The sequence below is a fragment of the Leucoraja erinacea genome, chromosome 31 (assembly GCF_028641065.1).
Source record: "Leucoraja erinacea ecotype New England chromosome 31, Leri_hhj_1, whole genome shotgun sequence".
Classification (NCBI taxonomy): domain Eukaryota; kingdom Metazoa; phylum Chordata; class Chondrichthyes; order Rajiformes; family Rajidae; genus Leucoraja; species Leucoraja erinaceus.
Window position 1 is genome coordinate 10564347 of NC_073407.1, and position 144179 is coordinate 10708525.

Below are 144179 nucleotides of genomic sequence, written 5' to 3' on the forward strand. Positions count from 1 at the left end.
GTCTCCAAAGTATTAACATATAGACTGGGTCAAACTGATCTTGGGTGAGGGGAGCAAAGGGTAAGATTTGTCAGAGATCTGGGATTACGGGGTCGTTAGTAAGACCAAATTCATTGCCCATCCCCAACTTTAGACTTTAGAGATACAGCGAGGAAACAGGCTTCAGTGCGTCCCTCAGCACGTGCTCCTGCAGTCTGCAGCGGGCCAGTCGGCAACATTCCCTGACGGACATCTCGCTCTGCTGGGTGGTGAACAACCACCCACAAGCAACCACCTGCTAGACTCAACAACAACTTCATCAACAAGTTCGCTGATGACACAACAGTGGTGGGTCTCATCAGTGACAATGATGAGTCGGCGTACAGGATGGAGGTGGAGCTGCTCACTGGATGGTGCAAATCCCACAACCTCATTCTCAACGCGGGAAAAACTAAGGAGATGGTGGTTGACTTCAGGAGGGCGGGGAAACAACACCATACACCTCTGTACATCGATGGAGCTGATGTGGAAAGGGTCAGCAGCGTGAAGTTCCTAGGACTCCACCTGTCAGATGACCTGACGTCCACGACCAACACCACAGCACTGGTCAAGAGAGCCCAGCAGCGACTACACCCTCTCCGAAGACTACAGAAAGCAGGTCTCCCCACTACACGCCTACGAACTTTTTATAGGGGGACAATCGAGAGCATATTAACCTACGGCATCACTTCCTGGTTCGGGAGCTGCAAGGCGTACAAACGGCACCAACTAGACAGGATTGTGAAGACCGCCAGCAGGATTATTGGTGCTCCACTCCCTTTCCTGCTGGACATATACAGGAAGAGATGTATCAGCAGAGCCATCTCCATCATCAAAGACCCCTACCACCCATCGCATCACATATTCTCCATCCTGCCATCTGGGAAGAGGTACAGGAGCATTAGCTGCAAAACCAGCAGGATGCTCCTCAGCTTCTTCCCGCAGGCTATAAGACTGATAAACGGAGGCTATCGCGCACCAACCAGCAACTGATAGGAACGGACTTTGCCCCCTGCCAAAGTATCGCGCTACCGGAGGGGTTGCCTTCCACCAACCTGGTCCTGGACACTGCAGCAGAACAGCCACTCGGTCGCGTGCCGCTGCCGATCGGAACGCCTGTTGATGTTTAGGAGAGAGTAGAGTGTTTAATTTGTTCATGATATATGTATGTTTATTTCTATTTATTTTTTACTGCACACTGAATGGACACTAGTTGAGCAACGTTTCTTTGTTTCCTCTGGGTATGTGAGTACTCAGGAAAATGACAATAACGATATACTATGAACAACGCTCGGGCCGACCAAAGAGCGTCTTTCACCGAGTTGAAGTACTCGATGTCAGTCTCTGAATGTGTCCCTGGGAACAGACCGTAAATCAGTCATCTCCCTGTGACGGAGCTGTTCGGAATAAACCGTGACAGGGACCCTCGCAGACCTCTCCAGACTCTCTTTGCGAATCCACACTCTGCAAATAGGTGGGCAACCGTATCTTCTCCATAGCAGCCGTCCCGAGGGCAGCATGCACTGCTAGTGAGGTTCCGATGGTGCAGGAAGGATCTGACTGGGATGGCTCCCCTCACCACCAGCCAAGCTTGGTGCTTGTTAGTGAGTTCTGGCAATGAGGCATTTTGCCAGACAAGCTGGGCAGTCTGCTCTGGGAACCACGCCACCGGATCCATGGAGTCATTTCCCTGCAGTGCCTGTAGGACATTCCGTGCTGACCACTGCCCGATGGACTTATGGTCAAAGGTGTTGGTCCGGAAGAACCTTTCCACAAAAACGATGTCCAGCTGACTGGCACATTGCGTGGCATCTGCGCCAGGCCCATCCTTCGCAACACCGGGGACAGGTAGTACCTCAGCAAGTAGTGACACTTGGTGCCCACATGCCTTGGCTCTACGCTCCGCCTGATGCAGCCACACACAAAGGTGGCCATCGGGGCAAGGGTGACGTTGGGCACGCTTTTACCCCCGTTGTCTGCCGACTTGTGCATTGTGGCCCGTCGCACCCGGTCTATCCTCGACCCCCAAATGAACTGGATGACAGCCTGGTGATCCCTGTGGTGTAGAAGGGACAAGCCACACTTGTGCCAAGAACAGCAGCCCTGAGAGCACCTCACACCTAATGACATTTCCCCCCATTATATAGAGGGAGCGTTGCTTCCACAGCTCGTTTCTTCCCCCACATTGGCTACCCGCTCCAGACAATTCTTGTCACATGCCTCAGCCCTACCGTTTCGCAATAACCAAACTGATCTCCCGGTGGCTCAACACTTCAACTTTTCGTTTGACTCCTCCCATTTCCTCCAAATACAAGGCGTAGCTATGGGCACGCAGATGGGCCCAAACCATACCTGCCTCTTTGTAGGGTACGTCGAACAATCCTTGTTCAAGACGTACCCGGGCCCCATCCCTGACCTCTACCTCCGCTACATCGACGATTGCATTGGTGCTACCTCCAGCATCCACACAACTCACTGACTTCACCACTAACTTCCATCCGGCACTCAAATACACCTGGACTATTCCGATATTTCCCTACCATTTCTTAACCTCACTATCTCCATCGCAGGTGATAGACGTCTGACCTACATCAACCATAAACCAACTGACTCCCACGGCTATCTAGACTACACTTTTTCCCACCTTGCTTCCTGTAAGGACTCCATCCCTTACTCCCAATTCCTCCGTCTATGCCGCATCTGCTCCCAGGATGAAGTGTTCCACACCAGGGCATCGGAAATGTCCTCATTCTTCAGTAGTTCCCCTCCCCTACTATTGATGAGGCTCTCACCAGGGTCTCTTCAATACCCTTTAACACTGCTCTCTCCCATCACCCCACTCGTAATAAGGGCAGTCCCCCTAGTCCTCACCTTCCACCCCACTAGCCGTCACATACAACAAATAGTCCCCCGTCATTTTTGCCACCACCAATGTGACCCCACCACTCGCCACATCTTCCCATCTCTCCTCCCCCCCCCCCCCCCCCCGTATGCATTCCGCAAAGACCGCTCCCTCCGTAATTCCCTAGTCAATTCTTCCCTTCCCACCCCCTCCTCGTGCACTTTCCCTTGCAACCGCAAGATATGCTACACTTGTCGCTTTACGTCCCCCCTCGACTCCATTCAAGGACCCAAGCAGTCGTTCCAGGCGCGACAGAGGTTCACCTGCATCTCCTCCAATGCATCCGCTACTCTAGATGTCATCGGTGAGACCAAGCGTAGGCTTGGCAATCGTTTCGCCGACCGACCACCTCCGCTCGGTCCGCAAAAACCAATCTGATCTCCCGGTGGCTCAGCACTTCAACTTCCCCACCCATTCCAAAACCAACCTTCCTGTCCTGGGCCTCCTCCATGCAGCACCGCCGTAAATTGGAGGAGCAGCAGCTCATATCTCGCTTGGGTAGTTTACACACCAGCAGTATGAACATTGACTTCTTCAATTTCAGGTAGTCATGGCCAAAGGTCCTGGCTTTCTCCTTCTATCCCCACCCCAGTCTCCGCCTCCTCCTTTCTTCTTCCCGCACCCCACCCCCCCCCCCCCACACCAGTCTGAAGAAGGGTCTCGACCTGAAACGTCGCCTATTTCCTTCACACCATAGACGCTGCCTCACCCGCTGAGTTTCTCCAGCATTTTTGTCTACCATCCCTTTAAAAAGCCTCTTTCCAAATGATCATCCAACTTATCTCTGCCCTTCTTGATTTTATGTATCTGCAGGTCACCCTTCAGCCTCCTATGCTCCAGGTGAAAAAGACCCAGCCTATTTACACTCCCCTTGTAATTCAAGCCTTTCATTTCACATGTGCGGGGATTGTTGGTCTCGGCGGGCAGAAGGGCCTGTTTCTGCACTGTCTCTCTAAACTAAACAGGAAATGGAATAAAATTGCAGAGTATTCGTTAAACAGAGAAGTTGGGCAGGGTTGATTCAATGAGACCAAGATGGGTTTGTACACAAGTTACTGAAGGCCAACATGCTGGTGAGTAAGCAATGGGCAGTCAGTATTTTGGGTTTTATTATAAGACCATATTGGCATTAATGATAAACAATCCTTTATCATAGGCAAAGTGACTCTGGGCATTGGGTGCAACTTCAAACCCAAGGTCTCCACTCGTCACCTCACCTCCCCACACTGCCAACCTTCTGTTATTTAGATTAACTTGAAACCAAAAATGATTCCAAATTGAGGCAGAACACAGGGCACAACCATTGAGGAAGCCGTGTCAAATTTAGACATTTAGAAAAGGCCTTCATAGAAACACAAAAAAGCTGCGCAACTTTACACTCTGCTCAAGTCCCGAGAAGATAAAACGGATGCATTCAAAGAGAATAAGCACTCAGCTCGTCCTTTATTATCATAAACTGTGTATAAAATTATTGACAGCTTTATGCATTCTTGGTTGTCCTGGTGCGTTTCTTTTTGACCACAACTGGTTTCTGGCTCTTCAGGATGGCACTGGCACGACGGAGCGCAGCCTGCAAGGAAAGGCACACATCACGATGAACATCACCACTCACTAAACAACCTGTAATTCAAACATCTCACACCAGAGATTTAGAAGAGCATGCAGTTAGAAGAACGGTCACCTCAGTTCCACAGACCTGGCTAAATCCAGACTTTGGATGTTGTTTGCATGTTCTGCAAACGCAGAATGCTTCAGTTTCCTCCCACATCCCAAAGACAGGAGAGCTCTTGGGTCGATTGGCTGCTGGTGTAGGTGAATGGTGGAATGTAAAGGAGGTATTGGGAAAGCAGGGATAACGGCTTGTGCGGGATTAGTGTAAATTGGCAAGATAATCGTCGGCACGGAATCAGTGGCAGAAGCACTGTTTCTGTAGTGCATGTCTAAACAAAGGCAGGTTGGGAAGAATGTTTAATACAAATATCAGATTTAGCAGGTGGATAGATGCCACTCAGGCAGAAATCTGATTAAGAGTTAATGCTAGTAAACACTTAGCTATTGAGCAGATTGGAAAGTAGCATTTTCAAAACTCTGCTCTAACTGAATCCAAAAATGGAAAGAGACTGGGTTCTGAACTATTCACTTCTGTGCAATACTTTGGTGGGTTTGCAAGTGCAAAAAAGATTTGTTCACAATATTCATTTGGACGGCGTAGGAACAAAAGGTAAAACGTTCATCCTCAAGTACAGTGCATGCAATCATTGAACCATAACAATCACCAGACTGGGAGGGGCAGCTCAATACTGCCAACTGGTCACTTGACACACAAAAACCCCACATATGTACATGGTTAAAAACTCATTCCCCATAGCTGGAAATAACAGAGCAACTAACAACCCATCACAGCCAGCAGTCGACTGTACTTAAAGCATAGAACTCTTCGTACCATGCGGAGATCCTTCCGGTAGTTGTTCTTGCGAATGATGTGGCGCAGACTGTTCAGGGTAGCACGACCATTCTTATTGATGGTGATCTTTTCATAGGATGTCGCTGGTTTCCTTTGACCTAAATTATTATAAACATAAAATTGTTTACTGACCTGAACAATGTTAAGAACAAGTAGACTATAAGGACCAAACTGGGGATAATGCAGGAAAGCAGCTCTGAGGCAACAGATTAGAAATGAATGGAGCAGCACCAAACTAAATATACCATGCAAATTAGTCGTGCTCTGAGGCCTCAGCTGAGGAAGATAGGCTCTTCCCATTTAATTCATTTCTAATGCTCAATTGCTTCAGATAGAAAAATAATCTCAATACATTCAATCTTACTACAATTAGAATATCCCAGTCATGGCAACATTATTATAAATCTCATAAGATCATAGGTGACAGGAGCAGAATTAGGCCATCCAACCCAAACGTCTACCCCGCCATTCAATCATGGCTGATCCATCTCTCTCCTAACCCTTCTCCTGCCTTCTCCCCATAAGCTCAGCCACCTGTACTAATCAAGAATCTATCTATCTCTGCCTTAAATATATCCACTGACTTGGCCACCACAGCCTTCTGTGGCAAAGAATTCCATAGATTCACCAGCCTCTGACTATAAAGAAATTTGTTCCTAAAATAACGTCCTTTAAATCTGAGGCTATGACCTCTAGTCCTACTCTCCCACTAGTGAAAACATTTCCTCAGCACTCTTTCCAATGCACTTGCATCTATTGCATTTGTATCTCATAGAGGTGTTTAAAATCATGAGAGGAATAGATCGGGTAGATGCAGTCTCTTGCCCAGAGTAGGGGAATCAAGGAACAGAGGACATAGGTTTAAGGTGAAAAGATTTAATAGGAATCTGTAGGGTAACTTTTTTCACACAAAGGGTGGGTGGTCAGTGTATGGAACAAGCAGCCAGGGGAAGTAGCCAAGGCTGGGACTATCCCAAAGTTTAAGAAACAGTTAGACAGGCACATGAATAGAACAGGTTTGGAGGATATGGACCAAACGCAGGCAGGTGGGACTAGTGTAGCTGGGACATGTTAGCTGGTGTGGGCAAGTTGGGCCAAAGGGCTCGTTTCCACACTGCATCACTCTATGAATCTAACATGGAGGTCATAAGTGTATGAAGTACACAAGCTATGCCGTAACTAACAGAACTGGTAGTTCTAACAAATCTGAAGAAGGGTCGACCCAAAACGTCAACCATTCCTTCTATCTAGAGATGTTGCCGGTCCCGCTGAGTTACTCCAGCTTTTTGTGTCTATTAACAGAACTGAGCACCTAAAATACAAAGTGCATATGAAGACATCGTCCAGAGACAAGGAATTAAACCAATGCACCTACCCGCTCGCTTTTTCAGGACTACAACCACTCCTTTTCCATCAGCTGCTGGCTCTACACCCACAGTTTTACGATGAATGAGTCCATTGTAACGGTAGGAATTTCTGGCCTTCAGGTTGTTGGGCTCCTGCATGAAGTTTAAAAATGGAACAAAACATCAGTGCAAAGCTCCATGAAACAATCATCGCTGAGTTAGATGCATGGAAACAAGACCAAGTAAATTTGAGCAGTACCAGACACGGCTGCAACAGCAAATAAATTAAATTGGTGCAAAGTACTAAAGACATTCCAGTTGTTCACAACAACACTAGCAGCTCCACTAATGAAGAAACAGGTGGCTAAAAATACAAAGATGTCAGAGGGCAGTCAATACAGAAAATTGCAGAAGGGAAGTCAGGGTATTTAAACCCCTCAGGGCTTGCATTGTAAATGGCAGGGGCCAGATTGCTGTAGAATAGAATTCTAAGGGTACAAGCACGCAGTTTTCAGGAAGTGGCCCCACAGGTATTCAGGGTGGCAGTTAGTTGTGTAGCACACAAGCCTCTATCAGACAATACAGGCATCTTTAATACAGTATAAGAGTTGTGATGTCACATTACAGCTTGAGGAATATGGGTCAGATGAAAATGGGATTAGCTCAGAAAGGCATCTTGATCAGCACAGATGTGTGGGCTGAAGGGCCCATTGCCGTGTTGTATGACCACAATCCGGGAATGCAGAGAGGGCCTGGGAAGGGGAGAAAGGGCTTATAGAGTGCAAGTCCCAAAATAACATGAGGGCCCAGAGGTCTATGCACTGGTGGGGAGGGGAAGGCTTGTGGCCAAGGGACAAGAAGCAGCCCAGGGGATGGGGGCGAGGGTGGTGTATGTGGTGGGAGGGGAGGGAAAGGGGTGCGTGTTTTGGGACATAAGATTTGTAGTGAAGGTGGGGAGGGGACTCACCGTGCTGTAGACCTGTTTGTTGCGTTTGATGAGGAAGCTGGAGCAGTTGCGGACGACCATCCATTGCAGGTGGGACGACATCTCCAGCCCTGGGATAGTGGAGACACAAAGCGGGTCAGAGTCTGGCAGCAGTATTGGACACCCTCTTCCCACCCAGCACTTCCATAACCCGACACCGCAACCAACATACCCCAACTACCCAGGCCGTAGATGGCAGCCTGATGTGCACAGCAAGATCCATTCACCCACTACCTCCCTCTCCTTATATTCAGATTCATATTCAATTTTAATTGTCATTGTCAGTGTCAGTGTACAGTAGAGACAACGAAATCCATTTAGCATCTCCCTTGAAGAGCGACATAGCAAACGATTTGATTAAAAAAATAATATACCGCCCCCAGGCCCCATATCTCCACCCTTCCCTTCCTCAACAGCATGCCGGCCACGACACCCTGATCACCACAACCCCGAGCAACCCCCCTCCCCCGGGACCCACTCAGTCGCCACCCACCCCTGGGGGCCTGATGCAAACAGCAAGTTCCCACAGGCCGCAGGCTCTACCTACCCTCTCTCTCTCCCTCCAACCCCCCCCCCGCTCCCCCTGGTGCGCGGTGTCCCTCTCCCACCGTGGCCCCGCTCCCCCTGGTGCGGGGATCTCCGTTCCCCATGGGCCGCCCCGCCGCCCCGGTCCCCGGCTCCCACCTGCCCCGTTGCCCCACTACCCCGGTCCCCGGCTCCCACCCACGCTCCGCCGCCCCGGTCCCCCGGCTCCCACCCGTACCCCGGTCCCCGGCTCCCACTACCCCACTACCCCGCCGCCCCGGGCCCCCCGGCCCCCCTGCCCCACTACCCCGGTCCCCGGTGGCCCCCCTCCCCCGGTGCCCACCTGCCCCACTACCCCCCCCCGCTCCCACTGCCCGCCGCCCCGGTCCCCCGGTCCCCCGGCTCCCACCTGCCTCGCCGGCGCCGCGGACAGAGAGAGCGAGGCCGCCGCCAGCGCCGCCTTTTCACCCGCGCTCCCTCCGCCCGCCGCCTCACCGCCGGCCCGCCGGCCGCGCATCCGCCCATCTCGCCACCATCCACGCAGACCATTGCCGCCACACACCGAGCGCCGCTCCGTTACACCGCCCGCCACATCTCCCGGCCGTCAACGCGTTGGTCTATTTGCCATTGAGTGTGGAACTACATCGCCGCCGCGGAAGGGTTCGGGTATCGTGCGTACCGGAAGCAACGCACTCGGCGCGCGACACTTTTGGATACGTCACGCCGTCGGGATGGGTCACGCCGTCGGGCTGCGTCACGCCGTCGGGTTGCGTCACGCCGTCGGGCAACGTCACGCCGTCCGTCCGCGTCACGCCGGTGTGGGCCTCGGGGAGGCGGCGCCATCTCGTTGCTTGGCCGCCGGAGGGCAGCGGCAGCGGCAGCGACAGCGGGTAACAGCGGGGACGGAGGATAGCGGACAGCGGACGGCTCCGCGGCCCGGTCCCGGTCCCGATGGAGCGGCGGGCGGCGCTGGGCGAGCGGCTGCACCGGGTGATCGGACCGCGGTTCCCGGACCTCGGCGTGAAGTTGACAGGTACAGTCGCGGTGGTCGCCATGGTGATGGCCCGGGTGGGGCGAGAGGCCAGCATCATAGAAACATAGAAAATAGGTGCAGGAGTAGGCCATTCGGCCCTTCGAGCCTGCACCGCCATTCAATATGATCATGGCTGATCATCCAACTCAGTATCCCGTACCTGCCTTCTCTCCATACCCCTGATCCCCTTAGCCACAAGGGCCACATCTAACTCCCTCTTAAATATAGCCAATGAACTGGCCTCAACTACCCTCTGTGGCAGAGAGTTCCAGAGATTCACCACTCTCTGTGTGAAAAAAGTTCTTCTCATCTCGGTTTTAAAGGATTTCCCCTTTATCCTTAAGCTGTGACCCCTTGTCCTGGACTTCCCCAACATCGGGAACAATCTTCCTGCATCTAGCCTGTCCAACCCCTTAAGAATTTTGTAAGTTTCTATAAGATCCCCTCTCAATCTTCTAAATTCTAGAGAGTATAAACCAAGTTTATCCAGTCTTTCTTCATAAGACAGTCCTGACATCCCAGGAATCAGTCTGGTGAACCGTCTCTGCATTCCCTCTATGGCAATAATGTCCTTCCTCAGATTTGGGACCGCGGGTACACAGGCCATTCGGCCCATCTCGTCCCTGCCGACCAAGATGCCCCATCTCAACTACACCCATTTGGCCCATATCCATCTAAACCATTTGTTGGTTGGATAGTCTAGATGCAGGAAGATTATTCCCGATGTTGGGGAAGTCCAGGACTAGGGGTCACAGTTTAAGGATAAGGGGGAAATCTTTTAGGACCGAGATGAGAAAATCTTTTTTCACACAGAGAGTGGTGAATCTCTGGAATTCTCTGCCACAGAAGGTAGTTGAGGCCAGTTCATTGGCTATATTTAAGAGGGAGTTAGATGTGGCCCTTGTGGCTAAAGGGATCAGGGGGTATGGAGAGAAGGCAGGTACAGGATACTGAGTTGGATGATCAGCCATGATCATATTGAACGGCGGTGCAGGCTCGAAGGGCCGAATGGCCTACTCCTGCACCTATTTTCTATGTTTGTATGTGCCTGTCCGAAATGTCTTTTAAATGTTGTTAAACGTCCATGCCTCGACTGCCTCCTCTGGCAGCTTGTTCCATACACCCACCACTCTCTAAAGACAACGTTACCCCTCATCAGATTCCTATTAAATCTTTCCCTTCTCACCTTAAACCCATGTCCTCTGATTCTTGATTCCCCTCTGGGCAAAAGTCCGCATTTACCCAATCTATTCCTCTCATGATTTTCTACACCTCATCCTCCTGCGCTCCCAGGAATAAAGTCCAAGCCTGCTCGACCTCTCCCTATAGGCCCAGGCTCTACTGTCACAAATATACATCCTCATAAACAGGAAAGATTAGAGGGATACGGACCAAATGTGGCCAAATGGGGCATCCTGGTTGGCATAGACGTCGGGTCACAGGGCCTGTTTTACATGCTGTGTGACTTTAATTGCTTCATGTGAACTCTGGTGGTGTGGTCTGCCGGCTCATAGACCCAATAATGGAGACACAAGGAACTGCTGATGCCGGAGTCTTGTGCAAGAAACAAAGTTGTGGAGGAACTCAGTAGGTCAGGCAGCATCTTTGGAGGGAAATGGACGATGTTTTGGATCAGGACCCTTCTTTAGATGGCACCATTCCAATGGAGTTCCACACTGGATCTGCTGTTTTTGAACTAAACGTTTGTCCATTCCCTGCACAGTGACCTCCCTAAAGTTGATTACAATCCCTTGTTGTTGATTGTGATGCATCACTCCAGCTCAGACCTGAAAATTGATGCATTCCTTAATGTTACACATTTTATTTCAACCCTAAAGACCCAGCCAGGGGATATGTGAATTTTTAATAAAAGATTTTGATGATTGACCCAAAGCTGATAGATGTGGTCAGATCCGTTTGTGCCTTTGACGTTTTGGGTTAACACCCAACATCTGTCCTGACCCGAAATAGCGATGGTTCCGTTCACCCACAGATGCTACTTGACCCACTGAGTTCCTCCAGCAGTTCTTTGCCACAGATTCCAGTATCTTCAACCTCTTGTGTTTTGGGAAGGCAGGGTCAGGGCAGAGGTGCAGATTTTAAAAAAATGTGAGCAAGTTGGGCTGTCCTTATTCATTGAACAATACAACAGTGGCCCTTCCACCTGAAAGTGATCCACGTTTTTTGTTTGCAATAAAAAAGTTCAAATGTTTTTTGTTTTTTTTTTCACAATTATGCAGAGAAGTAGCAAACTGATTTAAAAATGAGTGAAGTACAAATAATTTAAAACCATGAATAAAACAAAATTTATTGGAACTTTGCACCATTTTCTGTTTATTCTTTTTTTTTAGCACCTGCTGTGTGCGCTCATAGTGTTGAAATTAGGATAGCTTGTTGGATTGCTTTTAATTAACAAAGGTCATGCCCAATATGTATGGTACGTTCCTGTGGAAAGCTGTTAAATGAATGGTGTAGGAGGCACGTAGGTGCAGAACTAGAAAAGGGAAAGATTTTGAGTGAGTTAGAATCTGGCTTTAAACTGTTGAATTAACAACGAATGCAACCCTTGGACATCCATATAGAACATAGAGCAGCACAGAAAAAGACACAAAGTGCTAGAGTAATTTAGACATGCACAGATGACCATTCGGGTCAGGACCCTTCTTCAGATTAATCACCTAATCTGAAACATCGTCTATCCATGTTCTCCATAGATGCTGTCAGATCTGCTCAGTTACCCCAGCAGTTTGTGTCTTTTTTGTAAACCAACCAAGTCATTTAAACTAGTTGTAATTGCAAAAGGAACTGTAGATGCTGCAGTTGAAGGGTCTTGGTGAGACCAAAACACAAAGTGTCTCCAAATCTGAGGGGAAATAGATGCAGAGATGGTTCACCAGACATTTTGTGGGTCTGAAGAAAGACTGGAAGAGTCCTGAACCGAGAACTTATCACCAAAATTCTAGGGGTTCCCTCCACAGATGTCCCGTCCTGATTGGGGGGTCCTGCTTGGATAAAGGGGCTCCGAGATGAGTAAAGAACCAGCACTGGAACTTTGCCACAGAGGGTGTCAATTCTCATTGGGTTAATGTTTTCTGTTCATATGGAGAGAAGGCAGTACGGGATAGTGGAATATGATCATATTATGGCGGTAGGCTCGAAGGGCCGAAACACCTAATTTCTCTATGTTTCTCTCTGGTTTTGCAATAGTTGTATAAATCTTCCCAATGTTTGGCGCTAAAAGAAGAGTGTCATTGGATTAGATTATCCCAAGAATTGTAAAGATGTAATGTGACAGATAAAATAATGCCATAAATGTTTTGCTTTGAGCCTCTCCCAGGGATGTTGCTGGAGCTGCCAGTTCCTGTACTGGATCAGATGATACATGACGAGGAGTTGCTGTCTGCTGGACTCGAGAAAGCACTGAGCACACTTCAGAACTCCACAGAGAAATGGCAAGACTTCACTCATACCTCTCTTGGGTGCTGTTTGTTATGGAAAATGAATTAATTAATGAACCCCCCCCCCCCATAGCAGGCCGCTATGCCCGGTTCTCCTTTGTTCTTCCCTCCGCTCACGGTGGTTCCCCCCACGCAGGGGTCCTCCTTTCTTCTGTGATGGTATCTGATCTGATCTAACGTCTTATCAGTTTCTTTATACATTTTTATGTGGTTTGATTTTGGCTGCCTTGCAGTGTTAAATTAGCCCTAGTATGTGCTGGAGTGGACACTTATTTTGGGGAATGCATGCATATTGATAGTGACTGATATAATCTCAAAAGGATCATTGTTTTCCGCCTGTTAATTTCAGTGCGAGAGACAAAGTATTTTGTTTGACTTCCAGTTTGTTTAAAACTGTGGAGGACGATACGGATTCTGATTCTACGGATTCGCTGGGCGATCAGCTGTATGACCTGGTGGATAGTCACCGAACCGGGCACAGTGAGCAAATAACAGGTTAGACGGCCAAAACAATGTACATAATGCTCCCAATGTATTCTCACCAATGTCTTGTACAGCTGCGGTATTACATCCCAACACTTGTAATCAATACCCTTCCCAATTAAGGCAAACATACCAAATATATTCTTCACCACATCATTCTCGGGGAACTATTCACCTGCACCCCTAGGTGTCCCTGCTGTACAACCCTCTTCAGGATTCCAGCACATATTGTGTAGGTCCTGCCCTGGTTTGAATGCATCAGCTCATACTTGACCGAGTTCAATTCCATCTGCCAATCCTTGTCCACTATCATAGTGAAATGAATAGATTGAGCTGCAGATGATATACCGACCATCTCTCGAGCAGTTCTGTTGATGAGTACAGGGTTGTATTCGCCCCCATGCTTCCTCAAGTCAACAAGTAACTCTTTGTCTTGCTGATGTAAAGGGCTGGGTGGTTGCTCTGATACCATGACACAAGGTTTCACAATCTCTTTCTTGTACTGTCTCACCGTTGTTGATCGGGCCAACAACATTGGTATCATCTGCGAACTTGAAGACCGAGTTGGCGCTGTACTTGGCAGCATAGTCATGAGTGTACAGGGAGTGAGTGAGCAAGGGACTGAGCACACAACCCTGAGGGGCTCCAGTGTTAAACCTCAGGTTGAATGAAATGTTCTGACATTTCATTCTAACTAACTGAGGTTAGTCAGTCAGGAGTTCCAGAAGATAATACAGGTAGACCCCCCCCCCCCCCCCCCCCACACCCACCCAAGGTTAGCATCCAGTTTAGGAATGAGTTTATTCTGCATTTATGGTGTTGAAAGCCGAGCTATAGTCAGTGCATCCAGTGGCTGAGCTGTAGTCAGTGCATCCTGATCAAAGTGATCCTGAGCTAAATATAGTGCAAGGGAGATGGCGTGCTCTGTTGACTGGTAATGGGGAGGATATATCTACATTGAGTCTCTGAGTCAAAGTTGTGGCTTTTGGGTCCTATCCCAGAGACTGGTGCACCTTCACATGCAGTGCTGAGGGCGTGCTGAACCATCAGGCGGGAACTTTCAGGTGAAACATTAAACTGCCCTCTCAGGTGAATGTGTGATTTGGAAACTGATTCTGGGAAAAGCTTGTCACATCAGCTGTCCCCTACAAATATCAGTGGAATCAGAGTCATTATTCAACCTTTCTTGTAACTTAGTGTTCATAGGGATCTCCTCTTGCTGTGTGCTCATTTCACTGCAAATTGAGAATCTCCAGTCACCAATGTACAATTTTAACCATCCCAGCTTCATACCCATGTGTAAATGGCTAGAGAGAGGACATCAAGGAACTCAGTTATACCAAGATACTCTGGGTAACATTCCAGACCATTTACCACTACGTCCTATTTTGATTGTCTGCCAAGGGGAACCAACATTTATCTGCATTACTTTAGCAGGTTTTTTTTTAAAACTCTGTGACTTTGCCACAATATCTGGTAATCTGCATATCTAAGATTTACCACACCTTCATCCAGATCATTTGGAGTGGGGATGACTGAGGTTACACCTGCCTACGATAAACAGCCACACATACCCTCTGGCTTCTCCCATTGGCCATGTTGAATCCATCTTTATTAGATAAACTAACATTGAAGTGCAGATTAATATTAATTGTTCTACGTATAAATGGGTGAATGTGCTGATGTTTACAGGAATGCATGACCTTCCAGGCACACATGGATGGTTATTAGATAAACTAACATTGAAGTGCAGATTAATATTAATTGTTCTACGTATAAGTGGGTGAATGTGCTGATGTTTACAGGAATGCTGCTGGAATTGGGAAGCAATGAAGTAAAGAAGCTGGTCAGTGACCTACAACTGTTGGAACAAAAGATTCACATTGCCCGGGAAGCACTGGAGCAGTGAGTTGATGTCTATGTGTTGCAAACAATGTTTAGAAGCGTCGATATTCGGTCTTTAATGGCTCATTATTAATTCGAATTGAACTCAATTGAGCAGGGCTCATAATTATTCAGTGGCTTTTGAATAAACTACTCTGCTGGTCTGGTGGGGGGAGATTGTTGCACAAAGCAGTGGTTTGCAGGAGACTCAAAAAGGGGGACTACAATTGAAATGTTTCAACATCTTCAGTCAACAGTCCATTTGCTAGTTCCCTTACCCCAGGTTAAAAAACTCTGTATTCACGTTATCTATTACCCTCGTGATTTTAACCTCTAGATCACCTTCAGCATCCTGCGTTCCAAGGCATAAAGTGCCAGGCTGCCCAACATAAACCTGCAGCTCGCGCCCTTGAGTCCTGGCAACATCCTCGTAAATATTCGCACTGTTTCCATCTTAATGGCATCTGTAGCAGTGTGACCAAAACTGAACGCAATACTCCTGGTGCAACCCCAATGTTTTGTGCAGCTATGTACAAAATGTCACAACTTCTATACTTATTTCCCAAACTGAAGCAGGCCAGCATTCCAAAGCTGCCTTCACTAACCTATCTATCTGGGACACCACTCTTAGGGATCTATGCACTTCTACTCCTAGATCTGTCTGCTCAACAACACTCCCTGTGGCCATATGTTCATTGTGAAGGTCCTGTCCTGGTTTGACTGCCCAAAATGTAAAATTTTGCATCTATTTGCATTAAACTCCACTTAGTCATTCACCAACCCACTTGCCGAGCTGTACTTCTTGATAACCATCTTCCCTATATTACTTATTTTAGCACGATCTGAAAACTTACTAATCATGCCTTATACATTCTCATCAAATCATTGATATAGATGACAAATAGCCACCGATCCTCGAGGTGGACCACTAATCACAGGCATTCAATCTGAAATACAACCTTCCAACCTCTACTTCCCACCATAAAGCCAATTCTGTATCTAGACTAGAAAATATATTGTACCACACTTGTAACACTCAGCACTTTTCACACCTGCAGGGCATTGCCTCCCAAGACGTGTGTATCTGATTTGGACTGTGATGATGTGAAGGAGAGGCTTGGAGAGAAGATTTTTGAACAGGTTGAAAAGATTGACCCAAAGAACTGTGCATGCATCACTGGTGAGGCTAAACTCTTCACTAAGTCTGTGGGGGAAAAATGCATCATGATTTACATGCGAGAACAAATGGATCTGCTGACAATTTTTTTAGGACTAATATCTGACCTATCCTGTCAAAGGGACTTAAATCACTATATTGAAGTAGCTGTATGGCTTCTTGGTATCTGTTTTTTTAAATATTTTACATTTACTAATTTCTTACAATAATGGGGCTGTGGTTTGTCAATGTGAAACTGCGCTTTAGGAATGCTTTTGGAATTGGATCCGTCAGCTATTCAGAAGTTGCTGACCGACAGCTTGGCGTTGAAAGGTGCTGTCGAAAGAGCTCAGGCTGCACTTCCACAGGCAGCCGCTCAGAGATCCTCAGATTCCGACCTGAATAATGAGGACGTAAGTGATCTGGACAGTGAAACCGAAAATCTAGGAGAGGAATTGTACAGTTACATCAACAGTACAAAATACAGTCTGCACTCCAGCAAGCTAACAGGTACATGTGGTTAAAGACATTAAATATGCTTTTATTACCAGAGTTATTCTAGACACAGTTCATTATAGACTGTGAAAAGGCCAGAGGCTCGGATTGGAGCGTTGTTTTGGTGCATTGTGTAAATGTTACTCTCGTTGAGCTGGTGGGGGAGAGGTGGAGCTTGGTGCCAAACAAGTGATTGCTTTCTCCATGATGATGTCTTGATGTCTGACTCTTGATGTCTGATTTTGATTAGACTAATAGCATTAACACCCCTGTAATCTTTCGTTTGTAGGAATGCTGCTCGAGATGCCTCACAGCAGCTTAGTGGAACTGCTGAAATCCCAGAAACAGCTGGATGAGAAAATCCAGCTTGCTGCTGCAGCACTGACAGACAGCTGACAGAAGTCCTGGCTTGAGTCTACAGGGGCAAGAGTCATATCACTATTTAATTTAGAAGTGTTATGTTTGTACAGGCTAGCCAAATAACTACATTGGTGCCACACTACAGGGCATTTGTCAACTGTCCATGGTTGGGTTTGAACAATGTCATCAATCAATGTGTATCTGTTAGTATGTGACACTGCATTACAGGTCATAATGTTATATGAGGAGAATAACTGGTAACTTAAAAAAAAAAAACTACAATAATTTGCAGATTGACAGACAAATAAGGGACTTATTCACTGAACCTAATGGGCCATCTTTTATAAAAGATAGACAGGTGCCTGTTGCTACATAGAGCTTCATAGTTTAAAAAAAACATATGGTCTTCATAATATATTGAGCTGGAAGGAATTGCTTTTAAAATTATAGGATTCCTCACTGAGGCCAAGTATTGCCCAGGTGCCACTTATTTATGGTGAAACAATCAGCAATAGACCAAACTCAAACAACCTGGTTTCCAAAAGGATCAAGGCAATTGAAAAAGGCTTCCAAGTTTGAATACTGACTGCACTGTGAGCTCATGACTTGAAGGCTCAAAATACATGCTGCTTCAGTGTGACCAAGCCCCAGGAGAGCTGCTGGCTACATCACTGGCTCTCTTACACACCTCCCCCTGTCACAATATCCAGTGATTCTAGCTTCCCAGTCTGAAAGATCCCAATCTAAAATGTCACCTGTCCATGTTCTCCAGAGATGTTGCCTCACCTGCTGTTACTCTAATCCTTTTTCCCCACTACACAAGGTGAGGACGTGAATAAGTGACTTGATTCAAAGCTTTAAGTTTAATAGCGTCTAATTAAATACACACTCTTTGTTCCTCACTACATGGTCAGATCAATAAGCTATGTAAATCCTCAGTACTGTTTGTACATAATGTTCAGTTAGAGGTTGAGAAACACAACAGCTTAATAGGGGACAAATATAACTAGGTTGCCAGTGTGAATGTTTAGTATTTTCACAACAATCGGGTCCACTATTCAAATGTTTTATTTAATGAAAAACCAAGTTTGATCTTATTTCTGAAACTGAACGTCAAAGTAATTCCTGATTAGGATCAAACTTTATGGGCAGTTGTGCAATAGTGAATTAAACTTGATCGTACTATGCACAATTAGCGGAGAAGCTGGTTTTCTTGCAAATGTTCATGTTGCAATTATTTTTGCATTAAAACATGTAGTGAATGCTTATTGAAAATAAATCAAACCAGTTAAATGGAATATGCTGACTGGTAGTTGTGTCCACAGGGTTTAAAATCAGTACCTTAGCTTCTAAGATGGGTGACTTTCCTGGTTTCCTGTTTATTTATAATTTCAACTACATTGGATTTTTATATTACTAACTTTACAAACCCCGTGCTAGGAATGTTGTGCTGCATGCGTGTTCTGGCAATCTGCTGGCGAATTGAGAACCAGTGACAGGGAGCAGCAGAGTTAGAGCAGCTTCCTGCATCGTTGCAACAAGCACAGCATCATTTCTGGTTTTCTGTGCCTTTCGGCTGGTTTGTACCCAAACACCTGTTAAAACTTTGGTAGGTTCTCCTGTGCGGCTTAAAAAAAAAACAGGTTAACATTACAAAGGAAACACAGGATAGAGTACAGGAGACTTGGTCAGCATTTAGGTACAGTACCTTCAACTTGCTATACATCTGCTTCCAATCAATTAGAGAGGTAAACCAGATCAAATGAGGTAGAAGTAACGATGAGCCATAAGGTTTTGTTACGTCTGGAGTGCAGTCAACGGCACTGACAGTCTCCAGCTTTCTTCCGTTGGGATATGTTGGAGCATCTGATAAATTCCACACGGGACATCAGAAGCAAGCAATACAACACTTTGCAGAAAATGAAAATATTCAAGTTTGGGTGGACTGGTGTGGTATCTCCCATAACAGGAGCACAAAAGTGGATAACAAAGTCAGTAACGATACAAAATATATTTTGAAAAATAGAACAGACCCATACATTCCAGTAATGTACAGCATGGTAGCTACCTTTCACAATGTGGAATTTCCACACGTTCTTTACAATAAAAACAAAACATTAATATCAGGAGGATTTAAATTTCCGGCCAAGGCAGTAACTTAGGAAAGAGACATATAACAGCACATCACAATAGTCACACAGTTTGTATTGAATACAAACTCCAGATTATTTACAAAATAGATTCTTTACACAACAATTATTGTTGAACTGAATCAAATGTACAAAAGTTCCAATTGCATTCTGAAATGATTCAACATTTCTTTGTCTACATAATTTTAAGTACTTGTACAACATTTTTAGAACATTTCCAGTCTCACCTCAAAAAATGTCCCTTTAGCATCTCACACAGTCTACAATATTTTCTGTTCTAAATCTCTGTACCACCTACATTACATTTAACATTTAGGATCAGCGGAAAGTTCCGCACTTATGTGCAAAAAAGCGAATGTTTTCAGGCATTTTTTTTAACAATACAGCAATTCAACCTGTAAACGGGTTGATTCAAGAGTTTTTAATAACTGCAGAATGATGAGGTCAAAGAGTCGTACTTTTCATCCGAAGCAGAGCAAGCATCTTCACAAGAGCCCCTACTGTTGATAGCTCTACCAAGGTTCATTGGTTCCCACTTACAGGCAGAACTTCGGAGGGCTGGGTCTGGACAGAGGAAATAATTGATTGTGTTAGTGTTTTTTTTTTTTTTTTTAAAACAAAAACCTTGATATCACAATGAAATGAAGCAGACATGAATTCAAGCAAAATTTAGCGAGTCAACACAACACTGTGGATCTGTGTAATCAACACCATTAACGTGCACAACAACTCTGGTTTACCATCATGCAGAATAAAGGACATTTTAAGGGAGAACAGATATATGGACATAAATCAGATTCACGGCACAAAACAGAAAACCAAGTCATTTTATATTAATCTTTGGAAACAGCAGAAACCTCAAAAATATTGCAATCTTGAATAGCAATCTGAAATTTTGGGATAAAGAAATACATTGCATTGAGAAAAACTCATTTCAGAAGGAAGCTAAAGTAGATTGTAACGAATTGATGGCTTCCTAAGTTTTCCCTATGGATGACAAAAAAATAAATAATTTTAATCTAATGAGGAGGAGCAAGACTTTGATCTAACAATCCGTAAAAAAGGACAGATAATGGTCTAGAAACATTTATTGGTAAGTAAAGAAATAGCAGACTAAATATATATATGGTAAATGAGGTAAAAGCCACCCGATAATAGTTGAAAATCCAGGGGCAATGGGAACCAGCTTAGGGCCTTAGAAAAAAAGGTACTGGACAAGCAAGTCTTGAACCTGCCAATCTTCGCCATGGGGTCTTGAATGTCAATGGAAAGAGTGGATGCCATAGTTGTGAGCTTCCAAAATTCCCGTGATTCTACAAGTACTGGCAGATTGGAAATGTGCTTTTTTCAGAAAGAGTAATGTGTGCACGCACACTCGTGTGCGAGTGGACTGAAGGCTAAGTGTCCTAAAGTTTCTTAACTTTGGCATTAGGGAAATACTGGAATACATCAGTTTATTCTCACCGGGAACCTAGGGGGCCCAAAGAATAGACACAAATGCTGGAGTAACTCAGTGGGTGAGGGCTCAAAGGGTGATCTTTTACAGCTTTATAACATTTTGATACGATAGATAGTCAGAATCTTTATTCCTGAGCAGTGGAGTCTAGAACTAGAGGGCACAGGTTTTGGTCAAGCGGGGAGGAATTTAAAGGTATGAGGAGCAAGTTTTCACTCATCTGGAACGAGGTGCCAGAAGGGGTGGTAGAGGCAGATTACAACATTTAACAGGTTTGGACAGTACTCGCACAAGAAAAGTGAGGAGTGATATAAGCGTATTGCAGGCAAATGGGATTAGTATAGATGGCATCGATTGGTATGGACCAGGTAGGCCAAAATAGGTCATCTCTGTGTTGTACATTTCAATTTCTACCTGGCCGCCACCGCAAATCACTGAAGGTTGCTCACTGATTTGTACTATTCTGTAACCATGCAAAAGGTGCAAGAAGTTGACCAAAGTCATCTGTAGCCTTTTAATGATATGACAATTATCAGTGACTCTCACAGGGGAAGGAAATGGTTTAAAACGCCTTGAATGTCATTCTTTCAGGTTCTTGGGAGATTCTATCTATCAATTTATCAATAGCTTACATGCTTCAATTCCTCTTTCAGTCATTCCAGATTAATTTTGAATCTATGTTTAAGTGATCTCATTGCTTTCTAGCCGTGGGCCAGTTTCAGCCATCTGTGGGTTTTAATACATTTCCACAATTTGGTGGTAAAATATTTATATGTTGAAGTGTACAGGAGGATATTCTGTGAGGGAGCAATTTATAGAGCAGTGTAGAGATGAACTAATCGTGGCATTCATAGAAATGAAAAAAATGATGCATCACTAAGAATACTTCTGAGAAAGCTATACGTCCACTGCAACAATTCCGTTTGTGAAAATTAAAATCCATGTGAATCATGCATTAGCATGCATTAATTAAAGAAGTGATGCCACACTTAACCAACCTTCACTTTGCTTTGGAAAGCCTTTAAGATCAAAAACCAGGTAATGATTCATCTGGGACATCTCAGATGGAGGGCGAGAGTAAAGTAAAGTAAAGGGAAAGAGGAATAAAAATTGAAGTGAATAGGTTTGAACACACAGGAAAGGAATTTGACAGAAGTGTACTGATATAGGAAAACACACAACTGGAGAGAGGACGGTTCACACGGACAAACAGAAGACAAGCTGTTATCAAAGTACAGCTTTGTAGATCGATTTAGAAGTGCTGATCACGTCAAAAAATACTGGTCTTTGCAATATATGACCTATTATGATGAATTACTCCAAATATACGTACTCAAAAGAAATGTATTTAAATAATTTCATACATCAATCTTATATACTTATTTGCTACGAATCTAAATGAAAATTCTCTAATTTTGTATTCATAACCTTGAATAAAGGTTCTGAATTTCTCACCTGGAAAAACAAGTACTGAAATGAATGTTGATGCCTTCAGCATTACTTTTAGCCCAATATAATTGCAACTAATTTTCACTTTCTGCTCCAAACACATAAAATCAGGAAATGGTATTTTTAAACAAAGATCAAAACCGGTGTCACACCTTCAAATCACTCACCATCAGTATTGACATCAAGCCCATTTCAGGAGTGGTGTCATCTTTCTCAGGAAGGAAGATCAAAACTCAGAATCTGTTTATACCTTGAGTTGGAGCAGCTACTTCTATGAGGTTAGGATAATTAGAATCCTTGGATAGATAAACCTCTGATGGCCCAGTAGCACAGCTGCTGACTCACATTGCCAGAAACACGGATTCCATCTTAACCCCAGGTGCTATCTGTGTGGAGTTTGCATGTTCTTCCTGTGACCAAATGGGTTTTCGTTGGGTGCTCCGGATTCCTCCCACATCCCACATACATGTGGGTTTGTAGGTGAATTGGCCTATGTGAATTGCTTCTAGTGTGTATGCAAAAGAAGGATAGCATACAACAAGAGTGAAAGGGTGATCCATAGTCAGTGTTGACAAAGTGTCTTCATGCTGTATCTCTAGACTGAACTGATATCAACCTTCCACACAATCACCACTGCTTTCCTTTACAGTGCTGTCCCTTCACTGAGGAGTTGACACTTGGCCACACGAGGGCTGAAAGTTCCTCAGTTTGCAACGTCGGCAAGAGATACTTTGGATGCATTGCCTGCAGCCAGACTGCCTCCCGTGTCCAGAATAACACACTCAGGTTCGGGATCTCAGAGCTTCAAGAGCAACCGGAATCATTGGAATCAGGGATGCTGTGTTTTCTCGATCAGATATGCAGGACATGCCTCAGTTACGGAGAGGACAGTGAGCGAGGGCGGTGGTCAGGATGGGCCAGGGCATGGGCAATTCGAGTATGCTGGGGGGAGAGGGGGTTGTAAGCTCCAGTTGTTGCAGGAGATTCTAGGCTGCCGCAGTGAGGGGAAGCATACAGACACTTCTGCAGTTGCTGTTGCAAATCATCCATAACAGGCTGGGTGGGACATCAGGGAGATGGTGCTGATGCATGCTGTGTGTTGGGTGTGGGCGGAATGGAATGAGCCAGAGTCACAGGGCATGACTGTTAGAGACTGCAGATGCTGGAATCTGGAACAAAAATCAAGCAGCCGAGGAACTCACCTGTCCTTTTCCTTCCAGAGATGCTGTCTACCCACCGAGCTCTTCCAGCATCTCTCCTTTTTCTGGGTGAAGCAATTCAGCGGGTGAGACAGCATCTCTAAAGGCAAAGGATGGTCTATGTTCTAGGCTGTGACCCTGCATCAGGAGTCGTGGTACATGTTGATACCAATGACATAAGTTTATCAAAAAAAAGAGATCCTGCAGACAGACAGGGAGATGCGAAACATTTTAAGACTCCTGGTGCTCTGCATCAGTGAGTATAAATGCAGTTGCATTTACACTGGAGATGGTGCAGAAGGGGGAAAAACAGCTGCAGGGTTTGTGTACTGCAGTGGTTTATATGGCATTAATATGCTCTCACAAGAGAATGCACTGCGAAATATAGAAATACCAAACACCGTGGTGTTCTATATAGCAACATTTGTGTACTATAACATTTTAAAGATATTTATAAGGATAGGATGGGTTTAGAGCAACACGAGCCAAACGTGGGCAGGTGGGTCTCATCTAGATGAGACATCTTTGTTGGCATGGTCATGTTGGGCCGAAGGGCCTGTTTCCGTGCTGTATGACTCTATGACCAAATATTCCAGTTGCACCCTATCCTTGCCCTGAACAGAAATAAAAGACCTGACAACTAATTTCCTACATAAAGGACAGGTCAGTGCGTTTCTCATTTAAATCCTTTCCTAACCACCACAATTTTTTGTTGCGATCATCTAAAACTTAATGACCTATGAGAAACATATCAAATAGTTTTATGACAAGTCAAATTGTTTTCTCCATTTCTTCACCACTGTAATGCTGCATCCTGGGTTAGGCCTGCACCGAGATGACCCTGATCATTTAAAAGCGTCAAAGTCGATATTATCAATTGTTCTGCAGTAAGAGTTCTCACTGATGTAAACTGATGTTTAATCAGAAATTCAAACAGGAGGGCCTATTCATAAATGATTACCATCAGATTTAGCCCCACAGTCATGACAAATGTTTATCAGAGTTTTTGAACATGCCACTCACCTCCAGATTTCCTCTCGCTTTCTTCAATACGTCATGAGTTTGTGACACTAGGAGGGAAGGAACATTTTAATTAAAATTAACTCCAAATATCCATGCAACAAATGGGAATTGCAGCTCTAGTTTAGGCTGGTCTGTAACATTGTTTGAACATTATTGAGTGAAGATATTGGGGACAGAATGAACTGATGATGATGGAGTAAACTTAATGGTTGAATGACGACACCGCTAGCAATACTCCAGTTTCCTCTAACACTCCAAACTGTAAATTGCCCCCAGTGTTAGATAGTGCTAGTGTACAGGAATTGCTGGTCGGCGCAGACTCGGGCCGAAGGGCCTGTTTCCACACTGTATCTCTAAACTAAACAATCACACGTCTCCCGCTGAGAAGAGTGAAAGAAAGGAATGTGAAGTGCGTGTAAAAAAGAACAAAATGCTTGAGGAACTCGGGTCAGGCAGCGTCTGTGGAGGGAAACGGGCAGACAATGATTCAGGTTGGGACTCTTCTTTGTCGGGGAGGGTATCAGAGATTGAAATATAATAGACTTGATGAATTCCAGTATAAAGTGCAACCTTGGACCAACTTATTAAAGGTCTGATATTAAACTTGATAACAAGGAACTGTTGGTTATACCAAAAGACACAAACTGCTGGTGTAACTCAGCTGGTCAGGCAATATCTCTGGAGAACTCGGATAGGGGTCCAGACCCAAAACGTCTCCTTTCCATGTTCTTCAGCGATGCAGCCTGCGCCAGCATTTTGTGTCTTTCTCCGATATGAAACTGATTGGTTACTTCCATGATGCACTAGGATTGCTCGTGTCATGACTGTTATCGAGTGTTTAAATCAGTAGAGAAACCTCTCCATGGCCAAGACAACTCAGACAAGTGGCTTGGTCTAGTCAGATACTAACACTGGTCAATGATGATTTTCTCCATGCCCTCCTTCAGCTGGTTTGTCGTACGGAGACGTTTAACTGTGCCATGCAGCAGCCTCTCCTGCTCCGTCAATTTCTTGCGTAGTCGAGAGATCTCATCCTTCACAATATTTTCCTGAAAAAGGGAAAAATAATTAAATGGACTTTCTGCCCATGTGTAATTCTGATTAGTCAGGAATACACCACAGAATATTTAGATGTTAACTGCAAATATTCACAACCTTAATCCCCAAAATGGCCCAAAACTGAATAAAAAGGTAAATTATATCTCAAACACATTCCCCAAGATTGACTGGCTCCGGTTTCTGTGTGGAATCCACCAAACTGCTGCTTTCAACTTTGATTACGATGCTTCCCTTACATGCTGTTGTTACATGTTGTAAATGTAACCACAGCACACCTACGCATGCTCTCCAGAGATACTGCCTCACCTACTGAATTACTCTAGCGCTTTGTGGTGTTTTAAAAAAAAAAATCTGGTCAACATCTTTCAGTCAGAATTAAGAAAGGTTCAAAATCTGGTGAGACATTGAAGGTCTCTCTCCATAAATGCTGCCTGACCTTCTCAGCCTTTTCAGCAATTTGGTTTTATTCTGGATTTCCAGCATCATTTATTTTTAAAACAAACGCCTAACTGGATTCAATCAATTAAATCCCATACAATTACTTTCTGGGTGAAGGTGGAAAAAATGGGAAATAATCAACAATGTTGATTATTTTACATCAGTCCATCAGCCAGGTTTTGTCCCGACCCGACCTCTTTTCCAGTGAATTCAAAAGGGAATTTAGTGCAGTGTAGAGTAGCAATTCAGAAGTACAGTCACAGGGCCAAGTGACCTTTAATGATACAACTGACCAGCATCACACATGCATTTGGATGGTGATCACAGATAAAAATAACCAAAGTGTTAGTTATCTACTGAGGCTGCTGAAGCAAGATCCTGAGAAACCTTCCACGCTGCACAATTCAATGACAAATAAAGGATCTCGATTTCTGTATCAGTTGATGGCATTCAGTTTCCCCATTGATTCATCTGGGCAAGCAAAACTTCTCTTGCTGCTCATCATGGTTCTTTCAAAATCGTTTCACCCCTCACATTACCAGACATTTAAAAATAGAACCAAGGGTTGGATTTCAATTACATCCTTGTATATGAGCTATAGTCTAGTAATTCAATGTATAAACACAAGAAAACATCTTGCACAACAAACATTCTTTGTGTGAAGATTGCATGCCCAGGGATTTTAAAAAGACGGTGTTCTTGCTACCTGCTGATGCTGACTGGAGCTGCCAGCAGGAATGGGCAAAGACACCCTCCAGAAGAGTTTGAGCAAGCGGCTTGCTTCCTTCAGCACTTGCTGCATGCTGCTTACATTTGAAAACAAGTCCTTTAGCAAAGCTTCACCCGGCTCCTGGAAGGAAAAAAAAGAGTACTCATGCAAATGCCAAAAAAGGTGCGTTCAAAACATCATACAAGATGCAAGGTTATGTGTACCAACCATGAACTACCACAGGTTCAGACAAACAGAAAATTAAAACAAAAATCCTGAGAGAATTTGTGAAGGGAGTGATGCTGGAACCTGTCATTGGCACCAGTTCATGTAGCTCCTCACAGCCAGATACAACGCGACTTACTGACAATGCTGGCGCTCACTATTCACAAGGGACTGTGTGCTGTAGTCAGCTGTGGGACAGGGGAGCAGGGAGGAAGAACTTTAGTTGAAACACCTATGATAAGTACAATTTATGATCCTGTGGTTGGAGTATCAGAAGCAAGAGGCATAGGTTTAAGGTGAGAGCAAAGAGTTTAATGAGAAAGGTTTTAAAAAAAAAAAACGTACATAAAGTGATCATCGTCCTGAACTTGCAGTCAGAGAAGGTGGTGAAATCAGATATGATCACTATGGTTAAGAGACATTTATTCAGCCATTTAAATAGGCAATGCATAGAAGGATACTGTCCCAATACAGACAGTCAGGATTAGTGTAGATGGGCAAAACGGTCAACATGATGTGGTGGGCTGAAGGCCCCAATTTAACTGTACAATTGACAAAGAACAATTGGAAAAACAAACCTAATAGAAAACCATATGAAAATGATTTTTGATAAACATTAGACGGTCTGTTAACATCTGAATGTTGAAATTTATCAAGGGCATTGGAGTTAAAGCTCAGACTTCAACATTTTATTCTCAGTTAATGACCAGACCAATCCATCAATTATATCACACTAACCCTGCATGCAAGTGTATGCAACGGTCATTCGTACAGCTCAAATCAATCATAAACCAGGTTTACCACTGCAGCAGTCTGACAAGCAGCATCTCCAAGACGGGTGTCCATTTCATGGAGCAGTTTGCGGCCCTCGGAGATTTGCCTGCGGAGTGCGTTATAATCGTCCAGGAGACCAAGTACACATTGTCCGTCTTTGTCGGCCCATATCCGACGTGCTGGTAATAACCTGGATGGTCTGTGAGACAGGTTTTCCACTGAACTCTCACTGTAATGCGAGGAGCTGTCAAAGTCATCCTTGGGCAGTGCTTTGATTCCTAATGTGAATGGAGAGATTGAATAAAATTAATATACCTAGAGCTGTAAATCTGAAATAAAACAGAAACCGTTGGAAATATTCAGCAAGTCAGGCAATATTTCTAATTCTGCAAAGTCAGCTAATATTTCAGGTCAACGACCTATCACCAGAGATCACTGGAATGACCTGACAATAGTTTTCAATATTTTCTGTAGGTTTTAAAAGAAACCTAATCAGTAACTCTGCGACCGTACTTCATAGTTCGGAGAAAAGATGCACGTGGTGAAACAAAGTAATCAGTGAGTGGGCAAACCATGCAGTTGAACACGTTTCCCCACTCCGTATATTCTTCACTCCCTGAATTAACTTCAGTTCCACAGAGAACGTTACCTTTTCCCTTCCCCTCTTATCCATAAGTAGAACATGGAAAATAAATGAAAATGCAACAGTGGGGGGGGGGGGGGGGGGGGGGAAGACAAATATGCGAGCGTGCAGGTGGTTTGATTGATTGAAAGATACAGCATGGAAGCAGGCCCTTCAGTCCACTGAGTCCATGCTGGCCATCAATCACCCATTCACGCCAGGCCACACGATTCTTTGACTTTGTTCCATCTATAACCATCTAAAAATTTGAAGTCCCTGTGATTGGTGAATCCTGCACCAAATTATCCCGGGACAATGCCAAAGCCTAGAAATTCAATTGCCTGTAGCTGCCATTTCCACCTTTACCAGCAACCGCCCAAGAGTTATATAACTGAAAATTGTTTGTTACTACCGTGAAATATGATAACATCTCTTCTAGTTTATTTTGCATCACTCTGGAAATTCAAGCTAGTATTTCTTATTCCCAATCACCTTTGTAACAGCCACACATGCTGCAACAGGGTGCAGAGGGTGATGTACAGCACCACAGTGCAACTTGAACCCAGAAGTAAGCATATTCAGGACAACAAGGCCCTTAGTCCATTGCGCTGAAGAGTTAGTGCCTGATGTATCTATATCCATATACCTATACCCTAGGAAAACTCTCCTACAACTCTAAGGCATAGGCCATTCAACCCACTAGGTCCATCCCAGCTCCTGGTAGGTCCCACAGATACAGCACTGCCACAGCCTCAGTAACCATTCATTGAGTGAAGTGTTTAATTAGATCTTTTTTAAAGAAAGCTAAACCATATACTTTCCAGAGTTATAGTTGTGCATTTTTATCACTGACCTGTACCTTTTTCTGCATATTTTTTAAGCAAAAGTATTAATCTATCTGGCTACATTTATAAAGCCACCCAGAATTAAAACTGTTGGCAGGTGTTAATGGAACCCTAGTGTAGTCACTCAATTCCAAATATATTTTGACCTGGAATGGTTCAGGTTCTATTCACTGACTGTATTAGAGAAAAAGCTTTTTACTTAATCTCCAGCCTCAACCAACAAAACCAAAGAGAAGACAGACAGCACATTTTTACAGACCTGGGATTCTGAACATGGATCCATCAGCAGCTGTAGGAACGTTGCCAGACTTGGGTGGAGTTGGAAATCCATGGAACTGGAAGTTTTCTTTCCGGTCCTCTGCTGAAGAATCGGCTTCAGAATCTGTTAAGCAATAGCACAGATAGTACAATAATGGCATGAAGAACTGTTCCATTATTGCAGATCAGCGGGCTAATGTGGCTATTTAGACCACTAGATCTATGTCAGCTCTGAGCAGAGAAATTGCTAACATTCACTCCAATTGTAGCCCTGAAACATTCTCTTTTGAAAAAAATGATTGACTTGGTTTCCTTCATCCTTAGTAAGCTAGCAGATTCCAGATCTCAACCCGACTTAAAGTTTCCCACTTCATCCCTGTGGTACCTTTTTGCCCAAAAATGTAACTTTTCGCTCTGCTGCTCGAGACGCGTGCTAATTGACCACTGAAATCAGCTCCCAGGAGAATCGGCTCCTAGGAATGTTGGCACAGCCCTCGGAGTTTTACAGCAACTGCTGCGAGTTTAATTATACAACTTTAAAAACACTGGCAGAAGGTAGATAGTTGTGGCCCCATGGGCCAGTGATCGTGTCAATGCTATCTTTGATTACAGATATTGTAGGTGTGTACAAGGTAAAACCTTCATATTAGCACACTGAAAGGGTAGAGGCATGGAAGACAGTGGGGACGATTGTAGTAGACTTGAAGACAACTCGCAGGAAAGCGCAGGGGAGTGTTGAACATAGGCAGACAACAAGTACTAAATGGGGTACAAATACAAAAACGGTGCAGGATCAGTAATCTGGATGTCTTTGAAGGTGACAATGCAGGATCCCGGGCTTCACAAATACTGGCAAACAGTTCAAACACTGTTGAACTGGGCCTTTCATCCAATTCTAGTCCCAGCATTTTACTAAGGATGTGAAGGCCCTTCTAGGGTACAGAAAAGATTTATAGAAATGATTCCTAGAATGAATGATTTCAGTAATGAGGATAAATAGTTCTTACTTAATTTTGACCTGTTCATATAGCTTAAACAGGAGGATGTTATTTGCATCAGCAGAGGCATTAAAACGATTTAAAATGATGTGCTGGCCCAGCCATGGCTCGTGTGTTGTTTAAAAACCCAGTGAATGTTGTGATCGGGAATGAACTGCCTAAAGTTCTGCTGGATGTTACCTCGGATTACAAAGACAATTAGAGAAATAGTGAATGGAAAACATTTGGAATGCGCCAGGGAATGATGGGTCAGCGTGGACCACACAATCTATCTGTGCTTTAACAAGTTTAGTTAAGAGATTCTTTTTATGGAAGCTAAAAAATTTGAATCTAGCTCTTTCCCCGCAAATACTACCCAATGTGAACATTTCCTGCTTTTACTCCGACTCTTTCTACCTTGTCAGACACCATTTAAGGTTAAATTAAAAGTCTAGTTTTCCCAATATCATAACAGGGCGTTTCCCAGTGTTACAGACCCAAGTTGGAACTTCATTGCTGCAAGATACGATGCCTGCCAAAATAGGGAGTTAACTGAAAAGGGTCATTGTAATTTACCACAATACAAACGTCTTCCTGCAGCGCTCCTCTGTCCGCTTGCCATGAGGTAGTTTATATTAATAGTGGAAGGGCTGCCTTCAGTTCTCAGTTGTCTATTCTGAAGCTGTTCTTCAAGCTTTAGGCGTAGAGCAGTGTTGGTCTGAATGCTTCTCTCCAACTGAATTCGAAGGCAGCGGATCTCTGCCATTAGTTCACTCAGATCAAGAGATCCTTGGACATATTTCACCGACCCAGGGCTCGTGTGTTGTGCAGGTTCTGCAGGATCAGCAAACAAGGCCATTATGAAGGGTTCTAAAATTGCATTAAACGCAAAATATGGAATTAAATTTATTCAGTTTCTTCAAGATTAAAACCCAATTTTGTTTCACAGGATCTGACCCTGCGGTATTCGGATTAAATTAGAGACTAGAAGATAGACAAAAGAGTTGGAGTAACTCAGCGTGTCAGACAGCATCCCTGGAGAAAAGGAATAGGTGACTGAAGAAGGGTCTCGACCTGAAACGTCACCTATCCCTTTTCTCCAGAGATTCTGGCTGACTTGCTGAGTTACTCCAGCCTTTTGTGTCTATCTTTGGTTTAAACCACTATCTGCAGTTCCTTCCTACACAAACTAGAGACATGATTGGAAAGCAAATTAAGTATCAACTTTACAGTGTTGAACAGAATTTTACAGGGGAACCTAGGGGCCAGCCATGTAAGATGGAGTGGAGGGGGTATTTCATCTGTTGGAGGGTGAAAAATTTGTGAGAATCCCCCTACCCCAGAGAGCAGCTGAGGCGGCGTCATTTAATAGATTCAAGGTAAAGACTATCAGATATTTAAATAACAAGGAGAGTGGGAAGAAAGCAGGTAAAAGGAGCTGAGGCCAAGATTGGAAAAGCGGTGATCGCATTGAATGATGAAAAAGCTTGTAGCGTTGATTGGCCTAAACATGCTGTTATCATGTTCTAGATTTAATAAACAGGGCAATCTCCCACTAGTTGCATTTCAATTATACATGAGAAAGACCTAAAGTTTGTCACTAATATTCTAGTCAAAACAAAAATCTGAAGAATCCACTTAGAGTAAAAGATTCAAAATCAACATATCAGTTTCAAAAGGCAATTGGGGAGGCACAAGTATAGGTGGGTGGGGGGGGGGGGGGGGGGGGGGGGGGGGGGGGGGAATGGGTGTGGACAGGTGGACAGGTGGAATAGATTTGATGGGCTGAGTGACGTATAGTCAACTGTCACCATTAGTCAGTCTTGAACAATGATCACAATGCTTTTCTTCTCAATTTCATGAAAAGTAAAACGTCATCGCCTTAAATTAGGGGCTGCAGGGTGATGGCACTGGCGATATGGGGTAAATAAGGCATTAACGTTACAATTACCCGTTTTGTTTTCCTTCAACTGCTCATACACTCGAAGTTCCACCCGTAACAACTGCAGCAGCTCCTGGTTCTCAGTGAAGAGTTGATGCTGCAAATTAATCTCTTGTTGCAGCCTGAAACAGAAGCAGTCGTTTTACAGTTGAAACAATGAAATCATCTGTTTGCATTACACACTCCTTTCCAGCTTCCTACAATTGGTTCTTGCAACCTCTGTCAGATTCCTAAAGCATCTAGCCAGACAGGTGAGATAGCAACACGAAAAGTCCTGACCAGAAACGTCATCTATTCATCTTCTCCAGGCGTACTGCCTGACCCGCTGAGTTACTCCAGCACTGTGTTTTTTTCCACAAAATAACGATGTCCTCAAGACAAATATTAATTATGCAACCAGCAAAGATGGAAAGGTTTCTACTCTGCAATCTGGTCGTTTTCATTCGTTTGAAGTCTCCTCTTCCAACCCCACCAACAAATTTATCGCTGTGCCAGAAACTTTCCTTTTAAGATGAATAAATGACCCTTACCTACTTATTTCTTCATGACTGCAGTGCAATTCATCTTTTAATCGTTTGCTTTCTTCATGACCATTACTCTCTTTGACCTGCAGTTGAGTGCATTCTCTCTTTATACGCTCACACTCGCCACGCAGGCGCTCATTGCTGGCCATCTTCTTTGACAACGATTCCTTTAGTTTCTCATTTTCTCTCTGTTTATCTGCAAAATAAATTTAAAGGTACTGCGATTCTGGACCATGTAACGTACTGATTTTTTCAGCATTTTATGAAAAGTTTAAAATGTTCAATTATTACAAACTGTAAAGATATCACATTTCTCTTCCATTTTAATCGGCAACAATTTAATTTTCAAATTAAATCACACTTAGCACTGACTCCTCAATTCATATTCCACAGGTGATCCTCCATTGCCCTGTGGGCAGGCACTCTGGCATAAAGTGACAAGAAACAATGAGTCGTTCGCAAGTTTCCAATGAGTTTCACATTAAACATAATTAATCATACTAGTTAGGACACGTATTGGTTTGTTATTGTCTTGTGTTCCAAGCTACAGTGAAATACATTGTTTTGTAGGCTGTCGAGGCAAATCATATTTTACATGAATACATCTAGTGCAAAAGAGAAAATAGGCAGTGTTCAGAATATAGTGTTACATCCATAGAAAAAGTGCAGATTAAAAAGTGCAAGGGCTCCAAAAGGGTACACTGGAAGATCAGAAATTCAACCCTGGCTTATGAGGTCCATTCAAGTATCTGATGAGAGCAGAGAATAATCTGGCAGTATCCAATATCTCCTGAAAGCAGGCATGAGAGACAATGGTTTTCTCCTTTTCCAAAAAATAATTCAAGGTATGAATAAAAGCATTGACAATTGCAGGTGTAGCCTGCCTGCCAGTTAATGCCTGCACAGACCCACCTCTGGAGCTTCTTGCCAGCTGCGCCTTTAAAGTTTTGTTTTGTTCCTTCAGGTAATGAATCTCATCTGTCATATGACTGTGCTCCTCAGTACCATGGATGAAAATATTTGTGGATGCTGGAGGATGCAAAATAACATGTTATTAGAACTGCTTATACAAACTACCCAGGGTGCTGTCTGATCCCAAGAATGACGGGTTCCCCTTAGGAGCAAACTGACAGGGAGATTCTCCCCACCGCCATACCAGATGGGCAGCGATCAGGAGCATGGGACTGAGCCTGGAGTTTATATGCGTGTCCTTAAAGGGTTGGCCAGGCTAAATGCAGGAAAAATGTTTCCCATGTTGGGAGAGTCCGCAACCATGGGTCACAGTTTAAGAATAAGTGGTAGGCCATTTAGGTCTGAGATGAGGAAAAAAATTTCACCCAGAGAGTTGTGAATCTGTGGAATTCTCTGCCACAGAAGGCAGTGGAAGCCAATTCACTGGACGTTTTCAAGAGAGACTTAGATTTAGCTCTTAGGGCTAAAGGAATCAAGGGAAATGGGGAAATAGCAGGAACAGGGTATTGATTTTTGAGATGATCTACCATGATCATATTGAATGGTGGTGCTGGCTCGAAGGGCCGAATGGCCTACTCCTGCACCTATTTTTGCATCTGCATCTGCAGTTCTTTCCTACACATTTTTGACCTGCTGAAGAATTAAGTTTATTTGATCAATGAAAACACATCTACGTCCAATCATAACATTGGGACCATGGTTGATGTGCTTACCTGGGTCATTTTCAGCTGCCGCTAGTCGGCATTCCAGTTGTTGTCTTAACCTGTCATTATTTTGGATAGATTCTTCCAAACGCTGCCTTAAGCTCCGTATTTCATGTAGGTGGCCTGCTAAGTCTAAGCACAAGGGTGGGAATTAGCATAATTCACACTTCTTCACCCCAAAATCAATTAGGAAGACTACAATACTTCAGCAGACACCAGGAGGGCAGATCCTCTCTGTCATGATGCATTTCACAGCATGGTCGGAACGGGTCAATGTAAGTGCAGCAGCTTAGTTTAGTTTAGGGATACAGCGAGGAAACAGGCCCTTCGGTCCATCGACTAACAATCATCCATCCGTACACTAGTTCTATCCTGTGCACTAGGGATAATTTACAGAAGCAAATTAACCTACAAACCCGCAAGTCCTTAGAATGTGGGAGGAAACCAGAGCACCCACCCAAAGAAATTCCATGCCGTCCCAGGTGGTCTATGCAAACTCTGTACAGACAGTATCCATAGTCGGGAATAAACCCAGGTCTCTGGCACTGTATGGTAGTAACTCTACCACTGTGCCACTGTCTCACAGCTCCAAGGAACCAGATTCAATCCAGACTGTGTGTTTTGGGCTTACATGTTCTCCTTCTGACAACATCCTTGTAAATATTTTCTGAATCCTTTCAAGCTGGACAATATCTTTCCTACAACATGGTGCCAGAACTGAACACAATATTCTAAATGCAGTCTCACCAATGTGTTATACAGCTGTAACATGACGTACCAACTTCTATACTAGCTCCCTAAAGCTTTGCTCCAAGAACCAATTAAAACTATTTAGTTCTGACAGGCAGCATTAAGGACAATCCCAAAAGATGTTATAAATACACAAGGGGAAAAAGTGGGACCTCTCAGGAATCAAAGCGACCACCTCTGTGTGGAGCCACAGGAGATGGGCAAGGTCCTCAATAAATATTTCTCCTCTATATTTACTGAGGAGAAAGACTGTAGGACGGAGGAACTTTGGGTAGTCAATGGAAGTGTCTTGAGAGCAGTCAGTGTTACTGTCGAAGAAGTACTGAAGGTACTGTTGTGTATGAAGATAGACAAATCTCCAGGGCCTGATCAGATATATCCAAAGACATTGCAGGAAATTAGAGAGAAAATTGCGGGAGTCTTGGTTGAAATATACAAGTCGTCTTTAAATACAGGAGAGGTGCCGGAAGACTGGAGGGTGGCAAATGTTCCTCTTTTCAAAAAGGGCTGCAGGGAAAATGCTGGGAACTATAGGCCGGTGAGCTTAACATCTGTAGTTGGAAAGTTATTAGAGAGTATTCTGAGGGATATGATATACAGGCATTTGGATGAGCAAGGGCTGATTAGGGATAGTCAGCACGGTTTTGTACGTGGGTGGTTGTGTCTCACAAATCTGATTAATTTTTTTGATGATGTGATCAAAAAAGGCCGACAAGGGCAGAGCTGTAGATGTTGTGTACATGGATTTCAGCAAGGCATTTGACAAGGTTCCGCATGGTCGGCTGCTCTGGAAGGTTAGATCGCATGGGATTCAAGGAGAGATAGCTGAATAGATAGTAAATTGGCTCCATAGAAGGAAGCAGAGGGTGACGGTGGCAAGTTGCTTCTCGGACTGGATGCCTATGATTAGTGGTGTGCCTCAGGGTTCGCTGCCATGCCGGTTACTGTTTGTCATCTACATGAGTGATTTGTATGAGAACATACAGGGCAAGATTAGCAAGTTTGCTGATGATACAATAGTCAGTGGTTTTGCAGATAGTGAAGATGAAAGATTGCAGCAGGATCTAGATCAATTAGTCAGGTGGGCAGAGGAATGGTTGATGGAATTTAAGAGAGAGAAGTGTGAGGTGTTGCATTTTGGTATGTTGAACAAGGACAGGACCTGCACAGTAAATGGTAGGCCTCTAGGTAGTGTTGAAGAGCAGAGGGATCTAGGAGTACAGGTGCATGGTTCCTTGAAGGTTGAATCACAGGTGGGTGTTAAATAACAACGTTTTTAGTGTATACATGCACACATTTAAGTCTAAGCTTTTGCTAGTTTCTTTTTAAGGATAAGCCATAACTGGAGGATTAATCTTATCTAAAACCCAAAGATTTGCAGCTCTGGAACCTTTGGCTTCCTTCAATAATCGCTCAAAGTAATTTACAGAAATGCTTAATTATATTTGTAAACCCCTCTTTCTGTAAGTTAATGAGCAACTACAAATTAATTAATATTGTAGTTGAGAGTAACATTTTCTCACACCTGATATACTTGTACTATATTTAAATATTTTATTGGAGAATAATTTGAGTATCGTAGGCAGAGAATACAACATGGACATATTTACATGCAGTTTATCTGCCACTCATTCGAGCTTTCATAACATCATATTCTGCTTTTCACACCAAACGTACTGGCATGTAACCACCTCAACCATTCATCACCAAATTACAAAATTTTGCTCTAACTTGTCCAGAATCCTTTTTTCAGTCTCCATTAATTTCTGCTTGACTATCACCCCAACCTCCTTGATCTGCAAAGGCTCACCATTGTTCAGTGTGTTAGATTTAAAGTCCTTTCTTGATTTAACAGCCCATGTCTGAACACTATTATTTGGATTCTGACCTTTGAACACATGCTTCGCTGATGGCAAAGACTTGAGTCTTGCTCTGATTTTTAACTAGCTCCCTGAACCTTTCACTCCAAGAATCTTTTGAAACTACCAGTTCTGTCAAGTCTTTTCAGTCACCCGGTCCTAAATAATGACGAATAGTTGCAAATAAGTTTTTTTTTTAAAATTACCTTCTGCATTGTGCAGTCCAGGATCATGTTTTCGCTCGGTGGAAACTACAGCTTGCTTGTCTGCTGTTGAATGACGAGGGAAAAAGGCAGCATGGTCATCTGCATTCTGTTGCTTCTGCGTCAAAATGGAGCGATGCAAGTTGAGTTCTGTGTGCAGAGTCTCATTTAAGTCTTCCTTATTCATCAGCTGTTCTCGCAGTGCAGAATTCTCTCTCTCGAGCTCATACAATGTTTGAGCATCAGTATAGCCAACTGGCCAGTCGCAGGTGGGTGACACAGAGGTTCCATCTACATCGTCCACTGGTGAGGCAAAATGGGAAAAAAAGGATCACAGTTGGCTTAAATTCATCTGAGGGGACTGAGAATTTTCAAATGTATTAAAGCAAACAAAAAAACATAGCATGCACTGACGCCCACAGTTCAGGTATCTAACAGCAAATGGTTGCACGAGTCATTGCTGGCTTGTAAAACTATCAGAAACTAAACATTCAGCTTTCCAAATAGCTCAGTTTTACGAGCTTTACTAGAATGGAAAGGTCATCTGAAGTCTATATTACAATTTTTTTTTAATTGAAAATGACAGCTTAGTCAATGTTAAAATATTTTAAACCGTGGTATTAAGAATTAAGAATATTAGTTTCATTTTTTTGTTTTAGAGTACAGCATGGAAACAGGCCCTTCGGCCCACCGAGACCATGTCAACCAGCGATTACCTGCACACTAGTTGTATCCTACACATTAGGGACAATTTACAGAAGCCAATGAACTTACAAAGCTGTACGTCTTTGGAATGGGGGCGGAAATCAGAGCATGCATCAAAAACCCACGTTAGTCATAGGGAGAAAGTTAAAACTTCGTACAGACAGCACCCATCATCAGGATTGAATCCAGGTCTCTGGCGCTGTCAGGCAGCAACTCTACCACTTTGCCGCTCTAAAATATCTGCAGGGTATTTAAATATTTACTAACCACGAGGTTGTGTCTTTCCACATGAAGAAAGAGCAAGTCCAGACCTCTGTCTCTCTTTATTGTGTGGATCACCCTGCAAGCTTGTCCCTGAATTAGTTGCTGGGGGATGACCTAAAGAAAATTCGTAACTTGTAATGAAGTTCATTTAAAAAAGGTTTTCTGGCCTTATAACATCCAATAACATATTTAAAATATACTGGTTCAAATATGCACGTACACTGGGTCCAGTGACTGGAACTCAAACAAATAGATAAAATAACTGGTAGTAATGCTTAAGTGTAACCGCACACTCATATTAAATACTAGGCCAGCTTAACTTGCTCCAACAGTCACTGTAATAAGTTGCGGTAATGAATTGAAATGCTCATATGACAACCTTGTGGGCTGAATCGAATAATATTCCAAAATCATTTTGAAGTGTCAGTTTAAGAATTAAAAGACACTTTCACAAACGATAATGGTGCAATTCAGAATTCTTTGAGATCAAAGACAGCCACTGGAGAAAAAATAATTAAGAATGGCACTTTGTCTACATTAAAACTCGTTAACTTCAGTATACAAGGCTCCCAGTAATGCACATTTACGACTAAAACAATACTTGCATCCGACAACTGGCTTTTTACAAAACGTCACATTGAAAAGTATGGTGTGTTTTGCATACAGACATAATTATTAATATACTATTTAGAACAACAGAACTATTCATCAATATGAAAAAGGTCAGAGCTGTTGGAGAAAGTTCCTGATCGGTTGCCGCTTAGTGCTTCTCCACCTCCCCCACACATCACAATGCACAATTCTAACGTTTTATTTCTCTATAAACCATTCTATTCCATAACTACATAGCTAACGTTGCACGTTGAAACTAGAACCAATTTAGATCAAACGAATTTGCTCTATTTAAGTTATAGGAAATAATTTAGTTTCAAAAAAGTTGACACTTGCATTTTACTTGGTGACACAAAACAAGTGGCACATCCATAAGCACTGGTCCGTCAGAGGCACTCATGTCTTTCTTAAAGAATCACAATCATTGTCTTTTGTTCCCATTTGAACACGATCGCTTTACAAGATTATGTGACAATAAATTATGTAGACTCGAACCATGATGGAAAAGAAAGCACTTGCTAAGTTCCACTGAAAGCTATTCAAGTTTATTTTAAAAAAAAGGATGTGTACATCTACTGCTTGGTTTTTATAAACTCTGCCCTTGTGCATTTATCATCTTCACAAACCAAAACAAAATGCCCATCTACCGGATATTCTGATTGCATTGCTCTTCTCATAGAATTCTTGTACTGCAGTTAAATGAAGACAATTTACAATATTTATTTCTGAATATTCAGTTTTGCTTCAATAAGAAACTAGAACACACAGTGCCCAAAAAACTGGAGTAACTCAGTGGTACAGACAGCATCTCTGGAGTGAAAGAATGGGTGACGTTTCGGGTTGAGACCCTTCTTCAGGTGATCAGGTTGGTTCACGCAGGCTGAGCAAAGTGTTCCGCGAAACGATCGCCCAGTCTGCGTTTGTATAAATCTCACCGATGTATAAGAATCCACACCTTGACCAACGGATACAGTAGATGAGATTGGAGGAGGTGCAAGTGAACCTCCGCCTAACCGGAAAGAACTGTCGGGGTCCCTGGACAGAGTCGAGTATAGCGACAGGTGTTGCGTGTTCTGTGGTTGCAGGGGAAGTACCTGGGGAGGGGGTGGTTTGGGTGGGAAGGGATGATTTAACCAGGGAGTTGCGGAGGGAACGGTCTCTGCAGAAGGTGGAAAGAGGTGGAGATTGGAAAATGTGGCTAGTGGTGGGACCCCGTTGAAGGTGGCGGAAATTTCTGATGATTAGGTGTTGTCTGCGACGGCTGATGGGATGGGAGGTAAGGACTATGTGGACTCTGTCTCTGTTGCGACTAGGGGGAGCAAGGATGGAGTTGCATGGCACCGAGGAGACACGAGTGAGGACCTCATCTATGATGGGAGAGGGGAATGAAGAATGAGGATATCTCGGATTTTCTAGTATGGAACATGTCATCTTGGGCTGATATGCAGCGTAGACGGAGGAATTGGGAGTAGGGGGATAGAGTTGTTACAGGAAGCAGGGTGCGAAGGAGTGTCGTCGAGATGCTTGTGGGAGTCAGTGCGTTTGTAATAGACGTCAGTCAATAGTGTATTTCTTGTGATAGAGACTGTGAGATCAAGGAAAGGGAGGGAGGTGTTGGAGATGGACCAAGTAAATTTAAGTGCCGGATGAGAATTGATGAAGTCCATGAGTTCTGCATGGGTACAGGCGATAGCACCGATGCAGACATCAATGTAATGGAGATAGAGTTCGGAGATAGGGCTTGTGTACGCCTGCAACAGGGATTGTTCAACGTACCCAACAAAGAGGCAGGCATGTGGGTGCCCATAGCTACACCTTGGACTTGGAGGAAGTGGGAGGAGACAAAGGAGCAGTTGAGGGTGAGGACCCGCTCCGCAGAGTAGAGTGTTGGTAGAAGGAACTTGGATTGTTCTGCAGTCGAGGAAGAAATGGAGGGCTTTAAGGTCTTCCTGGTGGGGGATGGAGGTGTAGTGAAAGCAGAAGTCATTAAAGAGACGAAAGGCATGTGAGGTATGCCTTGGACATAGGTAGGAGAGATTGGACCGGGGGGGGGGGTAAGAATGTAGCTAAAGAATGGAGTCGGGGTACGTGGAAATCATTTCCATGGGACAGGAGCAGGCAGTAACAATGGGTGTGCCAGGGCAGTTGTGTTTGTAGATGTACAGGTTTGTATGTGAATTGGCTTCAGTAAAATCATGTTGTTGCTCGTGTGTAGAATAGTGTTAGTGCACGGGGTGACCGCTGGTCAGCACGGGCTCGACAGGCCGAAGGGCCTGTTTCTGCGCTGTATCTCTAAAGTCTAAAGTAAAAGTCTAAAGTGGTTTATAAATCCATGAGAGTATAAACAGGGTAGATTACAGGAAACTTTCCCACATCTGAGGTTAACAAAACAGAAGGATATAGGTTTACTGTAAGAGGGAGGAGATTCAGGGGACCCAAGAGAGGCTTTCTTCACCCAGAGAGTGGCGAGTACCTGAATTGCCGAGTCAGAGAGTGGTGGAACATGGGTCGCTGACAACATTCAGCTGAGTGCACAAATCACATTGAAAGGTATGGGCCAAACATTGGGAGATGAGATTAGTGTGAATGGGTGTTAACTGATCGGCATGGATGGTTCTGTACATATCCAACTCTAAGTGATCAATCATGTTGTGTGGCAGATTGCTGTATATTGAGGGCCATATTTTGCTAAATCACAATGATCACACTGCAGAGGCTAGTTTTATTCATCATGCTTTAGGATGTTCCAAGACCACAAAGCTACTAGAAATGTTTAAGAGACCTACTGAAATTTCACCCAAAATATTAGCTAACAGCTAATTCACAATAATATTCTTCTCAGCAAGAACCAACTTACCAGAGGATTCATGCTTCAGTTTCCTTTGATAGCTCCGCTCTCTAATGCCACGGTTCTTACTTGAGGTTTTACCAATTGATGGCTTAGATGTTGTTGAGCAACTTTCATGTGAACTAATGGAGATTCCGTCCAAAATTTCAGAGTCTGAAGAGACTTGTCTGATGGGTGGCACATGCAACTGTTGCTGCAGGTAATATATCGTTTTATTCTTTTCCTGCACTTCCTTTGCAAGTCTGCAGAAGGAAAAATAGTTAAATGTTTGGTGCAATTTATTATATAAATGTTTCCCCTTAACACAAATCATAATAAAAGTGTTGGATAATAGCAATTTACAGGACTGTAGCAATCCCCAACTCTGAAATCCCAAGCTGACTATTACCAAATGCTACAAAAGGGCATTCATCTCATCATGATCACGTTCACTTTCAAAGTAACACTGCACTGGTAAGCAGTAGAATTCCTTTGTACATAAAAGGTCTTAATCTTCACATTTCAAACTATATCATTTGTTTACTTCGCACCCATTGTCTGGTCAGTGTCTCCCACAGTGTTTACAGGCAAAATGGTATGTTCTACTTATAGACAATAGGTGCAGGAGTAGGCCATTCAGCCCTTCGAGCCAACACTGCCATTCAATTTGATCATGGCTGATCATTCCCAATCAGTACCCCGTTTCTGCCTTCTCGTCATATCACCTGACTCCGCTATCTTTAAGAGCCCTATCTAGCTCTCTCTTGAAAGTATCCAGAGAACCGGCCTCCACCAGAGGCAGAGAATTCCACAGACTCACAACTCACTGTGAGAAAAAGTGTTTCCTCGTCTCCGTTCTAAATGGCTTACCCCTTATTCTTAAACTGCGGCCCCTGGTTCTGGACTCCCCCAACATCGGGAACATGTTTCCTGCCTCTAGCGTGTCCAAACCCTTAACAATCTTATATGTTTCAATGAGATCTCCTCTCATCCTTCTAAACACCACAGTGTACAAGCCCAGCCGCTCCATTCTCTCAGCATACGACAGTCCCGCCATCCTGGGAATTAACCTTGTAAACCTACGCTGCACTCCCTCAATAGCAAGAATGTCCTTCCTCAAATTAGGGTACCAAAGCTGCATACAATATTCCAGGTGTGGTCTCACTAGGGCTCTATACAACTGCAGAAGGACCTCTTTGCTCCTATATTCGACTCTTCTTGTTATAAAGGCCAACTTAAACCTTGGTAAAACAGTCCACAGTGAAATAAATATCCCATGGCAAATGGGATCCATCTCCCAATTGCCAATGTCAATGAGTTTGAAAGTCACGAAATTTAGATTATACCTTTCAACTCTTATGATCAACTTCACCAATAATTTACCCTGCAGTTCACGACGTCTCCACTAGTTTTGAGGGCTAATTTATATAATCAATTTATGAGATATCGGAACTGCAGATGTTGGTATCTTGAGTAAAACACAAAATGTTGGAGTAACTCAGTAGGTCAGGTAGTATCCGTAGAAGGACGTTTCAGATTGGGACTAAAGACCAAAGAAAGGTCCCGACCTGAAATATCGATTGCCCGTTCCCTCCATAGATCTGGCCTGATCTCTTAAGTTACCCCAGCAGTTTGCGTTTTACTCGCTTGATTAAAAGACACAGCATGGAAACAGGCCCTTCAGCCAACTCCCTACACGTTAGGAGCAATTAACAGAAGCCAATTAACCTACAAACCTGCACGTCTTTAGCATGTGGGAGGAAACCAGAGCACCCAAAGGAAACCCACGTGGCCACAGGAGAATGTGCAAAGTCCACACAGATAGCACCCAGGCTCAGGATTGAACCCGGGTCTCTGGCACTGAGGCAGCAGCTATATCAGGTGCGCCACTATCTCTGTATTGCATCAGCAATGCTTGTACCAGTTATGAATTAGTTTATGAATCTCCAGTCGTCATACACTTAAATCCCCACTAAGAATATTCAGCAGTAAATATATTGGTGCCTAATGAATTGACTTAATAAAACACTGAATGTCCCCATGCCAACATGAAAGAGTTGAAACTTACTGTGCAAGCTGCTCTTTTGTTGCCTGTGACAAGGCCTGGTTCTCACGCAGAAGCTCACTCAGCCGCTTGTGCAGGTGCTTGCGCTCACTTTCCAGCTGCTTTCGTAGATAGAGAATCTCACACTGCAGGCTGCGAGGGCTGACCAGAGAAAAGGAGAAGAGAGATTTTCGGTAGAAGGGACTAAGTTTGGACAGCATGCTCATTTGCATTAAGTACACACTTAAGAACTTATTCTAGGAGCACCCAATGCACACATGAAGACATGGTGTGGAAGAGACTGGGCACGGCTCCTATAGATGGCCGAGAAATATCATCCCTCACACAATAAAGCAGTTCATTTTTAGATTGATTTTAAAGAGTAAAAAATTGAAGTTTTGATAGAATAGTACTAGTCGCGGCAGTAATTTTCAAAAGATTAGCTGAACACATTAGGCTGCTTCTCTGTACATCATCCAATATCCGTATCCTTGTAGTCAAAATTAATGAACCACTTATCTACAAATCACAGACTATTTGCCTTTTCTTCATATACTCCTCTGTGCACCAATGAATGGGGAATAACAAATATCTATTGCTTTGAGGATGGTCACTGTGCAGGAGCAGATCAGTGGTATCTTAAGGACAGTGGCACGGGATTAATAAATGCATTAGGATTAGAATGCAGCTCTTGGTTTTAGCTGGCTATTCCAGTTAATTACACATGCTTGAATGGCAGCAACCACCAACACGAACATCGCTTTTAAAAACTACCTACATTTCACTGAAAATAAATAGTCATCCTTTTTTCTCACGGTTTAATTTAACCACTAATCAACACAACGACAGAGTCAACTAAACGTACGTAACATAAAAACATTTGCATTATCCGTACTCCTTTCTTTCATTAGCAATAAATGAAGTGATTGAAACGTTATTTGCTGCAGGCTGATGAAATTAACATGTAGAATGCATGCCAATCTAATTTCACAGTACAACTGCTAAAGGTTTAATTTGAAGTAGTTTTTTTTTTAAAAATATTATATAATGCCGTCAAACTAGTTTAGTTATTTCAACAGAATTGTCTTCTTCCTTGAAACATGGACATATCAAAATGTTCTACCTAAACTTCTACCAAATGAGTGATCTCCCAGGCCACTTCAGGGGACAATCAACCTCATTCATGGGTCTGGAGTCACATATAGTCCAGACCGAGTAAAGACAGTATATACTCTTCCAAATATCATGTACTGGGCGCTTAAAAAACTCTCATGCTCACCATTACTGATACTAGAATTTTATTTTCAACTTCAATGACAGGAATCCGAATCCTTCAGCTCTTATAGTGAACATCGAAGACAAGTCTCAGGAATAATTGTCCAGTAATTTAATCAGTACTCAACAATACCATGAAAAGCAGACTCACGGCAATACGTGCTAGCCTCCTTTGATGAAGTATTTAAGGCATCACAAAAATTATGCAAGGTTTTTACCTACTGCTTTTCCCTGAAACTAATACGTGGGATGAGTGCTTGTCCAATTTCACAGTACGACTTATAAAGGTTTAATTTGAAGTAGAAACACAAGGTTTAAAAAAATATTATATAACATAAACTAGTTTAGTTATTACAAATAGATTTTCTTCATCTTAGAAACATGAACAAGCAAAGGAAGTTCTGTTAAGAAACACTTATCATATGTGATTCAAGATAGTGGATACAGAGTGTCTGTAAACAAATATTATGGATAAATTTGCTCATGTTGCAATTATCAATTTAGAGGGGGATTTGATTTCTGTGGAAAATGTCAAAGAAATTGGAAAAAATTATTTAATTGGAAGATACCAATGACTGTTGTACAGCGTCCAAACTGCTAACTATGATTTGTCTTGTAGATAGCTTTTATTAATTTATACGTAGTGCCCTCACAGAGTGGACACTCAAGGAACTGCAGATACTGGAATCTTGTGCAAAGCACAGTGCTGGAGGATCTCAGCAGGTCAGGCAGGATCTGTGGAAGGAAATGGACAGAAAACATTTTGGGTCAGGATCCCTCTTCCGGAAATGTCATCTGTCCATTTCCCTCCATAGATGCTGTCTGATCTGCTGAGATCTTCCAGCACTTTGTGTTTTGTAGAGCATTCAGAACTTCAGAGCATGGCTGTATGATTTGGGAGCTCCACTAGCAGAGGGAGCAGCCCGTCTCTCATCCTTGTATGCACCTATACCCAACAAAGAGATGGACAGCACAGTCCAATGTCAGAACATGGAGTTTATTTATTACATCCTTATAAATAGCATTTGCTTATGTAGCAACACCATTTGTCAAATCATCAATATGCAAATGATAATATAACATCCTATAAATCAGTCTTTAAATCAGTCATTTGCCAATTAAAATCAAACAGCCAGGATAAAGACAACAATTATGTGATATTGATCTTTAAAAGTAAATATTAATCTGCACAAGTGTGTCCTGTTTAAGTGAAAGCTGATAAGTGAACAATGCAGATTAACCCAGATAACATTTCAGACTGGCCTGTAATTAGCTGAATGAAGAGCACCAAATCGTGCTTTTTGAAGATCTACATCACGCATTTACCTTTGAGAGAAGTCAACGAGGGTGTTGTCTCCACAAACAGAAGATGCATCTCCGGAAATAACTATAAAATAGACAAAGAAGCTGAATTGTTTGTTTTCTGAACAATTTTTTAAAAGATAATAAAAATAAATGTATATTTTTTGTCCCACACAATTTAAAAGACCAGCCATTAAACAAATACCTTAGCTGTTCTATACATAGGTGAAATAAGCAAACAGAAAATGACATCATAAAATTGAGTATTTAAAAATTAAAATAAATAAAAATGAAAAAACATCTTTGACACTTTCCACCTGCTTTAATTCTTGCGTCAGGACATTTCAGATTGTTACATTGCACTTTTTTTAGATCACAGAGAGGACTTGCACAGTGATTCTCTTTCCAGTATTTATGAGTTCATCCATCATTAAGATTAATGTGCCAATTGTATGCTTTTTCTTTGAGGCTATTTGAAAACAGACTGCTTACCCTCCCTCCTAGGCACAGTTCAGTCAAGTATGAAATAACCTTAAGCATTAATGTCAATTCAAATAACTTAATTCCTTTCCCTAATGAGATTAACACCCTCGCAGTTAGCTACAGAACCACTATTATGAGAGCCTTAATTCACTTAACAGCTAGAAACAGGTCATCCACTAGAGATAAACTGGAAGAGCTATAATTTGCTTCACAACTTCATAAGGTGATTTTTCATTTTATCCCCCAAAATAAAAACAATACACTTGTATCTCAATAGATGAGATACAAGGATAGAATTTTCATGATGACGATATTGGTTTAGTACACAGCAAAATCTCTAGAAAGAAGAATGTACGGGGATTGCTGGTTGGTGCGGATTCGGCAGGCTGAAGAGCCGGTTTCCGCACTGTATCTCTAAACTATAGTACAAGCAGTGAGAACAGCTCCGGGGTTATGGTCCACGTTGGCAGGGCAGAATTTGTCATGCTAGGAAAGAGGTTAAAAAGACAACTAAAAGTAGTATTCTCAGGATTATTCATGAGGCCTCAGAGCTGTACAATCCAGGAACAGGCCCTTCAGCCCATCTTGCCCTCGCCAGCAACATTTGCATTCTGTCTAGACGCATTTGTTCACATTTGGCCCATATCCCTCTAAATTCATCCTATCTATATATCTATACCAATGTCTTTGGAAAGTCGTAGTTGTGTCCTCTGGCAGGTCATTTCTGATACGGATTACTTTCAGAGTGAAAATGCTGTCTCAGAGCTCCCTCTTAAATTGCTCCCCAATCACCTTAAGCCCATGCCCTCTAGTTTTAGATCTAGAATCAATTTGAGTCGACAAAAAATAGCAACGGGCAAATATAGATAAGAGCTAGTTAAAGCCCACAAAATAGTGGTTGTATTATTGGGCCAGGCATGAAAAGCATAATTCAGTAATCACGGCAGAAACTATAGCTTTTCACTGTAGCTGTGACAATAAATAAGTAAACTTAACTAAAGTTTAAGCTGGATAAATCAAATTTGCTTAAATAAATAGGTGGAAGGCGAGGTGATTTTCTGGATCAACAGATTAATAAACAAATTCAGTGAAAATGTTATTTTCGATCAAATTTCACATTTTCACTTTTGTTTTATGATGTCAGGTGAGATTGGTATGTCAGCCTTTATTATAAAAGAATTTAAAAAATAGAAGTAAGGAAGTCATTGCAATTATCTAGGGCCTCCTTGAGAAAGAAGCACCTCACACATTGGGTGTTTATGCCTGTAAAAAGTAAATATGCCTTGCAACTTGGGCATTATGTCTAGAGATGCACCACCATACCTTTCAAACATTTGCCCATTTAATCATTGCCAACTCTCCTCTGGTGGCTTCGTCGTTAAATTTGATTAGATTTTAAACTTTATTGTAGAGGTAATGCAACAAAGATTCACTAGATCAATGCCAGGCATGGTGGTGGGCCATGTAAAGAGAGACTGTGGATTGGGCTAGAGTGTAGGAGAATGGAAATTTCATTGAGGCTTGAACAAATTCTAAAAGGTCTTAAAAGGCTGGATGCAGAAATCACGCTTCCCCTGACAGAACTATTATTCCCAGTCACCATTTCAGAGTAAAAGGTAAGCAATTTAGGACAGAGATGAGAAGTCTCTTCATTCCAAATTCTCCATCTCTGAAGAATAGGTTAAAAAGAGACAACAGAGCTTTCGAGACAGGATTAGACAAAGGCTTAAGTGATAGGATGGCTTTAAGACATGGGTATTAGAGAGATGGAAATAAGTAGAGGGGTAAAGGCAGTGAAGTCCAGAGAAGTTACATGGTTGAGGTGGGTGCAATAACATTATTTAAAAATACATTTGGATAGGTACCTGGATAAAAAAAAAGGTTTAGAAGGATATGTGCAAAAAGGATTAACTTAGATAGGACATCTTGGTCGGCATGGATGAATTGGGCTGAAGGGCCTGTTTCTGTGCTGTATGATTCTATGTCGAGGTTTGATTCAAGGGATCTACATACAGGCTGTGCCACCATTTATGGGGTTGAGGAACGGGAGCTTCAGTACGGTTGCTCAGAAAGCGTGAGCTGGGGATGATTTTACATTTAAAAGAGTGGTAGACAGGACTGGATTTTTGGATAGAGATAAATGGGAAATATAGGCATTTATTGTTTGACAATAAATGGCTACTAGAGAATGCTGGTCCACAAAGTTATGTTCACAGCCTAATTATCTCAACGAGAGAAAAGCATCACTCTACACCTTGAGAGGAGGAAGTCAAAGTAGTAGGCAGGAAGCACATGGTAAATATAGAGGGAGGTAAGCACCACAAAATGTGATAATTATTTTGGCCATTTCTTTTTTTTCTTATTTTTGTCTGTTGACTTACCACCATCGAAATTGCTCTCTAGCTTTTCCACCATCTGTAAAGTCTGGTTCAGTTGATCGCGAAAGGCTTCCCCGACATAATAGTCAACGTCGCTGGCCTGCAGCAGCTCCTCAAAGGCCTTAATAAGATCCACAAGAGACTGGTGGTGCAAGCAGCAGATGTTGCGGTTTTCTTTGATTTGCTGTCGGAGGTGCGAGAGCTCCCTTGCTTGCGACTGTACCAGTGAATCATACCTTAGTACAAGCAGAAGGAAGTGTGTAATTTCCCCAAAATGCACAATGCAGTTGGTAAAGATTTAATACTGTACAACTTGCAATAGCTATATAAAACAAACTAAATATGTTTTCTTGCATATTGATGTTTTGTTGGTTGGAAATATTAAATGTTAAAGGAAAAAGAGACCCTCAGGAGCTGGATGGAGATACAAAATACTGCAGATGCTGGAATCTTGAGCATAAAAACAAAGTGCCAGAGGAACTCATAGTTAGGCCACAGCTGTGGAGGAAAATGAACAGATGATTTTCGTCATCTAACTCTTAACCTTTCTTCAGACTGAAGGAAGGTCCCGACCCAAAATGTCATCTGTCCATTTCTCTTCACATCTGCTGCCTGGCATGAGGAGTTCCTCCAGCACTTTGTTTTTGGGTCACAGTTCCAGCATCCACATTCTCCCGTGTCTCCATTTTACTATCCCTCATGAACTGGGTGTTGCTGCTTGACCTGCTGAATCTCAAGTTTGTCTTTCGCTGTGCAAATTATTTTGAAGGAGTCTGCACTTAATTTGAATACAGTTCCTTCATTTTGATTGCGTCTCCTCTCTCGATGTTACATGGAAACTGGATGAACAATGCACTAAACAATGCATTTGATCACAAATAAGGGTACATAAAAATTCTGTTCCATTCAGTTAGAAAAAATGAAAATTCAGCTCATGCACTCACAAAACATTGTTAAATATAAAACAGACCAAGATCTAATGTTAAATGGTCCTCTCAATATTTCTGGGTTTGCGCAAGATTCATGTTGTGAACAACTGACCCGTGTAACACTGGCAAGCTTCCACTATTACCAACCCTGGGATGCACTGAAGAAAGCAATTTACTACAGTGATCTGCTGGACTACCTATTAGGGCATTGAAAAGTCAAACATGCAGTGTAGATCTGCTGCCATGGGTAATGCCACATCAGGAGGGTGCGGCAAGCTCTCTTCTCTGAAGAGTACTGGCGAATAGGATGGAGATTTTCTATAGAAGGGGAAAAAAAGCCTTTGTGGTCACTTTGAGCCCAGCATACAAATCTTCCAATTTGCCACAGTGCGATGTGAATTTATTGCTTTTTATTCCCAGATTAGCGAGTTGATTGGACACTGTAAAAAATACACACACACAACAGTCTTAGAATCTGGGGGGGTTTGACATGAACACAGGAGAATAAAATCAGTGTAGGATTAGTGCAAATGTGTGATTGATGGCCATTACCGAAATGGCAGGCTGAACAGACTCTGTATGACTATCACTCTTTTGTAGACAAAAAAGGTGCATATCAATTAAAAATTATTTTCCAATCAATATATCCCACTCAGTTTTGATTTTATCACCAATCAATTTCTAATATAATAAATTAACAACCTAGAGTAAATACAATTTAAAAAAAAACTGCTTTTTAACCATCACAGGTAAAGTGCTGACAACAACTCCGTAACTGCCATACAACTAGTTCAATGTGCAGACCTCAAAAACAATTACAATCTCTACATTTACAATTAAATAGAGCCATTTACTTTTGGGCTGGCAACACTGGAGCCGGTTTGGTTTGAAGCTCATCATGAAGCTCCTCATTCCGTGCTTTCTCCTTCTGTAACTGATCTTCTAATTGTTCCACTTGTTCCTTTAACTTTTGTGCTAATTGTCCACCCTGGCAATAAACAGACATCAACCAGTCTCCTTTCTCATTCTGGTTTCCAAAGTCCACACTCGGTGATCTTGATGCACAATCAGAAAGACTGCCAACCTGCTGGCTGGTTTGAACAGCTAGATCTGTAGACTGTATGGAATGTCTTCTCTGACTGTAGGTGCTATCATTATCCTTTTGAAAAGCTTCCAGAGAGTGTCTTTCATATGAACCTCTGGTGGGAGCCTGGTGACTTTGATCCGAAAGAGTCAAATGATCACTGGACAGAGAATTCTTGCGTACACATGTCTGTAGGTGATGAATAATCTTGGTGTGCTTCCCAATTTGTTCCTTCAGTTCACCGATTTGAAGTTTGAGTTCACTTACATCATCGGTGTGTCCATAATCATCAAAAACATCAAGATTCTTCAAGCTGATTTTGGGCGAAATCAGACTTGGTGAACTTGGGTATGAAGTCGACGAATTTGTGTCCAGATTCTCCATGGAGAAAAAGCGGCGATTTAGTTTAAGCAGGGCAGGAACGGCCGAGTCACTGTAGCAAGGGCCTGGTAAATGGTGGGCTGTGTCTGCAGCAAAATATTCCAGCATAAATACACAGTTAGTCATTGCAGTTTTATTCTTGGATTTTTAAACCGGAATCTAATGTCACTCTTTCCTGTTCCATGCAAAAGCTACCAAAAATTTCCCAAAACTTGAAACACGAGCACAAAGTAATAAAAGCAAAAGGCAAACTCAGCTAAATAAAACAAAAAATGAATTAAAAACGGACAGAGTTTGCTGTGCTCATTTATTATTTTCAAGCTGGGTAAGTACGAATTGTTATGGCCATGGGATGCAACTGATAGTCTATTCACTCACTCACAGTAGCAACCAGGTCAACACAAGTACTTGTAATCTAGAAATAAATCAGGGGTTTAACCTCTTAGTTGCTTGTTAGTCCAACAATTTATCAAATTTGAGACTTTAAATTGTAAATAATTAATAAGCACAACATTTTAGCAGTGAAAGGAGGTGACAGTTAACAGCATGCAGGTCTATGGAAGATAAAGCTGTCCTTTCCCTCATGCCTCCTGTGCATCACTCAGGGGTCACAAGATCTACCTGGACTACTGTTCTCATCCCCGTCCACACCATTTTCACTTTTTCCACAGGTTTCATAACCAAGGTCCTGCAAGTCCACTTGGACCTCTTTATCATCTTGTTTCAAAGATGATGCAGCTACAGAAAAATAAAGGACAAAAGCAAAGTCGTAACGAAGCAGCACAAAACAAAACATCGAAGATCTTTTTTGTAAGTTCATAATTCCAGAAGCAAGCCTTAAAAAACAAACAGGAACCAAACAACATATAAAGAGCATAATTTCATTATTGTACACATTGTTCAACAAAAATACATCAGCAAATAAAGCAAATGTTTCATCAATCTGGTATCTCTGCTTAAGACGAGCAGGGAAAGATTTAAGAGGGACCTCAGGGATAACTTCTCTCGCTAAGTTTCTCTCCGTTTCCAGAATGAGCTGCTAGAGGAACCTATAGAAGCAGATTAACTTATAACTCTTGGACAGATATATAGATAGGAAGGGTTTTGAGGGTGTAGTCCAAATGCAAGCAAATGGGACGTGCCCAGTTTGCCAACTTGGTCACCAAAGGGTGGGCCAAAGGGCCTGCTTCCATGCTGTTTTGACTATGATATGGAGGGGAACGGAGGGGAGGAGAAGGCAGGGGTAAATATTGTGTTGCACATTGGAGTAAACCACCTCCACTCATCTGCTATATTCATCTACTGACTACTACTGCTGATGTTTTTGCAGCAGCTGAGAATGAGTCGTATGCATAAACATTCAGAGCGGTGGTGTAGACCCAAAACAGCAGTGTTGGGAGATCTTTGCTAAGCAAAATCTTACAGGTACCCAACAAACTCAGGGACTGCACCCACCCCTTGCTTTCCATTTCATCTAATCCTGCTCTGAAAATCAAAATAGTATTCTCCATTTTCAAAATAATCAGCAACATACAAAATAAAATTCACCATAGCTTGCCAGACAAAAAACAATGAACAAAGCATTTAGAAACAAATCTAAAGATGTCTTACTTTTGGAAATTATAGGTCCTATTTTAAATTCAGATTTCCTTTTGGCCCATAGCATGATTAATTGCTGGATGTGACCAAAATACATTTCAACAAAAAGTGGAGAACGGCTGTGCCAGTTAATAACTGAATAGTATATTTGAGTATTAAAAATAAAACATTGATAACGTTGACAAGAGATTTTTTTTATACTTCAGTTCCTGACCAGGATCGATGGTGATGTTCAAGATGTCCTTTGTTTCATTCTTGTGCCATCAGCAACACTGGAAAACTTAACTCACATTAAATGTCCAAAATAAACAAAAAACATCACTAATTTGAATTCTCCATTATAAATAAAAAAGTTTGCCAAATAGAACCTGCAGTCAGTGGAAATTTCAACCTGACCATCTCAGGAACAAGACAATTACAACTTCTAAAAGACATCTCAATAGATAGATACTTGGATATCAAGATTTAAGGGCCTACTTCCATGCTGTATAGCTCTATGACTGTTACACTGTTGCCACTTGAGGCAGAGACAAATACTATCTTGGAATGTGCTTGTTCATGATTACAAAGCCTCACTTGTAGAAATAAAAAGGGATATCAAAAATACAGCTAGAACAAAAAAAGTTCAAAATATAAAATTTGATTAAATAAGTTCTGTTATATAGCTGCAAAGGAAAGAGGTTATCCTATAAACTGTCCATCATTCTAAAATGCTGAACAATGTTATTGAACAACCAAATACTATTTAATTGCTTACCATGGATAGGAGTACAATGAGGCCTTGACTTCTCTGCCTGGCTGCCGAGTGTTGTCTCAACAGCACAGAGCTTACTCTGCAATTGTTTCTCGTCCTTCAATGCTGCCCTCAACTGATCAACTTGGTGATGGTCAGTCTGGAAATCTTGGCCAGAGGTGGCAGTGTTAACACCATTTATCGTCCTTGGCCGTTTTAGTGGGACAGGGATACGAGACCTTACAGCAATCTGAATAAGATAAATGCAATAAGATTACAAGGGGAAAACAATATTTTAGAACATTAGAAAAGTGTGGAACGATTCAGGAGGTCAGGCATATTGCGGGAAGAGAGACAGCTCAATTACCTTACATCATAACTGGAAAGTGAAGGGGAAAAAACGCATTTTTACTTGGGATGGGGAAAGTAACGGAGATAGGAAAGGGTCAAAGGCTAAGACTGACGAGGTGACACAAACGTTGATGTCAACTGCGATTGAAGATGAAAAAAAATGCCACATGGAGAAGAGTGGTTGGTAGAGACGCGAGCAAATCAGAGTTACAGAGAGAACAGCTTCTGTGGAATGCAGAAAAGGGTGAGGGGGAATTACATTTTGTTGGTATTTTTCAACTGGTAGCTGTACACCTTTCAATACTGAAATCAACATTGAATTGCTGCTACAGTCCAATTTATTAGACTCACTAATAAACCTCCAAAGATGAATGCTCAAAGTCACATTCCATGGAGCAAATGATCAAGTTACAATTGCTGAATTCCAAGCTCCACGGAGATGAGCATCCCATAGATTGAAAGAAACATTATTCCTCAAAGGGGAAGATGCAGAGGTTGCTTGGCAATCACCCATTAACAAAGATCAACGTAGATAATAAGCTGCCTCGGTGACTCTCAATTGAGTGCAGATTCTGACACCACATTCTAGGCCAAGGAGTGCTCAATTATAGATGAAGCATTTTCTGATCAGCATTAGGTACCTCACTGATGAATTGTGCAACAGAATTAGAGGTGAAGATAAACTATTTGGTACAAACTAAAACAAAACTGTTTGCTAAAATGCACAAAAGTACATTAAAAAAAAAAAGAAATACTTGTCAATTGTTCCAAAAACATTGACTTGCTTTTCCTCATGGTGTGCTTAGCCAAACAACCAGCACATCAGGTATTGAGGTGTTTCAGAATGGAGTCTGCCGATGGGTTCATATGGTGGAAGGCACTTAAAACGGCTCAGTTAAAAAAAATAACAGGAATTTACAAACCATAATACTACCCACCAGAATTGCAGATGTAACAGACCAATCAGATACCTGCTCGCTGCTCTTTGTCTTTTGGTTTCTAAATTCCAAAGTTTGTGACTGTGGTAACTTCGATTCTTGGAGCCCTTCATCCTCAGTTGCCTTCAGTTCCTTTGCATGGTTTTGATTGGCGGCTTCTAGATCCTCCTTCAAGTGCTCGATTTTCTTTGCCATGCTTACGATCAAATCAGGATTGAAACTTGTAGCCTCACCAGAAAAGTTAAGCGCTATCTGCTGCTTAAGGACGTCCTGCACCTTTCTCTGTTTCTTCAATTTGATTTTTAACCTCAAAACAGTTTTCCTTAGGCTATCTTTGCTTTCATCATCCATTTCCTCATCTTCATTCTCAGTTATTGACAAATTCTCCCCGAGCTGATCTCGCAGTTGTGTTACCTCTGCTCTCAATCTTATAATTTCATTTCTGCAATTTTTATAAAATTAATCTGTTAATTGATGATACAATAATATAAGGAATAATTAAATATTAGGAAATAAAACAATATATACAGTGTGTTTAAATTTTAAACGATAAGCATAGAATCACCAATAGATGTTAAAACATTTGTTACAAAAATACAATACTGACCTACTCACTGATGCCAAGAATTACTTGCGAATAAAGGAGAAATTTATCTAAAAATTGCCGGTAAAGGTACAGAAGTGTAATCACCTCTTGTACACTTAGTTGCCTTGACAAAGGTGGAACATGAACATGCAGGAGTGGAGGGAAATGGATTACTTGCAGGCAGATGTGTGCCACCTTCTGCAGAGACTGTTCCCTTCGCAACTCCCCGACACCCAAACCACCCTCTCCCCAGGTACCTTCCCCTGCAACCGCAGGAGATACAATACCTGTCCCTATACCTCCACCCCATCAGTCCTTTCAGGTTAGGCAGAGGTTCAATTGCACCTCCTCCAACCACATCTGCTGTATCCGTTGTTGAATATATGGACTCGTACATCGGCGAGACCAAAGGTAGACTGGGCAATCGCTTCGCTGAACATCTTTGCTCAGTCCACCTGGACCTACCCGATCTCACAGTTGGCAAATACATAAATTCACTTACGGGGATTGGGGGAAACTTTTTTTAATCTCTTACCTCGACGGAGATGCAAATTTTTTTCCATATCGTATATCCGTCTGCACTGCGGCCTAACATTGAGGAGCCGGCGACCTTTGTTGGGGACCGACTTTGGGACCTCCAACCTGGGAGCCTGCAGGGCTTAACATCACGGAGCCGCCGATCCCTGTCGGGGATCGACTTTGGAGCTCGAACCACAGAGGAGCCAGGGGACTTTAACATCGTGAAGCTCAGGGTCCCTTGTTAGTGACAGACTTCGGGAGCTCCAAGCCGCGGGAGCTTCGACCGCCCCGATCACAGGGACTTTGATCGCCAGCTGCGGGAGATTCGATCGCCCAGACTGCCCCGACCGTGGGAGAATAAAGCGGAAGATTAGACTTTATTGTCTTCCATCACAGTGAGGAATGTGGGGAATCCGCTGTGGTGGATGTTTATGTTAACTTTCATGTAGTTGTGCCTTGTTGCTTTTTTTTAGTATAGCTGCATGGTAATTCGAGTTTCACTGTACCATAATTGGTACACGTGACAATAAACATACCGTTGAACCTTTGATTCACAAATAGAGTCATAGTGTGGAAACAGGCCCTTCACCCCAAGTTGCTCACACCGGTCAACATGTCCCAGCCACACTAGTCCCACCTGCCTGCGTATGGTCCATATCCCACCAAACCTGTCCTATCCATGTACCTGTCTAACCGCTTCTTAAACATTGGGATAGTTCCAGCCTCAACCACCTCCTCTGGCAGCTTGTTTCATATACTCACCACCCTTTGTTTGAAAAAGTTATCCTTCAGATTCATATTAAATCTTTTCTCCTTCACCATAAACTTACGTCATCGATTCACCTACTCTAGGCAAGGGACTATGTACATACACCCAACCTATCCCTCTCATGGTTTTATACACCTCTATAAGATCACCCCTCATCTTCCTGCGCTCCATGTAAAAGAATCCCAGCCTACTCAACCTTTCCCTATAGCTCAGACCCTCTAGTCCTGGCAACATCCTCGTAAATCTTCTCTGTACCCTTTTCAGCTTGACACCATCTTTCCTATAATATGATGCACAGAATTGAACGCAATACTCTAAATGAAGGTCTCACCAAAGTCTTATACAACTGCAACATGACCTCTCAAAATTCTCCCTTTCCATTTCAACTTCAGGCAGCAAAAGAAAAAGATGTCAATCCAGAGAAAACATGCTTAGAATCAACTAGATTTAAAATTCAGCCAAGAAGTAACAGGGAACAGAGGGAAAGTCCGTTAAGCCAGAATTGAATGAATGCTTAGGTCTGAAACCAAATTATAGCACAGGTGGTTATTATTTGATTCAATGATCATGACGGTACTCGAAAGATCAACCCAGTTAACACCACTTTCCTATTCTTGCTCCATACACTTGTGTTTCCCAAATGCTACTTTGAAGAACAGTTGTTTTTAAAAGAACCCACATACAGATGGTTAATATTTACACAAAAATGAAGCTAATGTTGAGATATTCATGGCACCTACCCAAGCTCAGCCACTGATGATACACCATTCTCCTCCATCAACGACCTCATTGAGACAACTTCGTCTTCCACTTCATGATCTTTTTTCTCCATTTCATGCAACTGGCATTCAGTTATGTCCAAGTGAGCCTTCGCTTCTTGCAGCTGTCTACATTTTTCTTGCAATTCATAATTAATCTCGTTCAAATCATTCAATAACTTTGTAGAATCTGAACTATTTCTATAAGCAGCAAAGTCACTGGATAATAAAGGGGAACCCAGCTTCCAGTTTCCCTCAGTGGTTGTTCTCAGACCACAGGGTGTAGGTTGCCACGCTGGCACAGTCTCAGCTGGCTCAACTTCTGGGACCGTCTGCGTCCATTTGTCATCTTTGGACAAGCCCTGCATTTTGCCAAATAAAATGAGCACACTATGAGGAAACAGTTTAGTAGCTGTAGAAATAATGTAGCCCAATACTGCTGACATTAGATCACAGGTTCAAAAGGGCAGGAGTATAATATTGCAAGTATCACAGAGGCTATCACTCTTGAGAAAGTACTGTCCTCATGGTGTTGACGAATGGGAGTGGTGAAGGTTCAATTGCACATAATTGTTGGTTACACGAGAAAATAGCGTCCAACTGCAACTCCGATCAGTTTCCCCCCAGAAAGAAAATGGGGCTGGTGATGATAGAAATACTACAAGGGAATCTATATCCTAACTTATGTTTCAACAAATAATTCACATATACTAAACAATTTCCTTTGGAACATGCAATTTAAGGATGGCACAGTGGAGCAGCTGGTAGAATTGCTGCCTCACAATGCCAGACCCTGCTTTGAACCTGACTTTGGTGCTGTCTCTGAGGTTTGCACATTCTCCCTGTGACCTTCCACATACTAAAGGCGTATGGGTTTATAGATTAATTGGTCATTGAATATTGCCCCAAATGTATGGTTTGAGTGGTAGCAAAAGTGGTTAACATAGAACAAGTGTGAACAGGTGATTGGCTCGGACTCAGTCGGCCAAAGGACCGATTTCCATGCTACATCTCTAAACTAAACCTTTAATGTGCACCTTAGTTTCAAACAATAAAAGACAAAGTAAAATTATGATGTACAGCTACACAAACCATTGATAGGCTTGGCCTGTTCATTGCTTACTTGATGAAGTGGAAAAACATTACTCGTGCTTATTGATATACAGTGGCGTAGAGGAACAAAGGGACCTTGGTGTGATTGTTCAGAAGTCTTAAAAGGTAGGAAGTCATTAAGGTAGTTAAAAAGGCACACATGCTATATTTAATAAAAAAGACAGAAGAGTATATACACAGGGTGTGTTGCAACCACACCAGCTAAGCCACAGCTTCAACACCTCTACAATTCTAGTCACATTATAAGGAAAACGTACTTGTACTGGAGGGTGCAGGGGAGATCAAGGATATTGCTGGAACAGGAAAATCTTAAACCATGAGGCAAGATTGGATTGGGTTTTTTAATTTTATTTTATAAATAGGAAGAGGCAGACATGGAGAGATTTGCATGAAATATGAGGGGTCAAGACTGACTAAGAAAGAAGCCACAAGTTTGCAGATGCTGGAATGTTGAGCAAAACGCAGTGCTGGAGGAACTCAGCGGATCAGGTAACATTTGGGAGGAAATGGACAGGTGATAATTTGGGTATGGATCATTCTTCAGATTGATGCGGGTCCGACATAAAAGTCACCTGTCCATTTCCTTCCAGTTGCTGCTTGACCGCTGAGTTCCTCCAGTGCTGTGTTTTAAGAAAGGAGCCATCTGATTCAGCAAAAGAAAAACAAGTAGAAAATATCCTAAAGTTATTAGTGGAAGAAATGAAGAGAGCATCAAGAAAATAGTATGGAATTTACAGTCTGAAAATGTGGGTGAAGCGCAATCCTTCACCACACCACAGTAATACTTGGATATACAGTGGATTCAGAAAGTATTCAGACCCCTTCACTTTTTCCACATTTTGTTACGTTACAGCCTTATTCTAAAATGGATTAAATTCATTTTTTTAAATCAGCAATCTACACACAATAGCCCACAATAAAAAAGTGATAACAGGTGTTTAGAAATTTTTGCTAAATAATTAAAAATAAATAACTGAAATATCACATTTACATAAGTATTCAGACCCTTTACTCAGTACTTTATTGAGGCACCTTTGGCAGTGATTACAACCTCAAGTCTTCTAGGGTATCACGCTACAAGCTTGGCACACCTGTATTTGGGTAATTTATCCTATTCTTCTCTGCAGATCCTCTCAAGCTCTGTCAGGTTGGATGGGGAGTGTCGATGCACAGCTATTTTCAGATCCCTCCAGAGATGTTCGATCGGGTTCAAGTCCGGGCTCTGGCCGGGCCACTTACGGACATTCACAGACTTGTCACAAAGCCACTATTGCGTTCTCTTGGACGCGAGTTTTAGGTCGTTGTCCTGTTGGAAGGTGAACGTCTGCCCCAGTCCGAGGTCCTGGACGCTCTGGAGCAGGTTTTCATCAAGGATCTCTCTATACTTTGCACCGTTCATCTTTACCTCGATCCTGACTGGTCTCCCAGTTCCTACCGCTGAAAAACATCCCTACAGCATGATGCTGCCACCACAATGCTTCACCGTAGATATGGTATTGGCCAGGTGATGAGCGGTGCCTGGTTTCCTCCAGACGTGACACTTGGTATTCAGGCCAAAGAGTTCAATCTTGGTTTCATCAGGCCAGGGAATCTTATTTAGGTGCCTTTTGGCAAACTCCAAGTGGGCTGTCATGTGCCTTTAACTGAGGAGTGGCTTCTGTCTGGCCACTCTACAATAAAGGTCTGATTGGTGGAGTGCTGCAGATATAGTTGTCCTTCTGGAAGTTTCTCCCATCTCCACAGGGGAACTCTGGAGCTCTGTCAGAGTGACCATCGAGTTCTTGGTCACCTCCCTGAATATGTTAGTAAGTCTCTATCCTAAGGCCCTTCTCCCCCGATTGCTCAGTTTGGCCAGGCTCTATGAAGAGTCCTGGTGGTTTCAAAGTTCTATTTAAGAATGACGGAGGCCACTGTGCTCTTCGGGACTTGCAATGCTCCAAAAAATGTTTTCCCCAGATCTGTGTCTCAACACAATCCTGTCTCGGAGGTCTACAGCCAATTCCTTCGTCTTCATGGCTTGTTTTTTGCTCTGACATGCACCGTCAATGGTGGGACCTTATATAGACAGGTGTGTGCCTTTCCAAATCATGTACAATCAATTTAATTTACCACTTGTACACTCCTATCAAGTTGTAGAACCATCTCAAGGATAATCAATGGAAACACGATGCACTAAAGCTCAATTTTGAGAGTCACAGCAAAGGGTCTGAATACTTACGTAAATGTGATATTTCAGTTATTTATTTTTAATTATTTTGCAATAATTACTAAACACCTGTTTTCGCTTTTATATTATGAGTTATTGTGCGTAGATTGATGACTGTAACCAATTTTAGAATAAGGCTTTAATGTAACAAAATGTGGAAAAAGTGACGGGGTCTGAATACTTTCTCAATGCACTGTAGATTTAGTACTGGAAGCTAAGGTCCAGCTCGGTTTTGTTTTTGATAGGCTTGGGCATGATGAACTCCTTTCAGTACAAAATTTCTATGATCGTATGAAAGCCCAAATTCAAATACACCCACATTGGAATAGCCTAAGTAAAATGGGCAAAGCCAGAAATCTTTAGAGTCAAGAGAGAATCAAGAGTGTTTAATTGTCATAAGTGCTGAAAACAGAACAATGCAATTCTTACTTGCGGCAGTCTGGAAACAGTACTCATAGATAACATAATAAACCTTAAAGAGTTCAATAAATTACAAAAAAGTGCAAATAACCTAGTGCATTTCTCAATGAGAAAAAAATGCCCTACCAAATTGCGTTCCTGAAACTGGCCATGGTTTTGTGACAGCTCCTGAAGGTCTCCATTTATTTTTGTTGATTCTTCCAGCCTTTGATGAAGAAGCTATGAGACATGCAGTGGGATGAGACAAAAGAATGAAGTTTGAAGGGAAGAAAATGGATGTAAACAATAGCATATATAACTGAAGTATAAAAGAAAGCATGTCTTGGATGCAAAATGGATTCCAGAAGACCTGGAACAAAAAGTAACGAACAGATTTTTCAAGTCTTAAATCAAACATTCCAAGAAGTCACTTAACACCCAAACAATTTTAAGTTAATAAAGAAGATAAACTTGTCCTATGTATCACTACACAACAGGAATTCATGCCCAAGTTTACATGAAGTACATAATATACTCTTACATTAAAACACATAATAGTAACAATTCAATTTAAGAAAATATACTATTTCTTAGAATTCACACTTATCCATATCACAAGGATGCATTTTTTCTCTATCCAAGTCGAACTGAATTCTGAACCAAAATATTTTGTACCACTTCAGCAGTTGTGTGTACAACATTGGAAGCAAAATACTTTTAGCAGCAGAAAAATGTGAGACATGCAAAGTAATTACAGAGTTGTTTCTTTACCTGTGCAGGCACTGATGGGAAGTATATTTTTCTTTCACTGTTAGGGCTGAGAATAAAACGCTCTGACGTACTAATTCTATCTGGCAACTCTTGGTCGTTGGTTTGCAATGCTTTCAAGGTCTTCAGCAGTTCGATAACCTGGATTTTTATAGGAGGATAAATAGGAAACTATCTTCTATTTGTGTTGTGTGTAAAATGTAATTAGAAAACACAAGATCTGCAGAATGAGGCAATTAAATCATATTCAGAAAGGTTCACCTTTTGTCGGAGCTCTGGCAGAGAAAGATTTACTATTTCCTGCTCCAAATCATCAAATTGGCCCAGGCAGATGCTGAGATACGAGGTCTGGTCTCCATAGCTTGTAAAAGTGTTACCTAGAATGCAACAACGTAAAGAAGTTACAAGAGGTGAATTGTATCCGTGCACCTGATCTGTCATTTTGTAAAATCAGTCATCCTTTTTACTCAGAGTAACTTTCCTGCACTAACCCCATTTCCCTTAACATCCAAAAATATAATCGATCTGGACCATGATTACATCCAGCGAGTGAGAATCAACACCACCTTGGGATTCATCTCTCGAATTAAGAAATTTCTTGTTCTGAATGGCTAACCTCTTAGGTTGATGGTGACATATAGTACTAGATAACCCAGCCAGGGAAACATCAACTCTGTATCTATCCCATCAGGCCGATATTTAGCACAATTCAAAGAGACATGTAGTGAAGAAGTGTCTCAACCCAAAATATCACCTATCCATGTTCTCCCGGGATACTGCCTGACCTGCTGAGTTACATCAGCATAAAAGAGACACGTCATTGTTTCTAAACCCAAGACTGTAAAAGCCCACTCTGCTTTATCTTCATCTCATGACTAATTTTCCATTCAATTAAGTAATATTATGCAACTTAATTGCACTCATTCCAAGCATATCTTTCTGGAGGATTGGCAGATCAAATCAAAGATAACTGGAGCAGTTTTTATTTTTGTGCTTAAATCCTCTTGCAATAAAGGCCAACATACGTCCTAATTGTTTGATTGATTCAATATGCACATTAGCTTTCAGCGATTCTTTCCAAGAATACTCAAGTCCCTCTGAGCACCAAAAAACAAACTACTGGACAATCTTAGCGGGCCCAGTAGCATCTGTGGAGGGAATGGAGAGACTACATTTTGGGTGAGGACCCTTCATCAGTCTGAAGGGACTGGAGTGTGGGATGAGGGGTGACTTGTAGAGGTTTTTTAAATCATGAGCGACACACAAAAAGAATAGCCATAGTCTTTGCCACGGAGTAGGGGAGTTGAAAACTAGAGGGCATAGGTTTGCATGGGGTGAAAGATTTAAAAAGGGCCAACATTTTCTACACAAAGGGTGGTGTGTTTATAGAACAAGGTACCATTGAAATGGTAGAGGCGGGTACAATTCTAATATTTAAAAAACACTTGGTCAGGGAAAGTAAAGTTTTGGAGGGATTTGGGCCAGGTGCAGGAGTGTGGGACTAGCTCGGTTAGGCAACTTAGTCAGCATAGACGAGTTGGATTGAAGGGACCTTTTCCATGCTGTGTAATTTTATGAATCAAAGATAGCTCTCAGTTCCGTGATTGAACAACTTATGTTCATTGCCCTGCAATTGTTTACCTTTGTAACATGCCCAAAGTCGATCTCCCTAGCCCTAAACTCATCTCTAGAACACCTAGACATTAGTCTACATTAGACTTCTATTTATCGACTTCAACACCATAATCCCATCCAAACTCATCTCCATACTCAAGACCTAGGAATCAGCTCTCCCTCTGCCACTGGATCCTCAACTTCATGACCCACAGGCCTGAATCAATGAGGTTAGGTAACAACACCCCCTCCACAATAACTCTCAACGCCAATGCCCACTAACTTGCGTTCTCTGTCCCCTATTTTATTCCCTTCACACTACACGGCCAAATTCAGCTCCAATTCCATCGACAAATTTGTAAACAATACCACTGTGGTGGGCAGGATCATGAACAATGACGAGACAGAGTACAGGAAGGAGATAAAGAACATAGTGACACGGTGCCAAGACAATAACCTCTCCCTCAATGTCAGCAAGACAAAGTAGATAACTATTTACTTCAGGAAGTAGGGTAGAGTACATGCACCAATCACAAAATTGTTGAGAGCTTCAAATTCCAAGGAATTAATGCTACCAATGATGTCATGGACAAACGTCTGGGACCTTCCATAAGCTAGGGTACAACTTGATTCACCCCAACCCATTGGACTTTGTCTAAGGAATTGGTGCGCTACAATGCTGAGAATTATATTCTTCACTATGTATCTTCCCCTTTGCTCTATCTATTGTACTTGAGTTGGAGCTGATTGTGTCTATGTATGTTCTATCTGATCTGGGTAGAATGCAAAGCCAAGCCTTTCACTGTACTTCAGAACATGCAACAATATAAACCTAAACCTAATTGTGCTTTATGTCACCAAACCCAGTGAACTCTATCAGAGATAACACAAGTAGCACAGCCAGGAGAGCTGTTGCTTCACATCTACAGCAACCTGTGCAATCCAGAACTGTCCACCAGAGTTTACACATTGTTCCTGGATGATCCCGTTTTGTCCCACATCTCAAAGACATGAGTTGACAGGTTGATTGCCCACTAAAATGTCCCTATTGTGCAAATAGGTGATAGAATTTAAGGGGAGTTGAGGGGACAACGGGGAGAATAAGATTAATGCAAGTACGTGCTGGATAGCACAGAGTTTGCGGACTAAAGGGCCTTCTTCCATCCTGTAGTTTTTTGATAAAATGCTTAAAAAACTTGCATATCAATGATAATTGTAAAGCAAGGTTTCAACTTTTGAACTGCACACCAGAGCCATAAAGAAATATGTACTGCATGTTGATTTTGTTTCCCAAAGACTATCTATCTTGAGCAACTCAGCGGGTAAGGCAGCATCTATGGAGCGAAGGAATGGGTGATGTTTCGATTCGAGACTGTGATATCCAGCACAGACTGAAGAAGGGTGTTGTACTTCCGGTGGCGCTAGTACCAGCTGCCTCCACCTTCTGTTGAAGTGTGTTTTTTATTTTTTTAATGTTTTGATGTGGGGGAAGAGGGTATGGTAAGGGGGATATCGTCCTTCAGTCTCTTCCTGGAGAGGATGCGACTATTATTCGAGTCGCGTCCTCGCCCCCCCCGCGGCCTACCTACTGGATTGGCACGGCCTTTCCTGCCTGGCCCAACTAGAGCTCCAGCAGCGACGGGACAGCGCCGATACATCGCGGGGCTGGCGATGCCTTACCGGGGATCGCCGTCTGGAGCCCGGAATACTGGGCCTGCGGCACCGACATCCTGGAGCTGTGGTTCGCGGAGCTCCCAACGCAGGCGGCGCTGACAAACATTGTGGGGTCCTGCGACTCTGCCCGGCTCGGCCTGCGGACTCGGGAGCTGCGGACTCCGGTGGGAGGCGGCTGATCGGGAGCTCTGGGCCGCTGAGGAGGATTTTCACCGTCGGGGTTTGGCGTCGGCGTTCCATCAGCGCGGCGAGAGGGCCTGAGCATCGGGCCGCCCGGGGTGGCGACTGCGGGTGCTCGGAAGGCCCCGACCACGGGTGAACATCTGGGAAGATCGGAGGGGAGGCTGGCTGGACTATGGTGCCTTCCTCACCTTGGTGCCATTGTGTTATGTTGTGTCGTGGACTTTCTGTGCTTGTGCTTTTTTTTAAAAATTCTATTTTTAATATGTTTTATGTTTTATTATTTATTTATTTTTATGATACTGACTGTAAAGGGAAATTCATTTTGTTGTCTCTAATTGAGACAATGACAATAAATTTGAATATAATACAATACAAAGGATCTCAACCCGAAACGTCACCCATTTCTTCGCTCCATTGATGCTGCCTCACCCACTGAGTTTCTCCAGCTTTTTGCCTCCCTTCAATTTTTCCAGCATCTGCAGTTCTTTCATAAACATCTATCTTGAGCAAATTAATTAGCCATGACAGAGAGGGGAAGGCAATGGTATACCCGAATCATTGGCTGCACCCACTCCACCAGCTCTAGCTTGCATCTGTCCAAGTCGTGATTGCAGAGAAACATTCCAGCGTTGGGCATCTTCTAACTGGTGCCTCAGAGACTCGATCTCACCAAAGTCAACCACATCTACTTTGGAAATCGTATCTGGGGGACAAAGTTTGAAATAATCAAATCAATGTTTACAGCTCAATTAATGCCAGATGACTCTTACAAAAGTAAAAAGCAACTGTTCCTATTTTTCCAAGTGGTTTAGTGTTCTCTTCAAACTACAACTAATTAGTGTATTTCATTCCTCAAACAATATAAGTGTGAATACTATTGTATCAGAGCCAATGCAAAATAAGTCATTAAAATGATCCCAAATGTTAAAAGGAGAATGTTCCCGATTCATATAAGGAGGCAGAAAGGCAACTAAGTGAGGTAGATAAGACAATGAACAGGAGGAAAAAAGCAGAACCAAAAATAAATTGAAGGAACAGAATAAAGCTTCATGGATTATGAATGGAATAGAACCACATCAGTAACTACACCTTCACACGTGATAAATACATGGAACAGAGGTTGAAAAAGATAAGGTCAAGGAATAGGAGTAGAATTAGGCCATTTGGCCCATCAAGACTATTCCGCCATTCAATTATGGCTGATCTATCACTCCTAACCTCATTCTCCTGCCTTCTCCCCATAAACTCTGACACTAACTCTGTACTAATCAAGAATCTATCTAACTCTGCTTTAAAAATATCCACTGACTTGGCATCCACAGCCTTCTGTGGCAAAGAATTCCACAGATAAACAAGTTAAACAAGAAAACAGGAATTATCTTGGAACAAATACTCAATTTCTCAGGCTTCCTTTCTCTCCAATTTTCTTGAATGTGTTGTTCCCCCTGATATGTGGAGCTTCTTGTTTAAAATCACTGAAACAGTTTTAAGTTTAGTCCCTTAAATAACATCGTGAAACAAAGCGTTATGTGGTCTTTGAACAATCTCTTTGAACAGGTGTTTTTAACCAAATCCTTCCTATGGTTAGTGCTACTTCTGCTTTCATTAACAGAAGGGTTGCTCATGAAACAGGAATCGAGTCTATATCTTACGTAATAATAGACTTTGATTCGTTTAGGAAAAAAGTATTTGAAGAGGGTTTTTGAGATAGTGCGTTTAAAATAAAGCCCTGGTGTGTAACTTGCATTTTTGTGTGCAAGTTGTTAAGTGGTATAGAAGTGCAAACAAACTATCAATCGCCCATATCTCAGCATTTTAATACGATGCCGTAATCACTTGTTTCATTTCTGACGATTCACCATGGAAACACTAAAATAACATGAAGAACTGAGGAAGTGAATCCAGAGATACAAGATTTCAGAAACTTTGACTCATGAGTAGGAAAAAGTATGTTTTAGTTGCAAAAGTGTTGAGAAACAAAACTTGAAAAGAGTTATTAAAGGGCTAGACCACAATCTCGGCTAAATACTTACAGCATATAAAATACACTTAAACTGGTACATGGATAGGAAAGGTTTAGAGAGATATGGTCAATGGGACTAGCTTAGATGGAACATCTTAGTTGGCATGGACAAGTTGGTGCTGTATGACAAATGTACTGAAAATGGAATTCTAAAAAGTTAAAGCACTTAGCTAAAAAATAAAAAAAAGGCAGTTTCAAAAGGCATACTCCAAACTTAAAATTTGTAAAAGGCAAACTTAGATTTCCTCAAAATTTTGGAAATCCCAAATTTCCATGAACAAGGAGTTGTGACCATCACCTTAGCTAGGACCTTCATGATTTTATTAACTTTTATTAGGTCATCCTTTGCTTGAGGGAAAAGTGTCCCCGCCTATCCAGTCTCTCCTTATAACAAGCCATCCAATCCCCATAACATCTTTGTGAAGTTTTTCTGCACGCCATTGTATAACCTAAGGAGATGGGTAGAAGTAACTGACAGTGCATGTGGGCAGGGAAGGAAGCTGAATGGCCGCCTCTCTGGCACAACCTCTCAGCTTCTAAGCCCTAGAAACTGGTTTGCAGCCCACGTCAACAAATGCATTGCCATATTTCCATCAGTTTCCCACCTTTTCTTCTGGCATCCAGAATTTGCTGTTCCAAGTTCTTCTGCAGGTCTCGATAGGTTTGAATGCTTTCCTCAAGTTGCTGCCTCAGCAACTGAATGCCCGTGAGCTCCATCTGCAAGGCTTGGATTTGACTGCGACTGAACAAGAATTATAGTAAAGCAATGTCATTGGAATCAGAGCTAACAAAGCAGCTCATACAGCTACAGCTGAAGAATTCACAAAAAATAGTTTCTTTATTATAACAGGATCTATATCAACAAGTAAAATGGGCCAATAGGCAGCTGGAATTTAACTCTGAGAAGTGCAAAGTGTCATACTTTGATGTTAAACTAGGGCAGGACTTGAAGTAAATTACAGGGTCCTGAGAGAAACTTTGTGGTACAAGTATATAGCACCTGAAAGTGACGACACAGGAAGATAGGGTGAAGATGACAATTGGCACATTTGGCTTCATCAGTTTATGTATTGAGTGCAAGATTTCATATTACAACTGTACATGGCGCTGGTAAGACAATGGAGTACTTCATACAGTTCAGATCCCAAAAAGATGTCATTAAACTAGAAAGAGTGCAGAAAAGATTTACAATGACATTACCGGGACTGGAGGACATTAGTTATAATGAGAGATAGGGTCTTTTGCACCAGGAGCATAGAAGGCTGATGAGTGACTTTATAGAGACACATTAAATCATGACAGGCGTATAATTCAGTTTATTCAGCACAGGGGAGTCAAAAACCAGAGGGAATTGAAGGGAAACTTTTCCCACACAGAAGGTGGTGGGTAAGTTGAATGAGTTGCCAGAAGAAGCTGCAGCGGAGGCTACAATCAAGCGCAAGATATAAAGTTTACCCACTGGAATTTCTCATCTAAAATATATTTGATATTAAAGATTACGGCAGCAGCAGCAGTGTGAGCTTATCTGGTTGTGAAAAATATATATATTTGAAGCATCAAAGTTCTGTTTCATGTCTTAGAAAACCTATATTTGATAAATATATTAATTTCCTACCCGTCTGATTCCTTCACTGCTTTGACGAGTCTCGAGTAGAGTTGCTGCTCAGCCTTCAATGCACGAAGCAAGCTTTCCTCCGACTCCTGATCTTTGAGAATCTGGACAGATTGGAAAAGAAATGGCAATTAGCTTCCAAATGCTTCCAGCTTCATTACCAAACACAAACAAAAATGTACAGAGGCATCAACCTGCTGGTCGTCTCCTCCAATGATAGTTCTCTCCCTTGGAAGAAAGTCAGGTGTCTGGATACCATCCTGCAGCATGACCAACTGCTTGGTTCCCTTTATCTCATTGGAGTCAAATCTATGCTGAAGGTCCTGTGATAACAAAGAAATTAACTGCACCATTCCAAAAAGGGCAAACCAACACTTCAAAAGGCTCTCAGCATAACTTCAGGATGTGGGGAGTTAGATACTTTTGGAATGCACTCACTTTTGATATGAAGGAAACATGCACAACAAGTTTCTATAAACAGCAACATGAAAATAAACAGCGAGCACTCTTTTTTTGACAATACTATGGTTGGGAACCAGAATTTATGACAACTCTAGCACTACAGCAATATCTAAACTACAAGGCAGCAATGCTGATAGGTACACAGCAAGTGTGCCCTTACACTGATCATTATAAATTAAACTGAACTAACACTCTTTAATTCTGAACCAACTACTCATTTTGTAGGATAGAAGGGAAAAATGAAATGCCAAAACTGAAAAAAGAGATAATTCACTATAATTAAGGCAACCAAATAGTATCAACTCTCAATCTAAAAATATAAATAGGACTCTCCATTCAATCTCATGACTGATCTAGCAACTGCAGTAAACTTCAATTCCCTTGATATTGAATGATCTATTACCCCATCCTAAATAAACTTGACAAACGAGCATTTCAATTTTCTGTGTAAGGAGCACTAACCTTTGACAACCCAATGAGGGAAACAATTGGTTCTCTCCTAATCCCAAGCTTGTAGTTTTAGTGTATAAACGCGGGAGACCCAATTTGCTGGAATTTGGACCAAAAAAACAAACTGGTAGAGGAACTTAGAGGGACAAGTAGCTGAGTATTGATGCAGTGTCTTGACTGAAAAGGTTAACCATCCCTCTGCCTCCACAGATGCTACTTGAGTTGCCAAAATCTTTCAGCAGTTTATTTTTTGTTATAATTCTAGTATTTTTAAGAAGGTCAAAGGAACAATGCTCCCTGTATTTATCGTGTAAAGCCCCTTAAATAGTCCCAAACTTTCTGAAATCTAATTTAACCCCACTCTACCCAGTGCCTTTAATGAACAAACCCCTAAAAAATGGGAAGCTCTGAAAATCTTACTTTAATGATTTCATCCTTGACTTGCACGGCTTTGATATATTGTTCAATATTTGCAACCTGTGATTGGGCATCTTTCTCCAACTGGTGAAGAAGAGCTTGGAGTCGAATCACTTCCATCTGCAAAATTGAGATGAAAAGATAAATCCTCAGTTGTGCTTAAACCCAAATGGCAATTACAAAATTATGTGAAAAATTAGCCTGTATTTTTATTAAGCCTCAGCAAACGTACTTTTGCTTCATTTTCCTTCTTCAAGGCTGCATCCAATTCCCGAGATTTTTGGGCAAGCTCTTTCTTCAGATTGGACCTCTTCTTACGTCGGGGTACTTGTACACAAATCTCATCTTCTTCAGAATCCCGTTGAGTAAGTTCAGCTAAGATCAAAAGAACAGAAATATATTAATTAGAGAAGAATCAGAAGGGCCATCGTTTCAAATACAGAAATCATGAAGCTGCCACAAATATTATCATAGACCAGTAGGTATAAGGTATCTAGCTCCTCCTTTTGTTACTTGAATATTGAATTTTTCAGGCAAGAGTGGGTAATAAAAGGGGAGGAAACATTAAAAAAAGGTATGATTGTTTTGCTAAGGGTGTATTACGAACGTTTAAAAAAAAAAAATCAACTGGGGATAGAGGAAACAATATGTTGGCAGATTCAGAGAAATGCAATATGAATATGGTTATTGTAAGGGTGGATTTCCCTTTCACAAATATTAACTGGGATTGCATTAGCGCAGAGGAGCTGGAATTTGATGCGTGTCTGGTAGAGATGTTTTTTATCACAATATGTAGAAAGACCAACAAGGGAAGGAGCTTTACTGGGACTTATCCTGGGGAATGCAGCTGATCAAGTGGAGATCTGTCAGCAGGGGATCAATTTGGAAATAGTTACCATAACTCCATATATTTTCAATGGTAATGGGAAAGGAAAGGGACAGACTAGTAATAAATGTCTTAAACTGGGCCAAGGCCGATATCACAAACGTAACAGAGGACCTGGCAAAGATAGATTGGGAGCACCTACTTCCATATATGTCAGTGGGAACTATTCAAAGAAGAAATAGCATGTTCAAGGCCAACATGATATTGGAAGAGCAAAATCGAAAGGATTACACGTGTGGGGATCTCTGGATGTCATGGGCTGGATAAAGATTTTGCTACTGTAACCACAAGGATCGGTGCTGGGTCTCTTAGCATTGTCACTTACTTGGTTGTGGATGTAGATTAGTAAGATCATAGATGGCATGAAGATTGGAAGGTTTGTTCATTACATGGCAGGGAGACCTAGGCTGCAGAGAGTAATCAATGTATTGGTGAAATGTGCTGAAAATGTTACAGTTGGTATTTAATCCAGATAAATGTGTCAATGCATTCTGGAATTACTAATAAGGCTAGGACACACTGTAAATGGTTGGATCTTAGGGAGTATTGAGGTGCAGAGGAACCCTGGGGTAAATCCAGAGATCCTTGAAGGTAGGAAGATGAAGGTAATGTTTAGAAGGAATATTGATTACTGGTCTTTAATAGTCGGGACATTGAATACAGGTTGGGAGGTTATGCTTTATAAAATCTTATTCAGACCTCAGATGGATTACTACACATCACCACACTATGAGTAGAATGCAATATTGCTGCACACAGCGCTGAGGAGTTTTGTGGAGATGTTGCCAGGGATGAACCAGTTTAGTTATGAGGAGGGGCTGGCGAAGCTAGGTCTCGAGGGGAGATTTAGAGCGGATATGAGTGGGGCCTTCTTTACCCAGAGTGTTACGTACCTGGAATCCACTTAAGATTGGTTGAAGCTGGGTCACTGACAGCATTTGAGTGTTTATCTGAACATTTGAATTGCCTAGGCAAAGACGGCGATAGACAAAGAGGTAGGACATGGAAAGATGGCCTGTTTCCCCGTGATACAATTCTACAACTCCACCTACCATCTCTCTCGTGCAGCTGTTCCTGCAATATTTGTATCGTTTGTTTCAGTTCAAGAACATGCGAGGAATTCAATGCTTCTCGTGGGGGCGAATGTTTCTCTTTTTGCCCATGTTCCACCAGTTTCTATCAAGGAAAGACACTTGCAGTTAGTACAAAAAATAAGTTGCAGAAAATTAAACCAAATAAGTCATTCAATGACATGGCAAGTTTCCAATGGACAACTTTACCCCAGTTCCAATAAAAAGAGGGATAGAAGTAGTTTTTATTGGTTGCAGTAAACAGTTGAGACACCAAGTATCAGGAAGCAATTGTGCTCCTCACACAATACACAGTTCCACTGCCTTCAATGGAACAGATCACAATAAAAAACTGCATTGAAACTTGGTGCCCACCTACTGCCAGTGACCAATTTCACCTATGCTATTGTTGTCTGGCAATGACTTTCAGCAACCTAAAGCTCATTTTCCCTGAAACATATTTCTTCAGCATACTAAAGGGGTAGAATACAAATCAGGGATGTAATGCTGAGGCTCTAAAAGGTGCTGGTCAGACCGCATTTGGGGGTATTGTGAGCAATTTTGGACACTATATCTGAGGAAGGATGTGCTGGCTCTGGAGGGGTCCTCTGGAGGGGTCCAGAGAAGGCTTACAAGAATGATGCCAAAAATGAGAGTTAACATATGATGAGTGTTTGACAGTACTTGGTCTGTACTTGCTGGAATTTAGAAAGATGAGGGGGGACTTCATTGAAACTTACCAAATAGTGAAAGGCTTGAATATAGTGGACGTGGAGAAGATGTTTCCACTAGTGGGAGAGTCTATGACCAGAGGTCATAGCCTCAGAATTAAAGGACATTCCTTTAGGAAGGAGATGAGGAGGAATTTCTTTAGTCAGTGGGTGGTGAATCTGTGGAATTCCTTGCCACAAAAGGCTGTGGAGGCCAAGTCAATGGATATTCTTAAGGCAGAAACTGATTCTTAATTAGTAAGGGTGTCAAGTGTAATGGGGAGGCGGGGGAAATGAGGTTAGGAGGGAGCGATAGATCTGCCACGATTGAATGGCAGAGTAGACTTGAGGGTCGAATGGCTTAGTTCTGGTCCCTTCACTTATGACCTACGACCTATGATAAGGACAGAGGCCATCACAATTCCATGCAACCCTGGAGTGCTCCCGCAATAAACTGCAGAGCCATGGCTACACTGTGATTCTACTTTACCCTGACGTTTCAGAAGTGCTCGAACCTCTTCTTGCCTTTACAAAATAAATGACACATTTTGAATGACACATAAAGGCTTTTTAAAAAAAAAAAATAAGTCCCAATTTTGAAACCAAAACAACCAAATTTATTAATTGGCTTCTGACTTTAATAGAATTAATTTGATCCTGAACAAAATTAGATTGTCACACTATAGTTGCTTATCAGCGAGATCAATACTTGTTACAACACTAATGAGGGCACAAATATAAAGCATTCCAATGTGCAAGAACTTGTACAGTTTCAGCAATACCCACATGAATGATCTTGTCTTTTTCATCCGAAGCAGCTTTAAGCTGCACCATTTGTAGTGTCAGATCTTGGTTTACCATGGGGTCGTGTTTCGCCAACACTGAAGCGGGTTTCTCTTTCTCAACATTTTGACGATTTAACCCTTCAATCTCTTGACTGAGTTTAGACAAACGGCTATTAGAACACTCCGAAGCCTCCTAAAAATAAATGTATAAAATTATAAATGCTCAGTAATCAAATTCTAGGAAAACAGCAATAGGTTGCAATTTTGAAGAATATTTATTGACAACACTGCAAAAGTCAACAACTTGAAAGCTCATAAATACTTGAAAGTCATAATACTCACTGCAGTTATTGAATAGCACGCAAAGTTCTTTACTCAGAAAGCATCCAAGAGCAAATGAGATAGAAACTAAAGCAACATTTCCCTATAATCGTCTGTCATAAAGTGCACCAAGTGATGATGTATAGTTATGCATAAATAATGTCTGTAAAATCCATCACAGTCACTTACTGTTAGCTAAAATCACCCTCTCACATTCTCCTTGTATGTCTTATCGCCAGGAACTTTAATTACAAAGTACAGACAGATGTTTAGTTTAATTATCCCATGCCATAAACATCCTTCAGGTAACAAGAACAAGAATATATCACTTCCATACACTCTCACCAAATCGTTCAGTTTTTTTTACAAGGTGTTCACTTGACTTTAGGCATTTTTGACACTTGTGCTGGGGTAGATCCTACAGGAGCGGGGATGCAGACCTCTACAGGCAGGCCAAGTACAAGCTAAGAAGAGGAATAAGAGCTGCCAAGGAAAGGTACTCTGAGAAGTTGAGGAACAAGTTCTCAGCAAATGACTCTTCTTCACTGTGGAAGGGTTTGCAAGAAATCACAAGCTACAAGAGGGAAACACCCGCTCCTTGGACAATCGTCAGCTGACCAACGACCCGAACGAGTTCAACTGCAGTTTCGATAAACAGAAGCTTAACCCTGGTAACCCCAACCAACACTTCACACCTACTCACAGCTTGATTATTGTTTGAAAAGACTGGACCCTTCACCTACTCCTCCCCCAATCACCACTTCACACCAACTTAAAGCATGACTCCAGTTTGCAAAGACTGCCCCTTTCCCACGCACCTCTCTTCAATCACCACTTAACACCCACTTACACCCAGGTTTTGCCCCGGTGGTGTAAATTTTCTTGTAAGTTACGATCAAACGGCAAAAAAGGCTGATTTAGGCACTCGATCGTGAAAAAGGCATTATCTTCCTGAAATCATCAAAAAAAGGCATGAAAAGGCACTTGGCATTTATGGCAAAATCCTGGCTCTATTCATTACCTTGTTATAAAACACCTGGCAGATATAATTATCCTGCCGACAACACATGCCAAAGAACAAAATAGTTTTACAGCAACACAAAAAGTGACATCAAAAAGCACAATATTTATGAAACCACCAAAAAGCATTGATAATTAAAGGCATTATATAAAAACCCTTATAAAAGTATTCAGCAATTAAGCCTTTAATTCTATTTTACATCTTCTGAGCCACATACCCTGAGGAGCTGATCCTTGCTGTTAATTGTGTCCAAGAGTTCCTCAATCTCCTTTTCATGCTCTGAGCTCAGCTTCTTCCTCTCTGCCCAAGCGTTCTCCAGCATTTTCTCCTGTACCTTTAAACGCTGATTCAAATGTTCAGCCAGGTCCTTGGTGCCACAGTGAGACTGGCTCAGCAGCGTGTTTGTCATCTCCTGAATTTGGAAATAAAAACAAGGGGATAAAGATCAAGCCAGAACTCTATCAACTGCCCGTCTCCTTCAAATCAGAACAAATAATTAATGCAACTGTGATAGTACATTATCTTCCAATAATGAATAGCTGTTTGAAAATTATGTTTTTGCACTGCACCAAAACACTGGAGAACATTGGATTTATGCCAATTGTAGCAGCAAGTAGCACTTTTGTATCTCAAGTTCACAGGTCGTAGATACAAGTCTACATGTAGAAGCAATCTGAGTGCTAAAATCTAGGTGATACTGAGAGCGAGGTGACACTGTCAGTGCAGGGGGAAGATGATGCTGAAAATGCGGGGAGGCCCATATTGCTGGCAGAAGTGGCATTAAACCAAGACACTCCACTTTAAGAGCACACATTCACTACACTATTATTATTTCAGAGCAGGGATTTACCCCAATGGCCCGAGGAATATTGATCTCTGAATTAACATTAGTAGAATAGAATTTGTTGCATTCACAAAGTTACCAGTGAGAGGTTTATATGGACAGGCAGGTGGACATTTTCTTGAAGATGATGCATAAAGCACATTTTCAGAATTACTGAGAGATCAAAGCAGGGAAAGGCCCAATTACAAAGAAATTCTCATTTAAAAAAAGATTTACTGATAAGATCTGGTTACAGCATTTTCAAAGTAAAATGTAGCAGCATGGACAGCCAAGTTATAATTAGTCATATCATTCATTTTCATTTCATCATGCAGGCAGGACCTGCATTTTTCAACTTCCCCATTTCATGGATCTTCAATGGAATTGCACAGTTAAATGCATAGCTGGAGAGAAGATGCGAGAAGAGGACTTCACTTTCCTGGGGAAATGGGACCAGTGCAGGTTAAATGTATTTGGGAGTACAAATACATAGCTTCCTGAAAGTGGCATCCCAGGTATAAAGGTGGTAAAAGCAGCTTTTGACATGATGGCCTTCAACAGTCAGGGAAATGAATATAGAAGTTAGGACATTACACCACAGTTACTTGTACAAGATTCTGGCGAGGACGACTTTGAATATTGTATGCAGTTTCCAGCTCTAGGAAAGATACCATAAAGCTTGAGAGTGCAGAGAACATTTACGAGGATGTGCCAGGAGTTGAGGCTGTTGATGGCCTGAGCTATAGGGAGAGATTGAGAGGTTAGGACTTTATTCCTTAGAGTGCAGGAGGCTGAGGGGGTGATCTCATAGAGATGCATAAAATGATGAGGAGAATAGATGCAGGGTAAATGCAGTCTTTTTTTTCCCAAGATAGGGGATCAAGAACTATAGGACATAGGCAAAGGTAATTTTTCTGTGCTGTACAAGCCTATGACTTTCTTAACACACTTTTCAAGCCCAAAGAGCACTGCCTAAAAAGGCAGACCACAGGGAGAAAATAAAATACATTCATGGAAAAGGATATTATCTAAAATGAGTAAAAAAACAGCCAAATGGAGAAGAAAGAATTTTAAAGGACGAGTAATTATCTACTCTGGGTAAATTAATATCAAAGCATGGCAGGAAAGACTGTAACTGGAATAGATTGTCTTTGCTTTTAAAAAGAGGAGCAAATGTTGCAGGAAACATAAGAGAGGAAGTTGAAAAAAGGAAATAGGTGGTAGAGGGCATGTAAAACCCAGCAGCAAACAGAAAAGAGAAGCTACAAGTATTCCTGTCATATGAACAGGATGTGGGCTGTCAGAGCAGTGGAGCTGATGAGAAATTAGGTAAAAAGGAAAAACAATCTACTCCAAGTCAACGGCTGCGTCTGAAATGCTAAATTAGTACTTGATATTAGTTTCTTGATAATGGTGCTAAAATTTGATTCATAGGTACTAAAAAAGCCAGCTGTCCATAAAATGGATCAATCATCCGCTTCAGTTTGGATAACATTCTAGGCTGCTGAGGGGAGGAAGGAGGAAATTGTGATGAATTGCTCATAATTTTCAAAAAACGTCTTCAGTTCAGGAAGTGGTGACTAAGCACTGGAAAACTGCAGATGTTCAATCTTTGTTCGAAAAAGGCTTCAGCGATAAACTCAGTAACCACAGACTGAGGTCAGCTCAACGTCCACAGTGGTGGAAGTTCCAGAAACAGTAAAACAGGGATAAAATTAGTTGTCACTTGAAAAGGTTTGGATTGATTCGAGAAAGCCAACATGGATTTATTACAATTTGTCAATCATGAGGTTTTTTTTTTTTGAAGTAAAATAAGTTTTATGGGGAGAAATACAAATTTTGCAGTATGGGGAATTTCAAAAGGCATTTGAAAAGGTGCCATATAAAGTTTGAATTAAGTTCAAAATGGGTGCAATAAAAGAGCAGCACAGTGGCACAGCTGGTAGTGCTACAAGCTCAGAGCAAGGTTTGATCCTGACTGTCGATAAGGAGCTTGCATGCTCTCCCTGTGATTGCAAAGGTTGCCTCAGGATTCTGCAGTTTCCTCCCAGGTCCTGGTTTGTAGGTTAATTAATTGCCCTAGAGTGTAGAGAGTGGGTGCAGAAGTGGGAGAACATAGAACTAGTATGATAGATGGTCATTGTGGACTTATCGGTAGACACAAAATGCGGGAGTAACTCAGCGTGACAGGCAGCATCTCTGGAGAGAAGGAACAGGCGACATTTTGGGCCGACCCGAAACGTCGCCCATTCCTTCTCTCCAGAGAACTCAGCTGTCTGTCCTGCTGAGTTACTCCAGCATTTTGAGTCTACCTTCGATTTTAACCAGCATCTGCAGTTCTTTCTTAGTCATCGTGGACTTGGCAGGCTGAAGGACAATTCCACACTGAAATTTTTAATCGATCCAAGAGAGGCTGCAGCAGCATGGAAAGAAAATTGGGTCAGAAAAAGGAAGCAGCACAATACTGAAACTGGTTAACAGAATAGAAACAGTTCTATGCGTGCAGAAGAGAAGGCTGGGCAGTCAGGCCAGCTGGAATGCCCCGCAGTGGAGCCTTTACAGACTCAACTTGCACAATGCCCCTCTTCCATGCTCATGATCAACTTTCATTTATAGATCAATTACCTCCAAACTGTCAGCCTTTTCTTTAAGGGATTGCTGCAGCTGTAAAATAACAGCATCCTTTTCACGGAGTGCCTGCAGTTGACTGTCTTCCAGCTCTTGTTTCAATCTTTGCAAACTTTTGCACGTATTTACAAAATGTTGCAGCTCTATGTCTTTTTCTTTAATCGTACCATCCAGACTCTTCAATAAGAAGGGAAAATTCATGGATTAATCTGAGGGAGAAGCTTTATTGGTATAATTATACTTGTCATGACAAAAGAAACATGAATCTGTTTAGAAAATAGCACTCTTTTTCAACGCTGTCTCTAAACACTACAGATTTGGGAATATGAATCAAGTCAATGTAGTCATAAACTAATCAACCATTATGGTTGGAGAAAACGATGAAGGGACTGACCACAATACTGATCATCAAAACATTAAATGTCTTATCAAGGACTTAAACCATCGCTCTTAAAAAGCAGGCCTCAAAAACTAACAAACATTCCAATCCCACTTTATTCTTAAAAAAACATTATTCTTTATAAAATAAACTTTCAAATAAATGCTACAATAGTCTAAGCTGACACCCACATGTCAGATCACATAACGAGTAACTAAATACAATTTTGGAGTATATTATAGTTTTAAACCCATTTTTAACATGTTTGCCTAAAGTACGTGGATGCCCATAGTAGACGGTCTCAGCATTTCTTGAGCCTGTCCTTCATCCTTGAGTACTCACAGGGTTTAATCCTGCAAGTACATCCCAACTCAGGCGTGTCCACATCTCTGCATCAATTACAAAGCTACATAGCACAAACACAGTCCTGGTGGCGTTTCCTGTCCACGCCAACTAAGTTGCCTAACCAAGCTAGCCACTTGCCTGTGCCTAGCCCATATCTATCCAAATCTTTCCTATCCACTACCCAAGTGTTTTTTTTAAATACCATAGCTGTACCCTCTGGCAGCTTGCTCTATGTGCGCACCATCTTCTGTGGAAAAACTTGCCACTCAGGTCCTTTTAAATGTTTCTGTTGAAACCAACGTAGAGCTGTTGCCTCTCCTGACTAACATCAGATTGTTTTACATACAAATGTTAAATTTCACTAATATGAAATTTTTTATACTCGCCAAAAATGACAGCGATAAAGGTTCTTATCACAAATAATGCGTTTCAACAAAGCAGAGAAAGTTGCTTCAGGCAGCTTTGAAGCTGATGGACAAAGCAGCTTATTTGTACTGACAATATTTTCAGCCTCAGTAAAAATTCTTACATTAATTGTTTCTTCATGACTGGCAAGCAGACTCTTCAGTCGATCAAAATTGTGTTCCTTTTCTCTCAAAGCTAGATGTAGCTGTTGAATCTCGTTTTCCTTTTCATCAATAGCTGCATGTTTTTGATCAATGGCTTGCTTTAAATGGTAGAGGAATTTAAAAAAAGTTCAGTGAATGAAAAAAAGTGAATGTGAAAAAGTAATAAACTTATTCAGAAACAAAATTAAAATATTTTAGTGCAGATACTGTGATGGAACTACAGCATACTTCCAGATAGCCTCAGCACACAAGCACTTGCAGGGGTGGCACATCATCACAGGATCCCAGCAGCAAAAGAAATGTTCCTCTCCTTAAATTAGCAATGCAAGACCAATTTATACCAGATGCACCAGAATGAGATAGGGAGCGCTTGGTCTGGATGTCTCAGTAATACTTCACAGACATCCAATGAAATTTGTTTTAAATGGCAAAACCAGTCTGTTTCAATTGGAATTCAAACCATGGAAATGGATTCTTCAGCCCGACTCATCCATGACGACCAAGAAGTCCCATTTTCCCCATAGTCCTCTATAAACACCTTCTATCCATGTACCTGTTCAAAAGGTCTGTTTAGTATTGTTATATACTTTCCTCTCTTCTGTAAGTAGTTCCACATACCCACCATCCTCTGTGTGAAAAAACTGTCTCTCGGGTTCGTAATAAATCTTTCCCCCTCAACTTAAACCTATGCCCTTTGCTTCTTGAGGATCCTACCCAGGGAAAAAAAGTTACTGTGGAAAATTCACCCCATCCATTCCCCACACGATTTTATATATCCCTATAATGTTTTATACATCCCTACAAGATCATCTCACAGCATCCTGAGCACCAAGGAATATAGTATGGTATATTGCTGCAATATATTCTGATAAATATTATTTTTACGGTATCAATGTTGAATTCGCCGATATAGAATTCACTGCAGGGAATACCTCAAGAGCCCCATCTTTCTCCCTCAGACGATCACGTAGTTTAGCAATCAAAGCATCTTTTCCACCAGGACTCCGATCTCCTGTTTGTGGAACTCCTTTTAGCAGCTCTGTGTATTCCTGGTGTGGGTGGAGAGAAAGGAAGAGGGGAAAAAAGTGATCAGTACTAAGATTTTGCAACTACAAGGAAAAAAAAAGCAGCTGTACTTGCTTTTAATTATTGACCCCTGCTAGTCGCAGTGTCAATTTGTTTCCGAGGATTGCATCCAAAATGGGTCTATGTTATCTCACACTGGGGACATTCAAGTAGCAGAAGCATTGATGTGAAGGTTGTAGGATCAAATCCCCACTGACAGACTTGAATATGAAGATGGATACACTAACTAAATTTTGCACGGCTTACTTCTCTCCCATTTGAAAAATTAATGCATGTGTAAAATGTGATGTCCACGAGCAAGACAAAACCTTGGCCACATGTAAATGAGTCAATTAAGGTATTAAACTCTTTATTAGAGATAGCAACTGATGTTTATCTCAATGAATTACACACTGCAGCTTATTACAATCTTCCCCAGTTATGATTTGGTCAAAGTTAGGTGCAATGTACAATTTCATATGTGGCTTGCTGCAGTGCAACCTAGAATGAACTATTTATCAGCAGGGGAGGGTGGTGAAGCAAGTAAGAATTTTTAAAGTGGCCCAAGGGTGCAAAAGAGATTCTCAATTACACACACAATGGGGACCACAAGGCAAAAGTGTATACAAAGTTAATGGAGGCCAAATGTATATTGATACCATTTTATTTACTCATTCTTAAAATAACATTGCACATTCGGCCCCTATAACATTTTATTCATTGGTCATTCTGATCAAAATGCTAATGGTATTATCTAGTTGGCTGGATATCATTGAGCAGAATGGCAGGAATGTATTTTTCAGTTCTGCTCACATAGACAGGTATGAATCAATTCCAACAAAAGGTAAAGACTCAAGTTTACAACTTGGTAATATATTCAACTGATAGCTTAAGATGTGAAGGCCATTACTGACACATTATTCACAAGCAATTCTTCAGATTGTTTTTTTTACAAAAAGTTAATTAAACAACTTTCATGACAGTTCCAATTTTATCCAATTAGATTATTTTTTCACAGTAGCTTTGCTGCCCCACACCTGAAGTAATCTATCCTTATTGTTTAAGCCATCTGTTAACCGCTCAATAACCAGTTCCAGGCTTTGCAGCTTCTGTTTGTTCTCTGTTAGCAGAGACTGGCGCCGGTGCTCCATGGCATGATCCTTCTCCGCCAACTCAGCACCCAATTTCTGAATGTGGTTTTGAATATCCTGCAGATAGTGAGACAAACATTTTTTTTTTATTTTTTTTTTTAAACACACTTTGAGACAAAGGAAGTGTCATAACAGAAACATTTCTGAAACCTAATATTAAAATAGGGACTCTTGCACTGTGATACACAAAACTAAAACCATATGCTGTTAGCAAAAGGATGAACTTAAATGTGAAAATAGAAAATTTACATTGCTGTTCATTTAGATTCATTATAAAATTTGAAGCTAGACTACTTAGATTGTTGAATGAGAATCTTTTCTCCCTAGGCATTGAAATAAAGAGTGTTCCAATGTATAATGGAGATCAGAAAAATATTTTTATCATGTTTTGATGAATGAGAATAAGGAAAAAGTCTCACATTTTTCTGCCGCACTTTTAAGTGAGGAATGATGGTATTATGTCAGTAATCCACTCATTAATGTGCGTCTTTGGAAGTTATTTAAATATGAACATTATCCAAGTGCTTACAAGGAGAAAATTTGTTCAAAGCTTTAATGCATAGTTTAAAAAGGACACAAAATGCAGGAGTAACTCAGTGGATTAGGTAGCATCTCTGGAAGATACGGATAGGCGACGTTTTGGGTTGCAACCCTTCTTCAGTCCAATTGTAGTTGGGATGGGGTAGTGGGGAGAAAGCGGTCTTGTAAATGATAGGTGGATACAGGTGAGGGGGGCTTTATTATTGTATTCCTTTTCAGGTTAAAAATTGTGAGTTTGTTTGTCCTTACTCATCTATTGTTTTGTCCTGGATATTGCAGAAGTGTTGAACACACATGGGCAGAATCAACGAGACTTTCAGGAAACCCTAGCATTAAAGGAGATAGCGAAGCAGATGTACCTCGGTGACTGCCAATCACCCCCCCCCCCCCCCCCCCGACACTCCTCCCACAGGAAAAACACTATGACTGTATGCATGCAAATAGAATACGATTTCAATAAATAAATCTATGTCGCTCTTCCAGGGAGATGCTAATTACATTTCATTGTCTCTGTACTGTACACTGACAATGTCAATTAAAGTTGAATCTGAATCTTGAATCTGAATGTTGAGAAAAAGACTGAAATATCGTGAATTTAGTGCTACCTTAAAAAGAATTAATGGATTTTTTTTTTTAAATTACAAAAAAGATTCACAGCCAAGGCTCACAAATTGAATGAGACTCTGGTATCTTAAAGATTTCAGGAGAGGAGATTTGGAAAATTAGGTACGACGAGTCCCTAAGCAAGAATAATCACTGGGAACATTTCCAACTTATTTTCCTCATATCCTGGCTAATATTTTAATCGTCTTTTGGAAGTACCATCCAGGCACATATCCTGCACAAGCTGATGTGTGCAAGTTCAAGACTTGTAGAATGACTGTGTAAATTATATACAACTTGTTTTTGTGTTTTGTCAGAGCCCACGTGCCTGTGATGCTGCTGCAAGCAAGATATTCCACCATCCTTGTGCATATGACAATAAGATCTACTTAATTTGAAATTATCTATCACCTTTCCCTACATGACAGAAAAGCTTGCTGGATATTCCAAGTGTGTGAATGGCATGGAGGAGGTGCAATTCTCTCCTCAAAATCTTTTAGTTTTTATGGCAACTTGTAAAGTTTCATTTGAATTTAGATGAAGCTAAAACATTACAAAGTAATATAAATTGAAATATGAAGATGCAGCAAAGTAGGTAAGTCTAGTTAATGTAAAAAGGTAACGCAGCTCATTACGTGAATTGAGTTTGATATACACATTACTTCAGATAATTTGGGGAACCATTAGAAATTATTTGAAATAATATTCACTTTGCAGGATACATATCCAATTGGAATTTTTTTTAAACCCTCAATAACAAAAACCATCTGACAAAGCAGCTGGCTATATTCATACAACAAGGACAGGATTTCAAAATAATTATTTGGTACATGACACACTTGGGGACTTTGGAAAACCCCCAGAAAATATGGGGATTCTCATTACATTTGTTATGGCGACAGTGAAAAATAACTTAAAATGCTCCAGAATGGACACCAACATTAATGGTCTTGTCACTCTTTCTTTTCTGTAGCTGTAGTTCTTCCACCTCCTCTTCCAGTTTAACCTTTGTCTCAGTCAGATCTTTCAGCTCCTGCTCTCGACGGCTCAATGCTCTTTGCAACTTCTGGACCTCCATTGTTTTTCCATTGCGATCGGCATGGAGCTCTGCGAGCTCAGTCTCTTTCGCAGTCATGAGGTTTTGATATTCTTCTGCTCCCTAAAGACCAAAAATTCACAACATTAAATTGTTCTTAAACTAAAAAATAGGATCACCTGAACAGACTTAAATAGGGTTGCCACTTACCTGAAATTTCTGCAGCTGTGCTTTATGTATTGAGTCTCTTGCTTTAGCCAGTGCATTATCTCGCTCTTCAATTTCTTGGTAAAGCTCCTTGATCTGATTTTAAACAGTGCAAATAAAGCAAAATATTTAAAATATAGTTAGCAAACCCAGACTACAGCATAAATTATTCACAGTAGAGTAACCCAGACCTCTTTATCCTTAGTCTTCAGAGCCAAAGTCAGTCCTTGAATGGTTTTATCTCGTTTCAAACTATTCTGCTTCTCTGCAGCCAGCTCATTGACCTTTTCATTAGCCTGTCCTTGAAGAGCCTAAAAAAATAAATAATAATTAACAGGAAACCAACATTAATCTGATGAAAATTGGATTAGGATCTACCAGCTTTCCTCTCAGAAATTAATATTTATTTAGATTTTCAAAGTGAATTTCTGCATAATCAAAAATTCTTCTGACATAGACGGAGAAATTCTTAGGGTGGCACAGGCGGGCAGCTAGTAGAGCTGCTGCTTCATAGTGCCACAGGATTTGATCTGGATCTCTGGTGCCATCTGTGTGGACTTTGCACATTCCCCCTGTGACTGCATAGTTTTCCTCCAGTTTCCCCCCACATTCCAAAGTGTGTGAGCTTCTACGTGAATTGCCTCAAAATTGTCCTCCGTGTGCATGGAGTGAATGCAAAAGTGGGAATAACATAGCACTAGTGCAAGCAGGTTGAGTGGACTCGGGGTGTGAGGAGCTTGCTTCCATCCTGTATCTTTGAATAAAAAAACAAAAGCACGTTTAAAACCAAAACATTTTTGCATCCTTTTGAATTGGTGAATTGATCATGGGGAACAAGGACTTGGCAGACCAATTGAATAACTACTTTGGTTCTGTCTTCACTAAGGAAGACATAAATAATCTGCCAGAAATAACAGGGGACCGGGGGTCAAATGAGATGGAGGAACCGAGTGAAATCCAGGTTAGCCGGGAAGTGGTGTTAGGTAAATTGAATGGATTAAAGGCCGATAAATCCCCATAGGCTGCATATAGGCCAGAGTACTTAAGGAAGTAGCCCCAGAAATAGTGGATGCATTAGTGATAATTTTTTAAAACTCTTTAGATTCTGGAGTAGTTCCTGAGGATTGGAGGGTAGCTAATGTAACCCCACTTTTTAAAAAGGGGAGAGAGAGAGAAAACGGGGAATTACAGACCAGTTAATCTAACATCGGTAGTGGGGAAACTACTAGAGTCAGTTATTAAAGATGGGATAGCAGCACATTCGGAAAGTGGTGAAATCATTAGACAAAGTCAGCATGGATTTATGAAAGGTAAATCATGTCTGACAAATCTTAAATAATTTTTCGAGGATGTAACTAGTAGAGTGGATAAGGGAGAACCAGTGGATGTGTTATATCTGGACTTTCAGAAGGCTTTCGACAAGGTTCCACATAAGAGATTAGTATACAAACTTAAAGCACACGGTATTGGGCGTTCAGTATTGATGTGGATAGAGAACTGGCTGGCAGACAGGAAACAAAGAGTAGGAGTAAACGGGTCCTTTTCACAATGGCAGGCAGTGACTAGTGGGGTACTGCAAGGCTCAGTGCTGGGACCCCAGCTATTTACGACATATATTAATGATTTGGACGAGGGAATTGAATGCAACATCTCCAAGTTTGCGGATGGCACGAAGCGGGGGGGCAGTGTTAGCTGTGAGGAGGATGCTAGGAGGCTGCAAGGTGACTTGGATAGGCTGGGTGAGTGGGCAAATGCATGGCAGATGCAGTATAATGTGGATAAATGTGAGGTTATCCACTTTGGTGGCAAAAACAGGAAAGTAGACTATTATCTGAATGGTGGCCGATTAGGAAAAGGGGAGATGCAACGAGACCTGGGTGTCATGGTACACCAGTCATTAAAAGTAGGCGTGCAGGTGCAGCAGGCAGTGAAGAAGGCGAATGGTATGTTAGCATTCGTAGCAAAAGGATTTGAGTATAGGAGCAGGGAGGTTCTACTACAGTTGTACAGGGTCTTGGTGAGACCACGCCTGGAGTATTGTGTACAGTTTTGGTCTCCTAATCTGAGGAAAGACATTCTTGCCATAGAGGGAGTACAGAGAAGGTTCACCAGACTGATTCCTGGGATGTCAGGACTTTCATATGAAGAAAGACTGGATAGACTCTGTTTGTACGCGCTAGAATTTAGAAGATTGAGGGGGGGAATTTATAGAAACTTACAAAATTCTTAAGGGGTTGGACAGGCTAGATGCAGGAAGATTGTTCCCGATGTTGGGGAAGTCCAGAACAAGGGGTCACAGTTTAAGGATAAGGGGGAAATCTTTTAGGACCGAGATGAGGAAAACATTTTTCACACAGAGAGTGATGAATTTCTGGAATTCTCTGCCACAGAAGGTAGTTGAGGCCAGTTCGTTGGCAATATTTAAGAGGGAGTTAGATGTGGCCCTTGTGGCTAAAGGGATCAGGGGGTATGGAGAGATGGCAGGTACAGGATACTGCGTTGGATGATCAGCCATGATCATATTGAATGGCGGTGCAGGCTCGAAGGGCCGAATGGCCTACTCCCGCACCTATTTTCTATGTTTCTATGAAACAAATAAATGAATTTGTACCTCATTTGCAGCATCTGCTTCCTTTAGCTTTCCTTGTAAAGTACCATTTGCAATTTCAGCAACTGCAAGGTCAGCTTTGAACTGCCTGGCTTCCACCTCTAACTGTCCCAGCCGCCTCTGTTTCTCAACCAGGTTCTGCAAGAGTTCACAAAAAAAAATGGTGGATTTGTCAGATTGGACCACAGTAGAAATAGATCAACTCAAATGGCAGAAGTCCAGAAGTTAAATTATGTATTATCTCTCCTGCATTGTTGCTCCAGGGTTTTTTTTTGTCATGTCTTTGTGGGTTTTTTGTATCGTCGCTTGAGATTCTTTCAAGAATATTTCCATTGTCAAGATACAATTGGATTTCACTCAGCTTTGAAAAATTGCACTGATATTTTACAAGTGCGCTTCTCTGGAATAATTTATGCAAGATGCTTATGGGATTAAAGATTGTATGTATATGGTCGTGATTTGCATACTGTGATGAGCCTTTACAGAATTCTCAATGTATTTATTAATGGACCATTAGTCAGACTGCACCCAGAAAGAAAATTAAAGGGAAAGTGCTAATATACAGAGCAAGGCAAAGTCAAATTAAATACAGCTGATGCAGCAACAGGTGGGAGGAGAGTGGAGAAATATTGGGAAGGTTTCCATACAGAAGCATGGAGCCAAGATAAGAGATATGTTAATGAAAACCGGAAAACAAAGCAGCAGAGAGACTATAGGAAAGGGAGGGCACAAGTGGAGATTGTGAACATCCAAGAACAATGAAAGTCTTAAATAGAAAATGATGGATGTTGCAATCAGAAACAAAGACACAGCCTTAAGCTCTTGAAGCTAGAAACTGAGGGTTAAGTGAAGGACCAACCCTCAAAAATTTAAAAAGTGCTATCTTGCTGATGGGATTGAACTACAGGTCTCCCAGTAAGCCCTGCAAGAACAAGAAACAGATACATAGATAAATTATGGAAAGATGCAAAACTAACAGGGTTGTTGTAGTGGGGAAATTTCAATCTAATCAGTATTGACTTAGACAGGGCAGAATTTGATGGATGCATAAAAGGGTTTCTTGAAACATTGTGCCAGAACTACAACATGGAAACAGGCTCTTCAACTTGATGCCAACCAAATTAGAATTCTGGGCAAGTCCCACATCCTTCTAAACCCTTCGTAAGCACACGTCCGTCCAACTAGCAGATAGTCCAATTAGGGCGAGCCATACTGGACCTTGTTTTGGGAAATAAGCCTGGCCAGGCAATCCAACTTTCAGTAGGAAAGCATTTAAGGAAGAACGCTCACAACTCCTTACATTTTAAGATAGTTAGGATGAATAAGGATAATTCTGGACCTCAGGGGAAAATGCTAACTAGAAAGAGTAGATTAGGAGCAGTTGTTAGTGGTCAAATCGACTTGTGACATGTGGGAGTTATCTAAAGATCTGTTTATCAGAATTCAAGACAGTGTGTACCAGGTTCGAGGGGGAGAAAAAATGAAGGGAGATGGTACAAGGTTGAAAAGGAACCTTGAATGAAGGTTTAGGAAGTTACAAATGCCCCTTAATGAAAAACAAAAGCAAGAAAGCAAACAAGGTTTAGGATGTCCAAAAGAAATCAGTCGTTCAGAAAATCCAAAGGCAATACAACTAAAGCAAAAAGAATTAGTTAGGAAGGAGGGGGATAGGATAGTTCAATGGTTCCATGTCATGTGTACCTAAGTACAGTGAAAAAATCCAAAGGCATTAGGCACAATCATATAAGTGCAACGTGTAAGATAGTAGAAGAGGGTCAGTCCACAAGAGGACATTTTAGGCACCATCCTGTACTCAATAGTTTAACTTAGCCATAAACCCCAATTGTACTGGCAGCAGCACTAGGTTGTTGAGATAAAGGAGGAAATTTATGACTGGAGTCAGAGAAAAGAGGCGAGGTAATAAACAAATACTTTGCAGCAGTATTCACCAAGGGCACAGAGGTTAGCAAGATCAGTGTAGGGCAGGAGTCGGCAACCTATGTCCCCGGGTCGAATGCGGCCCGGCCCGTAAACCAAAATCATCTGGCCCGCAGGCGTATTTTTTTTTCTGTAATCATCCGGCCTGCAGACTTCCTTCATCTCAGGTGCCTCCCGGGACGGAGGCCATGGCGCCCAGGCACGGTGACGCAAGGACGCGTCAAGCACAGAGTTCTCGCTGTACTGCAAACTGCGCAAAGCCGCCTGCACGGTCGCGTACCTTCTGTGTCTGGGCTTCACTGTCGGGATCGGGGTTGTCAATAAGCCAGGGACGAGCGAGTATGAGTATTTGAGCCTTCAGGACAGAGCCAAGGCAATGGTCCGTAGGTACTCCATGTTCGTGAGCACCCGTAACAGGGGGCCAGTGCTCCAGGTGGCAGCCTCGAAGGGGCGCGATCTATGTGAACATGTGATTTGATCCCTGCCATCCATGGGGGGGGGGGGGGGGGGGGATCCATGTGTACACGTGATAGATGTGGTCTGCCGTCTGCTCACAGACATGCATCCTAGCCCCTATGCAGAACAAGGTTGCTGACCTCTGGTGTGCAGTATATTAATAATTATGGGCATGTTGAGATCAATGGGGAGTTTGAGTCATGTCTACAGGAGAACATTAAGATGCAAGTCCCCCAGGTCACTTTAGGATCAATCCCAGGTTGAGAGGTGCAACAATAGACAATAGGTGCAGGAGTAGGCCAGTCGGCACTTCGAGCCAGCACCACCATTCAATGTGATCATGGCTGATCATCCCCAATCAGTACCCCATTCCTGCCTTTTCCCCCATAACCCTTGACTCCACTATTTTTAAGAGCCCTATCTAGCTCTCTCTTGAAAGCATCCAGATAATTTCACACTCACCACTCTCTGTGAGAAAAAACAGAATATTACTGGGGCCTTGATGGATAACTGCATTTTCTCTAGCTGCAGGAGAGGTCCCAAACGAATGGAAAGTGGTAAAAGTTGTTACTTTATTTAAGAAGGCCAACATGGAAAATCTAGGGAGTTGTCCTTAGGTATACTTCAGTGGTAGGGAAGGTATTGGAGAAGATTCTTCCGGGTATGATTTACTCACATATGGAAAAGCAGGGATAGACAGCATTGCTATGTTCATGGCAGGTTGTACCATACTAACTTGACTGAATTTTTATTTTAAGATGGTGACCATGATTGATGAAGGTAGGGTGGTGGATGTTGTCTACATGGACTTTAGTAGAACAATTGATATCCCTCGTGGCCGGCTGATCCAGAAAATCAAAATGCATAGGATTCACAGTATCTCAGTAGACTGGACTCAAGATTGTCTTGTTCAGTGATGATAGTTATTTTGACTGGAGGTTTGCAACCAGTGCAGTTCCACAGGTATCAGTGCTGGTTCCTCTGTTTGTGATATGAATGAAGGATATTTTCAGACGTGTACTTTGACAGATTAGTAAGTTTACAAATTATGCAAAATAATTGGTGGAGTGTGTATAGTGAAAGTGGTTGTCAAAGGATACTGATATAGATCAGTTGAAAATATGGATAGAGAAATGGCAGGTGGAGTATAATCTGGGCGGGTGTTACACTTTGGGAGTTCAAATGCATGGTGAAAGTGTATAGTAAATGGCAGAGCTTAACAGCATTGATGTACAGAACAAGCCCGCTTCTCTGAAAGTGGCAAACAGATAGAAAGAGTGGTATACAGCATGCTTACCTTAATTGATTGGGGCATTGAATTCCAGTATCAAGAAGTTATGTTGCAGGTATATAAATAAACATTTTAAAGGTTCCAGTTAGGCCACATTTGCAGTATTTGTGTAGTTTTGCTCACTGCATTACATGGAGGATGAGTAAGGTTTGGAGAGTGTTACCAGGATGGTGCCTGGAATTAGTGTATTTGCTATAATTCAAGTTAGAAAAACTGAATTGTTTTCTTTGGAAATTTGGAGACCTAGGAGAGACTTGATAGAACAATATAACATTGAGGCACAAATATCATATACAGAAACTTTTTTCTCAGGATAGAAATATCATATACTAGAAGCCATAGCTTTAAGGTGAGGGGACATTTAAAAAAGATTGTTTCTTTTTTAAATATAGAGCGTTGGATGCCTGGATCATGTTTGTGTTGGTGGTGGAGACAGGCACAATGGCATTTAGAGGGATTTAGAACATGAGGGGAATAGAGGGATATGGATCATGTGCAGGTTTGGTTAATCTGGCATCATGAGTGGCACACACACGGTGTGTTGAAGGGCCTGTTCTTATGCTAGATTATTCAGCAATTTAAAAGGGCAACAATGTTGCAAAGAAAAACCAATGACCAGACACCAAACTCTAGTATTTTCATTGTTGGCCAAGGTAAAACAAGAACTAGACCAGACATATTTACATATGTTGCTGTAGATATTAAAAAAAAAGAAAGATTCACTCTTCTCCAGATATTTAATTTACCCCAAAGGTCCAAAAGACAGGCTGGTAGGTTAGTTGGCTCCTACAAATCACCTTAGCCTGGGTTAAATGGCAAAAAAGATAATCAAAAGAAGGTGGATGTGCTTGAATAAATAAATTGCAGGGGTACAGGGAAAAAGAGGTGGAGACTAAATTGATTATATTTCGTATTTGCTTATGAGATGGGAGGTTTCAGTCTATGACTGCTCACACGGTACTCCCAACCTGTCCCTGCTAATTTTCCCTGCAATATATCCTCCCCATGTACCCCATATTCTACCAACCTCTATTATACACACACCAAGGTTAGTTTTAGTTCAAATACACACGTCTAACAATACTTAACTACCTCGGGTTTGAAAGAAGAGTCGTGTTCTTGCGCTGCCCATACTTCTTGCTCGGACGTTGCACTGTCAAAGTTATCACTTCCTTGCAAATCTACTGCAAAGCTGTATCTCTGCAAAGGTCTCCTTGCACAAAATGCCATACGCCTTGGTATCTTGCTTTTTGGGAAAAATGCCACTGGTTTGTACTCAACATACTTAATTTCCTGAATTGCATTTGCAATGTAATGTCTCAACGAGGGAGAGTCTTCAGTCAAACCTTTGTGGTTAAGTGTGGATTTCAGCTGAAATGTTTCAGGTTTTTCAATATTAAAATCAATCCTGGTGGAATTTAATAATGGTGTGCTTGCAGTTTCAAGGTTGCTGGTGCAAAGGCGATTGGCCAGCTTCCCCACAGGAGTCGGACTTCTTGGTACTAAATCAAAGCACAAACTCTGTGACTGGCTTCGTGAGCCTGCATTTCCTGTTAGGCCTCCCTGCGTGGCCCATCTGGGGGTGGAACACACCAAGTCACAGAATAAATCAGCTACCTTCACCGAGTCAGAACAGAGGCACAGTCTCTTCTTGTGTCCTCTGGTGAAAGACCGCCAGCAGTTTGAGCAGCCCAAGATTTCCTTGCTGCTCGGTTGTGGCTTCCAAAATTCAGATAAAATAGATTCATCCTGGAGAAGCAAGCTGTACTGTAAAGAGGGTTGATTTTCAATTTCAGGGGAGAGACTTACTTCCTTATCACAGAAACTTTTGGAACTTTCATTATACCTGAAGTACAAGTGCACAATACATTGAATTAGCTGGTCTTTCTCGGCTGTCAACATCTGTAGCCTCTCGCTGGAAACAGTCTTAACACGAGCAATAACAATATCATATTTGATTACCTTCTCCAATATGAAGGCACATTTACTACACAAGAACTCTCCTTGGCCATCACGCCGAATAGTGTAACCCAATATATAGGAGAGAACAATTTGTAATCTTCTTTTCCTACAGGTGTTGAAAATCCAGCGACGTTGATTACCTTGCAGATTGTTGGAACATATTCGACAAAGGCCCTTCATAGTCTCCATTGAGGTCCAACCTTTTTAAAAGCACAAAATCTGCTCAGCACAAGACGAGTCACTGATGTAACTGATGAACAGTTGAAAGCTTCTTTAGTTGCGTTTTACAATTCCTTGTCCTCATGAATTCCAAAAACAAAGGAAAGCTGCATCAAGAGTTGCTATGGTGATCGGCAGCAGTTTCCAAGGGATGAGGCAGCACTATTTTTTTCCCACAAGCTTCTCAAACAAAAACCATTGTTTGGCAATATTTAAAAGTCACCTCTTTTACTGGGTTGAACTCAAGGATTAAATTCAATTACCATCCTGTGAGAAATTCTTCCTCATTTCAATAATGATACAGACACAAGCCGACAAAAATACGAGCAGTGGCCATTAATCTAGTGGCATTGCAAGCTGCTGTTGTTTTCCTACCGAAAAAGGTTTCTTCACTGAATGTAGCCCACAGCCTGCGACTGAAAGTACTGGTGCGCCACAGAACTCCCCATCACTTTGCTTTAGAAAAAGCCGATTTGAGACGATAAACCATGATCACCATTTCCTGAAGAGCTTTTACCACTTCTATGATCCACCACAGATTCAAAAATCGAACTTATTCCACTCTTCCATTAGATACACGGCTCTCTCTTTCCTCAGCGCATGATTACAAAATAATTTAGGAAGTACAAGCTAAGCAGTCTAATAGTTGCTGCCGTCTGCAGCTCGCACGGAACGTCCGACTTTTTTTGCCACGTGAACTTTCAAAATGACGTCTTGTGGAACTAGGCCTCCTTCCTATTTCACCCGTCGAGTGACTGTACGCTTAATTTAGAAAAACTACCAGTTTCCTGTTTGTAACTTCCACAGTGAGCACATTCTAAAGTGCATGCAATAGAAAAGGCGATATGGAATACAACTTCAGTGTCAATATACTACCAATTTTTCAAACCAGTTTAAATAAAGATAAAGCAGTCTAGGAAGATACAAATATAGAAACTAGTAACTTTCAGCAGATTCCAAATATCTATTAATATTGCTTGCAATGTTCAACTACAGCCCCCAAATCCAATTGCACAGAAGTATTCTGCCTTCCAATCCAAATTGAACAGTTTTGTCTGCTTTCTCTCTGTGGTCAAGAATCAGTCACGCTCTTATATTAGAGGCAGCAGTACGATATAGAGGGTAAATACAGCCTGCCAGATTGAGAAGTTTACTCTGGTCATTTAATCACAAGTACAAAGCCAACTACAGATCTCCTACCATCTTCAAACAAAGTATTAGTCAAGCAGCCCCTTGCAGTTACAAGAGGGGCTTGCTGATTTGCTTTACAGATTAATAGATTACACAAACCACTTGGAGGGTGTTACGCACAGATCGGGTCAGAAAAATCTTTCTGAACTATGACTAATCCAGTTTAATACAAGCGTGGCATAGTCTTGTATTAAAACAGCAAGAGTTCACACACAACATAAAGCAAGTGGTAAAACAGTAAAAACTGACCCAACTTGCAAATATATTATCTAGGGTTAAGTAGTTTTGCAGCATAATTATAAACAGCAAAATTGAAAATACTATTCCTACAAAGAAGTGATATAAAGAGGATGCACAAAAATCTTGAATGCAGACTTGGAAACCAAAAATATATAAATCACATTGGGATTTGCACCGACACCACCCAAACATTTGACCTAGCTTTCGTTTTAGTTAAGTTCCCATACGTACGGAAAGTGACAGATCCTCAAAGCTAATATGTGAAATTTAACAATTATTCCTCACCAACCCAATTTCTAAAATCACCCAGTGCAAATAGAAAAGGGTAGAATTAACGTGGTAAAAATGCTACAATTAGTTGTGGGTCATAGGTCTATGTTCCTTAGCAGATGCCAGGAATATTAAGTGCTTTCCCAGCCAGAGAGTTTACTTGTTCAACTGCAGTCACGTCTCAGTGTTCCACACAATACAATTTTATGGGAACATGAAAGCAGAAGGCCCATCAGCCACTATAATGCACTTGGAAGACAATTCCAAATATTAAATACTGTGCTGTATTATTCTATGACTCTACTTTCTGGATAAAGAGCCATCCTTGCAACTCAGACATAAAAGGCCAAACTATTACTTTTAGCGAATAACCTCTTACATCTATACCCCAACTAGAGGAAAGATTGGCCTCAATGGCTACCATGTAAGAATTTTGTGCTGGGGAGCATAGACCCAGCGTGTTAAAATCCCTTCTGATGATAATCCCTTAATCCAAGGGGGCAATTGGTCTGCACTAAATACCTTCCATTTTTCTTCATTTTTATAATTGTCTCGCTGAAGTCCTTTACTCAAAATCTACAGATACCATATTCATTGGTTACTGCATACTTTAGCACTTGCAAATCTGCACTTTAGCAAAACTCACAAATTCATATTCCTGGGCACCACAACTTCCAGGTGACCCACATTACCCAGCTCTAATGACCTAATTATCAGAAGCTGATTTAATGAGAATCAATGAAGGAATGTGTCAATTCCATACATTTTGCATGGAGTCTTCCATAGAAAATATCCCATCACAATTTAGCTGCGTCACATCTGTCAATAATCCAGCTTCCAGTGAGCAACAGCCTCAAGCATTGAACAAATATCACTGGGAAAAAAAACATGTCCTCAATCCTCAGTACAAGGCAACATCAAGACTAGCTGGAACAGAGTCAAATTTATTTATCGAACCCAGTGCTTTCAAGATTCTTAAACTGAATGTTCAGCAAACCATGAAAAAAAAAAATCAGTTGATTCTGAAAAACAGATAGTTAACAAAAAACAATTTTGGAAATGCTCGGATGGGCAGCTTGTTATCACCGGCCTAGGTGTAAACTGTACACCTAGAATACATTCAGCCACATTACTGTGAGGGTGTCTGTGGTGGTTAAAGGGAAAGCGACTTCTCTCATTGACAAGTTCATGAAGGGTCCCGTTTGAGAAGTGAAGTAGTAAGAAAATTACAATCATTACCCAGATCACAGCATGCACACAAAGGGAAAAGGCATCAACCTTTTAAAAAGGCACAGGCACTGCATAAAAGTCATAGACTTAAAATATTGATAATTCTTCTCCACAAATACGAGATGACCTCCCGGGATATTATTAGCATTTTGTTTTTATTGAATGTCAAATCCCATGGTCAAACAATTACATGCTACCAGATTTAAGTGGAACAAATCTGGAAGACCTAATCTGAGCAGAGACATTGGATGTGCAGAAAGAACGCTCGGGTGAAGACAGAAATCAAATCACAAACCTACCAAAATTACTGGGAAGCATGAATAATCTGGATGAACTAAATTTCAAATACATATTACAAAATGAATTCCATTTACATCCAATACTGAACACAAAAGGAAAATTACCTGAATTTCCTTTTCAAAGCGACTTCTCTCATTTGCAAGTTCATGTCGAAGGGCCTGTGTGAGAAGGGAAGGAGTAAATTAGAATGGCAATAAAATCAATCCACATTTTAGTCACAGTTTTTCATCAATCTTAATTATTTAACTGTTCCTACAAAGGAAAGGCAGTTTTACTCATTGTACTGCTGCTCTGGATAATAGGCCCTCAATAATTTGATAATACGTTTGGATAAAACTTCTGTGGTTCATGCATTTATTCATACAATTTCTTCATTTTGTAGTACAAAGTGCATACATGCACTGTTTGGATTCCAGACTTTATTTTCCTCCACTCTGGCAATGGAGAAAGCAAGGGACAGAAAGATTGGCATGGGAATGGGACAGGAAAATAGTTAGTATGTAATAATTGTTCTGTGCAGACTTGAGCACAAGTGCCATAGGCAATTGTGCCTGTCTGGTGCAGAGTTAATAGGCTGGAGTAATAGGCAAAACCCAATTGATGACTCCCACATAGACCACGACAACATAAATTAGATATGGGTGGTGGCTCTGCCAAAAGAGTACAAGCAGTAATAGCCCAAATTAAGACAGAACTATAAAGAGTCTCTGGGTACTATCCAAATTGCATACAAATTGGCATGAAGGAATAATATCAGAGGAGCTGAGCACGTTCTGGTCAAGAGAGAGTTAGAAATATAAACAAATGACAGAGCAATAACATAGGCATTTCAGACTGGGTAATGCTGCCAGAGTTTGAAGAAGGAACAGTGCATCTGTACATTTGAGAGTGTATTCAATTAGAATTGGGAAAACAGTGCATAGCATGAATATACAACTTCAACTCCCTACAGACAATTATAGTCATGTAAAGCATTGTATACAACAGGAAATTAGCTGTGCATGTAACAAGGATAATGAAATCACCATGACAGACTTTAATCTAGACAAATTATTTACAATACTATTACGAAGAATTCATGTACAGGCAACCCTTGATTTATGATAGGAGTGGAGGTAAAGTAAAGGAGGTTGTTTTCTTGGTAAACCATCTTTACCACTATATTCCGTTAAGCAAAGCCACACCTATGCATGCATCATGAAGCACGACTTGTAAAAAAACTCAGGAACAGTAGGCCATGATCTAAGGCTATCCAGAATGCACCTTTTCCATTTTGAGTGTCATGGTCTAGAAATCTCTACAATTTAGTGGGGATGTTATAACTTATTTTTAATATAAAAAGAGATTACAGAACACCCTGAAATAATCATTTCTTCTATCCAGCTGATAATCTCTTATAGTGTGAATTGCTAAATAGCAGGCTCCTTTTGAAGAGAGTTATCAAGAAAATCCTAAAATGCCAATAGACAAGTTTGACATAGGAGATGCCAGCTTGGGAGAGAGCACTGATGTTGGTTCAATGATCCTGCCAATGGATTTGTGGAATTCTGCAGAGAAAGAGAGCTTTGCTGGTACTGATGTTCCTTCTGTTTGTAATACACGTTTCAGGAATGTCCAGGAGGGTAGATAAATCATTGGACCCAGGACTAACGACTCAGCTTCAGCACGCAATAACAGAGTTACATTTCTTGTGATGAATATAACCAATATTCTGAGTAGGCTCCAAATGACTTGACCAGTTTATCATCAACATTAACTTTTTATTGGTGGCATGGTTAAAAATAGAATTGGTTAGGACTAGGGGTAGGGTGGCACAGTGCCAGAGATGCACCTTTATAGCACCAGAGACCTGGGTTCGATCCCGACTACGGGTGCCATCTGTACATTCTCCGTGACCGCATGGGTTTTCTCCGAGTGCTGAGGTCTCCTTCCACACTCCAACGAGCTACAGGTTTGTAGGCTAATTGGCTATTGTAAATGTTCCCTACTGTGTAGAGTAGTGCTAGTGTACAGGGTGATCGCTGGTGGGTGAGGACTCTGCGGGCCAAAGGAGATTGCTTTGTGTGATGGACTTGGCGGTCTTGACAATTCTCTGTATTTTCGTGCAGTCGCAATATCAAGCTGCGGATGAGATGCTATCTTTGGCACAAAAAACTGTAAGAGTTATTGGAGATGTACTCCCTGGCCTTCTGGTGAAGTAGAGGAATTGCTGTGCCTTCTTGACTGTAGGGGGATCATGTTAGAAACAAACATGGACTCATCTCAACTAAAGGTGGGCTTTAGGAGAATTGTAGAATGTACATTTTCAGGAAGGACAAAAAGGAAGAAATCAGTTCATTCAGTATAGCAGCAGTTTTTGCACTATAACTTTCAAAGAACCTGCAAAAAAAACAAGCAAGGATTTGTAGTCTGGACTCATTGAAAGAATCATTTCAGAAAGAGACATAAAAAGACTGCTGATCTAGGCGATAAAATTCTGATTGAAGTTGCTGAATTGAAGCAAAAAAGATTTTAAAAGAAAAAAAAGTAAATGGCACACTGGAGCTCTCGTATTACAAATAATGACATTAAACACAAAGGCTACAGAAAGCAATTAATAAAATAAGAGGTACTTACATCAATTTCACCAGCTCTTTTCAGAGCAGTTTCAGTAAGTTCCTGAACTTTATTGTAAGGATCCACGTTACAGTCCTGATTCTTGGTCTTTTCAGTTTGAAGCTGATTAATGAGAGCATCTTTGCTTTTGATGGTCTCACCCAACTGCTCAATTAACCTAACAAATTTGAAATACAAAAAAAATTCTGTTCACATAGACAGTTATCCAAGTGTTGCAGAAATTGCCAAATGATTTAAATATTGTTCTAAAGATAAGGTTTCTTATATTGGGAACTATGCTTTCAGTGGAACCATCACACCATTAAGACTACACAGTACTACTGTATTATACATATTGTTTGAGCACCAATAGAAAAACAGCAAAGAAGTTTTTTTTTGTAAATTCAGACGCTTATTATCTTTCTAGCAAACACTTATTATCTTTCTAGTGCATTGCCAAATTCAAAATAATGTAACAAAGACAAAATGAAAATTAGTGTGTTTTCACGTTGATAAACCAAAGTACTTAGTACTGACTGCTCAGTTTCCACGAGGCTCCTGCATTGTTCCGGGGATGAAGGCAATCCCATACGGTTCTGTTTAAGTGACAGCATCTGCTTTTCGAGGTTCATACTCCGCATTTTCTCTTGCTCAGCAATAGTAGCCATCTTTTCCAATTCTGCCTGGGTTGTTTTAACATCCTTATTTCAGAGGGGGGAAAAAAAAAGTTTTTTTTCTCCCTAATAACTTCACAATATATACACATTTCCCCTTTTCTGTCCAAAAATGCATTTGCACATGTGCTTGAGACCCTGATGTCCATTGTGGGGTTGAAAAAGCAAAATGATTTTTAAAACCTCCTCTCCAAATTGAAAACAATGGCACTGAACTGTCAGGAATAAAATTTCCTGTTTCCCCACCGAGAGACCAAATGCCTCAAAAAGGTTTACATAGATATTCCACAAACTAATTCAGGCAAATTTTGGCCAAAGCAAGCCAGCAAAAAATTTGGGCCCCGAGGAATAAAAACAGTATCCACTTTTTAACTATGTGTTACAGGAAAATGCATGAGAACCTTCAAGGGTGTCTATGGCACAACTTACTCAATGAAAGCAGTCTAATTAAAATGAACCCTGAAAACTTATAGCTGGACAAATTGCAATAAAGATAAGCTTTATAATCTACGTTTTTATACGAGTTTGGGGAAATCAAACAATTTGGGGAACAGCCATGGTCTGATTGAATAGCAAATGAGGGTTTGGCCAACTCTTGATCCTAGTTCTCATGAGAAAGCAAGGTTTGAAGCCAAACAAAAATGCAGGTGCTAGGATCTAGAACAAAATAGAACATTGGAGGAACCCCACAGGGCAAGCAGCATTAGTGCAAGCCGAGAAAGCCCTAGGCTGCTGCAGGGCCTCCTCAGGCACCCTAATCCACCTTGGCCCACCAACTGATGGCTGTTGCAGACAGAGCTTAGGTACTCTGCAGAATAGTAACCTCGTCTATGTTTGGTTTCACCAATGTAAAGGAGATAGCTGCATGAGCACTGGATGCAGTGGACCACGTTGGAGGAGATGTAGAGCAACATCTGTCTCACCTGGAAAAGCTGGTTGGTAGCAATAGTTCAACTAAGGGACAATCATTACATCTCCTTCAGTTGCTGGGAAAAGTGCCATGGGACGGGTCGGGGTAGCTGTAGGAGTTGATAATATTTTTTTTAAATGCCAATTACAAATTTGTCTCTAGAAAAAAGAAATGCATCAGAGATGATCTTGGCAAACTCGAGGGCAGAGAAGAAGTTGGTGGCCACGATTATAAAATTGTTTTTTCGGTTTTATCTGGGCAAAATAGACTCGCTTTTAATAACTTAAGCCTTACATTTTTTTTTAAATACTGAAAATGTAACCACATCAGTAACTGAAGTATTTAAAAAAAACAAATCTCTCTCTGAACAGACATAGAGAAACACAGAACAGACTTACCTCCTCCAAAAGATGGATCTGGTCACCCAGAAGTTGTTTTACCTGAAGCACCTCCTTCCGATTTGCATCTTTCACGCGTTGAATTTCTGCATCACTGTTGCCAGCCAAACTCTCTACAGCTTTTCTGTTTAAGCAATTTAACACCACATGGTTAAAGACTCCAGCTACATATTTTTTTTTTAATTCTGAGAATTTTTAATTCTAAACATTTATATTTTTAACTGCTATAATTGGTCACAACATCCAGGGGGGGGGGCAAATGTAAACTGAATTCCTTTACCAATAACTGAATTCCTTTCCTGTGCCCCAAACCTTTTTTACCAGTATCTAACCCAGTAAAACACAACATCAGAATTGTTTAGTGACTAAATTTATCTGGGTCTTTTTCCTCTCCTTCATTATTTCCACAGAGTTTTTGGGCAAGCGGCATGGTTTGGTTTATTATTGTCATGCGCACTGAAATCCAGTGAAAAACTGTGTTTTGCGTGCTGTTAAAGTAAATTATACCACACAAGAATACCTTTGGTGGTGCAAAACAAAAAGCAAACGGAATGCAGTATATATGGCTTTACAGTTTACAGCAGAAGTGCAGTTAAAAAAAAATGAAAGAGCCACAATAAGGTAGATTGTAAGATTGGGAATTAATTTGGACCTTTTAGTAATCTGATAACAGCATGGAAGAAGCTATTCTTGAATTTGGTGGTACGTGCTTTCAAGCTTTTGAATCTTCTGTTCGACAGAAGAAAGAATGATTGCATATGTGATCCTTGGTTATGTTGGCTGTTTTCCTGAAACAGCATGACATGTAGATGGAGTCTTGGGCAGAGCAGCTGCCAAACTAAGCTCGTGTTAGGATGCTTTCTACAGTGCATCTGTAGAAACTGGCAAGACATGGTGCATCTGCATTGAAGGCTGCCCTCTCGCTCTCTCTCTCTTCGCACCCCAGTCCCATCATACCTCTTCACACTAGGGACTTTCCATAAATGTCCATAAATTTTATAACAACAGAAGAAATACAAGAGTACACAATTGATACCAACCTCCACCCCTAAGAAGGACCTGGGCTGTCATTCAACAGAAACTATTTCAATGAAAGCATTTTACCAGGATACATCACAGCATGGTTTGGGAACAGCTTAATTGCAGAGAATTGCGACACAACCCAGACCATCAAACAAACCAACTTCCCATCCATCGACTCTATTTACATTTTAGGTTGCCTCAGCAAAGGTACCAGCATATTCAAGAGTGAGTCTCCCTGATCACTCCCCTCTCTCATGTATCTGTACACTGTGGATTGCTCCATTGTAATCATGTACAATCATGCTGACTGGTTAGTACGCATCAAAAACTTTTCACTGTACCTCAGTACACGATACAATACATTAAACTAACTATTGTCTTCTTTTTTTTTTTTTTTAAACTCTTGCATTAACCCCCCTTCTCCAATCACTGGATATCAAAAAATGGTTTATGTCTGAATCAGCAACTGAGCCTCCAAAATGTACAAGAATTGTTTTAAAAATCCACCATCCCTTGAAGAAATGTCTTAATTCTTTCTCAATGTTAGCTCTTTATTTTGAAATCTGTGATACATAGTTCTAGACAGAAAAGCCAGAGTAAAATCATTTACCCTGTCAAATTTGACAAGAACTGAAAACATTTCAACAAAATCTTCTAAATATAGCAATAAAATGAATAGTCTGGTTATAGTTCTCCATACTTCCTCATATAACAAGCACCCCAGGAATCAATCTGATGATTGAGGGATTAGAACACAGGAAATCCACAACAAAAATGTCCAAGACCTTTGATATGTTGGAAATGCATACTGAATACTCTCTAGGAATACAAATAATATTTTTGACAAAATTAGTTAGGACTGGAAAGTAAAATTAGGAGAAACATCTTCATGCTGAGGTAAGCAGAAGAGCCCCAACTTCTACCAAAGAAAAGTGTCAATGGGTTACCAATTTCAATTTTGAGATTGATGGGCTTCTAATCAAGTAGTATTAAAGGGTGTAGCTATTACGTAACTATGCAGATGTGGACATATGGACCTCGGCCACTTTAGTAGGGGGGTGGTGAATCTGTGGAATTCTGGAGAGGCAAAAACACTGGTTATTTTTAAGGCGGAGATTGACAGATTAGTAAGGGTGTCAGGGGTTTATGGGGCAAATGGGGTTAAGGGAAAAATAGATCAGCCATAATTGAATGGCGGAGTAAACTTGATGGGCCGGATGGCCTAATTCTGCTCCCAAAACTTGAAATCTAAATGATCTCACCAAATGAAGTGGTCTTCAGGAGCTAAATCACCATATCTGGAACACAATTGTTCATACAACTGCAGAACTATGCAAAATTACACAGCACTAAAGCCATTATTACATTCGCAACAACCCTCCATCATTGGACGAATAATAGGGAAAAATTAGTCAATGTAAAAGAAGGCTAATCGATAATTAGGTTGAGTAGTGCCAAAGCAACCACCTTGCTCTCAAGGTTATCAAGATAAAGTAGTTATTATTGACTTCAGGAAGGGGAAGCCAAGGGACCATGCATCCATCGTCAGCAACGGGACGGCAGTAAAGAGGGAAAACAGCTCAAGTTTCTAAGTGCACAAGTCTGATGATCTGCACTACTATATTTGTTCTATATATTTATTTTTTGCATCATCATTAATATGATAAATGTTACAAAAGTGTTGGAAAATATTTAAAGGCCCTTCACAAATTATGTCAAAAGTTTTAATGTTGCTTGTTAAACCTTCACTTCCAATACTATTTGCATACTTTAAAAAAAATATTCAGACTGAAACAGCATTTAAATCCTAGCATTGTTAACTGTACCAACTCCTTCACAGAATGTTAAGCTTGTTATCAACACAGTATTTCACAATTCAGTTTCTGAACACTAATGTTTGCAAGTGTGCATTAGATCATTCCCTAAATAAGCCAAAAGTAGGAATTACTAACTGGACACAAATGGGTCCTGACAACATATGGAGTAGTACCCAAACAATCAGAGTGGATTTACAATAGAAATAACTTAAAAGGTAATAATTTTATGGGCTTAAACAAACAAGAGATAAAACAGAGATATTCATAATTTCATAGAACCTCAGCTCACATTAATTATTCTTTAACTTTTATCTCAGAGTAATTTAAGAGCACATTTGGTTATTTTTTAAGAATTCTTGGGTTGGGCATTGACATGTGGGGACTAGCTTGATTAGGCGACATATTCAGCATGGCTGGGTTGAGCCGAAAAGCCTGTTTGTATGCTGTACAAGGTCTATGGCTAACTCAAATGGCAACAGTACCTACAATAACTACTTTAGAGAGTGTTGACAGAGAAACTAAAATTTTACGAAGGCAAGTCGTCCCTTGTTCAGTACAGCTATGAAAATGTTAAAAAAACAAAGTCAAATCCTAACATTTCTGTAGAACCACCAACAAGTTCATTTGATCTTCCAAGTCAAGGATAGTTTATGACCAGTGCGGTTTATTTTAAAACAGCAAAACAAGTTTCCCCATATGTACCATGCAGGAGGGACATCAATATCAGACCACCTGATCAAATTGTGCAACATGTTACAGCATGATTAAATCAGTACAGCATGAACTCGAACTAGCCTAGCTATTAGTAGCTTTCTGCTTGACAAGATCATAAATGTCTCGATGGGAGGTAAATGGAACAGATTATTAACTGTGAGCCAACTATCCAATGATCACAGCTTTTGCAACACCCATTCCACCTCCACAGAATCACAACAAGTTTATAGCTCATTGCACTGGTGCCAGTTGCAAAAGCTTAACAATCTAACTTTACCACCCAAACTGCTATCTACCTATTTGGTGAACCTTGATCAGACATTTACGTTGCAGTAAACGTTATTCCCTTATCATGTATCTATACACTGTAACTGGCTTGATTGTAATCATATGCTGTCTTTCTGCTGAATGGATAGCATGCATCAAAAGCTTTTCACTGTAACTCAGTAAACGTGACAATAAATTAAACTGAAACAAGGACTGTAGCCATTTGCTTTCTCCGATTCAAATGCTTTTTGTCAAGCATTGACTGACATTGCTTTCTTTCTCAAATACGAAAGCTTTGTCAAGTCTTAAAATGTTGCTTTGACCAAGTTAACAAATAGCTCAAATAACATAAATACTACTGAAAACGCATACCACAACTAATCTCAGCACTTCTGAGCCACAAGGGGAATTTTGCTGAAAAATATGGCAGCAGATTTGGCTATATGATGCATGCTGAAGCAGGAAGTGACTGTGTCACATACCACAAGATACAAAAACAGACACAGCTCCCCATCAATGATACATCACAAATTGGTCCGACCTGGGACCAAATTTGAGAGAAGAGGAGACACTGACTATCCTTGACATCAATGTAACATTTGACAGAATGGGGCATCAATGCACCTTGATAATATTGATGTCAGAGTGAGTAAGGAGTTGGCAGTCACATGCCACACAAAGGAAATGTCTGTAATCGTCAAGGTCAATCATCTAACACACGACTACAATTACTGTTTTGACCAGTAGCCTGGATAGACTATATATAATCATGTGCCTACTTAGATGAAGGTTTAGTGCCACGATTTTATGATGCAATAGCTATTGTCTTCAGCAAGGAAAGGACAATAACGAACATTTCAGAAATAAAAGTAGTCAGAAAAATAGTTTCAGGTTCTATCATAAGAAAATCAATGACAAAATTTGGCAATTCAAAAATAAATGAAATATGCACATGCCTAAGACTTTGCCACGGGCCTTTCAAAATCTGTTTCAACTGTTTGACAAAAACAAAATCACCAGCACTTACGAAGCTTTGACAAGCAGCTCCTGTTTCTCCTTCAGTTCATGTTTTAAACTCTCCAGTTCTACTTTGAGTTCAATGTTCTACAAAAACAAAGTTCACCAAATAAAATGAATACAACAGAAATGAAATTGTAAACAGTCACAAATTGTAATATTTAACTAAAAATTTGGAGATACATTTTTTTTTTTTTCCCGGCTTTAAAGTAATGCCACATATTGTGCCAAAGTAATGCCAAAACTCTTGTATAAATACAGCCCATTAGCAGATGCACTATCACAATCGTGTTAAACAGAGTACCAAGATTTTGGCCAAGCAAGCAATGTTGATCAAGGTGAAAACCACTTAATTTCCTTCATCTTCTAGATGGGAGACTAACAGCTTTTGAGATGTTCTCAAAGAACACTGGTACTGCATCCTGTGTATTTTTGAGATTAAAGTCAGGCACTGGAAAGAGTGGCATGTTTGAACGACAACAAACCCTAATGTCCAAGCACAGTGGTCTGGTTTCAAGGTTGTGAAGCATTGCAATTTAGCCTATTGATACTATGATTTATTTGAAATCAAGCTCACAACTATTGTGGTGGCATTGACACATTATCCTTGATTAATAGTTCAGACTTAGTCCAGTATCCGATACATTATTGCTGCACTCATCAATGCAACTAGGGACATTATAAATGGTGACTTGGCCAATTCAAATGACGAATCATCCACCTCAAGTATATCTGGATTTTGAACTACTGCAGCGGGGTAATCGCAATGCCCATAACCCCCAGGTTAATTTTGCTTCTTTCCTTACACGTTACCATTTGTTGTGTTATTTCATATTTTTAGTATCATTAATCTTTTTAAAAATACACAGTTTACTGAAGCCATTTTTTATTTAAATAGTGTTGGTGGAAAAGGGGGAACATCAAATCTCCTTTACCAGCAAGCATTCACATAATTTGCATTTCAAGGTTTCATCAGTAATTTAAAATCTCTTACCATCTTAAATATATCCTCACTGCCATCATCAAATTTCTGCTGCATCCGCTCCTCAAGGAAGTAGATACGAAGTTTGAGATTGAAATTCTCTTTCTTGAGATCAGTGATTTGCTGAAAGATAAAAATAATTATGAGACGTGCCCGCAGGTATAGTACATCCTCCAATCTATCCCCAAACAAGCTCTGACATCCTTCTGCATGATGCACTTTCAACCAGTTCAGTTGCTGAGTTAAGGCTAACAAACCTCTAGCTCCTGATACGTCATCTTGGAGGTTAGTTCGGGAAAGTGGTGCCATGGTGAAAGATCAGCCATTATCTTAGATTCATACAGCCAGGAAACAGGCCCTTTGGCCAAACATACCCATGCTAACACATCATGCCCCATCTACACGAGCCCCACTTGCCTGTACGTCACCCATAACCCTCTAAACCTATCCTATCCATGCACGTCTCCAAATGTATCTTAAAAGTTACGATAGTACCTGCCTCAACCATCTCCTCCAGCAGCTTGTTCCCTATACAAAATTGTGTTCATGCCTGTACTCGGACGCATTCTCTGTCCCCATTATATGACAGTCTACCTTTAGATTCTTTCTTTCCAAATTATATCCTTTCAATGCAAATAGTAAACTGTTGACAGCCAAGAACTAATTCTTGTGCAACCACCACTTACAGCTTTCAAGCCCTCCCTCGACTTTGTCCAGCGGCCCGACAGTCATTTCAGTTTGGGCAGAGGTTCAATTGCACTTCCTCCAACTTCATCTACTTTGTTCAAAATGTGGACTCTTATACATCGGCAAGACCAAATGTAGACTGAGCGATCATTTAGCTGAACACCATCCCTTAGTCTTCCTCGACTTACCCGATCTCCCGGTTGCTCAACACTGTCCTTCCCCATTCCCACATTTGCCTTTCTGTCCTAGGCCTCCTCCATCGTCAAGAGTGAGGCTAAACAGAAATTGGAGGAACAGCATCTCATATTTTGCTGGGCAATTTATAACCCAATGGTATGAACATTGATTTATATAACCTTCTAACTTCAAGCAACCCCTGCATTCCCTCTCTCTCATCCCTCCCCCACCCATCACACCAGTTTTGCTTTCTCACCCAACTGCTAACAATGGCCCCTTTACTTTTTTGCATCTTTCATTCATTGTTTTACATTTATCCACATCATCATCATCTATATCTCTCGTTTCACTTCCCAGCGACTTTCAGTCTGAAGAAGGGTCTCGACCTGAGATGCTGCCTGTCCTGCTGAGTTGCCACAGCTTTTTGTGTCTATCTTCTACATCTTTCCTGTTATACTCTAAATGTGGCCTAATCAAAGTCCTATAAAGTTGCATCATAGCTTCCTGACATTTACACTCAATGCCCAGATGCATGAAGGTAAGCTTACCAAATGCCTTCTCTATCTATAGTGTTGCCACTTTCAGGGCAATATAGGCTTGGATGCCAAGATCCCTCGGTACACCCAATCACTCTGTACAGATTATGATGAAAGTAGATCGCCATGGTAGTAAAGTCTCTCCAATCCCATTCCAAAGTTTCACCATTCAAATAGCATTCCAACGTAAACAATTTATGCTTTCAAAGCATGATCAGTTGTCAACTTTGGCCATGTCCTGTAATGTTTTCCTACCCACTACCTCCCCAATGAAAACAAGTTTTTATGCTCATCAATAGGAAACCTTAATCTCCATTTCATAAATAATTCCACCATTCTCTATGGCCTCTTTCATACTTCATCAGCACAATGCTCCATCTAACACATTTAAATTATATTTAAAATCCTCAATACCATTCTGTATGTTAAACTATTACAAGCTCTGCCAGACTTCAATTTTAGAAATAAACATGGGTTTTGTGAAAATGACCTCAAAGCCCTCAGAAAAAAACCCAGCAAGAGCATAAATCGTACTTGACTCTGGAACGGAGCCACAGCTGCTCCTGATAACAATGACTTTACAGAATGCTTGTCGACAGTGTTCAAATCCAATCAAAGAATCTTTGGTTCAAATGCCCTCTTCTCCAATTGTTACCAGTTAACTGGGTCAATCTCATTCAATTCAGAAGAGTGAAAAAAGGATCTTCAATGACAATGGAAACATCTTAAATTATACTAAAATGCAATTTGTAACTAATTTCCCCTCAAATAAATAACATTCTAATGAGCACTAACATGCAAATACTATACAAGTATGTAAATTCAGAAAAAAATGCTCTTTGAAAATTTGTGAGTTGAGAAAAACTTTTTCCCCCCAATGCAAAATTTCTAGGTGCATTCAAGGTCAAGAATTTCAATAAAGCACAATCCTTTTAAAAGTTGTTTTTCTATATTGTTATTTTATTAAATTTAAAACCTTGTTCTCTTTCAAGGAGGCACCGACTAAGGAACATATACAGAGTTCAAGGGGTCTCAATAGGGTGGACACATCCTTGTGAGATTGGAGAGTTGGGGGTCATTACTGAGGGAAGACCCCCCCCCCCCCCCCCCATTTAAAGACGGGCGTACAATTTTCTGAGAATCATATCTTTGGAAGTCTTCCCCAAAAGATGCGGGAAACAGAGGAAGAGTTCCAATTTGCAAAAGGGTTGCCATGGTTAGATGGGAATATGGTGTACACTAGCTATGATTTTATTGATAGGTGCAGGAGACTCGAGGAGTGCAGTGATCTAGTCTTGCTCCTAATGTGTAGTAGGTGTGTGTGCATGCACCATAGACATCCAAAACAGCTTTTTTTCTTCATTTGACATAAATGTCTAAAGTAAAACTCTACATTTTGCATCACAATAACACATTTAATGCTGTGCCTCACTGAGAATGTCATTTTAGCAGTGCTTTAGCAATGTTGAGCTGTTTTAGCAGTATTACTATTTTGCTCCAGTTTGCTCCTCCCGAGACCATTATTGATTGTTCATAGGACCATTTGTCCCATCAAGCATATTCCGCCATTCAATCATGGCTGATTATCTTTTCCCCTCAACCTCGTTCTCTTTCCTTTTACCCCTTAACATACTTACTAATCAAGCTCCAATAGATCCTCATTACTAAACGTTCTTGTTCTAACCTAATTTCATCAAACCCCACCTCATTTTCTAATTTGTCAAGATCTTACAGGTTTCTAACTACAGGTAGTATGGACTGACCACAATATCCTCATGTGTGGATTGCAAGAATAATGCCTTGCTTTATAGAGAAAAATTATAAGTAGATGAGAACCTGCATTACTGCTGAACAGTGGAAAAACCAAGCACAGCCTACTCACTGCTGTACACTTCATTATAAACCTGTTTTGTGTCCTTGAACAAAGTTGCCAAATATGTTGTAGTCAGGGAATACTTTTGCCTCCAGTGGACTGGGCCATTCATTGCTGGATCATTATTCATTAGTAGCCACCTCCAAGAAACTTGAAAGTACTTTTCAGTTATTTCAGTAGCGTAAAACAGCGTAAAAAATACTTTAATTTTTTTTTTTTAAACGCAGAAATACATAGCCACAGTTTATCTTTGAGAAGTGAGGCATGCAGATTTTACTAGTAACCAACAAATGGGTTATTTAATGAGGCAATGAATGAGGGTCTGACAAGCTTCATAAGCTTGCTTCTTGGGAGAACTGGCCTGGCCAAAAGCCAAATCTAAGCTTGACTGTAATTGTTTAAATGTAATAAAATGCACGATTAAAGAACAGAAATTTGGGTTTAAAATACCACAGGTTTAATGTGTTGTGGGAGGTTAACATGAGCACCAATTAAAGTTGTATGTTTTTGTTACACATTGCCTTTCCATGCTCCAAGCACTATCATGCGAGGTGGCGGAAACCTCTGGAAGCAGAACCTTCTGTGTAAAAAACAAGTAAAATGATGCACATTTCAACCTCCCACAACACCATTAAACCTGTATTATTTTAAAGCCAAATTTCTGTTCTTTAATCTCGTATTTTTTTTACTACATTTAACATTACAAACATTGTAATAACACAGATATGATCGCAATGCTCATAATGGCACTCACTGCAAATGATCATCAGGCCACGCTCATTTACCAATACAATGTCTAGTATGACTCTTCTCTGTTTGAACAATCTACATACTGTGTCAAGATTCTTCCAGATACACAACACAATCTGCACCATCCAAGCCTCTGGCACCAAGGTCACCAATTTCGTGAAAGTTAAAATTACCCATTGTAACAAGATCAGGTCGGTTGAGGGGGGGGTACCATGTAATCAATCCCATGCTACCTGCTCCATGATAGTCGGCGACTAAACGGTCCCCCACACCTGATTTGCCAGGAGAGGAGGGGGCTATGGACCCCCAGCAGGGCCAAAAACAAGACCTGTCAAAGGGTGGATGAGCTTCTAGCGAGCCAACGGCCATCCACAATTCAGTAGAGGTTGCAATCAATGTCATACATAACATTGTAAGGGATGATAAAGCACACACACCAAAATCCTATACTTCCAACGGCAGAAGTCCGCAGGAACTGGAGGACAGAGATGTGTGGTGCGTCCGTCACCGGTCCAGTTGGAAACCAGCACCACTGCGTCGCTGGGATTGCCAATTATTGTAACAACCCTTTCATATCTATCACTTGCCTATAGATATAGAGATAGATATAGATAGATATAGAGATAGATAGATAGAGATAGATAGATAGATAGATAGATAGATAGAAATAAATAAAAAAATAGATATAGATTGATAGATAGATAGATAGATAAATATATATATATATATATATGTGTGAGTGTATATATATATATATATATATATATATATATATATATATATATATATTTCTTTCTCCGGTGGGCTGTCTGGAGGCCTCTAGTATAACCCCAGCATAGTGATTGCACACTTTTGTCTGAGCTTTAGCCATATTTTTGCACTGAATGAGCCCTCTGGGATGTCTTCTCCAACTGCATCTGAAATATTCTCTGTGCAACTCTTCCATTTATTTTATATCCCTCTCTATCACTAAAGAAACATATAAACCTTGGAACATGGAACCTCCAGTCCTGCCCTTCTCTTGACCAAATCTATAAATAGCCACCACACTGTAGTTCTAATCACTTTAGGTTTACATCAGGATACAAGTAGTAACTTATCCAAGGCAAGAATCCAGCAGATACTTGATTTAGGATATCGTTGATTTGATTCATGGTTTACCTACTGGCAGCCCCTTGGGCACTTCAGTGGAATAGATCGGATTCCAATTGTACACCGTTTCACTTTTTTCCTGGGTACACTCTTTGCTCTATGTTCAATGATAGACAAGCGGTTTGCTCCAATAAATTTCTCCTAAGACCCAAACTATCACCTTCCATTCTGGACAAAGGCTCCAACATTCTTCTTGCCCACTTATTCAGACTATTACAACTTTCATAGGATGCCAAGTGCTCTCACACATTCAAAAATTAATTGCAATAAAATTATTAAAAGTAAAAGAGAAACACGATAACCAAACAGAACAATCCACAAACTCCCAAAAAGTGGAAATGTGCAACGCAAAAACTATTCACTACAAATGTTATTGAAATACTAAAAATGTTTCCAACTTACTGTTTCATATTCTTTCATGGTCCGAGCATGAATTGGAGACAATTTCCCAGTGATGTTGGGGAACACTGGAAATAGAGACAAAAAGTTAGTGAAAGTTTTCAAGTAAGGCTTACTTAACAAAGTTAAATGATAGGGGGTGCACTTGGCCCATCCCCACCAATCTCACACAATGTCCAAACAAACATCCAAATAGCAATTTAGCTATATAGCTTGGATTTTAATCAAAGACCTATTAGAGCAGATATAAATCAAAATAAAGAAAATAAACACAATGCCAAAAGTCTAGAATGATGCTGAAAACATTCAGCACTTCCGGTTGATCAATTTTCATAAGTAGGAGGGGAAAAAACAAACCCGTTTTAAGATACAGAGTAGTGGTAGTAATAGAGAGAATGGAGGGAATGCCTGCGATTGGGAGGTATCCAAGATAAACCAAATAAACAGTGGTGAAGGTTTCAGCCAACGAATAGGATGCATTGTAAACAGCCGATCTACTTGGAGGAGAGGCAAAAAGGAGAAATAAAGGAGACCAGAAAGAAAAAAATACTGGAACCAAATACTGGAAACAAAATGCTCCAAATACTCGTGTCAGGCAGCAGCAAGGTGACATTACAGATTATATGACCTTTGCTCATAGCTGTAGGTCATTTTTGAAACAAATTGGGGAGGCCTTATTTTCTGATAATCTTGAATTCAACCTTGAGTCCGGGGGGCTATAATAAGCATACACAAGGAGGAAACCCAGGGCTTACATTGAAACAGCACACAAGGACAAAGAGGAATGGAAAAATGTAAAAGACAGGCAATTGAAACCTCAGAGCCACCCTTGCAGAATAAATAAATGTGCCCTGCAGGGTTGTCATCACATCCATTAGCTTCTCCAGTGTGGAGCAGTGCGTGAACATCAAATGTGGTACTTTAATGTTCACGCACTGCTCCTTGTGTAATTTGCTCCTTCATCTGGGAATAGTGCTTGTGTTGCTGGAAGTCAAACAGGAAGATTAATAAAGGTAGTTGTTCAATCTCCCGTGATTGTATGGGCAGATGGCTCGAGAACGGACACACTGACAGTGGCAATTACAGAGGATGATCGCATGAATATGAAGGGGTGATGGGTCTGAGGTGAGAACATGTAGAATCTCAAATTTGCTCCAGGTAGGGAAGTATAGGAAATACAAAGGATGCAGGTGAAATCCCCATCAATTACAGTAGAAGGGAATGCATTGTTAAACAGGAAGATGTCTCAGAAGCATTGACAGGAAAGGCATTATTACCAGAACTAACAGAATGTGCAGGAAAGAACTGCAGGTGCTGGTTTAAATCGAAGATAGACACAAAATGCTGGAGTAACTCAGTGGGACAGGCAGCATCTCTGCAGCGAAGGAATGGATGACGTTTCGGGTCGAGACCCTTCTTCAGTCTGGTCTCAACATGAATCCATACAAGAGGTAATGTGGCAGGTGGTGTAATCAAGATAGGAATGGGAGTTTGTGGACTGATAATGGATGTTGGACCCCAACCTATCTCCGAGACCGAGATCTGAAAGGGAAGAGTCAGAGTTTGATGAGGTGACAGTGAGAGTTGGATATTGATACAAGAAACTCCAGATGCTGGCACTATGAGCAAAACAAAGCACTGGAGTAACTCAGCGGGTCAGGCAGCAGCTGCAGAGGGAATGGACAGGTGTCAGAACTCAGATTGAGAGTTGGATGGAGCTTGACAGAAAGTGAGGAACCTACTGAAATAAGTGGACCATTCAGGTTTTTATACCTGTACAACAGTACAAGCCAAAATATGAATACAAATGTATTTCAGTGCAATACCAGCGCTTGATGTGAAAGCTAATAAAAAGTAATTGGGTCTGATGAAACATTCATTATTTTTCTTTCCACAAATGCTGCCGGACCCATTGCGTGCTTCTAACATTTTCTGATGAGACATCTGAGATGTTTCAATTTGCAACCTATTCAATCGCCACGGCGATGACAGGACTATACAACATATTTCATTCATAACATTTCTATTTTGTTAGTGAGATTATAAAAGCATCATTACAGATTTTGGATTATTAAACCTCATATCGAAGTTAAGCAATGTTAGAATTTTCTAAAATCTTAAAAGGCACAGAGAAAAAAACTTCCATGAGTTTAAAGCGATCTCCTAAATAACACTCAGTCCTGCACACTCAATAACAGATTTGTGAATAAAAAACATGTATGGCAACCAATGGATTGCCAGTTGGCAAGTCACACCATTTTAAATGGTAAATGAGATTACTTTGTACGGTTAGGAATGCGATTTGGAATGTGGATGGATAAACTGGCAATTATTCCACAGGCATTAACAGGCTGCTTCATCGGGGACTGCAGGGTAGTATGCAACCAGTGGATAAGAGTTTGAGCCAACGCTAAATTGGGAAATATTACACAAATCCATTGCATTGTTGCTTAGCAAACTGATATTCTGGAACACGGTGGTAGTCCAACAAGCAGGTAGAATACATGCAGCCTCAGAATAAATCAACAGGTGTTTATTGTTGTTACATGTAGGGGTTCAGAGATGAAGTGACGAGAGGGAGGCAGGCATATTAAAGTTGGAACTACTACCTATTCAAAATATTCTACGAAAGGTTGCGGACTACATTAATTGATCTAGGTAGTAGGACAGTTAGCAGCATATGACTACACTGCAGATAAATGGAAGACGATGCATTTAAATGAAACAATCTACTTACCAAGAGGATTTTCCCTGGCACAGTCAGGGTCTTCAGCCACGGTAATATCTGGCAACTTGAAAACATTGGAACTAGAAAAAAATACAAAAGGAGAGTTAGCACGACAAATAAAAACAAGACCGATCATAGAAACTAGACCTTAATTTGTAGAATTTAAGCAATGCACTGGACAATGCAGTCCTTTTCTCTATACAACTCCACATCCTATGTACACATGTGGTGACCGTCCTTAGCTGAGTCTATAGCATACAGCAGTATGGTCCACCAAGTCAATGCCAGGTCATTATTTGTTGCATGTAAATAGAAAGTTATAAATGAATAAAGGGACTATTTAAAAAAGTTGCACAATCTGATTTTCAGGCCATAATTTTGTTCATTACAAGAGAAGTGAAAGAAACAATGAATCAGCTAGTAACAAATTTTTTAAAAAATGCAATGATGTATGAAAAATGTATGATGGTGAACATTGAGGTGTACTACCCAGTAAGATGGTAGATACAAATTCAATTATAATCAATAGACAGGAAATTGGATAGGTACTTAAGCAAATGATAACAGCATTGCAAGGATATAGGAAAAGTGCAAGCATGCAATAAATCTGATGCCCTTCAGAAGAACTGGCACAGTGTCAGTTGGTTAAATCAATATATAGCAACTTTCATAAAACATTCCAAATAAAATGCCCAGAAATTGATAAATATGGACAAAGTAAGGAAATAGTTAAACGCATATTCATCTTTAAGTCATTCTTCTATTTGCTGCATCAATAGCCTAAACATCTTTCCTAAACATGGCATTGGCATTTGTGGTAAGTAATCCTCCCTCTTCAATTGGCCTTTGAACCATGTCCTCCTCCTAGGCAATTTTATTAAGGTCAGGGGAAGAGTCAAACACATCGGTGGGTCCAGTCATGTTGAAACAACACATTCTGATGAACGGTCTCTAATTTAAAACATTTAACCCATTTTTCTTCACACAGATCTGCTTTCATTTAGAACATCTGAAACAAGGATGACAGTATTCTTTCCCTGAAGGACACCAGAAAATTAGGTGTGACTTTTCAATAATCTGACAGCTTCATGTTTACCGTTTCAAACTTTTATAATGTTAAAATGAAATAATGGATTCCCCAGATTCCACAGTGGGATTTGACCTTCAGGTTGATCTTGCGTTTCAATACTAAGCAAACGTATACAACTCCTCAGTAACAGAACATGTCACTGCACATACACAATCCTCAAGCAAACCCCAGCCACTCACTAACCCCCACAAGCAGGGGCGGAAAACCCGGAGGGGCCAGAGGGGACACGTCCGCTCAATGTTTTGAGAGGTGGGGGCCATCCCCCCCCCCCCCCCCCCATGTTTTTGTAATCTGGATTTTAAAATACGGTGATCGAGGTTGCCGATTGGAGGAGAGAGACGCGTTGATCGGCAGGCAATGGGGGCGGGACATGATTCAGTGCGATGATTGGAGGAGGGAGGAGTTGGGGGGGGGTGGGTGGGGGGGAGACCGAGGATAGAGCGCGGTGATTAAAGGAGAGAGAGGTGGCACAGACCTGCGCTTCATCCGCAGCCAGGATGATCCCGGCCGGGTCTCCGGCGCTGTCCTGTCCCCACCCGAGTACCCCGCCCGCAGATGGCCAGAGAGGTCGGCAACAAAGATCCTCCGCTATAGGATCTTTGGTCGGGAATCAGACGAGCCAGCGCAGAGAAACAGCGCTAAACCCAGCTAACTCTGCCTGTCCCGCCAGGTGAGCTTACAACCCTTCCTGGACTTGTGGGAAATCTGGCCAGTGCGGAGAAGCAGCGCTGGTGTCCCGTCAGTCCAGACAGAGCTGTAAGTTAACCCGGTGAGACAGGCAGAGTTGAGCTGCATTTAGCGCTGGATTGAGCCTCCGAAGCCTCGCGTGTGCGTGCACATACGCGCGTGGACGCCAAAAAATTGTGTCCCCCGTCCCCTCCATGTTTTGATAGCGAGTTCGACTCTTGCCCACAAGAGAGAATTCTGCAGCACAGAAAACAGGCCTTTTGATCCGAATTAATAATTCCCAAATCTTGCAATCCTTCTTAAAGTGTAGTGTGTAGCAGAGCCTTAACCAGGCGATTTAAAATGTTCAAAAATATTTTAAAATAATTGTCCGTTTTGTCTTTCATCCATATTTAAAAGAGTAGCATTACCAATAGGCATTTCCTGATGGCAGTGAAAAATGTCTTCAAATACCTATTAATGGTCCCTGCCAGAACAGGTGTTTGCCTAGGCTCAATTCACAGAACCTAACAAAGCCTCAAGATCATGGCTTTAAACCCTAATTAACAATAGACATAATGTAGGCTGACACTTCAATGTAAGCGAGTACTACAACGTCATATGATATGTTCTACTGGGATCAAGTCTGCCCTTTCAGACAGATATTAAAGATCACATTACATTATATCAATAGCAGTGAACTCCTGCCATTAATCCCCCAATCTACATGGCAGATGGTTATCTAGTCACTGAATGATAATTTGTTATCCCCATAAGGGACAATCTATGTGAAGTCCCATTAATGCACTGTACAAAAAGACACAGCTTTTAATTGCTTGTAGATATTGCTTGGTCATAGAAGATACTCGAGTGTCCTGAACATTTGATGCTTGTGAGCCAGATGCCATGCCCAGGAGAGCAGCCTACAGATCTCAGTAATGAACCCTCAAGCCAAAGGCGGATTTCTTCAGCGTCAATGAGAATTGCTCTTCCAGATGACACAATATATTGTCAAAGGGGAGAATATTAACAAACAATCTTGACATTAAAGAGTTTGGTTGAAAACTAAATTGCTGGATATAGACAGTTCATGTACCTTATATACGAAGAGATAAATAAAGATAAATGTCAAGTCAATAATCTTTCTCAATGGTGCCACACCAGCAATTTCCAGCATTTTTGATTTTTAATTTCAGATATCCAGGATCCCCCCCCCCCCCCCCCCCCACTCCCATTTTCGTTGCTGTATAAAATTCTGACTGAGTGAACACAAATGATTTTATTTAACCTCCAATACATCCATGACCAAGGAGGACAAAACAGCAAATTCACCTTCAAGTGACACACCAAACATACATCAGCATTCCTTTACCACTGGGTCAACATCCTGCAATTTTGTAATACTAGTTGTGGAGCTCCATTACCACAGGGACTGTTGATGTTCATAAAAATTGCATGAAGAACATTATCTCAGACAAAAATACCAGCAATACCATAGATATAACAAAATGATATGCAATGCTTGTGATATGACTAATTGTTGTTTAGTGTTCCATGACTACCACCCGGTTGCCCTAACTCCAATCCCAATGAAGTGCTTCGAAAGGCTGGTCCTCTCCCACATCAAATCCAGCATCCCTGCCTCACTGGACTCTCATCAATTTGCATACAGGGCAAATAGATTAACAGAGGATGCAATCTCTCTGGCTCTTCACACTGTCCTGACTCACCTGGACAGACAGGGCACGTACGTGAGGATGCTCTTCATTGACTATAGCTCTGCATTCAATACGGTCATCCCCACCAAGCTCACCACCAAACTCCACCAGCTAGGCCTCATCTCGCCGATATGCGATTGAATCCTAAACTTTCTGTCGGAGCGACCGCAGGCAGTGAGACTGGGCCCGCACCTGTTCTCCACTATCACCCTGAGCACCGGCACACCACATGGCTGTGTACTAAGCCCCATGCTCTACTCCCTCTTCACTCACGACTGTGTTCCTGCATTTGACACCAACACCATCGTGAAGTTTGCAGATGACACAACAATGATTGGGCTGATCACCAACGGTGATGAAACAAAATACTGAGCGGAGGTGCAGAACCTGGCGGACACGTAACAACTTGTCACTAAACACCTCCAAGACCAAAGAGGCTGATTATTGACTTCAGGAGGTCCCATAATGGAGAATACGCCCCAATCTCCATTTACGGGGAAAGAGTGGAGAGAGTGGCCAGCTTTAAGTTTCTGGGCACTCACATTTCAGAGGACCTCACATGGTCCACCAACAGTTGGTCAAGAGGGCACAGCAACGACTGTTCTTCCTGAGGACATTAAAAAAGACTGGTCTGCCCCAACAGCTGGTGACAACGTTCTACCGCTGCACCACAGTGAGCATATTAACATATGGCATCTCTGTGTGGCATCTCAGCTGCACGGAGGCGGAGAGGAGAGCTCTTCAGAGCGTCGTCCACAGAGCGCAGAGGATTATTGGGACACAGCTATCAGCCTTGGAGGGCATCTATACCACAGGCCGTCAGCATCCATAAAGACTCCTCACACCCTTGTAACGGACTGTTCGAACTATTTCCCTCCGGCAGACGTTACAAGGCCTTCTACGCCCGAACCTCCAGACTCAGAAACAGCTTTATTCCCAGAGCTATAGCGGCTCTGAACCGGCCCTGCTGAGTGCCCCCCACCCCCCCTGGACTCTCCCTCGGATGGTCATGTCACACAGCTTATTTATTTATTTTACATCGGTTGGAAGCTGCATACTAAATCTCGTTGCACTGATATGCAATGACAATAAAAGATATTATTATTATTATCCCACTATAAATGTCCAACAAAATTCAAAATGTATTTTTAAATAATGTCTATTGGCTATTTCATGCAGCATGGTGCACCAAATAATCAAATATAATCTTTCAAAAAAAAAAATCAGTAATCTATACCTGAACACAAAGTGCTGGAGGAACCAGTAGGCCAAGCAGCATCTGTGTTTTGTGCAAGATTCCAGCATCTGCAGTTTATTGCCTCCAGGTAATCTATCTATAGCCTTCATTGTCAGTTACAGATTATTGTATAATTTGCATCTGACAGTTACAATAATATTGCAATCTGATTTCTCAAAATAAAAGAATGATAAAATGAAGTTTGGAGATAACGTATTTTGAATGTTAAATCACCACATATTTTACCAAATGTTTAAGAAGGAACTGCAGATGCTGGAAAACGAAGGTAAACACAAATGCTGGAGAAACTCAGCGGGTGAGGCAGCATCGATGGAGTGAAGCAAATAGGCGACGATTCGGGTCAAGACCCTTCTAAAGAAGAATGATCTCAACCCGTCTGAAGAAGGATCTCGACCCGAAACTTCGCCCATTTCCTTCGCTCCATAGATGCTGCCTCACCCGCTGAGTTTCTCCAGCATTTTTGTCTACCATCACATATTTTACCAAAGTAGTGACCAAAGATACTAGAGGAGCTCCTCTAGTATCTTTGGTAGTGACATTGTTTACAAACATCCTGTTTTAAGGAGAGAGAAAGTTGTGGATCGAACAAGAGCCACAAATTAGGCAGGAAAAGAAACAAAATGCTGGAGTTACTCAGTGGGTCGGGCAGCATCCGAGGTCAGTAGAACATGGACAGGTGACGTTTCGGGTCCAGACTCTTCATAAACTAAGGAGCAGTTTGAATGATCACTTCAGGGAGGGATTTAGAGGGTGAGAAGACTGGTTTGGATGGGGGTTGGGGTTCAGAGGGAACGATTCAGACAAAGGAACAAATATCACAGAGCAAGGGCTCGGGGATACAACCTAACGGCGGGGTCAGTTGTTTCTTACAATCGGATGCCCAGATCATAAACTTGACACAATGACCGCATAAACCGTTAACTGGGCGACTCCGCTTATAGAAAAATTATAACAGCAGCACACACATGCCTGGCAGGCTGCGTCTCAGTTGTACAGGACGGGGAGAGGAGAGAGGGAGAAGGGGGGAAGAAAAGGGAGGAGGGGACGGAGGTCCGGACCTAGACCCTCCTGATCGACCTGGCTCACAACAGCGGCTGAGTCGGACAGACCTGCCGGTCCACACCTCCCTCCCTCACCGTTGCCATCGTGGGTCCCGTTCGCCCCTACCCCGAGACCCCCCCTCCCCGGGACCCCCGCCCGGGCCTCACCTGCCGTTGAAATCCAAGGGCAGCGTTGGGTCCTCGCCCGCCACCGAATCCATGGCGGCGGCTACAGCTACTGATGATCTCTCCTTCCCTTTTACCCTGGGCCCCTTTCTTTCTCCCGCTCGCTTTTTGTTTTCCCTTCAGCCACACATTCCCCACTGCGCGGCGCCACCCGCTCGTCACCGACGCTTCAAACTGCCGCCGCCGCCATTTTAACCCGAAACCCTGCAGCACCATGGGTAACGGCCAACTGACACCCGCGTGCGCAGTGAGGGGTGGGGAAAGAGAATGGGAGAGATGGAGAAAGAAGGAGAATGGGATAAATCACCAGTTAGAGTGAACCAGTTTACCAAACAATGTAAAGAAACGTACTTGGAACATTGGGATAAAGAAACCAAAAGCCAAAGCAGATTAGAATGTTACCGTACCCTAAAAAGGAATTATAAATTGGCAGACTGTCTCTCAACTGTTAGAGACATAAAGCAGAGACAGACCCTCACCATAATACAGGCTAAGTGACCACTATTTGGCAGTCGAAAAAAGAAGACAGAAGAGATTCTGGCAACCAAGAGAAAACAGAATATGCGGCCACTGTTTGACAGATGAGGTTGAAACAGAGGTGCACTTTACTTCCCCCTAAAATGCAAAGAATGTGACAAAACAAGGAAAGCATACTTTTACAAACTCAGTGTGGCAACCCCTGACTTTAAAGAACTCGATGATACATCAAAACTAAGAATAATCCTTGGCGAAGGAAATACGGCACATCTTGGTGCACAATACGTAACAGCATGCCATAACCTGAGAGACGGTGAATGACCAACATGCACATATATACGCACACACTAATCGACATTAGCTAACACTGAGAAATTAATATTGAATTGCTAAACTTGCTATTGTGTTGTACTGCTTACAGCTGCAAGAACGTGTAGCAATCAATAAAGGGCTATAGGCCTATTGTAAGTTTATGTACAGGGACATACCTATCCATACACTGTATACTTGCATTTCAAATATGTATGTCATGTTTTATACTTTGGCAATATAACAATGTTTTTTTATCATCCCAATAAAGTTTTTTAATTGAAATTGAAATTGAATGGGAAATGGAGAGGTGGGGAAAAAAGGAGAAAGGGAGAGACAGAGAAGGAGAGGGAGGTGAAAGAAGGAGACAGTCAGATGGGGAAATTGTGAGGTAGGAGATGAGAAAAGTGATGTAGGAGATGGAGATAGACGGGAAAAGTGAAAGAAGGAGAAACGGGGAAGAGAGAGGTGAAAGATGGCGAAAGGTGAAAGAAGGAGCGAGGAAGGGAAAGGTGAACAAAGGAAAATAAGATGAAGAAAATGGGGAAAGGAAGAGAGAAGAAAGAAGAGATAAAGTGGGGGATGGGTGAGGACAAAATGGGGAGAGAAGGGGTGACGGGAGGAGAGGGAAGGGAATAGGGAGGATAAAGGCTAGTGTAGGAAATAATGAAGGGGAGAGAGGTGAAATAACGTGCGGGTGGAAAATAAGAGAGGTGAAAAGAAGAATAAGAAAGGTGGGGAATTAGCAGAGAGGGGAAGAGGAGAGTGAGGGAGGTGAAAGAAGGAGAAAAGTTGGGAAAGAAAGAAGGAGGGAATTGGGGAAAGAGGAAGAAAGAAGAGAGTTTGGAATGGGAGAGAGAGAGGAGAAGGTACACAAAAAAGCTGGAGAAACTCAGCGGGTGCAGCAGCATCTATGGAGCGAAGGAAATAGGCAACGTTTCGGGCGCAAAACCCTTCTTCAGAAGAAAGGAGAGATAGGGGAAATGGGGAAGAAGTGATGAGGGGAGGTGAAAGAGAGAAAAATCAGGAGGAAAGGCGAAAATGAGAGAGATTGAAGGGGAGAGGTGATAGAAGGCGAGATGTGTGGGAAATAAGGAGAGAGGTGAAAGTGAGAAAGGTGGAGGAATTAGGAGAGGGGGAAAGGGGAGAGTGAGGCAGAGGTGAAATAAGGAGAAATGGGGAGAGTGGGGAAGAGGTGAAAGAAAGATGGAGAGAGAGAAAGGGGAGAAAGGTGAAAAGTAGGAAGTTAGAAGGAGAGGGGAATGGGGAGGGGGGTGTAGGGGGGAGAGAGGGGAGAAAATGGGGAGAGAAGAGAAGGAAGTAGGAGGGAGGTGAGGGGAGGGGATTGTGGAGAGGGAAAGCAGAGAGATGGAAAGAGAGAGAGGGGAGAAAGGGAGATGGAAGGAGAGAAGAAATAGGGGTGGAGAGAGGGAAGCGATGGGAAGTGAGAAAAATGAATAAGGGGAATGGTAGGGCATTTGGAGGTGAAGGTTAAGAAGGAAGGAGAGGATATAGGGAAATGAAAGCAAGGATTTCAGATGGTGGTGGATGGTTTAAAAAAGGCTTTGAGTTAAAGTGGGATTGGGAATTTAATTGCATATTTTGAACAGGGAAGGCTTTTGGATTGAGATAGGCAGTGAGTGGGTTAAAGGAGGTGTTTTGGTTTTAGAGGAAATAAGAATTTGAGGAATGGGATGAAGGTTGTGAATAAGGTTGAGGATTTGAATTTGTGGGAGTGGGTGGGAATTAATTTAGAGGGGAAGGAGTAGTGGATTGGGAGGGAAGGAGTGTTGTAGTTTGAGAAGGGATATAGATGAGTGTGGTCAAAATGTGCAGGAAAGAACTGCAGGAGTCTGAAGATGGGTCTCGACCCGAAACGTCACCCATTCCTTCTCTCCAGAGATGCTGCCGGTCCCGCTGAGATACTCTAACATTTTGATGAGTGTGGTGAATGGGCAAAGATCGACTGTAGAAAATGGAATAGGAAAATGAAACTGCCCATTTTGGCGGTAAATTTAAAATCTAATCGCAGATTACAGAGCACGATTTACGGCAGGCCAATCTGCAGGTATGAAAAGTAACTACAATAATTTCAGAAAATAATAGCTGGAGTGGGCCTTCAAGCCTACCTGACCATTCAATATGAACATGGCTGAGCTATGCTGGCCCCAACTCCACTTCTGTGCCATTTCTCCATACCCCTTTATTCCTTAATCAATAAAAATATGTATCTCCATTTTAAACACCAACTGCCATGGCAAAAAATCCCAAAGATTCACCACCATCATCAGAAGAGAAGAACTGTTAGGAAAGCTAACAGAATGGTGTTTATTGCAAGAGAATGCCCTATTGAACACCCTTGGGGAGGCTATTCTTCAGTTCAATCTATCTCATTGATAAGACTACATGCAGCGTAATGGGCATAGTACTCGTCTCTTTATTGAAATAAAGAACTATAAATATTTTGAAAGCAAAGGTAGAGAGGTATTTTCAAAACAAGGAGTGTGAAAGGCTGTTGCAGATAGAGGTGAACGCGATGTTTGAATTTACAGTGAGATTACCTGTGATCTTATGAATGGCGGAGTGGGCTTGAGGGTCCTAGAGAACAACCATGGCACAAATCCATACATTTGTGTGCATGTCAGAACAGATGGCTAGTAGCTGGGAGAGAGGATGGATGTAGGATTTGTAGGGTGAGTGGATGGGAAGGGGATAGCTGTCGGTTTTAAAAAGGATGACATAGTGAATGGGAAGTAGAAGAAGTTAGAGGAAAACGGAGAGAGAGTTTAGGATTTAGCAGGAGGGATGGGGAGGGGGTTTACATCTTGAGGGAGAATGGAAATCAGTGATGTGTTGGGGTGGAGGCAAAAGGATTTAAAGAGGATGCAGTAGATGGGGAATAAAATGATGTTTACAGTGAATCAGTGGATGTGGACAGGGGAGGTTAATTCTGAGAAGAGGGTATGTAATGTATTGGGAACGAGGGGAGTTAGGTTTCAGACGAATAGGGATGGTAGAAAATTTGGTAGGTAATTTTGGTAGAAAATCATTAACCTGAAACAATAAACTTAGTTTTTCCACAGATACTGCCACTAATGGTGGTGGTTTAATCCAGTCAAGTGTAAGAATAAAATGTACAGTAAAGGTCCCGACTGAGGATTATTGACCAGCAGACAGATCTTGGGGTGCAAGTCTATAGATCGCTGAAAGTAGCCACACTAGTAGAAGAAGGTGTACAGCATACTTACCTTTATTGCTCGGGGCATGAGTATAAAAGTTAGGAATTCATGTTACAGCTGTCTATTTTCAAGAGTAGAATATTAGAGGGCATAACTTTAAGGTAAAAGGGGGAAAATTTAAAGGAGACTTGTGAAGCAATTTTTTTCACAGAATCGTAGGTCCTTGGAATGGACTGCTAGAAGGAGGTGGGTGGAAGCAGATAGGATAGCGATGTTTAAGAGGTATTTAGACAGACATGTGAACATGCAGGGAATGGAGGGCTTTGGACTATGCAAGCACAGAGGATTAGTTTAAATTAGCACCATGGTTGGCATGGACACTGTGGGCTGAAGGGCCATTTACTGTAATATACTGTACTACAAAATGACAATTTCCAGTATTTTCTATGTTTATTTTAGTTTTAAAAATCAATCTATCTCTGGTGCTATATTTACATGCATGGACTGACATGATGTGTATATTTTGTTGCTATGGCCACAAAGCTATCTAGTCCCAACTTCGATGCCCTTGGGAGGAGTGCCAGGTCTCATGCTTGGCAGTTCTCACAAATTCTGTAGTCAGTATATCCTCTGCGGCTCATGACAGTCTCTCCATTTAGTTTTTGCTGAACTTGGCGTTACAATGGCACAGCAAGTAGAGCTGCTTCCTCACAGCTCCAGCGTCCCCAGATGAAATCTTGACCTTGGGTTCCGTCAGTGTGGAGTTTGCCCATTCTTCCTGCGACCATGTGTGTTTCTGTGCGTGTGCCCACATCTTAATGATGTTCTGGTTGATTCTTAAATTGGCCACTATAAATTGCCTGAGTGTTGGTGGATGGTGAGAGGATGAGTGAAGGAGGGGAGTCGATGATGTTGCAAGAGAAAAAAAAATGAGTTAGTGTAGATGGGTATTTGATGCTCTGGTCGGACATAGTGAGCTGAACGGCCAGTTTCCGTGCTGTTTGACTATTTTGTGTCATTTATCTCGCCTAGACACTACTTGATCCTGAGAAAACAGTCACGTTACTTTCAATCAACCTTCTTCAATTGAACATAAGGGAGTCGATGTTGGCATTGACCTTGATGTCCAGTAAGAGGAAGTTTGATCTCATCAGGAACTCAATGTCAGACTATCAGATAACCAGACAACACCAAAATGTTCTTGACTCCAACAGGATCAATGGCAAGGCAGAAATGTGTGTACAGTGGTTTTCAATTCCCTCATTGGTATAGCAAAGTAGAACGGAAGGTTCAATTCATCATCCCACAAATTTATTCATTTTTCAATAACTGGACGTATTTGGCAAAAGGAGTATTTACTAGCCGTCACTAATTGACCTTGATAACTCAGTAACTTGCCAGGAAATTTCAGAGAACATTTAGGAATCAATCACTGCATTATCTAGAACTAAAGAGAAGCCAGGTGCAGTAAGTGAGGCAGACACTGAAGAACATTGGTGAACCAGATGGATTTTTACAATAATCTGATAATTTTCTGGTATGCCGTATTAATTACTTTTTTTTAAAAGTCACAGATGTTAGGCATGGTGTCTCTGGATTTCACTGCTCTTTGCATTTAGCTGCCCCCCTGCTCCTTTACTTAGCTAGACATTAATGGCAAATCAACAGGCAGTATTGGTTCTTGTCTGAGGCCCCTCTGAAAAAATCTGTCTGCCTTCTGGTGTCAGGCCTCATGGTGTCAACAAACTGCTGCTCAATCTAATAGCAAGGTTTACCTTTGTGATTGAAAGGTCAAACAGAGAAGCAAGCATGAGGGATTAATTAACTATTTATCTGAATTGTGTCAGAAGCACAAGTGAAAAGACTGCCTGCCTGGATCTCCTCTCAATGACATTTGAAGAAGAATTTACAAAAATAGAAACAGCTTTTGCAATTCTAAAAGTGGAGGAGAAAAAAACATCTCCATCTCATATAGTCAATTGCAACTAAATATATCTTTCACAGCATGTAACTTCATCCATATTTAAAGATGGATATCGACAAAAAAAAACTTAACCCCAGGTTTATATCTGCTGAAATCTTCACCCCTGAAAGAAATAAACTTAGAACTTCATAAACAAAAAATGAAATTCCAGTAATTAATATTCCACATTTGCATTAGTGGTAAGTGTAAGTGCCAATTGTGGATACAAAGTCACAGCACAGAATCAGGCCCTTCAGCCCAACTTGTCCATGCTGACCAAATTGCCTAGTTGAGCCAGTGCCTATTGGCTGTGCCTGGCCCACATCACTCCAAATCTTTCCTATCCAAGTGTCTTTTAAATGTCATAATTGTACCTGTCTCAACCACTTCCTCTGGCAGCTTGTTGCTTATGTGCACTATGCTCTGTGGAAGATCTCCCCTCAAGATTATTTTACATCTTTCCCTCCCAGCTTAAACCTAAACCTTTTACGTGGCAATTCCTGTTTTACTAATTTTATTGAGGTGATGACGCAGGTGATTGATGAAGGTAGGGTGGTGAATCCATGTTGAATAAATGGATTTTACTAAGGCATTTGATGCAGTCCCCCGTAGAGGCAATAGTGGTGGCCTCAATAGGCCTGACTTTGGGTGAACTGGGGATGGGGACTGGACATTGTGCCTTCCCCCACAGTGGTAACCATTGTGGGGGGATGATTTTTTTGTGTGTAAATAAACATGTTAGTCTGTGTCCAAGATGGCTGTCGGAAGGGAGAGTGGACGCTGGCGCGCTTTAGCTGCCGCTGCTCTCTCTCTTCACATTGTGTTTTTGATTTTTTGTCTTTGAATTGAATTCTGTCTTTAATTTGTGTTTTGGTGATGTCTTTATTATTTATTTTATTCCGATTTTATGTTTTATTATTCTTGTTAATCTCTGTAAGGTGTCCTTGAGATTTTTGAAAGGCGCCCAAAAATAAAATGTTTTATTGTTATTATTATTATGATAGGCTGATCCAGAAGATTAGGATGCGGAGGATTAACATTACTTGGTCATGTGGATTCAGAACTGGCCTACTGGTAGAAGATATAGGGTGGTGATGGAAAAAGGATATTCAGGCTGCTGGTCTGTGACCAGTGGGGTTCCACAGGCATCTGTGCTGAGATCTCTGTTGCTTGTATTATATTTCTTGGATGTAAATGTAGACGCGTTGGTTAGTAAGTTTGCAGATGACACCAAGATTGGTGGGGTCGTGGAGTGTGAGGAAAGCTGTACGCCACCAGACTCTCCAAAGCGGACACACTTTTCCAAACTCTATCATGGGAAGTGATTATCAGGTGGACAGAGGATAAGATTCATGGATCTGCTCAAAACCTCAATGAAAAAAAAACCACTTCCCCACTCACTACAAGGGAGTTGGGTCTAATCTATGACCACTCAAAGTAAGAGCATTCAAGATGGCACTGAGAACCTCAAGTTCATCCACAGGAGCAGATAACAGCCCATCATAAATGAAGGGAGAATGTCTGTCAGGCATTTCCTGACCCTTCCTTCAAAGAGTCTGCAATTACCACAATGGCTTCAACATGGCTCATTACTCAAATCGAAAGCAGAAGCGAGTCATCCTGATGGACTGTTTAAGAGAAGACGAAACAATGATTAAATAAATGAGAAAAGAATCATATTTCTACTACAGGCAATATAGTAAACCTGCGATAAACTAGAACATGTAACAGTTCATGTCAATGTTCTCTTTGAGGTAGCAGGAAGATTTGAGAGTTGTTAGCAAGCATGTGGGGTATCGGGTTTACTAAATATAGATATTGAGTTCAAAAGCAGGGAAGTTATAGTAAACCTTTAGAAAACTTATAGTCTACAGTTCTGGTCCTCACACAGTAGGAAGGATGCAAAACATCCAGAGAGGAAATTTGCGGGATGATGCAACTGGAATTCTCTTTAGAACATAGCAATTTGGAAGGAGACTTGATGAAAGTGGATAAGATCAATAGAGAATAGGTGCAGGAGTAGGCCATTCGGTCCTTCGAGACAGCATCGTCATTCACTGTGATCATGGCTGATCATCCACAATCATTACCCCGTTCCTGCCATCTCCCCAAATCCATTATATTTAAGAGCTCTATCTAACACTCTTGAAAGCATCCAGAAAACTCTTTGGGTGAAAATGCTTTCCTCATCTCCGTTCTAAATGGCCTACCCCTTATTCTTAAACTGTAGGCCTGGTTCTGGACTCCCCCAACATCGGGAACATGTTTCCTGCCTCTAGCGTGTCCAATCCCTTAATATATGTTTCTATAAGATCCTCCCTCATCCTTCTAAATTCCAGTGTATGCAAGCCCAGTCACTCAATTCTTTCATCATATGACAGTCCTGCCATCCCGGGAATTAACCTCGTGAACCTACGCTGCACTCCCTCAATAGCAAGAATGTCCTTCCTCAATTAGGGGAGCAAATCTGCACACAATACTCCAGGTGTGGTCTCACCAGGGCCCTGTACAACTGCATAAGGACCTCTTTGCTCCTATACTCAACTCCTCGTGTTATGAAGGCCAACATGCCATTAGTTTTCTTCACTGCCTGCAGTACCTGCATGTTTACTTTCAGTGACTGATGTACAAGGACACCCATATCTCGTTGTACTTCCCCTTTCCCCAATGTGACAACATTCAGATAATAATCTGCCTTTCTATTCTTGCACCAAAGTGGATAACCTCCCATTTATCCACATTAAACTGCCATGCATCTGCCAGCTCAACCAACCTGTCCAAGTCAACCTACATCCTCATAGCATCCCTCCTCACAGTTCACACTGCCACCCAGCTTTGTGTCATCTGCAAATTTGCGACTGTCACTTTTAATCCCTTCGTCGAAATCATTAATGCATATTGTAAATGGCCGCGGTCCCCCACTAGTCACTGCCTCCCATTCTGAAAGGGACCCATTAATCCCTACTCTTTGTTTCCTGTTTGCCAACCAATTTTCTATCCATGTCAGTACCCTACCCCAATGTTTTCTAATCTTGCCCACTAAACTCCTATCGTTGTACTTCCCCTTTCCCCAATGTGACCTTATCAAAGGCTTTCTGAATGTACAGGTACACTACGTCCACTAGCTCTCCCTTGTTCATTTTCCTAGTTACATCCTTAAAAAAGTCCAGAAGATTAGTCAAGCAAGATTTCCCCTTTGTAAATCCATGCTGACTCGGACCGATCCTGTTACTGCTATTCAAATGTGCCGCTATTTCTGTAATTTTATAATTGACGCTAATTTTATAATTGACTCCAGCATCTTCCCCACCACTAATGCCAGGCCAAATGGTCTATAAGTCCCTGTATTCTATCTCCCTCCTTTCTTAAAAATCATGATAGATTCAGGTAAGGTGACAAAGAAAAGAAGTAGCTGTTGACAAAAGAAAGCTTATCCCATTAGCTGGTCGTCAAAGAGTTTGGGTGGAGCAGTCACAGATTGAATGTTTTGGGTGAAAGGCACTTTAGGAACATTTTTAATGACACTGTGCAAGATAATGACCCGGATCTACAAGATAGTGGAAATGGACACAATCAATGGTTTCAAATTGTTCTGCTCTTGGGGAAAATAAACTAGTACAACTACAGGATTGAATGAAGGAATAGGATTACAAATGGATTATACTCTATGTGAGCCAACAGGGGTGATTGGCCTTTTTCTGCACACAAATGATTTGCAATAGAAGCAGTCACTTACTTGACTGACTCAATGTTTTAATGTAAAAGGACAATGAATTATATTGCTGCAGTTCTCATTGCTTTACCACTCAAAGAAATTGTGATACTTATATTGTGAAACAGGCCCTTTGGCCCAACTGATCCTAAACAAGCTCATCCACTTGCCTCTGTCTGGCCCATATCCCTCCAAACCCTTCACCTCTGCCCTAATGTTCAAAACTTCATTCCAGCACCTTTGAGAAAGAGAGTTTGTCAAGAATGTTTTATGTCATATGTCTCGAAATCTATATAATTAAAAGTCTCATCTTGACCACTTCCTGTTTGCGCTGTTGTTTGCTCAGTCGCTGCAAAATGGCAAGGGAGAGGCCACGACTCTCAGTCTGAGCTGATAATCTACACAACACTGAATGTCTACTGAACTGTGAGTGCCCTTTATGTGCTTTATGTGGTTTTATGTGGTTTTATGTGGCCTGGAAACCTGTCCTTTTGGCCCACAACACCCATACTAGCATTCCAGAAGGCATTCCGCCCCCCCACCCAATATTGGAATTGGTGGAGAGGTGGAATATTGCGTTGGGGACCAGCCCTCCCGTGTCCCACTCCCACTTAGTCTAGTAGAACTATAAAATTCTTACTTGTTATAGCACAACAGATATGTAAACATAATATTCCATGAAACCCATAATAAAGAAATAGAAAAGAAAAAAACAATCAATAATAGTGCAGATACAAAGACAATACCTTCAAGTCTATGTAATTTGGAGCATATTTGGAGGTTTAATAGCCTGATGGTTGTAGGGAAGAAGCAGCCTCTGAACCTGGACCATATATTTCAACCACTTATACCTTCTTCCCTATGGCAGGAGTGACATGTGAATGTGGCCAGGGTGAGATGGGTTTCTGACAATGCTGGCTACCTTTTTGATTCAGCGACTCCTGTAGATGCTTTCAATGGTGGGGAGGTCAGTGTACACATGATGGATTGAGCATTTTTCACGATCTTCTTTGTTCCTGGGTATTCGAGTTGCCGAACCAAGCTGTGATGCAACCAGTCAATATGCTCTCTACTGTACACCTGTAGAAGTTCAAGAGAGTATTCATTAATATATAGAATCTCCTCAATCTTCTAAGGAAGTAGATGCGTTGATGAGCTTTCCTTACGATTGTATCAATGCGCTGGGTCCAGGACAGATCTTCAGAGATATGGACACCCGGGAATTTGAAGTTTTGACTCTTTCCATCACCGTCTCATCAATGAAGACAGGTTTGTGGATCCTCTTCCTCCTCTTCCAAAGTCCACAATCAGTTCCTTGGTTTTACTGACGTTGAGAGCAAGGTTGGTGTTCAGGCACCATTTGGTCAGTCGATCGATCTGCATTCCATACACTGACTCATCGTCATCTGTAATTCGTCCAACAACGGTGGTGTCGTGGGCGAATTTGAAGATGGAATAGGAACTGTGTCCAGCTACATAGTCATGAGTATAGAGTGAGTAGAGCAGGGGGCTGAGCACGCAGCCATGAGGTGTTCCTGTGCGGATGGTTATTGATGAGGAAGTTTGCTGCCAATTCATAGAGATTGCGATCTGTTGATGAGGAAGTCGAGCATCCAGTCTCATGTCCTCAGAAGGAAATATGATAATTGGGTCGCGACTTAAGACGAAAGACGATTTAAGGCTCTGGCTTTTTTCTAAGATTCCTGCAGACTAAATGAACCTGGAAGATCAACCCAAATGCACAGACTTAAATTTGTATGTGTTTAAGGGTAGATCGCAATCCCACATATGTGTGCACCACTGTAGGTCTGTGTTCCAGGGCACATATGCAGAGCCATGTTCAAACTTACACTTGGAGAGTTAATTTTAGTGCACACCCACATGCCGCTGTTCAAGAGCACACGTGAGGCCTCCCAACCTGAAAATGACCCATTTATTCCTCGATTCTGTTTCTGGCTTTAACCCTCAGGGTACTACTATATCAACAATTAACCCTCTCCTTCAATGCAATATAGAATATGAAAAACCCTGTCTGAAGATGGGGCCTGACCCGAAACATCACCAGTCTTTGTTTTACAGAGATGCTGCCTGACCCGCTGAGTTGCTCCACCATTTCTGACTTTCTTTGTAAACCACCATCTGCAGTTCCATGTTTCTATATGAAATGCCCTGCCATTGGTTTCCCAACATCGAGTAAACCATATTCCATAAATTTATCATCAATTGGTTTTCTGCCCAGCCTACATGTAGATTAAAGTCTCTCATGACTGCTGTATTGCCATGTTACATGTCCCCATATTTCATTTGTATTATACCCTGCAATACTGCTGCTATTTGGGGCTTATAGATTATTCCCATGTGCACTCACACTGATTTAGTTGTTCACTTTACATGGTGATTGTATTATAATTTAAATGCTTCCATGGTCTCTGCAACCTATTTCAATCCTGCATCACTTGAATGGTCCATATCTGTTCTATTGCTATTAACAGGCTATCACTTTTAATTGTATTCATTTGTATCTCTCCCTCTGCCCTCTCACTCTGACCCTCACAACAGCCATGCCTTTAGCCAGATGGGTTTATATTCTGCAGATCTCTATTCCCCTCTTCACCATGCCCCTCTGCAAAGACCCTCCTTAAACTATTTGTTTGATGAAGTTTTTGTTCATCTCTTTTTAATTACAATATCTCCATTCATTTCTGATTGCAATGAGTGTTTTATTTTCGTTAAAGTCACAGTTGAAATGGAATCTAATATTGCTACCCCATACTTTATAACAAAGACCTGATAGAATGGTATAAGATTATCAGAGGCTTATAGGATAGACAGTCAGAATATTTTTCCTCAGGGTAGAAATGTCCATGACTAGTGGGCATAGCTTTAAGGCAAAAAGGGCTAAGTCTAAAGAAGATGTGCTCGGAAACTTTTTTATACAGAGGGTGTTGGGTGGTTGGAGTGCACTGCCAGAGGTGGTGATGGTGGCAGATACAATAGGGGCATTTGAGCGGCTTTGAATAGTACATGTCTGATCCTATCGATGCTTCCAAAGAGCATAACCTTGCCAAAGGAATTAGTAACATTTGCATTGTAGCTGGAAGATGCAGGGCAAGGGTTAGAAACATAGAAACTAGGTGCAGGAGTAGGCCATTCGCCCTTCGAGCCTGCACCGCCATTCGATATGATCATGGCTGATCATCCAACTCAGTATCCCATCCCTGCCTCTCCATACCCCCTGATCCCTTTAGCCACAAGGGCCACATCTAATTCCCTCTTAAATATAGCCAATGAACTGGCCTCAACTACCTTCTGTGGCAGAGAATTCCACAGATTCACCACTCTCTGTGTAAAAAATGATTGTCTCATCTCGGTCCTAAAAGATTTCCCTCTTATCCTTAAACTGTGACCCCTAGTTCTGGACTTCCCCAACATCGGGAATAATCTTCCTGCATCTAGACTGTCCAACCCCTGAAGAATTTTGTAAGTTTCTATAAGATCCCCCCTCAATCTTCTAAATTCTAGCATGTACAAACCGAGTCTATCCAGCCTTTCTTCATATGAAAGTCCTGCCATCCCAGGAATCAGTCTGGTGAACCTTCTCTGTACTAGGTTGCACTACTGACTCTGTGATCCTCTATGTTCAGAAAAAATGAAAGCTCAAATGCTTGATATTTGGATATTGATGTTAAACCATATTTGTTGTGTTCAGAAACTAATTCTTAACAGTTCATGTGGTGGTGTCTGTGATTACTTTCCGAAGGTTGCAGTTAAATAAAATAAAGTGGATAGATGTGAGATTAGCTAGTAGATGCGATCACACTTTTCACCTACGTGTGATATCTCAGCAACGGAATATTGTTCAAGGTGAAAAACAAATATCACCCCGAGAAATATGTGATAATTCAGTCCCACATATAAACAATGTTTCGATTTCATTTGCAATATAAATGTGCAGGGTTTTAACACCTCAAATCAAAATGTTGGTTCTGCTGAACTGAACCGCAGCAGAACTGAAGATTTAGTTGAGAAGCCACATAGTGCTGGAGTAATTCAGTGGGACAGGCAGCATCTCTGGAGTTTTAAATGTCACAAAGTGCAGGAGTAACTTAGTGGTTGCAAAAGAACGCATTAAGTGCTGGAGTAACTAATCGGTTATGCATTTAGTTATACATTTCTACAATAATTACACACACTAGATTCTGAGATCAAGTGTTGCCTTAAGCCTTGCTTTCTCACTGACTAATGACAAATAGTGCAGTTGGTGTTCACATTCGAATTCCTGAACCAGACTTAAACCACAAGTCAAGAATATCAAGTCAAGAAGGATTTTGATCGGTTGGGCAGGTGAGCTGAGGAATGGTTGATGGAATTTAATACTGAGAAATGTGAGGTGTTGCACTTTGGGAACACTAACATGGGCAGAACCTACACAGTGAATGGTGGGGTTCTGGGCAGTGCTGCAGAGCAGAGGGCTCCAGGGGTACAGGTACATTGTTCCTTGAATGTGGCATCACAGTAGATAGGGTGGTCAAAAAGGATTAGAAACATAGAAACATAGAAATTAGGTGCAGGAGTAGGCCATTCGGCCCTTCGAGCCTGCACCGCCATTCAATATGATCATGGCTGATCATCCAACTCAGTATCCCGTACCTGCCTTCTCTCCATACCCTCTGATCCCCTTGGCCACAAGGGCCACATCTAACTCCCTCTTAAATATAGCCAATGGACTGCCCTCAACTACCCTCTGTGGCAGAGAGTTCCAGAGATTCACCACTCTGTGTGAAAAATGTTCTCCTCATCTCGGTTTTAAAGGATTTTCCCCCTTATCCTTAAGCTGTGACCCCTTGTCCTGGACTTCCCCAACATCGGGAACAATCTTCCTGCATCTAGCCTGTCCAACCCCTTAAGAATTTTGTAAGTTTCTATAAGATTCCCTCTCAATCTCCTAAATTCTAGAGAGTATAAACCAAGTCTATCCAGTCTTTCTTCATAAGACAGTCCTGACATCCCAGGAATCAGTCTGGTGAACCTTCTCTGCACTCCCTCTATGGCAATAATGTCCTTCCTCAGATTTGGAGACCAAAACTGCACGCAATACTCCAGGTGTGGTCTCACCAAGACCCTGTACAACTGCAGTAGAACCTCCCTGTTCCTATACTCAAATCCTCTTGCTATGAAAGCCAACATACCATTCGCTTTCTTTACTGCCTGCTGCACCTGCATGCCTACCTTCAATGACTGGTGTACCATGACACCCAGGTCTCGCTGCATCTCCCCCTTTCCCAATCGGCCACCATTTAGATAATAATCTGCTTTCCCGTTTTTGCCACCAAAATGGATAACCTCACATTTATCCACATTATACTGCATCTGCCAAACATTTGCCCACTCACCCAGCCTATCCAAGTCACCTTGCAGTCTCCTAGCATCCTCCTCACATCTAACACTGCCCCCCAGCTTAGTGTCATCCGCAAACTTGGAGATATTGCCTTCAATTCCCTCATCCAGATCATTAATATATATTGTAAATAGCTGGGGTCCCAGTACTGAGCCTTGCGGTACCCCACTAGTCACTGCCTGCCATTGTGAAAAGGACCCGTTTACTCCTACTCTTTGCTTCCTGTTTGCCAGCCAGTTCTCTATCTCTAATACTGAACCCCCAATGCCATGTGCTTTAAGTTTGTATACTAATCTCTTATGTGGGACCTTGTCGAAAGCCTTCTGGAAGTCCAGATACACCACATCCACTGGTTCTCCCCTATCCACGCTACTAGTTACATCCTCGAAAAATTATATAAGAATCGTCAGACATGATTTACCTTTCGTAAATCCATGCTGACTTTGTCCAATGATTTCACCACTTTCCAAATGTGCTGCTATCCCATCTTTAATAACTGACTCTAGCAGTTTCCCCACTACCGATGTTAGACTAACTGGTCTGGAATTCCCCGTTTTCTCTCTCCCTCCCTTCTTAAAAAATGGGGTTACGTTTGCTACCCGCCAATCCTCTGGAACTACTCCAGAATCTAAAGAGTTTTGAAAGATTATTACTAATGCATCCACTATTTCTGGAGCTACTTCCTTAAGTACTCTGGGATGCAGCCTATCTGGCCCTGGGGATTTATCGGCCTTTAATCCATTCAATTTACCCAACACCACTTCCCGACTAACCTGGATTTCACTCAATTCCTCCACCTCCTTTGACCCGCGGGCCCCTGCTATTTCCGGCAGATCATTTATGTCTTCCTTAGTGAAGACGGAACCAAAGTAGTTATTCAATTGGTCCGCCATATCCTGGTTCCCCATGATCAACTCACCTGTTTCTGACTGCAAGGGACCTACATTTGTTTTAACTAATCTCTTTCTTTTCACATATCTATAAAAACTTTTGCAGTCAGTTTTTATGTTCCCTGCCAGTTTTCTTTCATAATCCATTTTTCCTTTCCTAATTAAGCCCTTCGTCCTCCTCTGCTGGTCTCTGAATTTCTCCCAGTCCTCCGGTATGCTGCTTTTTCAGGCTAGTTTGTACGCATCATCCTTTGCTTTGATACTATCCCTGATTTCCCTTGTTATCCATGGATGCACTACCTTCCCTGATTTATTCTTTTGCCAAACTGGGATGAACAATTTTTGTAGTTCATCCATGCAGTCTTTAAATGCCTTCCATTGCATATCCACCGTCAACCCTTTTAGAATTAATTGCCAGTCAATCTTGGCCAATTCACGTCTCATACCCTCAAAGTTACCTTTCTTTAAGTTCAAAACCATTGTTTCTGAATTAACAATGTCACTCTCCATCCTAATGAAGAACTCAACCATATTATGGTCACTCTTGCCCAAGGGGCCACGCACAACAAGACTACTAACTAACCCTTCCTCATTACTCAATACCCAGTCTAAAATAGCCAGCTCTCTCGTTGGTTCCTCTACATGTTGATTTAGATAACTATCCCGCATACATTCCAAGAAATCCTCTTCCTCAGCACCCCTGCCAATTTGATTCACCAAATCTATATGTAGATTGAAGTCACCCATTATAACTGCTTTGCCTTTGTCGCAAGCATTTCTAATTTCCTGTTTGATACCATCTCCAACTTCACTACTACTGTTAGGTGGCCTGTACACAACACCCACCAGCGTTTTCTGCCCCTTATTGTTTCGCAGCTCTACCCATACCGATTCCACATCCTCCAAACTAATGTCCTTCCTTTCCATTGCGTTAATCTCCTCTCTAACCAGCAACACTACCCCACCTCCTTTTCCTTTCTCTCTATCCCTCCTGAATATTGAATATCCCTGGATGTTCAGCTCCCAGCCTTGGTCACCCTGGAGCCATGTCTCCGTGATCCCAACTATATCATAATCATTAATGGCTATCTGCACGTTCAACTCATCCACCTTATTACGAATACTCCTTGCATTGAGACACAAAGCCTTCAGGCTTGTTTTTACAACGCTCTTACCCCTTATACAATTATGTTGAACAGTGGCCCTTTTTGATTTTTGCCCTGGTTTTGTCTGCCTGCCACTTTTACTTTTCACCTTGCTACCTATTGCTTCTACCTTCATTTTACACCCCCCTGCCCCTCTGCTCTTGTACCCATCCCCCTGCCACATTAGTTTAAATCCTCCCCGACAGCACTAGCAAACACTCCCCCAAGGACATTGGTTCCATTCCAGCCCAGGTGCAGACCGTCCTGTTTGTACTGGTCCCACCTCCCCCAGAACTGGTTCCAATGCCCTAAAAATTTGAATCCCTCCCCCTTGCACCATTTTTCAAGCCACGTATTCATCTGCAATATCCTCCTATTTCTACTCTGACTGGCCCGTGGTACTGGTAGTAATCCAGAGATTATTACCTTTGAGGTCCTACTTTTAAACTTATCTCCTAGCTCCCTAAATTCATCTTGTAGGACCTCATCCCTTTTTTTACCTATATCGTTGGTGCCAATATGCACCACGACAACTGGCTGTTCACCCTCCCCCTCCAGAATGTTCTGCAGCCGTTCAGTGACATCCCTGACCCTTGCACCAGGGAGGCAACATACCATCCTGGAGTCTCTTTTGCGGCCGCAGAAACGCCTATCTATTCCCCTGACAATTGAATCCCCTATTACTATTGCCCTTCCACTCTTTTTCCCCCCCTCATGTGCCGCAGAGCCACCCATGGTGCCATGAACTTGGCTGCTGCTGCCTTCCCCTGATGAGCAATCTCCCTCAACAGTTTCCAAAATGGTATACCTGTTTAGGAGGGAGATGACCGCAGGGGACTCCTGCACTACCTGCCTACTGCTTTGCTGACTATTGGCCACCCGTTCCCTTTCTGTCCTCTTACCTTTTACCTGCGGTGTGACCAACTCACTGTACGTGCTGTCCACGACTTTCTCAGCGTCGTGGATGCTCCAGTATGAATCCAACCGCAGCTCCAATCGTTCAATGCGGTCTGCCAGGAGCTGCAGCTGTACACACTTCCTGCAAACGTAGTCACCAGGGACACCGACCATATCCCTGATCTCCCACATGTTGCAGGCTGAGCAAACCACGGGGCCAATCTCCACCGACATATCCTACTCCCAATTTAACTATATTGGCCTTCATCAGTCAGAGCATTGAATATAGAAGTTGGGAGGTCATGCTGGGACGTGGGACTGCAGTTATTTACAATATATATTAACGATTTAGACGAGATAATTAAATGTAACATCTTCAAGTTTGCTGTTGACACAAAGCTGGGTGGCAATGTGAGCTGCGAGGAAGATGCTATGAGGCTGCAGGGTGACATGGATAGGTTGGGCGAGTGGGCAGATAAATGGGAGGTTATCCCCTTTGGTGGCAAGAACAAGAAGGCAGATTATTATCTGAATGGTGTCAGATTAGGAAAAGAGGAGGTGCAATGAGACCTAGTTGTCCTTGTACATCAGTAACTGAAAGTAAGCATGCAGGTACAGCAGGCAGTGAAGAAAGCTAATGGCATGTTGGCCTTCATAGCGAGAGGAATTGAGTATAGGAGCAAGGGGGTTCTACTGCAGTTGTGCTGGGCCCTGGTGAAACCACACCTGGAGTATTTTGTGCAGATTTGGTCTCCTAATTTGAGGAAGGACATTCTTGCTATTGAGGGAGTGCTGCGTAGCTTCACAAGGTTAATTTCCGGGATGGCCGGGCTGACATATGATGAAAGAATGGGTCGACTGGGCAAATATTCACTGGAATTTAGAACGATGAGAGGGGCTCTTTTAGAAACATATAAAATCCTTAAGGGATTGGACAGGCTTGATGCAGGAAAAATATTCCTGATGTTGGGAGTGTCCAGAACCAGGGTCACAGTTTAAGAATAAGGGGTAGGCAATTTAGGACTGAGATGAGGAAAAACGTTTTCATCAGAGAGTTGTGAATCTGTGGAATTCTCTGCTACAAAAGGCAATGGAGGTCAAGTGAATCTGTGGAATTCTCTGCTACAAAAGGCAATGGAGGTCAATTCACTGGATGTTTTCAAGAGAGAGTTAGATTTAGCTCTTGGGGCTAATGGAATCAAGTGGTATGGGGAAAAAGCAGGAACGGGGTACTGATTTTGGATGATCAGCCAAGATCATATTGAATGGCAATGCTGGCTCAAAGGGCCGAATGGCCTCCTCCTGCACCTATTTTCTATGTTTCTATCCACAATAATACCGGGTATCAGGAAAGGATCATCAGACTGTCTTCTTGCCGAGAGATCTGAGGAATGGTCTAAGGAGGTTCTTATAACAGGTCAACAATACAAGACACTTCTTTGGAGATGTGTGCTTCTAACCTGGAGCAAATGTAGACCCATAATTAGATCCCTGAAGCAGTTTAAATTCTGACCACTTGAGAATTTAAATTCAGTTTCCTTTAAAAAAAATTAAACTTCCAACACAAACAGGTGCCATCAGACCACCAGATGGTTTTAAGAAGCAAACTTATCTATTGATGTTATTTCTTTAGAAGGGGCAGGTATTCACACAGTCTCGCTGGTATTGATGCCAATCTCACCCCCAAGGTCCGGCTCCTTGCTGACAACTTGCTGTCCCTTGAAATTCCTGAATAACACTGGCCAGTGGAACCCAATGCAGAGAATACAAAATAAAATACAACACTACAGTGGCAACTTTATTTTCATTAAAGCAGTGTACGCAATCGACCAAAATTCTGGAAAATACACCAAGTAACAAAAACCAAACTCGGTCACTCTCTTGTGGAGACAAATGAAAACCCTCCCCCCCCCCCTCCCCCCCCCAAGGTGGAAATGTTATATACTAGAGGTTTAAGGTGAGAGGGCGAAAGTTTAATGATGTGCAGGGACACAGAGTGTGAAACGCGCTGCCAGGAGTGGTGGTAGGGGCAGCTATGTTAATGGCATTTAAGAGACAGTTAGATAGGTACATAGACATGTAGGGAAAGGAGGGAGATGGATCATGTGCTGGCAGAATGGATTCGTTTAAAGTGGTAAAATGTTTGACACAGATATGGGTCGAAGGCCCTATTTCAGTGCTGCACTATGTTCCCTTCCCCTTACTGAGAAGACCCTCCAGCTCCCATCATTCTGAAAGTTAAAGAATCTGTTCCCCCAGCTCTCAGAGATTGTGAAACCCAGCTCTGGTTCCAGTCAGATGTTTCCTCTTGCCTGCGTACTGGCGTGACAAGCTCCTAACCTCAAGAAACAAGCCAACAGTTTGTTGCAATATTTTACATATCACATTTCTAAAATAGGCGCAGGTGTAGGCTACTCAGCCCGTCAAACCTGTTCTACCAATCAATAAGATTATGGCTGATCAGACTGCAATCTTTCCCATTCCCCCGCATTAACCTTTCACCCTCTCATCTATTTAGCATTTATAGAAACATAGAAATTGGGTGCAGGAGTAGGCCATTCAGCCCTTCGAGCCTGCACCACCATTCAATATGATCATGGCTGATCATCCAACTCAGTATCCCGTACCTGCCTTCTCTCCATACCCTCTGATCCCCTTAGCCACAAGGGCCACATCTAACTCCCTCTTAAATATAGCCAATGAACTGGCCTCGACTACCCTCTGTGGCAGAGAGTTCCAGAGATTCTGTGTGAAAAATGTTTTTCTCATCTCGGTTCCAAAAGATTTCCCCCCTTATCCTTGAACTGTGACCTCTTGTTCTGGACTTCCCCAACATCGGGAACAATCTTCCTGCATCTAGCCTGTCCAACCCCTTAAAAAAATCACCTAAATGGGACAGGCCCTTCAGGCAGGAAGGTCCCTCTGTTTTCAGGTAATTTGCAGGATCCTGCCATTCATTATATGTATCCCAGCCTTATAGTCCCTCAAAATGCATCAAATGAATTCCATCTACCATTTCTCTACCCATCTTACCAACTAATCAATGTCATTCTGCAGCTCAAGACTACCCTCCTTACAATCAAGAACTCTATGGACCTTTGTGACATCCTATACCATACATTTATATCTTTACATCATGTCACAAACACCAAGAGTCCAAGCAATGATTCCTGTGATACACCAGTCTTAATAATATCCCCTGCTTCTTAACACCAAGTCTATTTTGAATCCAACTAGCAATATTGTGGGTTACATAGAACAGTACAACACAAGAACAGGCTCTTTACCCTCAATGTCTGTGCTGAACATGAAGACAATTTAGACTAACCCCATCAGTCTGCATGTGATCCATATCCCTCCATTCACTGTTCAAGAAGGAACTGCAGATGCTGGAAAATCGAAGGTAGACAAAAGTGCTGGAGAAACTCAGAAGAAACCCTTCGCTCCATAAATGCTGCCGCACCCGCTGAGTTTCTCCAGCAGTTTTGTCTCCCTCCATTCATTGCCTCTTTATGTGTCTATCTAAATGCCAGCTAACTGTCACTATTATCAGTCTCCACCACCACCTCTGGCAGCGCGTTCCAGGCACCCGCCACTCTCTGGGTATAAAACTTGCTCTGCACATCTTTAAGCTTTTCTCCTTTGCCTTAAAACAATGCCTTCTGGTCTTTGATTTTTTTCACCTTGAGAATAAGTTCTGACTGTCTGCTCTATCCATGCTTCTTACAATTTAAAGTCCAGTCATCCAGTGAAACAGGCCATGCTCAGCAATCAATCCTGGCTTCTTCTCTAAAATCTTTGTCGTGGCGTTCATTTTTATTTCTTTAATGTGAAAAATGTTTGCTGATTTCACTCGAAAAGAAGGGTTAATTGTTTGAAAGCTATGGTCATCTTTCGTTTCTCAAGAATTCGAACACAGGATTGTTGACTGACTGCATCAGGTAGTTCACAGGCTAATTGATCATTACCGGTAGGTTGACAGGTAATTAATGCCACAGGATCCTTGTTTACATCCCAAGTCGACTGGGGACGCAGAGACTACAGATGCTGTATTCTTGAGCAAAAGGCAAAGAGCTGGTGGGGTCAGGCAACATGTGCGGAGAGAATTAACAGACGATGTTTCGAGTCATAGAAATATAGAAAATAGATGCAGGAGTACGCCTTCGAGCCAGCACCACCATTCAATGTGATCATCTAAAATTAGTACCCCGTTCCTGCTTTCTCCCCATATCCCTTGATTCTGTTAGCCCTAAGAGCAATATCTAACTCTCTCTCGAATAATCCAGGTGGAGTCAGGATCCACCTGACAGAGACTGAGGTTTTTTTAAACATCTTGTTCAAAAAGTGACTTAGTACTGCACTGGCACAGCAGCATTTTGTGCTGAAGTCCCTGGAATGGGACATATCCGCTACATTCTTCCTCCTGTGGCAGGACTCCTGCTGACTGCCTGATGAAGTCCCAGTGCTCTCGTCTTCACATGGAACCAACAACAAATGGCATTGATAGGTGACATTTCAGGTTGAGACTCTTCTTCTGACTGACGAAGGGTTCCGATCTGAAATGTCGCCTATCAATGTACTCCAGTAGATGCTGCCTGACCAGCACTTTGTGTCTAATTTTGTCAACCAGCATTTGCAGTTCCTTGTGTCAACAAATTGCATTAACTCCAACTGAAAAATGTCCCAAAGAGCTCGTGAACAGCAAGCGGTGCCAAGAAAGAATGAAATGACTGGTTTGGAAGGAAAGGTTGGATTAAAAGAGGATCATAACTGGAGTGAAAGATCATTGAAGATACAGAAAGTCCACACTGACCATTGCTCACCATCCACACTATTCTATGTTCACCACTTTCTCATCCATTCATCCCCACTCTCGGGGCACCTTACAGTGGCCATTTAACCTACAAACCTGTAATTCTTTGGGATGTTGGTGGAGACCGGAGCACCTGGAAGAAGCCCACACGGTCACAGAGAGAACATGCAAACTCCACGCAGACAGAACC

The 144179-nt window shown here is 41.8% G+C and overlaps 4 protein-coding genes across 9 annotated transcripts; 1 reads left to right on the top strand and 3 right to left on the bottom strand.

Annotated features, from left to right (window-relative positions):
• Window positions 1-4344: 4344 nt before the first annotated feature.
• Window positions 4345-92144, bottom strand: rpl28 (ribosomal protein L28). Its single transcript, XM_055659913.1, has 6 exons — window positions 92139-92144; window positions 8650-8677; window positions 7698-7786; window positions 6760-6883; window positions 5364-5482; window positions 4345-4490 (listed from the first exon to the last, which is right to left on the bottom strand). The coding sequence occupies exons 1-6, from the start codon at window positions 92142-92144 to the stop codon at window positions 4401-4403; spliced, it is 456 nt and encodes a 151-aa protein (XP_055515888.1). The 3' UTR covers window positions 4345-4400.
• LOC129711903 (uncharacterized) lies at window positions 9064-18402 on the top strand. 4 transcript variants are annotated; one of them, XM_055659907.1, is made up of 7 exons: window positions 9064-9273; window positions 12611-12725; window positions 13081-13226; window positions 15020-15119; window positions 16157-16278; window positions 16522-16764; window positions 17039-18402. In XM_055659907.1, exons 1-7 carry the CDS (start codon window positions 9192-9194, stop codon window positions 17143-17145), a joined length of 915 nt encoding a protein of 304 aa, XP_055515882.1. In that variant the 5' UTR covers window positions 9064-9191; the 3' UTR covers window positions 17146-18402. The 4 variants fall into 4 exon arrangements, with proteins under 4 accessions (XP_055515882.1, XP_055515883.1, XP_055515884.1 ...); XM_055659908.1 differs by having other exon boundaries at window positions 9066-9273; window positions 13114-13226; XM_055659909.1 differs by having other exon boundaries at window positions 9073-9273; window positions 12601-12725.
• Window positions 19106-121444, bottom strand: LOC129711899 (myomegalin-like). 3 transcript variants are annotated; one of them, XM_055659900.1, is made up of 52 exons: window positions 121189-121444; window positions 115258-115328; window positions 112524-112588; window positions 106959-107069; window positions 105975-106051; window positions 101127-101250; window positions 99682-99845; window positions 99166-99322; window positions 96654-96707; window positions 87456-87590; window positions 85036-85155; window positions 84848-84940; window positions 84542-84760; window positions 82345-82515; window positions 81175-81291; window positions 80203-80340; window positions 78947-79126; window positions 75716-75910; window positions 74158-74349; window positions 72644-72767; window positions 70938-71080; window positions 70709-70825; window positions 69571-69699; window positions 69380-69480; window positions 68370-68506; window positions 66292-66444; window positions 62532-62647; window positions 62274-62411; window positions 61650-61742; window positions 57767-58146; window positions 55186-55594; window positions 53888-54113; window positions 52153-52269; window positions 50921-51617; window positions 49141-49373; window positions 46301-46361; window positions 43724-43861; window positions 41686-41918; window positions 38220-38330; window positions 37251-37550; window positions 34445-34567; window positions 33672-33788; window positions 32766-32955; window positions 32245-32357; window positions 30870-31127; window positions 29318-29440; window positions 27619-27869; window positions 26590-26733; window positions 25297-25435; window positions 24387-24433; window positions 21714-21765; window positions 19106-19823 (listed from the first exon to the last, which is right to left on the bottom strand). In XM_055659900.1, the coding sequence occupies exons 1-52, from the start codon at window positions 121239-121241 to the stop codon at window positions 19681-19683; spliced, it is 8292 nt and encodes a 2763-aa protein (XP_055515875.1). In that variant the 5' UTR covers window positions 121242-121444; the 3' UTR covers window positions 19106-19680. The 3 variants fall into 3 exon arrangements, with proteins under 3 accessions (XP_055515875.1, XP_055515876.1, XP_055515878.1); XM_055659901.1 differs by lacking the exon at window positions 69571-69699; XM_055659903.1 differs by lacking the exon at window positions 21714-21765.
• Window positions 92166-96647, bottom strand: LOC129711901 (uncharacterized). Its single transcript, XM_055659905.1, has one exon. The coding sequence runs from the start codon at window positions 93286-93288 to the stop codon at window positions 92212-92214; it is 1077 nt and encodes a 358-aa protein (XP_055515880.1). The 5' UTR covers window positions 93289-96647; the 3' UTR covers window positions 92166-92211.
• Window positions 121445-144179: the final 22735 nt, after the last annotated feature.

Excerpts from the sequence above, each read along its gene's own strand:
- LOC129711901 (XM_055659905.1), bottom strand. The coding sequence starts at position 93,288 with ATGGAGACTATGAAGGGCCTTTGTCGAATATGTTCCAACAATCTGCAA.
- LOC129711899 (XM_055659900.1), bottom strand. The coding sequence starts at position 121,241 with ATGGATTCGGTGGCGGGCGAGGACCCAACGCTGCCCTTGGATTTCAAC. Across the intron at positions 69,481-69,570 it reads TTGGAGGAGACGACCAGCAG|ATTCTCAAAGATCAGGAGTC; the intron begins GTTGATGCCTCT and ends CAATCTGTCCAG. Across the intron at positions 29,441-30,869 it reads AGGAAGACGTTTGTATTGTG|ATTCTGAAGCCGATTCTTCA; the intron begins GTAAATTACAAT and ends ATTGCTTAACAG.
- LOC129711903 (XM_055659907.1), top strand. The coding sequence starts at position 9,192 with ATGGAGCGGCGGGCGGCGCTGGGCGAGCGGCTGCACCGGGTGATCGGA. Across the intron at positions 12,726-13,080 it reads CAGAACTCCACAGAGAAATG|TGCGAGAGACAAAGTATTTT; the intron begins GCAAGACTTCAC and ends TGTTAATTTCAG. Across the intron at positions 16,765-17,038 it reads GCACTCCAGCAAGCTAACAG|GAATGCTGCTCGAGATGCCT; the intron begins GTACATGTGGTT and ends TTTCGTTTGTAG.
- rpl28 (XM_055659913.1), bottom strand. Across the intron at positions 5,483-6,759 it reads AGTCCTGAAAAAGCGAGCGG|GTCAAAGGAAACCAGCGACA; the intron begins GTAGGTGCATTG and ends ATAATAATTTAG. Across the intron at positions 4,491-5,363 it reads ACCGGAAGGATCTCCGCATG|GCTGCGCTCCGTCGTGCCAG; the intron begins GTACGAAGAGTT and ends CTTTCCTTGCAG.